The sequence below is a fragment of the Zalophus californianus genome, chromosome 6 (assembly GCF_009762305.2).
Source record: "Zalophus californianus isolate mZalCal1 chromosome 6, mZalCal1.pri.v2, whole genome shotgun sequence".
Classification (NCBI taxonomy): domain Eukaryota; kingdom Metazoa; phylum Chordata; class Mammalia; order Carnivora; family Otariidae; genus Zalophus; species Zalophus californianus.
In genome coordinates, this window is record NC_045600.1 from 117,633,181 (window position 1) to 117,777,359 (window position 144,179).

Genomic DNA, 144,179 nt, shown 5'->3' on the forward strand with positions numbered 1-144,179 from the left:
GTATCTCCCTGAAGTTTCAGCATCCTGGTGAAGAGCAGTTATGATGGGAGCATTGAATTCAGGAAGAATGTGCCATGAATATTCTTAATCACCCTCAACCAGAGGTGATAGAAACAGGAGAGCACCACTGGAATGAAGAAGCAATGTCCCCCTGACCCCCACAGCCCCCTGAGCATGAGAAGTGAGCACACAGGCAGCCTCCCTGAGGTGTTCCCAGGCTTTGAAAATATCAAGGCTGTATGTCTTCACCTCACAACCCCTCAGCAAAAAAGAATAGTTACCTCTTTCCTTCCTGGGCCTCAGGTGATCTTGGGGGAAAATCTTGGGAAATCTCAGTTCAAATTTCATGAGCTCTCCAAATCTCAGGAGATCTCGGGGCCAGACATTGAGGTCTAGGGCCAAAACCTGTTGGATCTGTGGCCAATCTACTGGGCCTTTGGGAGTATCTGGAACTCTTTAGCAGAGCCTAAATTGCGACCCTTATGTCGGTAAGGATGGCTCATGCCATGCTGTGGCAGAACTTGAATAGTTCTGGTACCCTAATAGTTCCGGTACCCTAAGACATGAGCTGCAGGGAAAACACGAGGTGTCTCACCCCAAATCCATGGCGTTTCAGTGTCCTGGGTGAAGAGTATGCACCAAGGGAGCATTGAAGTCAGATGAATGGGCTTGGTGGATTCTTATTCATGATCACCCAGAGGTGATAGAAACAGGGGAGCAGGAGTGGAAGGAAGAAGAAAGCGGACCCCAAGCAGGACAAGTGATTGCAAAGGCATGCTCTCTGGGGCTTTCCCAGGCTCTCAAATTGTTAAGGCTGTCTGTATTAGCATCACAACACCCCAGAAATGAAAGAAAATATACCTCTTTCTAGAGCCAGACCTCATGCCATCTTGGGGAAAATCTCGTGAGGTCTGGGTCCAAATCTCAGGAGATCTCATCCAAATCCCCCAAGATCTAGGTCCAAATCTCATGAGATCTCATCCAAATCTAATGAGATCTCATGCCCAGCCATTTAAATCTAGAGATAAACTGGCCAAACTTCAAGGCCCTTGGGAGGATCTGGCACTCCCTAGCAGAGCCTGATTGGAGCTCTTTTTGTCAGTAGGGGATGCACGTGCCAGGATTGGGCAGAACTTCCAATTTGACCGGTTTCCCAATGGGTCTCCAACAGGACCTGCAAGAAGACCAGGGGTATCTCACACCTAAATCCCTGGTGTTTCAGCATCGTAGGTGAAGAGCAGTTAAGAAGGCAGCATTGAATTCAGCATGAATTGTCTTTGTGAACACTTGTTCACACTCAACCGGAGGAGATAGAAACGGGGATAAGAGGAGAAGGCAGAAGAAATGTGCCCTGGAGAAGGACGTGTGAACACACAGGCGGGTTCCCTGGGGGCATTCCAAGTCTTTGAACATGTTAAACTCTCTGCTTACCTCACAACACCCCAGGATAAAAAGAAAAGATAACTCTTTCTTTAGCGGGATCTCAGGTCATCTGGGGCCAATCTCAGAATTCTCTGGCTGTCTCTCAGGAATCTTCATCCTAAAACTCAGGAGTACTCTGAAAAATCTGGTGAGATCAATGTCCATTCCATGAAAAGGGGCCAAAATCCCCTGAGACGTTAGGGCATGTCTCTCGAGATCTACAACTAAATCCCATGAAGTCTGGGGAGAAGTCTCTCAGGAACTCAGCAGGGGTGGGAAATGCCTAACCTTGATGCTTGTGCAGCATAAAAGCCAGCCTTTGGACATTACTGTCTGGGGGACCATGGGAACACCTGGCATTCCAAAAAGCCCACAGATGCCATTCAGATGTTGGGGTCCAAACCCAGCACTGAAATAGGGATGAATGGGCTTGAGGTCCATGGGCTTGAGGTCCCTTACTGACATTACTTGAGAAGGGAGAGACATGGGAAGACATTAGTTATAGGAAGAGGCCAGGAGCCTGGGAGCTGGCTCATCTGGACACACAGGAAGGCTCCCTGGGTGCTCTCCCAGGCTATTGACTTTTAAGTACTGTGTGCAGGAACAAGCCAACTCCTGATTTTGCCAGATCTCATGTGCTCTTGGGGCCAATCTTGGGTGATCTCAGTACAAATCTCATGAGATCTCACCCAAATATCATGAGATGTCAGGCCCAGCCAGTGGGATCTAGGGTCAAAATTCATAGGATCTCTGGGCAAAGCTTCCAGGCCCTTGGGAGGAACTGGGAGTCCCCAGCAGAGCTTGCTTTGTGCTCCTTATGTCGTTAGGGGTGGCACATGCCAGGATTGGACACATCTTCCAATATTCCCAGTTTCAGAAGTGCTCCCAGACACCCCTAAATTCCTGGTGTTTCTGTACATTGGGTGAAGTGGGAATATTAAGGGAGTACTGAATTCAGGTTGAATGGGCCCTGCGGACTCTTCACACACAATCAGAAGTGATAGAAACAGGATGGCAGGAGGAGAAGGAAGAAGCACTGTGCCCCAGAGCAGGAAGTGTGAGCACACAGGAAGTCTCCCTGGGGGCTTTCCCAAGCTTTCTACAGGTTAAGGTTGTCTGTGTTTGCCTCACAGCCTCCCAGGAAAAAAAAGAAAGAAAGAAAGAAAGATACATTTTTCCTGAGTTGGATCTCATGTATTCTTGGTGTGAATCTGGCAAATTCTCTGGCTTCTTCTCAGGAGTGCTCAGACTAAACCTTAGGATAACTGTGACAAATCTCATGAGCTCAAAGTCCACTCCATATTGGTCCAAAATCCCCTGAGAGGTTAGGCCAACTCTCTTGAAATCTGTAACCAAATCTCGTGAGACCTGGGGAGAAATCTCAGGGGAACTCGGGAGGTGTGGGAACTCCCTAGTCTTGATGCCTGTGCAGCATAATAGTTAGCACTTGAAACTTCCTTTTTGGGGAAACCTGGGAACACCTGGCATTCTACAAAGCCCACAGATGCAATTGTGATGTTGGGGACACAACGGAGCATGGAAGTAGTGATAATTGGCCTCTGAGCTCCTTACTGATATTACATGAGAGGCGATAGACACAGGAAGGCATTAGGTATGGGAATAGGCAACGAGCCTGGGAATTGGCTCATTTGTACACCCAAGAAGGCTCCCTGGGTGCTTTCCCAGGCTTTCAACTTTTCAGGACAGTTTGTGTGAGAGTCGCCACCTGCAGACAGAAGCCACCTCTTTCTTTTGGTTGAGCTCAGGAAATCATGGGGAAATCCGTGCTGGATCTCAGGCCACAGCTCATGACACCTCGACCCAAATCTTATGAGTTCTCAGGGCTAATCTCACATGATATATGGACAAAAATCACAAAGTTTCAGGAAAACCAGCCCAAAAGCTGGACGTATGAAAACACAGGCAAGCTTCCAGGGGCACTTTTTGAGGCATTCAACAAGTTAAGGCTGTGTGTGTGTGTGTGTGTGTGTGTGTGTGTCAGCAGGATAAGCCACCTCTTGCTTTTGCCAGATCTCATGTAATCTTGGGCTACATCTTATGATTTCATGAAGTTTGATGTGCTTACTGATGTATGTGTGGATGTATAAGGAAAGTGCCATATACTGACTCATTCAAACAGCACTGTGTAGAAAGCATCTTCCAACTAACGTCTCCTTTCATTATGATACAAGTGTTTTCAAATGTATCTGTGGAAGCATAAGGAAGTCTCAGTATACACTGATGAAACAACACTGTATAGAAAGCATCTTTCAGCTAACAGGTTCTATCTGACTATAGAAGCATTGTCAAATGTCTGTGTGGAGCATAAAGAAACTTCCACATGTCTTCTCCCATGTTTAACTCATTGAAACCAAAGAGGGTGTAAGGCACCCTTCATTCACATCGTCTTTCATTAAGATATAAATGTTTTCCAATGTCTGTGTGGATGCATAAGGAAAGTCTCAAATAATTATCTCCTTGAAACAACACTGTGGGGAATGCGTCCTTCAACTAACATCTTCTTTCATGAAATTAGAAGTGTTTTCAAATGTATGAGTGGAAATACAAGGAAACTGCTATATACTTGACTCCTTCAAACAACATTGTGTGGGAAGCATCTTTCAAAGGACATCAGGGTTTGTGCAGATAGAAGTATTTTCACATGTATCTGTGGAAGCCTAAGGAAAGTGCAAAATACTAAACTCAATGAAATGGAACAGTGTCGAAAGTATCTTGCAAATAACATCTTCTTTCGTGAAGATAATAGCGTTTTCAAATATACAGGTTGAGGCATAAGGAAAGTGCCATATACTTGACTCATGGGAACAACACTATATAGAAACCATCTTTCTTTTTTTTTAAGATTTTATTTATTTATTTGACAGAGAGAGACACAGCGAGAGAGGGAACAGAAGCAGGGGGAGCAGGAGAGGGAGAAGCAGGCTTCCCGCGGAGCAGGGAGCCTGACATGGGACTCGATCCTAGCACCGTAGGATCACAACCCGAGCCAAAGGCAAACGCTTAATGACTGAGCCACCCAGGCGCCCCTAGAAAGCATCTTTCAACTAACATCTTCCTTCATGAAGATAAGAGTGTTTTCAAATGTATGTGTGGAAACATAAGGAAAGTGCCATAATACACTTAAGTCAATGAAACAGCACCCTATGTATTATACCTTGGTTAAATGAATAATTAAAAAAAAGAAAAGAAAAAGAAAGAGCACCCTGTAGAAAACATCTTTCAACTAACATCCTCATTCATGAAGATGGAAGCATTTTTCAGTTTATCTGTGGAAACATAATGTGCCATTATTTCCCTCATCCAAACATCACTGTGTAGAAAAGCGTCTTACAACTAACATCTACCATGAAGGTAGTAGCCTTATCAAATGTATGTGTGGTAGCGTAGGGAATGTGCCTTATACCTAACTCATTGAAACAACACTATGTAGAGAGCATCTTTCAAATAACATCTTTGTGCACAAAGGTTTAAGCCTATTGTGGCTCACAGCAAAAAGGGGTGGCAAAGTTATCTGCAATCTTCCCAGTCTCTATGCTCTGCTCAGTTCACCCTAGATAAATGGCCAGTGGGTGAGCACACAGAACTGTGAGCCTACTGTGGCTCACACTGAAACGTTAAGAGGTTTCCTGCCCTCTGAACACCCCCTCTGACCCTGCTGCTGAGCTCTGTTCAATGACTCCCAGGTTGGCATTTTGTCTTGGGTGACACTTCCAAATGCCCTCCAGGAAGGGCAACAATCTCTCCCTGAGTGACCCAAAGGATCTCCTCACCTCAGCTTACTGTGTGGTCACAACCCGCTGCACTCTTTCCAACTTGCTCCCTCTTCCTGACTGTTCTGGGAACCGAGCTTCCTCCCCATCTGGTCTACATGGCTTCCCAATCCCCCAACTCAGGGCTCTGAACATCTCCTCTGCCTCTAACAGGGCAGATTGTTTCCTTCCCTCCCTCCGACTATGCAGATTGTTTCCTTACTCCTCCAATCCTCCAATTCCTAATTGTTCAAAAGAGTTGAATGTCGATATAGTTGTATTCGAGGGACACTGCAAGTTCTGGGTCCCCCTACTACTCTGCCGTCTTGGAAACGTAACACACACAAAAACTTGTGTATTAATGAAAAAAAGATGTTACTTTAGGGACATTTTAAACACAATGTAGTTTCAAGGAGTTTCCCTACAATGTAATACACATAACTTTAAAAAACACTGAAAAAGGAGGAAAGATGGTGGAGGAGTAGGGGACCGTATTCCAACTGGTCCCCAGAATTGAGCTGAATATCTACCAGACCACTCTGAGCACCCATGAAATCAGCCTGAGATATAAGAAAAGAGATCTGGATCTCTACAAACAGAATATCACGGGCAATTGGTTTCGAGGTATGAAGTGGGGAGCGGGCAGATATTGGAGGATAAACAGCGGCAGGAGGGAACCTGGCCATGGGGATCCTACACTGCCAGTGAGCGACAGCCTCACGTGCTGGGAATGGGGCACAGACTCGCAGACCTGTAGCGGGGGGGAATGGACTTTAGGGCAGCCCGCCGGGGTGGAAACCAGGAGTGGTGGGGTCGTGCATGTGAACTGGGAGCGGCTGGAGGTTTTAGAAGCACAAAGGGCAGAGACGTGCCCTGGAGGCAGGACTGGGAGTGCTGGGAGGGGTGCACAACCCGATACGCTGCAGTTTATAGCAGCACAGACAGAAACTGAGATAGTGTGGCCTGGAGAGCTCACTGAAGAACAGACTGCAATCTCTCTGCTCTGAGGCAGAGGGTTGGAAATATCTTTTCTGCTCTGACTCTTGGAAGAGAGGCGGAAAGCCCCCAGGGAAAGCCACCAGAGAAAAAAAAGCCCCCAAAAACAGTTCCCATGGAGCCCATCCCCCACCACAGGGGGGCAGGGCAACTCTGCCCAAACAGGGTTGCCTGAGTAACAGTGCAGCAGGTCCCTCACCCAGAAAACAGGCTGGGGAAACAAGAAGCCAGCAACCCTAAGGTCCCTAGAAAACAGGTGCAGCTTGCTTGGGTTCTGGTCAATAATTTCGACTCTAAACATTACCTCAACCGCCTATCAGTAGAATGACTAGGAGGAGGAATCCCCCAAGTAGAAAAGACTCGGATATTATGACTTATGCCACAGATTTACAAATGGATGCAGATATAACCAAGATGTCGGAGATGGAATTCAGGCTAGCAATTGTGAAGACAATAGCTAGAGTGGAGAAATCAATTACTGGCAACATAGAGTCTCTAAGGACAGAAATGAAAGCTGAATTGGCAGAACTTAAAAATGCTATCAACGAGATCCAATCTAATCTAGATACTCTAACAGCTAGGGTAAGTGAGGCAGAAGAACGAATCAGTGACCTGGAAGACAATTTAATAGATAAAAAGGGAAAAGAGGAGGCCAGGGAAAAATAACTCAGAATCCATGAAAATAGAATCAGAGAAATAAGTGACACCATGAAGCATTCCAATGTCAGAATTATTGGAATCCTAGAGGGAGTGGAGAGATGAGGAGAGAGAGGGGAATGAAACAAACATTCAGGGCGCCTGGGTGGCTCAGTTGGTTAAGCGACTGCCTTTGGCTCAGGTCATGATCCTGGAGTCCAAGGATCAAGTCCCACATCGGGCTCCCTGCTTGGCAGGGAGTCTGCTTCTCCCTCTGACCCTGTACCCTCTGATGTGCTCTCTCTCTCTCGTTCTCTCTCTCAAATAAATAAATAAAATCTTAAAAAAAAAAGAAACAAACAAACATTCATGTGCCAGAGGCAGAGAGGACCCCTCCCAAGATCAAGGAAAACAGGCCAACACCCCGGCATGAAATAGTAAAACTCGCAAATCTTAGAACTAAGGAAACCATCTTAAGGGCAGTTAGGGGGAACAGATTCCTTACGTACAGAGGGAGGAACATCAGAATAACATCAGACCTATCCGCAGAGACCTGGCAAGCCAGAAAGGCCTGGCAAGACATATTCAGGGTACTAAACGAGAAGAACATGCAGCCAGGAATACTTTATCCAGCAAGGCTGTCATTTAGAATGGATGGAGAGGTGCAGAGCTTCCAAGACCGGCAGAACCTGAAAGAATATGTGACCACTAAGCCAGCCCTGCAAGAAATATGGGGGATTCTATAAAAGGAGAAAGACCCCAAGAGTGATATACAACAGAAATCTACAGGGACAATCTATAAAAACAAGGTCTTCACAAGCAACATGATGACAATTAATTCATATCTTTCAATAATCACTCTCAACGTGAACGGCCTAAATGCTCCCAAAAAACAGCCTAGGGTTGCAGATTGGATAAAAAGACAGGACCCATCCATACGCTGTCTACAAGAGACTCATTTTGAACCTAAAGATACATCCAGACTGAAAGCGAAGGGATGGAGATCCGTCTTCCATGCCAGTGGACCTCAAAAGAAAGCTGGGGTAGCAATTCTTATATCAGACAAATTAGATTTTCAACTAAAGTCTGTAGTTAGAGACACAGAAGGACACCATATCATTCTTAAAGGGTCTATCCAACAAGAAGATCTAACAATTGTAAATATCTATGCCCCCAACAGGGAGGCAGCCATCTACATAAGCTAACTGTTAACCAAAATAAAGAGTCATATTGATAACAATACGTTAATTGAAGGAGACCTCAATACTCCCCTCTCAGCCATAGACAGATCATCTAAGCAGAAAATCAACAAGGAAACAAGAACTTTGAATGACACACTGGACCAGAAGGACCTCATAGATAGATACAGAACATTCCACCCTAAAACAACAGAATACTCATTCTTCTCGAGTGCACATGGAACGTTCTCCAGAATAGACCACATACTGGGTCACAAATCAGGTCTCAACCGGTACCAAAAGATTGATATTATTCCCTGCATCTTCTCAGATCACAATGTTTTTAAAATTGGAACTCCATCACAAGAAGAAATTTGGCAGAAATTCAAACACTTGGAGGCTAAAGACCACTCTGCTCAAGAATGTTTGGGTCAGGGGCGCCTGGGTGGCTCAGTCGTTAAGTAACTGCCTTTGGCTCAGGACATGATCCCAGGGTGCTGGGATCGAGACCCACATTGGGCTCTCTGCTCAGCGGGAAGCCTGCTTCTCCCTCTCCCACTCCCCCTGGTTATGTTCCCTCTCTCGCTGTGTCTCTCTCTGTCAAATAAATAAATAAAATCTTTTTTAAAAAATGCTGCAGAAAAGAATGTTTGGGTCAACCAAGAAATCAAAGAAGAACTTAAACAATTCATGGAAAGCAATGAGAATGAAAACACATCGGTCCAAAACCTATGGGATACTGCAAAGGCGGTCCGAAGGGGGAAATACATAGCCATCCAAGCCTCACTCAAAAAAACAGAAAAATCCCGAATTCACCAACTAACTCTACACCTTAAAGAACTAGAGAAAAAGCAACAAACGATGCCCAGTAGAGAATTAATTAATTCTCTTCTTTTTTAAATTAATAAATAATTAATTGTTAATTAATAAATAATTAATTAAAATGCATTAGAAGAGAAATAATTAAGATTAGAGCAGAGATCAATGAATTAGAAACCAGAAATACAGTAGATCAGATCAAGGAAACTAGAAGTTGGTTCTTTGAAAGAATTAATAAGATTGATAAACCACTGGCCAGACTTATCCAAAAGAAAACAGAAAGGACCCAAATTAATAAAATTATGAATGATGGGGGAGAGATCATGACTAACACCAAGGAAATAGAAACAATTTTTAGAAATTATTATCAACAACTATAGGCCAATAAACTGAGCAATCTGGATGAAATGGAGGCCTTCCTGGAAACCTATAAGCTGCCTAGACGAAACAGGAAGAAATTGACAACCTGAATAGGCCAATAACCAGGAACGAGATTGAAGGAGTGATCAAAAAACCTCCCAAAAAACAAGAGTCCAGGGCCTGATGGATTCCCTGGGGAATTCTACCAAACATTCAAAGAAGAAATAATACCTATTCTACTGACGCTGTTTCAAAAAATAGAAACAGAAGGAAAACTTCTAAACTCATTCTATGAGGTCAGCATTACCTTAATCCCCAAACCAGGCAAAGGCCCCATCGAAAAGGAGAATTGCAGACTGATATCCCTGATGAATATGGATTCCAAAATCCTCAACAAAATCCTAGCTAATAGGATCCAACAATACATTAAAAGTATCATCCACCACGACCAAGTGGGATTTATCCCCGGGATGCAAGGGTGGTTCAACATTCGCCAATCAATCAATGTGATAGAACACATTAATAAGAGGAGAGAGAAGAACCATATGGTCCTCTCAATTGATGCAGAAAAAGCATTTGACAAAATACAACATCCTTTCCTGATTAAAACTCTTCAGAGTATAAGGATAGAGGGAACATTCCTCAAGTTCATAAAATCCATCTCTGAAAAACCCACAGCAAATATCCTCCTCAATGGGAAAAAGCTGAGAGCCTTTCCCTTAGGATGAGGAACACGTCAAGGATGCTCACTCTCGCCACTATTGTTCAACATACTACTAGGAGTCCTGGCAACAGCAATCAGACAACAAAAAGAAATAAAAGGTATGCAAATTGGCAAAAAAATAAGTCAAACTCTCTTTTCACAGATGACATGATACTTCATGTGGAAAACCTAAAAGAGTCTGCCCCCAAATCACTAGAACTCATACAGCAATTCAGTGATGTGGCAGGATACAAAATCAATGTGCAGAAATCAGTTGCTTTCTTATACACTAACCAACGCAACTGTAGAAAGAGAAATTAGAGAAACAATTCCATTTACAATAGCACCAAAAACCGTAAGATACCTCGGAATAAACCTAACCAAAGAGGTAAAGGATCTATACTCTAGGAACTACTCATGAAAGAAATTGAAGAAGCCACAAAAAGATGGAAAAATATTCCATGCTCATGGATTGGAAGAATAAACATTGTTAAAATGTCTATGCAACCCAGAGCAATCTATACCTTCAATGCCATCCTGATCAAAATTCCAATGACATTTATCCCTCAAAGTGCTGGAACAAACAATCCTAAAATTTGTATGGAATCAGAAAAGACCCTGAAGAGCCAAGGAAATGTTGAAAAAGAAAAACGAAGCTGGGGGCATCACGTTGTCCGATTTCAAGCTATATTACAAAGCTGTGATCACCAAGACAGCATGGTACTGGCACAAAAACGGACATATAGACAAATGGAACAGAAGAGAGAACCCAGATATGGACCCTCAACTCTATGGTCAAATAATCTTTGACAAAGCAGGAAAAAACATGCAATGGGAAAAAGACAGTCTCTTCAATAAAAAGTGCTGGGAGAACAGCCACATGCAGAAGTATGAAACTCGACCATTCTCTAACACCATTCACAAAGATAAACTCAAGGTGGATGAAAGACCTCAATGTGAGATAGGAATCCATCCAAATCCTAGAGGAGAACATAGGCAGTAACCTCTTTGACATCGCCCATAGCGACTTTGTTCAAGATACATCTCCAAAAGTTAGTGAAACAAAAGCAAAATGATCTTTTGGGACTTCATCAAGATAAAAAGCCCCTGGACAGCAAAGGAAACAGTCAACAAAACAAAGAGGCAACCCACAAATTGGGAGAAGATATTTGCAAATGACACTACAGATAAAGGGCTGGTACCCAAGATCTATAAAGAACTTCTCAAACTCAACACCCAAAAAACAAATAATCAAGTCAAAAAATGGGTAGAAGGCACTTCTCTGAAGAAGACATACAAATAGCTAACAGACACATGAAAAAATGTTCATCATCATTAGCCATCAGGGAAATTCAAATCAAAACCACATTGAGATACCACTGTACATCAGTTAGAATGGCAAAAAATTGACAAGGCAAGAAATGACAAATGTTGGAGAGATTGTGGAGAAAGGGAAACCCTTCTACACTGTTGGTGGGAATGCAAGCTCGTGCAGCCACTCTGGAAAACAGTATGGAGGTTCCTCAAAAAGTTGAAAATAGAGCTACCATATGACCCAGCAATTGCACTACTGGGTATCTACCCCAAAGATACAAATGTAGTGATCCAAAGGGGTACATGCACCCCGATGTTTATAGCAGCAATGTCCACAATAGCCAAACTATGGAATAGCTAAGACGTCCATCGACAGATGAATGGATAAAGAAGATGTGGTATATATATATTATGGAATATTATGCAGCCATCAAAATGAATGAAATCTTGTCATTTGCAACGATGTGGATGGAACTGGGAGGTATTATGCTGACAGAAATAAGTCAGTCTGAGAAAGACATGTATCATATGACCTCACTGATATGAGGAATTCTTACTCTCAGGAAACAAACTGAGGGTTGCTGGAGTAGAGTGGGGTGGGAGGGATGGGGTGGCTGGGTGATAGACATTGGGGAGGGTGTGTGTTATGGTGAGTGCTGGGAACTGTGTAAGACTGGTGAATCACAGACCTGTACCTCTGAAACAAATAATACATTATATGTTAAAAAGAAGAAGAAGAAGAAGATAGTAGGGAGGGAAAAATGAAGGGGGGGAATCGGAGGGGAAGATGAACCATGAGAGACTATGGACTCTGAGAAACAAACTGAGGATTCTAGAGGGATGGGGGGGGTGGGATGGGTTAGCCTGGTGATGGGTATTAAAGAGGGCATGTATTGAATGGAGCACTGGGTGTTATACGCAAACAATGAATCATGGGACACTATCTCAAAAAAATAAATTAATTAATTTAAAAAAACTTTTCCGTAAGTTTCTCTTCCCCAAGTTGGAGATGCCTTGTCTTTGAGTTATTTCAAATCACAAATTCAGAGACTTGTAAACATGGTGCTTCAAGGGAAAGGATATTCTGTTATTTATGGTTCAAAAAAAGTTGTAATATTGTGGCTAGAACACAGAGAACCGATTATTAACTTCTTGCTACTATTATAAGTAATAATAGTTCTATCCAGGTTACTGAGACCTCTGACAGATCAAGGAAGCCAGTTATTTTCTCCTCTTGTGATTATAGCACATTGACAGACAACTTTTCGCCTTTTAATAAATGTCCTGGTACTTTGAGCTCCCTTTCAACTCATTTAATTTCAACAATCTGTCAAAAAAGAGCCAATATACAAATATTGAGTTACATTTTGTTGGGTTTTTTTAAACTCTCAAACTGCAGACTATAAAAACACCTTGTGACAAATGTAATGATCCAACAGGGCACATGCACCCCAATGTTTATAGCAGCAATGTCCACAATAGCCAAACTATGGAAAGAGCTGAGATGTCCATCGACAGATGAATGGATAAAGATGTGGTATATATATATATATACAATGGAATATTACTCAGCCATCAGAAAGGATGAATATTTGCCATTTACATCAACATGGATGGAACTCGATGATATTATGCTGAGTGAAGTAAGTCAATCAGAGAGAGACAATTATATATTTTCACTTATATGTGGAATATAAGAAACAGCACAGAGGATCAGAGGGTAAGGGAGGGAAAACTGAATGGGAAGTCATCAGAGAGGGAGACAAACCATGAGAGACTCTTAACTACAGGAAACAAATTAAGGATTGCTGGAGGGGCGGTGGGAGGGGGCTGAGGTAATTGGATTATGGGCATTAAGGAGGGCATGTGATGTGATGAGCACTGGGTGTTATATGCAACTGATGAATTATTGAACTCTACATCTGAAACTAATGGTGTTAATAATACGTTGGCTGAGTTTAAATTTAAAAAAATAATTAAAAAATAAAAACAGCTTGTGTGTCTCTCACCCTGAGCACCGTGCTACTTTTCCATATACCACAGGCCACAAATAATTACAAATCCAAGGGGGCAAAGCTGACATGGCCCATTTGGAGCCAGTAGACAGGGGGGCAATGAGCCCTGATGAAACAGTTATGGACAAAATATAGTCCACTGTGGGGTTGAAGTTTGTCAATATAAAGAAGGAAGCAACAATGACCAAGACCAGGAATAGGATGTTGTTATAAAGGATGGAAAATGTCGTAGCTTTGTAACTGACAACTTTGTTCTTCTTCCACAAGATTCTTTCATCTTTTTTCTTTTGAGACATCTTTCTTTTACCAGCTTCAGAAAGTTTTTGAGTCACTTCTTTGGAAACAGCATCCTCCCTCTTCTGTGCTACTTTGTGTTTGAGAACAAATTTCACAATTTTGTATGCAAAGGCTACCAAATAAGTGCTTACTAGGATCATCACACTATAGAGAACAGCAGACTGAATAAGATCCATATGCCATATTTGCCAAGATAACTGGCTGGGGATGATGGACATGATGAAGGTATTCCCAAAGAACACGAAGGACTTGGCCAAATCCTGCAGGAGCAGGTCCTCCTTGGACTGCTGCTTGGAATCGCCTTTGGAAACCATGGTGGAGTTGAGCCACAAGTCTGGAAGCTCTTATGATTTTAATAACATTTTCTTTTCTTTACTTATTGTAGAATACAGTATATAATACATATAACATACAAAATATGTTAATCTACTATTTATGTTATTTCATAAGGCTACTGATCAATAGCTATTAGTAGTTGTTAGGGAATCAAAATTTATATTGGGATTTTCAACTGTGTGGGAGCCAGGAACCCTGAGCCAAGTTGTTCAAGGGTCAACTGTATATGCTATTGGCATAATTTTATAGTATAGTTTTGCTGGGCAATACATATATGTTGAATAGCATTAGAGAAAATGGAACCCACTGGATGTGCAAGGAGTCAAGTTTAATAGTACATGTTGGGCATGCAAGGAGTGGCCCCTGAATGATACAGAGTGTTTCTGCATAGAGTGGTTGAATCACAAACAAGTTTGAGGGGCATGGTGTTTAGCTGGGAAATTGCTGATGAACAGGAATTGGAAGTCAATGGCACAGCCTGGCTGAATATAAGTTGAATAGCACAGAGGTGGGCATCAAAGGGAAATTGCAGTGAGTACAATGGGTGCACAAGGAAAAGAAGGTTGAATGGCACCAACATGGGTGTGCATGAAGTGTATGTTGGATGGTGCAGATGAATGAACAAGAAGTGACTATTGAATCACACACAGTGGGAATGCAAGACTATCTGAATGGCAGCAGGTGTGCAAGATGCAGACATTGATTGCACAATTGATATTCAGACAGTGGTTTTGCATCAACATAGCACAGGTGCTGAAAGTGAAAGTTGATGTCCAAGAAGCGGAAGTGGATCTTCAAACAGCTAAAAGACAGCGTACAATGGCTGGAAATGTGATGGTTCACAATGGGTGTGAGGCATATAAACTGGATAACACAACTGGTGTGCAAATTATTAGGTGCATGGAACATCTAGATGTGAAAGGAGTCAAGTTAGGATAATGTAGAATTTGTGAACAAGGAGTTGTTATTTCTCTATAAATTATAATTGAAAGGCACATTGTGTATGCAAAGTATGGAAGTGGAGAAAACAGCCTGGTTGTGCTACAGGTGTAAGGTGAGTTCTACAGAGGGGGCTCCAGCAGGTGGGTTTTGGGGTGGTGGGGTTGGGGAGCCATCCTAGGGACATAGCCTTATGCTGTGAAAAGCCATGCTAGAGTTTGGTCAAGTCTCTTAGTGCAGGGGTTTAGAGGGAATTGTTTTGTACTAAGAGTTCTGCAGTCCTCACCCCAGGGCCTCCCAGGATACTCTGTTTCTACCAACACAGGAGTGGGTGGGCCCCATGCAGGGGTGTGAGTGGGCTTGGACAAATTCCATGGTCACCCCTCTCTAGCCAGATCATTCCAGCCCTCTAGGAAATGTTTTTTGAGATGCTGCCAACCCTGGAAGTGGGAAGCCAGTCCCAGGCACGCCTTCCAGGCCTCCCTGTCTGGTCCAGAAATGGACCTGGAAACATTTTCTAGAGGGGCATGTGATGATAGGAGTCCATGCAGGACTAGGGCCAGACTACTGACTCTCCACAGATGTCTCTGGCTGGCCACTCCAGAGATCTGAAAAATATTTAAAAGGCACATTGGACCACTTAACCACACCAGGACTGTGGCCAAGACCATGGTATGACTGGGCCTCCTTGTCCATCCCAGGCTTATCTCTACTTCCAAATGGGACTAAGAAAAAATTTCAAGAGGCCTATCTGGTAGCCAGACACCTCATAGGACTGTGTTTGAGTCCCGGCACCATCCCATGGCATCCCTTTCCAGTGCCACAGACAGGACTCAGAAACGTTTTCCACAGGCACATCAGATGATGAGTACCCACACTTGACCATGGTCAGGACACTTCCACAAGGATCTCTACCCACCCAAGCCAGGCTCTGTCACCAAAGAGAGCTTAAGAAATTTGTTGGGGGGTACTTCCAATGACTGGCCCTACACAAGATCTCAATGAGCCTGGAGTGCAATTTCAAAGTGTATCTGACCTGCCTGTAGTGCTCCCTTCTCTGGTGAGGGACATGAAAATATGTGGGGGGCTGCATGTGGTAAGCAGCCCTACATGGGAAACTATCAGGCCTAGGCAGCCCCTTTTTGGTTCTTACTGGCTCCCCATTTTGGAGTGGGACTTAGGAATGTTTGGGGAGTGCCTCATATGACTGGGTCCCATGCAGGGCCACAGCTGGGTCATAGGCACCCACTTAAGTCCTCTCTGGCCAGCTTGGATCAATCCCTGTTTGCAAGGGGCACCTGGCAACCATGGCCAGGACCAAGATGCCCTGATGTGGCCCCCATGTCAGTCACAGGCTGAAGTCCACCTCCAGAGAGGGACATAGAAAAAGTTTCTGGGGGCACAACCTAAACCTCATGAGGCACCCTCTCTGGGCAGCCCTTACTGGCCCAGCCAGTGCCCACATCCTCCAGAGAGGGATATCCAGAGGCCATCCAATGACCACATAGGACTAGGGCGTGAACCTTAGTGCCCTCTCAGGCCTCCCTGGCAGGCTGTTTCCATCTCAGCCACTGGAAGTGGGTTGAGAAACATTCTTGGGAGGCACCTCTTTACTTTACAGGTATCGGCTCAAGCAGCTTTACAGGTTAACAGGGAGGCCCAAGAGGTCACTCTAGTTCTAGTGTGATCCCACTTGGGAGACTAGAAGCTGAATGCACATTCTGAAAATATTTATGCCTCCCTCCAAAGGGGGCAATCACCAGGGCAGGCCTGGGGGTCTTAGAAGGGTACCATGGGCCTGGCTGTGGCCCTGCGTGGGAACTGTTCTTTGGAGTTACCCCAAAAACATTTCTAAGTTTCTCTCTGGCATGGAAAAGCCTGGGAAGGCCACCAAGTCCTTGAGGAGGAGCTTTGATGGGTCCTGGTACTAGGAGCTCTACCCAAAAAGTTTCTAATTCCCCCTTCAAAGACCAGGACCAGCCTGCTTAGTACAGGCAGGCCTGGGGAGTACACTCTGCTGGCCACAAGTCCAATATGAGTCCTGACCATTGACTCTGTCTCCCCAAAACATTTCCAATTTCTTTTCCAGAGTTAGGCACTGAGTCAGGCTGGCCATGGATGAAGAGAAGGGCATTGCATCTCCTCCAAATTTTTAAGTCCCCTTCAGAAGCCAGTACAGACTTGGGTAGGCATGCAGGTCTGTGATAAGAATCCCCAGACTGGCATAGTCCTATGTGTGGCACATTTGACAGAAACACACTTTAAATATTTCTAAGACCCTCCAAGCAAGCATGTGGGGGGAGTACTGGGACAGGGTGGACAAGTAGAGTGAGGATGGTGTTTTTGGCCAGACTGCAGTCATGCATGGAGCCCAGCCTTTGCATGCACTTCCAGAAAATTTATCTAAGTGCCATTCTGGAGGACAGCTCTGATCCAGGTCAGCAAGGGACAAGTGGCAGTGTGCCTGGCTTGTTTGCTGTCTTATCTTCATATGTACTTCCCAAAAATGTTTCCATGTCCACTACATTAGGGGTGACCAGCAAGAGCCAGCCTTAGAGGTCTACAGAAGATATCTAGAGCCCTGTGGTATTTTGAATGGGGCTCAGTCATCCAGGGCACCTCTGAAAATTTTTTCCAACTCCCTTTCCAGAAAGGAGACATTGGCCCAGGACAACCAGAAAAGCCTAGGAGAGGGGCTCGGTCTTTAAGAGGTCCAAGTCACTGGGAGCAACCTGTGTAAAGTTTTCTAAGCCTCCCTCCAAGAGCCAAGGCCAACTGTCTGGACAAGGAAATGGAGGTACATGCATGTGTGTGTGCATATTTTGATTTTTAGAGATGTATGGTAAGCAACTGGATTACAGATTTGGGGTGCTAAGAAAAATGCAAAGTTCTTACACAGATGTGAGAGTTATAAATATAGAAATGGAGTAGAAAAGATTCCCCAGGAAGAGTAAAAATCCCCTTCCATTGAACCATTTATAATACTAAGATTCTCTCCTTGTGAGATTTGTGCGGTCATCGCAGTTTATGTTTCAGGTAGTTGCTATGGTGTCTGAATGGTCCCTCCCAAATTTATATGTTGAAATCTTAATGACCAATGTATTAGCAGGTTGGGTCTTTGGGAGGTGATCAGGTCATAAGGATGGAGCCCTCACGAATGGGATTAGTGCCCTTATAAAAGAGGCCCCAGTGAGCTCCCTTGCCCCTTTCACCACGTTGAGGACACAACCATAAGTCAGCTCCAAGAAGAGGGCCCTCACCAACCCCATGCTGGCACACTCATCTTGAATTCCAGCCTTCAGAAGTGTGAGAAATAAATTTCTGTTGTTTATAAGCCACCCTAGTTTGTGGTATTTTGTTTCAATAGCCTAAATGGACTGTCAGTGGTGTATCAGCTATCTACTACTACAGTAATGCAATGTAATAAACGACATGAAAACCCAGCAGATCACTAAAAGAAAAAAATAGAGGTGTATGTAACAGGTTTCTGGAATGGTTATACACAATATTGAACAGAAAGTCAGTTCAAAGGTACAGTTTTAATTAAGAACGACAAAGACAATACTCCATCTTTGATCAACAGGGATTATAAAATCGCCTTTGGCTGCTCCCAATCACAGTGAAGCAGCGCTCAGCCTGCCTCTTGCCAGACAAGCCTCTTTGCTGACACCTGCTGTAATGTGGACCATGTAGTGTGACCTGAGTAGACAAAGTGAAACTGAGAGATCATTAGAGATCACCCTAGAAGAAGAAACTAAAGCTGGGATAAGAATGGACAACTAACTGGTCATGGTACCTGAAAAGGCAGGTGCAAATAGGTACACTGAATGAAAACTAACTGGCTGCTCTCAAAATATCATGTTAAACCACCAACCAAGGTAAGCCAGAGATTATTATTATTAATTATATTATTTTTTTAAAGATTTTTATTTTTTTTAAAGATTCCATTTATTTATTTGAGAGAGAGAGAAAATGAGAGATAGCACGAGAGGGAAGAGGGTCAGAGGGAGAAGCAGACTCCCTGCCGAGCAGGGAGCCCGATGTGGGACTCGATCCCGGGACTCCAAGATCATGACCTGAGCCGAAGGCAGTCGCTTAACCAACTGAGCCACCGGGGCGCCCTATTAATTATATTATTATTGTTGTTGTTGTTGTTAATAATCTAACGCCTAATTCTTTGAAGACGGTCCTAAACTTATGGAGCTGGCAATGGAAAAACGCACCCCGGAACCGCCAGCAAAGACCAGCACGGACACTCAACGCAGCAGGAGCGCGAACTCTCGCGACAGCGTCCTGAGCCTCTCGGAGGCGCAAAGCGTCGGGAGCGTGAACTCTCGCGAGAGTGGGCACAACTTCGCGCAGGCGCGTTGCCTTTGGAGTGTCCACAAAATGTCTCGGCCGGCGCTTCCTTGGGGCCTCTTGGACCCGCAGCAGGAGCGTGACGTTCGCGAGCTCGTTCGCCATGTGGCGGGCCTTCAGGACGAGGCGGACCCCAACTTCCAGCTCGCCCTGCACTTTGCTTGGTCCAACTTCAGGTGTGGGGCGCGGCTCCCTGGCCGAGGCTAGGGACAGGAAGGGGTCAAGCGGTATCCGGGGCGCGCGGCCGGGTTTCCCCACCCCCAGCAAAGATCTCGCGCGCACTGCTGCTCCTGCACCAGCTTGGTGACCTAATGCCCCCTGGATCCCTGTCGCGTGTAACAAACGCATACTGAAATAGTGGGTTGTGGGTTGTTGAGGGTCGGCCTTATTCTTAGAAGCGCGCTTCTAGAGAACGGGTCTGTGTCTGTTCTGTTCCTTGTCCCACCCACTGCGCTTAACACGGTACGCTGCAGATCATTTTTTGAATGGATAGGTAAGTGAAATTTTAGAGCAGAATAATGGTCACACTCAACACTGTATTCTTACTGATTCCCTATCTCTTCTCGGGCCACTCCAGATTTCTCTTAGCTTGGTCTTTTTTTTCTTTTTCCAAAACACACAGCATAATAAATTGGATAACTTACATGTTGTTTACTGTTTGTCTCCTCCACCCCTATCTCCAGCTAGAATCTAAGTTCCACGAGGTTAGGGTTCTTGGTCTCTTTTGTTCGTTTCTTATCCCAACACCTAGAACAGTTCCTGGCACATAGTCCTCAGCCACCCAATAATACAACTTCTAATACAGTTTCTCATGTAATTTTTCAAGATTTATCTGGTTTAGATACTTAGGTGAAGTAAGAGCTTTTATTTTTATTTATGGAAGATGTAAATTAGTACTGTTATGATCATTATCTGTAATGGAATTATCACTAAGAGAATGGTCATCAGTGTTAATATTCTCCCTATTTAATTTCAGTAGAAATCCTTTTTAATAAAGATTTTATTTATTTATTTGTCAGAGAGAGAGAGCACAAGCAGGGAGAGTGGCAGGCAGAGGGAGAAGCAGGCTTCCCCCTGAGCATGGAGCACAATGACGGACTTCATCCCAGAACCCTGGGATCATGACCTGAGCCAAAGGCAGATGCTTAATGACTGAGCCACCCAAGCGTCACTTCAGTAGAAATCTTGAATAGTAAACAGTTTCTCAGTATCTGTAATCTTGAATATCAGCCTTAACAATCATACATATAGCGACTACTTGGTTTATAATGAGAACAGTGAGTCTAAAAGCTCACCAAGTTTCTGAAATAATAAACTCAATTCTTAAGTGTAACTTAAATATAACTGTCTGAATAGGTCATATAAGATGGAAATTTAAGTGCTGTATCCCAAATAATTTCTCAATGGCATTAAGTAGATGGACATCATTTCAGACTTGGGAGAGACATTAGAATTTACTATCTCCTTTTACACATTAAGAAACTAAAGGATAAAGAGAAACTAAATGATAGGTTAAAGTAGTAGTCTCCTCAGCCATTTACTGGATAGAATTAGATATATTATTTAGTAGTGTAAATTCTTTTAAATACAGGTTGTTGTCTCTGACACTAAAAAAAAAATGGAAAACGAGTTGGTTGAGCTATACTACAATTTTATAATTCTTTAATCCATCAGAAAAATGAACTATTCATGTTTGCTTTTTTAAAAATTGTGGCCATGTTTTAGGCCCTAGAAATTCAGATAAGTGAGATATAGCTACTATCCTAAAGGGAGACAGAGACAAAAGTTAATTACATGTGATGTAGAATAGGAGTTTTTAACCTGAGAGCCTGAAGATAGAATTCAGGTGTTATGAATTTGGACAAGAAAAAAATTACACTAACCTCTAACTAAAAAGTAGCATTTTCTTAAATTATGAACAAAAGCAACAAGCAATAGTGGTTTACCCATGACTGTGTCAAAGGTAGAAATCACATAGTTCACATCATAAAGCTGTGGCAGATATTTCTAAATATTTTTTACTGTTACTTTAATGATAGTTATGGATCCACTGCTAGAACTTGTTTTTTAATGCTTTAAAATAAATATGTCTCTTACTATATCAGCAAACTTTAAAAAATATTTCACAACTATATTTCAGTATACTTGGTTTTCTTTGTATCTCATTTTATGATTTAAAAACATTATTTTGAGAAGGGATCCCTGAACTTCACTGGGCTTCACTATGGCATAAAAAGATTAGAAACCCCTGCTATAGAATGTGCTATGCTGGACTTAGTTGCAGGGCATTATGGGAAGATGAAGAAATCAGAGGTCAAAGGCTGAGGATGACCTGTGCTTTAGCAGTCTCCAAAACCGCTGAGTGGCTGTTTGCCTGGATGGTAGAGGTGATATGAGGAGAGAAGTGCACTCCTGGGAATATTATTGCTGAATATAGGGTATCTGTAGGGATATGGAGGGCTCTGTGAATAGTCCATTTAGCTATATGACAAGATTCATAAGAGAATTGCATTTTATCTTTTAGATTTCATCGTTTCTTGGATGTTAACAGCCACAAAGTAGAAAAGACAATAGAAGGGTAAGTTAGTTTTATATATATGTATGTGTGTATATGTTCAGAAATATATGTATTTACTTGTAAATCTTTTTATTAATGTAAGTTTATAACTATCAGTTTGTTTTTAAATATGTTTTAGAATTTATGAAAAATTCATCATTCATTCTGATCTCAGCAAAGCTGCTAGTTGGAAGAGATTAACTGAGGAATTTCTAAATGCATCACTTCTGAGCATAAAGGAAATAAAGGTATGCATTATATTGTGACGACTGTGTATTTTACTGTTTCCAATCTATTATCATCAACCTTTTTGTTACTATTTAAACATTCATTCTATTTTATAATTATCTGCTAATTGGAGCAGAACCTTCTGGAAATTGACTTAAACATTGTCATCAAACCCAGTGTGCCTCAGGCTTGTGATCAATGAAAAAGCATGTTCTTGTTTAATTGTCTTCTTAGCCGAACCTACTGTGGAAATTGAGATCAGAGATTGGCACAAATACTAGCACTGTCTGGCTATCTTAAAACTTTTTAATGGCTTTTCAGCACTTGGTAATAACTACTTAAGTAATGCTAACCAATGCCCTATACTATCCTCAACACATTCATACTCAGTTGTGGGTCTCCAAGATTACCCCTAGACTTGAAGATTCACTAGAAGGATTCACAGAACTTTACAACACTGCTATCCTCACTTTTAGGTTTATTATAGTAAAAGGATACAGATTTAAAATGAACAAAGGGAAAAGATACATAGGATAAAGTTCAGGAGAAACCAGGTATAAGCTTCCAGGTGTGCCTTCCCAGTGGAGTTGTATGAGGATGCACTTAATTCTCCCAGTGATAATGTATGACAACATGTGCAAAGTGTTGCAAACCAAGGAAGTTCACCTGAGGCTTGGTGTCTAGCATTTTGGTTGGGGGTCAGTCACATGGATGTGCAGTGTCATGTGGCTGACCATAGCTCTTCAGTCTCCAACCCCTCAGAAGTCAAACCAAGGACCTCAGGCATAAGCAAATGCATTCATTGTAAGTCATATTGTTAGCATAAGCTAACTAGTCAAACTGATACTGCATGACCCAAAGCCTCTAGCATACAGAAACTCTTCTCAGCAGGATATTTCAAGGGCTCAGAGGTTACCTCAGGAGCTAGTCAAGGGCCAATCCTAAAGACCTTTGAGATGTTCAGAGTTTGGGCAGTTCAGGCTTCCTGAGTAAACCCTTTATTGTGCACATATGTTAACTCATCCTCACAATAAACACTGTGAGGTATTGTGTAATTGTTAGGCTTTCCCTTTGTCTACACTGTGGGAAGTGGTAAGGAAGAGCGCTTACTATCAGTAAATTGTCAATTTAAGGAAAGGCTATAAAAATATTTCTGCAAGAGAGCTGCGTAGAGCTCTGAATCCATGCCCTAATGATTAGTAACACATTTCTGTGTATTATTCCTGTAAGGACCATTTTGAAAGAGAAGGAGGTAAATCTTTTTTAGATCTTTTCTTGATTTATTTTATATAGCTTCTTGGATAGACTTTAGACTTTAGAATTTAATAATTTAGACCCTATGACACCATAATATTAATTTTTAAAAACTGGCAGGGCACCTGGGTGACTCAGTCGATTAAGCATCCAACTCTTGATCTCAGCTCAGGTTTTGATCTCAGGGTCATGGGTTCAAGCCCCAGTTGGGCTCCACACTAGCATGGATTTTTTTAAGATTTTATTTATTTGAGAGAGAGAGACAGAGCACAAGTAGGGTTAGGGGAAGGGGGAGGGGGACAGGCAGACTGGGATCATGACCCGAGCTGAAGTTAAATGCTTAACTGACAGCCACCCAGATACCTCTGGGCTTGGAGCCTTCCTTAAAAAACAAACAAACAAAACTCATGCAGCTACTCTGGAAAACAGTGTGGAGGTTCCTAAAAAAAGTTAAAAATAGAACTACCCTATGACCCAGCAATTGCACAACTATGTGTTTATCCAGAGGATACAAACATAGTGATTTGAAGGGGCACATGCACCCCAATGTTTATAGCAGCGATGTCCACAATACCCAAACTATGGAAAGACCCCAGATGTTCATTGCTAGATGGATAAAGAAAATATGGTATATATACGCAATGGAATATTAGTCATCAAAAAAAATGAAATCTTGCCATTTGTAACAACATGGTTGGAACTAGAGGGTGCTATGCCAAATGAAATGTCAGTAAAAGACAAATACCATATGAGTTCACTCATGTGGAATTTAAGAAACAAAACAGATGAACGTAGGGGAAGAGAAGGAAAAATAAAGTAAGATAAAAACAGAGGGAGACAAATCGTAAGAAACTCTTAATTATAGGGAACAAACTGAGGGTTGCTGGAGGGGAGCTGGGTGGGGGGATGGGGTAATTGGGTGATGGCCATGAAGGAGGGGCACTTGATGTAAGGAGCACTGGGTGTTATATGCAACTGATGATTCACTAAATTCTACCCCTGAAACTAATAGTACACTGTATGTTAACTGAATTTAAATAAAAAACTTAAATACATAAAAATAAATAAATAATAATGGCAAGCATTTATTTTATTTTATTTTACTTTTTTTTTTTATTTTATTATGTTACGTTAGTCACCATACCATACATCATTAGTTTTTGATGTGGTGATCCACGATCCGTTGTTTTCGTATTAACACCCAGCGCTCCATGCAGTACGTGCCCTTCTTAATACCCATCACTGGGGTAACCAACCCCCCTCCCCCCTGCCCTATAAAACCCTGTTTGTTTCTCAGAGTCCATAGTCTCTCATGGTTCATCTCTTCCTCCAGTTTCCCCCCCTTCATTTTTCCCTTTCTTCTCCTAATGTCCTCTATGCTATTCCTTATGTTCCAAAAATAAGTGAAAACATAGGATAATTGACTTTCTCTGCTTGACTTATTTCACTTAGCATAATCTCCAGTCCCATCCATGTTGATGTGAAAGTTGGGTATTCATCCTTTCTGATGGCTGAGTAATACTCCATTGTAGATATAGACCACATCTTCTTTATCCATTCATCTGTTGAAGGGTATCTCGGCTCTTTCCACAGTTTGGCTATTGTGGACATTGCTGCTATGAACATTGGGGTGCATATGGCCCTTCTTTTCACTACATCTGTGTCTTTGGGGTAAATACCCAGGAGTGCAATTGCTGGGTCATACGGTAGCTCTATTTTTAAATTTTTTTTTAAAGATTTTATTTATTTATCTGACAGAGAGATATAGCGAGAGAGGGAACACAAGCAGGGGGAGTGGGAGAGGGAGAAGCAGACTTCCCGCGGAGCAGGGAGCCCGATGTGGGGCTCAATTCCAGGACCCTGCGATCATGACCTGAGCCGAAGGCAGACGCTTAACAGCTGAGCCAGCCAGGCGCCCCATCTATTTTTAAATTTTTGAGGAACCTCCACACTGTTTTCCAAAGTGGCTGTACCAACTTGCATTCCCACCAATAGTGTAAGAGGGTTCCCCTTTCTCCACAATCTCTCCAACATTTGTTGTTTCTTGCCCTGTCCATTTTTGCCATTCTAACTGGTGTAAGGTGGTATCTCAATGTGGTTTTGATTTGAATTTCCCTGTGACTAATGAAGATGAACATTTTTTCATGTGTCTGTTAGCAATTTGTATGTCTTCTTCAGAGAAGTGTCTTTTCATTATATCTTCTGAAATGGCAAGCATTTTTAGAGCACTTGATGCATGTAAGGCTCTTTTAGTCCCATAAAGACTATATTCAGTAGGTATTATTACTATACTTGTTTTGGCAAGGCGTGCCTTAATCTCAGTGTCATTTGTACCAATGAAAATACTTGTATTATACAGAATAATTAAATGAAAGAAACCGTGAGTATCACTTCTGATTCCTACTTTGACCTTTTCATTACCATCCCTGGTCATTTTTCTGTACATTCCCTGAACACAGGGGAACCACATTCCCTTGCTTTGCTGTGGCACATCTTATATCCTATACTTGGACTGCTCTTCCCCTTCTCTCCTGCCTGAGAAATCTCATCTTTTAATATTAAATTTGAGTGTTGTCTATATAGATACTGTGTATTTCAGTTGTTTATTATGTTTGTTATTGTTTATTTCCTGATGATGAACATTTTTTCATGTGTCTGTTAGCCATTTGTATGTCGTCTTCAGAGAAGTGCCTGTTCATGCCTTCTGCCCATTTTTTGACTTACTTGTTTTTTGGGTGTTGAGTTTGAGAAGTTCTCTATAGATTTTGCATACCAGCCCTTTATCTGTAGTGTCATTTGCAAATATCTTCTCCCATTCTGTGGGTTGCCTCTTTGTTTTGTTGACTGTTTCCTTTGCTGTGCAGAAGCTTATCTTGATGACGTCCCAAAAGTTCATTTTTGCTTTTGTTTCACTAGCTTTTGGAGATGTATCTTGAAAGATGTTGCTGTGGGCGATGTCAAAGTGGTTCCTGCCTATGTTCTCCTCTAGGATTTGGATGGATTCCTATCTCACATTGAGGTCTTTCATCCATTTTGAGTTTATCTTTGTATATGCTGTTAGAGAATGGTCAAGTTTCATTCTTTTGCATGTGGCTGTCCAGTTTTCCAAGCACCATTTATTGAAGAGACTGTCTTTTTTCCATTGCATGTTTTTTCCTGCTTTGTCAAAGATTATTTGACCATAGAGTTGAGAGTCTATATCTTGGTTCTCTCTTCTGTTCCTTTGGTCTATATGTCCGTTTTTGAGCCAGTACCATGCTGTCTTGGTGATCACAGCTTTGTAATATAGCTTGAAATCGGGCAACGTGATACCCCCAGCTTCGTTTTTCTTTTTCAACATTTCCTTGGCTCTTCAGGGTCTTTTCTGATTCCATACAAAATTTAGGATTGTTTGTTCCAGCATTTTGAGGGATAAATGTCATTGGAATTTTGATCAGGATGGCATTGAAGGTATAGATTACTCTGGGTCGCATAGACATTTTAACAATGTTTATTCTTCCAATCCATGAGCATGGAATATTTTTCCATCTTTTTGTGTCTTCTTCAATTTCTTTCATGAGTGTTCTGTAGTTCCTAGAGTATAGATCCTTTACCTCTTTGGTTAGGTTTATTCCGAGGTATCTATGGTTTTTGGTGCTATTGTAAATGGAATCGTTTCTCTAATTTCTCTTTCTACAGTTGCGTTGTTAGTGTATAAGAAAGCAACTGATTTCTGCGCATTGATTTTGTATCCTGCCACATTACTGAATTGCTGTATGAGTTCTAGTGATTTGGAGGTGGAGCCTTGGGTTTTCCACATAAAGTATCATGTCATCTGCGAAAAGAGAGTTTGACTCTTCTTTGACAATTTGAATACCTTTTATTTCTTTTTGTTGTCTGATTGCTGTTGCTAGGTCTTCTAGTACTATGTTGAACAATAGTGGTGAGAGTGGGCATCCTTGATGTGTTCCTGATCCTAAGGGAAAGGTTCTCAGCTTTTTCCCATTGAGGAGGATATTCGCTGTGGGCTTTTCAGAGAAGGATTTTATGAACTTGAGGAATGTTCCCTCTATCCTTATACTCTGAAGAGTTTTAATCAGGAAACGATGCTGTATTTTGTCAAATGCTTTTTCTGCATCAACTGAGAGGACCATATGGTTCTTCTCCTTCCTCTTATTAATGTGTTCTATCACATTGATTGATTGGCGAATGTTGAACCACCCTCCTTGCATCCTGGGTATAAATCCTACTTGGTTGTGGTGGATGATCCTTTTAATGTATTGTTGGATCCTATTAGCTAGGATTTTGTTGAGGATTTTGAAATCTGTATTCATCAGGGATATCGGTCTGAAATTCTCCTTTTGATGGGGTCTTTGCCTGGTTTGGGGATTAAGGTAATGCTGGCCTCATAGAATGAGTTTGGAAGTTTTCCTTCTGTTTCTATTTTTTGAAACAGCTTCAAGAGAATAGGTATTATTTCTTTGAATGTTTGGTAGAATTCCCCAGGGAATCCGTCAGGCCCTGGACTCTTGTTTTTTGGGAGGTTTTTGATCACTGCTTCAATCTCGTTCCTGGTTATTGGCCTATTCAGGTTGTCAATTTCTTCCTGTTTCAGTCTTGGCAGCTTACAGGTTTCTAGGAAGGCATCCATTTCATCCAGCTTATTGGCCTGTAGTTGTTGATAATAATTTCTAGTATTTGTTTCTATTTCCTTGGTGTTAGTCATGATCTCTCCCCTTTCGTTCATAATTTTATTAATTTGGGTCCTTTCTCTTTTGGATAACCTGGCCAGTGGTTTATCGATCTTATTAATTCTTTGAAAGAACCAGCTTCTAGTTTTCCTTGATCTGATCTACTGTTGTCTGGTTTCTAATTCATTGATCTCTCCCCTAATCTTAATTATTTATCTTCTAATACGTGGCTTAGGCATCATTTGTTGCTTTTTCTCTAGTTCTTTAAGGTGAAGAGTTGGTGAATTTGGGATTTTTCTGTTTTTTTGAGTGAGGCTTGGATGGCTATGTATTTCCCCCTTCAGCCCGCCTTTGCAGTATCCCATAGGTTTTGGACCGATGTGTTTTCGTTCTCATTGGTTTCCATGAATTGTTTAAGTTCTTCTTTGATTTCCTGTTGACCCAAACATTCTTGAGCAGAGTGGTCTTTAGCTTCCAAGTGTTTGAATTTCTGCCAAATTTCTTCTTGTGATGGAGTTCCAGTTTTAAAGCATTGTGGTCTGAGAAGATGCAGGGAATAATCTCAGTCTTTTGGTACCGGTTGAGACCTGATTTGTGACCCAGTATGTGGTCTATTCTGGAGAACGTTCCATGTGCACTCGAGAAGAATGAGTATTCTGTTGTTTTAGGGTGGAATGTTCTGTATCTATCTATGAGGTCCTTCTGGTCCAGTGTGTCATTCAAAGTTCTTGTTTCCTTGTTGATTTTCTGCTTAGATGATCTGTCTATGGCTGAGAGGGGAGTATTGAGGTCTCCTTCAATTAACATATTGTTATCAATATGACTCTTTATTTTGGTTAACAGTTAGCTTATGTAGATGGCTGCCTCCCTGTTGGGGGCATAGATATTTACAATTGTTAGATCTTCTTGTTGGATAGACCCTTTAAGAATGATATGGTGTCCTTCTGTGTCTCTAACTACAGACTTTAGTTGAAAATCTAATTTGTCTGATATAAGAATTGCTACCCCAGCTTTCTTTTGAGGTCCACTGGCATGGAAGACGGATCTCCATCCCTTCGCTTTCAGTCTGGATGTATCTTTAGGTTCAAAATGAGTCTCTTGTAGACAGCGTATGGATGGGTCCTGTCTTTTTATCCAATCTGCAACCCTAGGCTGTTTTTTGGGAGCATTTAGGCCGTTCACGTTGAGAGTGATTATTGAAAGATATGAATTAATTGTCATCATGTTGCTTGTGAAGACCTTGTTTTTATAGATTGTCCCTGTAGATTTCTGTTGTATATCACTCTTGGGGTCTTTCTCCTTTTATAGAACCCCCCATATTTCTTGCAGGGCTGGCTTAGTGGTCACATATTCTTTCAGGTTCTGCCGGTCTTGGAAGCTCTGCACCTCTCCATCCATTCTAAATGACAGCCTTGCTGGATAAAGTATTCCTGGCTGCATGTTCTTCTCGTTTAGTACCCTGAATATGTCTTGCCAGGCCTTTCTGGCTTGCCAGGTCTCTGCGGATAGGTCTGATGTTATTCTGATGTTCCTCCCTCTGTACGTAAGGAATCTGTTCCCCCTAACTGCCCTTAAGATGGTTTCCTTAGTTCTAAGATTTGCGAGTTTTACTATTTCATGCCGGGGTGTTGGCCTGTTTTCCTTGATCTTGGGAGGGGTCCTCTCTGCCTCTGGCACATGAATGTTTGTTTGTTTCTTTTTTTTTTAAGATTTTATTTATTTATTTGAGAGAGAGAACGAGAGAGAGAGAGCACATCAGAGGGTACAGGGTCAGAGGGAGAAGCAGACTCCCTGCCAAGCAGGGAGCCCGATGTGGGACTTGATCCTCGGACTCCAGGATCATGACCTGAGCCAAAGGCAGTCGCTTAACCAACTGAGCCACCCAGGCGCCCTGAATGTTTGTTTCATTCCCCTCTCTCTCCTCATCTCTCCACTCCCTCTAGGATTCCAATAATTCTGACATTGGAATGCTTCATGGTGTCACTTATTTCTCTGATTCTATTTTCATGGATTCTGAGTTATTTTTCCCTGGCCTCCTCTTTTCCCTTTTTATCTATTAAATTGTCTTCCAGGTCACTGATTCGTTCTTCTGCCTCACTTACCCTAGCTGTTAGAGTATCTAGATTAGATTGGATCTCGTTGATAGCATTTTTAAGTTCTGCCAATTCAGCTTTCATTTCTGTCCTTAGAGACTCTATGTTGCCAGTAATTGATTTCTCCACTCTAGCTATTGTCTTCACAATTGCTAGCCTGAATTCCATCTCCGACATCTTGGTTATATCTGCATCCATTTGTAAATCTGTGGCATAAGTCATAATATCCGAGTCTTTTCTACTTGGGGGATTCCTCCTCCTAGTCATTCTACTGATAGGCGGTTGAGGTAATGTTTAGAGTCGAAATTATTGACCAGAACCCAAGCAAGCTGCACCTGTTTTCTAGGGACCTTAGGGTTGCTGGCTTCTTGTTTCCCCAGCCTGTTTTCTGGGTGAGGGACCTGCTGCACTGTTACTCAGGCAACCCTGTTTGGGCAGAGTTGCCCTGCCCCCCTGTGGTGGGGGATGGACTCCATGGGAACCGGTTTTGGGGGCTTTTTTTCTCTGGCGGCTTTCTCTGGCGGCTTTCCGCCTCTCTTCAAGAGTCAGAGCAGAAGAGACGTTTCCAACCCTCTGCCTCAGAGCAGATTGCAGTCTGTTCTTCAGTGAGCTCTCCAGGCCACACTATCTCAGTTTCTGTCTGTGTTGCTATAAACTGCAGCATCCTGGGTTGTGCGCCCCTTGCAGCACTCCCAGTCCTGCTACCAGGTGGGGGCACGTCTCTGCCCTTTGTGCTTTTTAAACCCCCAGCCGCTCCCAGTTCGCATGCGCGACCCCACCGCTCCGGGTTTCTGTCCCGCAGGCTGCCCTAAAGTCCATTCCCTGCCACTACAGGTCTGTGAGTCTGTGCTCCATTCCCAGCATGCAAGGCTGTCGCTCACCGGCAGTGTAGGATCCCCATGGCCAGGATCCCTCCCCCTGCTGTTTATCCTCCGATATCTGCCTGCCAGCGGAATCACGGCTCCCCACTTTGTACCTCAAAACCAATCGCCCATGATACTCTGTTTGTAGAGAGCCAGATCTGTCTTCTTACATCTTAGGCTGATTTCGTGGGTGCTCAGAATGGTCTGGTATATACCCAGCTCAATTCCGGGGACCAGTTGAAATAGGGTCCCCTACTCCTCCGCCATCTTTTCCGAAATCAACTTGCTATTAACATTCTTGTAGAAACTTTGTGTGAACCTAAGTGTTCACTCTTTTTTGGACAGATTTCTAGGAGTGTAATTGCTGGTTTATATGGTAAGCATAGGTTCAACCTTTTGAAAAACTGCCAAATTATTTCCCAAAGTGACTATATCATTTTATATTCCCCCAAGCAATATATAAGGGTTCCAGTTTCTCTACATCCTGCCAACACTTGTTTTTAATCTATCTTTTATATTATAGACATCTTAGAGAATATGTGGTAATCATTTTGGTTTTGATTTACATTTCCCTAATGACTAAAGATGTTGAGCATTTTTTCATGTGCTTTTTAGCCATTTATATGTCTTCAGTAATGTCTTTTAAAGTCTTTTCCCATTTTGAAATTGGACTGCTTGTCTTCTTACTGAGTCATTAGAGTTGTTTGTTCCTCATACAAGTACTTCATCAGAAGAATGATTTACAAATATTTTCTTCCAGTCTCTAGCTTGTCTTTTCATTTCCTTAGTGGTGTTTTTTTGAAGTTCAAAAGTTTTTCATTTTAATGAAGTTCATTTATCTATTTCTTTCTTTTATGACTTGTGCTTTTGGGGTCATATCTTAAGAACTCTTTGCCTAATCCAAAGCTAAAAGACTTTTCTTCTGTCTTTTCTTCTAGCAGTTTTAGCACTTGCATTTCTATCTATGTTTTATTATGAGTTAATTGTTGTAAATGTTGTGAGGAAAGGATCTAAATTAAATTTTTTTTTTACCTTCAGCTATTCAATTGTCCCATCACCATTTGTTGAAAAAACTATTCTTTACCTATTGAATTGTCTTGGCATCTTTGTCAAAAACAAATTGGACAGAAATATAAGGATTTATTTCTGGACTCTGAATTGTGTCACTAATTTATATGCCTATTCTTTACACAAATACCACACTGCATTTATTAATGTAGCTTTGCAGTGAGTTTTAGAATCAGGTGATATAAGTACTGCAACTTTTTTCAAAACCATTTTGTGTATTCTAGACCCTCTGAATTTCCTTGCACTTTAGGATTAGCTAAATTTCTACAAAAAGCCTTTTGTCAGGGATTGCATTGAATCAGTAGATCATTTGGGAAGTATTGCTCTGATTGGTTGAATTGTATCCCCAGAAAAGTTATGTTCTCAAGTCCTATCCCCTGATATCTGTGACTATGACTTTATTATAGGGTCTTTGTCAATGTAAGGAAGTTGAAATGAAGTCAAACTGGCTAATCCAGTGATTGGTATCCTTATAAGACAGTAGAAATTTGAACACAGATACACAGGGCGAACATGCTATAATGGAGGCAGAGATTGCAGCCATGCAGCTGCAAATCAAGGAACCCTAAGGATTTGTGGCAACCACAGAAGCTGGAAGAGGCAAGGAAGGATTCTTCCCTCAAGCTTTCAGATTGAGCGTGGTCCTGCTGACGGCTTGATCGCAGACTTCTAGCCCCAAGAACTGAAAAAGATTAAATTCCTTTTGTTTTAAGCCACGCAGTTTGTAGAATTTTGTTATGGCAGCCCAAGGAAACTGCTACACAGTCTTAACAATATTAAATCTAAATATTAAATAATTAAATCCGTGAGTGGGAACTCTCCATTTATTTAGATATCTTTATTTTTCTCAGCAATTTCATTTTTCCAGGTACAGATCTTTCATTTCTGTTTACTCCTAAATATTTTATTCTATTTGGTGCTATTATGAACGGAATTGTCTTCTTAATTTCATTTGCAGTTTGCTTTTTGCTAACATTTTCTTCTGGATTCCTTAGTATTTTCTACACTGAGGGTCATGTTATCTCCAAAAATAGTTTGACCTCTTCCTTTCCAGTGTGAAGTGTTTTGGGACTTTTTGCACTGGCCAGAAGCTTCAATACAGTGCTGAACAGGAGAGTGGACATTTTTTCCTTGTTCCTAGTCTTAGAGGAAAAGCTTCAGTTTTACTTTTAATTATGATATTAATTATAGATTTTTCATAGATGCCCTTTATCAGTTTGAAGATGTTCTCTTTTATTCCTAGTCTATTGAGAGTTTTTATCATGATTAAGTGTTGTGTATTGTCAAATCTCTTTCTGTACCTTTGAGATAATCATAGGTTTTTTTGTTTTGTATTCTCTGAGGTCTTAGCTTGAGCTGCCATTACAAAATACCACAGACTGGGTGGCTTAAAAATACAAATTTATTTTCTCATGGTAGTGGAGTCTGGGAGGACTAAGATTAAGGTGCTGGCTGATTCAGTTGCTGGTTATGACTGTCTGGCTCATAGATGGCCACCTTCTCTGTTTTCACATGGCAGAGCTCTCTGGTGTCTCTTCTTATCCCATTGGACCAGGGCTTCACCCTTATGAATTAATAACCTCCTGAAAGCCCCATCTGCAAATACCGTCACACTGGGGGTTAGAGTTTCAACACAGGAATTTGAGAGGAACACAAACACTTAGTTCATAACATATGATGTATTATATTAAGTGAGCTTTGGGTGTTAATCTAATTTGTGTGTGGACTGAGAAGTACATTCATACTTAAGGCCATTTTCAAGACTGTCCTGGCTTATATTTTGTGTTGGTTGCATGAACTCATGTTCCATCAGTCAAGCATGTATGGCTGGTTTGGTCCACTCCAGTTTCTACTGTGTACATCACAGCCTAGTCAACCCAAGACATATGGAGAGCTGAAGCAAGCCCTGTGTGGCTGTTGTGCCTCCAGGAATTCCCTGATAAACCCTCAACTATTCTGCTGTCCTGCTGCTCAACACACACAGGACCGCAACCACTGACTCCCCACTTCACTTGCCACTGCGTTTGCTACTTTAACTGACAGCTCTTTGAGTCGAGTGAGACTCTTCCATCAACAGAAGCAAAGCGGCTAGTTTTCATTCCCTGTCTAGTCTGGTTGAACTACAACTGTGATAAAGCTAGAAGGAGGAGGAAAATAGCTCTGGGCAAATATGCCACAAACTCACACAGTTCCACCCTGAGATCATTTTTGTGAATAAATGCTTCTCTCCATTTGTATGTCCTTGCTCCATTGAGAGCACTGAAATGGTTGTCTGGCAATTTTGTCCAGCTTTTAGTTACTTTTAGGGGAGAGGCTTTGAAGACCACTTCCTTCCATCATGCCAGAAGTGTATCTCTAACCGCACTATCTATTATAAATAGTTAGGGATTTATATTATCCATGGGAGTTACTCAGTAAATGACAGTTCACTATTTCCAGGCTCTGAATGGTATTTGGCAAAAAAGATTTGGGGTGGTTTGTTATTCTTGGAAAAATAAGCAAAGACTGACATATTTATAAAACCCCACTGAAACTATGAATTCTAGTTCTTTGTAGCTTTGAGTTTCAAAGAATTTGAGAGTGGAGTATAAGTTATCCTTAAATATCCTTTGAGTTTCAAGACCACCTCTGATATAATATACAGCACATGGGATTGCTACTTTCATCATATATATATATGTGTGTGTTCATTGACTTTCTACAGAGTAGCAGGGACCATGCAGGGCCTCAGAAGACAGAGACTAGGGGCATGTGGCTGATGTGTAGCCAGAGTTCAACTCTTTACCTTTATCTCTTACGTAAAGAGATGGCATAAAAAACAAGTTAACTTGTATTTTTTTTTTACAAGTTAACTTGTATTTTTAAAGTTAAGTATAATAGTTCATATCTTCTATATGTAAGTGCCAGAGTCCTAACTCTAAGCAGTTTTCTTTTTCTTCACTACAATTAGTAATTTTGGTCAAAGCATGATATATAGCTGGTTGATAGGCTGTGTTTTGACCATTAGTGCTAATTTGTAGTTCAGTGATAACCCAATTAATGAGTTCTCTCAGGGTCAAGCTCCTTTATAGATGTTACTCAAAAATAAACAATGTATAGGAGTACGGAAATGGCATCATTTAGGTCCTCCTCCCATGACCAAGAGTTGCTTTTGTGCATCCCTACACTGCTACAGGGCAATAGTTCTAATACTTGGCAAAGTAGGGAGGTTTGCAAGGGTGCAATATGTGCCCTTTCACTGTACACACTTCCTTCCTCTGTCATTGGTAATTTTCACCTTACTCAGGTGCACAAAATAAAAAAAAAAAATTGATGCTAGCAGTTCTTACTAAATAATAGATTTCTATAGTGGGAGGTGTTTAAGTACTTATATTTTAGACTTTTTATTCCACTTTTCTCTGTGGAATAAAAATTCTTTTCTTTGTTAAAGGAATTTCAGGCGTTTCTAAGCAGGTGAGAAATTACCAGAGAAAGGCCAGCTCCTTGAAGTCTTATTAGTGATATATTTTCTTCTTTTTTAATTTTTTTATTGTTACATTAATCACCATACGTTACATTATTAGTTTTTGATGTAGTGTTCCATGATTCATTGTTTGTGCATAACACCCAGTGCTCCATGCAGAATGTGCCCTCTTTAATACCCATCACCAGGCTAACCCATCCTCCCCCTCCCCTCTAGAACCCTCAGTTTGCTTTTCAGAGTCCATTGTCTCTCATGGTTCATCTCCCCCTCTGATTTCCCCCCCTTTATTCTTCCCCTCCTGCTATCTTTTTTTTTTTTAACATATATTGCATTATTTGTTTCAGAGGTACAGATCTGTGATTCAACAGTCTTGGCACAATTCACAGTGCTCACCATAGCACATACCCTCCCCAATGTCTATCACCCAGCCACCCCATCCCTCCCACCCCACCCCCACTCCAGCAACCCTCAGTTTGTTTCCTGAGATTAAGAATTCCTCATATCAGTGAGGTCATATGGTACATGTCTTTCTCTGATTGACTTATTTAGTGATATATTTTCTAAACATTCCTAGGAAAGTTTAGCAAGTATTTTCTGTGTCCCTGGCATTTTACTAGGTGGTAGGAATACAGAATAAACAATACATGATCATCACTGCCCAGATTTTTAATAGTATTTAATTATGATAAACATTGTGAAGACATATATAAGGTACTACAGATGGTCCCTGACTTACAGTGGTACAAAAGCAATTCATATTCAGTGGAAATTCAGATTTTGAACTTTGATCTTTTCTCAGGTTAGTGATATGCAGTATGATACTCTCTGGATGATGCTGGCAGCAAGCCACAGCTCCCAGTCAGTCAGGTGTTCATGAGGGTGAACAACCAGTACACTTAACAGCCATTTTGTACCCATACAACCATTCTGTTTTTCACCTGCAATACAGTATTCAGTAAATTGCATGAGATATTCAGCACTTTATTATTAAATAGGCTTTGCCTTAGATGATTTTGCCCAACTATAGGCTAATATGGGTGTTCTGAGCATGTTTAACATAGGGTAGGCCAGGGGTGCCTGGCTGGCTCGGTCGATAGAGCATGAGACTCTTGATCTTGGGGTCCTGAGTCCTTATGTTGGGTGTAGAGATTACTTTAAAAAAAAAAAAAGGGTAAGCCAAGCTATGATGTTCAGTAGGTTAGGTGCATTAAATGCATTTTTGAGTTATAATATTTTCAACTTACAATGGCTTTCTTGGCATGTAACCCCATTGTAAGTTGTGGAAGACTTGTATAGAACATACAGTAGGAAGAACTCACCTGGTTTTTAGGCATTAGAGAGTTACCTTCCTTGAATTTAACCCATCTCTTCTTTCCAGTATAGTTTATGACTTTAGCCCATTTGGGGTATTTTTATTTTTTGGTAACTTTTAAACATGGTTTTTTTTTTTTTTAAGATTTTATTTTTATTTATTTATTTTAGAGATAGTGCAAGTAGGGGGAGGAGCAGAGCAAGAGGGACAAGCAGACTCTGCAGCGAGTGCGGAGCCGGACGCCGGTCCCGATCCAACGATACTGAGATCATGACCTGAGCCGAAATCAAGAGTCGAATGCTTAACCAACTGAGCCACCCAGGCACCCCAAATATGGTTTTTTAAATATAATTTTTTTGCATGTTTTTTTTTTAACTTAAAGAAAAGTTGAAGAATAGTAAATGAACTCCAGTGTATCCTTTGCTCAGGTTCACTAATCAGTGTTTTTTAATCTGGAATAGTTCCTCAGGCTTTCTTTTTCTTGACCTTGACATTTTTTTTTTTTAAAGATTTTTATATTTATATGACAGAGACACAGAGAGAGAGGGAACACAAGCAGGGGGAGTGGAAGAGGGAGAAAGCAGGCTTCCCACTGAGCAGAGAGTCCGATGCTGGGCTCGATCCCAGGACCCTGGGATCATTACCTGAGCCAAAGGCAGATGCTTATGATTGAGCCACCCAGACACCCCTTAACCTTGACATTTTTTAAGAGCACAGGCCAGTTATTTGGTAGCTTGTCCTCAGTTTTGGTATTTCTGACGATTCCTCCTTATGATTCAGGTAATGCATTTTTGACATGTTCCTTACATGTACGCATTTGAACTCTAAAAAGTTTAGAGATTAGGATTAACTTAGGTATGATTCATGTTTTCTCAAACTAGAAAAAATATTGGGGACATAACTGACATGGGGTTATCTTTTCTTAAACTAGTTTTGAAAGCTTTCACCAACCTCAGTGATTCATATCTTCATTTTTTGTTTTAAAGACAGATGCACATTATTCCATACTGTCACTTCTTCTGTGTCTATCTGATTCTCCTTCAAACAGCAATTATGTGGAAACACCAAGAGATGAAGTGGGTACGTTGCCAAATGTTTAATATATAACAAAAGTGAAATTGGTTTTATTGCTTAATATCAGACATTTTATAAAAAGTTGTAAAAATCTATGAAACTAAAATATTTCTGTTGCTTTGGATACAATTGCAATTACAAATCATTTAAAATTTAAGTTCTGACTTTAAGTTAAACTACTTTCAATTATATAAAGAGAAAAAATTACTTTTGAAGCTAAGTTAAATTTTAAAATGTATTAGAATATCAGTTTATTGAGTTTCAGTATTTTTGAACTTTGTCATCCCCTGAGTGCGTTTTATTTTGAGTTTTGTTAGACTTTTTTCCTATAGTTTTGGGTTTTTTTTTCCCCCACATATTTTTGATAAAGCTGATGAAATTCTTCTGTTATATTTCAGAAAAGAAAGATGATTTTGACTGGGGAAAATACTTGATGGAAGGTGAAGAAATTGACCTTGGTCCAAATGTAAACACACCAGTAAGTGGCAATAGTTTTGCTATTGAAAATATAAATATATGCCAAGTGATACATTATTTTTGTGGTTCCTTTCACCCTAGAGCAACTTAACTAAAACAAGAATACTTTTCACTAAATTATAGTAGTTTGTCATTAAAGATTTATTAAGATTTTGCACTGAATCAGTAGTACTAGGGAGTTGAATGAATGTAAGTATCCTTTAAGGAGTATCCTTTCATCTTGGGGGTTTTGCCACCAAAAATAATTCCAGGTTATCATAGTAACTTTCAAGACATTTAGAAAAAAGTGTCATTAGGTATAGTTTTTGCTTTTTTTTTTGAAATATTCTTAATCTTTTCATCTAAATAGCTCCAGTCACCATACACTCTTAAGGATAAGATGTATTTCCCTTTTTAATCAGAATTGGTCTGAAGACAGTGAAGATGAAGATGATCAACAGCCCTTAAGTAGAGAAGACTCTGGGATTCAGGTGGACAGGACACCATTAGAAGAACAAGATCCAAACAGAAAACTGGGGCCTCGTGTCAGCTGGAAAGGTACTGTGTATTCTCAGATGCATCATTTTCTTGTAGTAGGACAGGCATGCTTTGGGAATCAGTTCTATATGATTTAAGATACTGGTAAGTTCTGCCATCTTTGTAAATCTTTTTAAACCATTAGTAGATCTATAGTGTCTAAGAAGTGGCACTACAAAATTAATGTTGAAAAGAGATTTATAGTGAAATTCTGTGTTTTGTTTTGTTTTTATAGTTCTGAGAACTTTACTAGTCCTAAATATTTCAATTTGTTTTTTATTGGAGAAGGGTTGACTTTGCCTAAGTTAGTAACGAAATAAAAGGAAAAAAGATCTGTACAATTTAATTTTAAATTGGAATGTTTGAATTTTAGTGAAGAACTGTGAATGGGTAGACTCTAGAAAGAACTGGAAGCAACCTCAGAGATTAGATTATCTAGTCCTACTCCTCATTTTGTAGATAAGGAAACAAAGTCCTGGTTACATTGGCTTTTCTATGGTCATGTAGCTGTGAAACTAACCCCCAGAAGATGGGATATGTAACCAGACCCTATTCACTGTACTTGAACCTTGCTAAATGGACAAAGTATTTAAAGCTGATTTAGCATCCTAATGATTTTCTAGCTTATTTTTTCTTTCCTTTTCTTTTTAATTTTTGTGTCAGACCTTTAGGGCAGAGTGTGGTCATTACTAGTCCATGCAGGAACGTTTAATTTGATTTATATCATCTGTTCTGCTATTTCTGATTCTCACTCCCCATTCTTTTTCTCTGCCAGCCCAGTTCTAGGCACCTGTTGTAATGTATTTGATACCTGTGTTCTCACACAGATCAAGTTCTTATAAAGTACATTCTATTGGTTGGTGTATTCTGTTTTAAAAATTATGTACTGGTATTATTCCATGTGCAGACTTTGTTCTATTCCTCTTTCATCTATCTCTGTTTTAAATCTGTCTCTGTCAACTCTGTGTACATCTCTTCTGTTACCCCTAACTGCTGTATAGGTTTCTGCAGCTTGCAGTACCACATTTAAATTATCACTTTCCTGTGGACAGTCCCTGAGCTGCTTTTGCTCCCTCTACCTAGTGCCATGCCCGTTATGGACCTGGCCCACAGTCTCCTCTCTACTTGATAAAATCCACCCCTCTGATTTGGGCTGCTTTTGTTTTAATTTGCATTTGTCTGGCTGTTCAGGATAAGTGCTTGTGACTCCTCAGGTCCTTTAGCCTTGCCCCTTCTGTGAAGTACCCATTGATAACCTCTGCTTGTTTTCTTTTGGGTTTCATGATTTCCTTCGAGTTCCTTGTATGTCTAGATATTAATTCCTAGGTTTTAGACATGAAGTTATCATGTAGTCACCTTACTATTAACATTTTTCATGAGATAATTTCAAACAGAATCTGTGATTTTTTTTCCACTATTTTGTTGTACTCAGACCTATAAATTTTTTCATGATATGGTTAGCATTTGGGTCTTGATATTTTTCTCTACAAAAACATTCCCTTGTATTTTCCTTCTGTTTGCTTTTTTAAAGCTTACATTTAGGTCTTTAGTGACCACCAGGTCCACTTTTATATATGAACTGAGGTTAAAGGATCTAACTTACCTTTCTCCAATGTCATGAGCCAGTTTTCCCAGAAGCATCTACTAAATAACCCATTCTATCCACATCGTTCTGTGATTCTAGCATTATTATATATCAAGTTTTCATATATACATATATGTATTTCTGAACATTGTGTTCTCTCCCTTCAGTGTGAGTTGCTGAGGAACAGAATTTTTGTTTATATGGCTTTATAATATATCTCAACACACAGAAGGCAAGTTTCCCCATCACCTCCTTTATACCTTTTCAGAATTGGCTTAGCAGCATTATCAACAATAGCCAAACTGTGGAGAGAGCCCAAATGTCCAATAAAGAAGATGTGGTAAGCGAGAGATGTGTAAGATGGCAGAGGAGTAGGAGATCCTAGTTTCCCTCGGGATCTTGGTCCCTTAAAATCAGCTAGATGGTTATCAGATCATTCTGAAAACCTGCAAAATCAGAGATCTGAGAAAAGAATTGCTACAATTCTACAAATAGAAAAGTGACCGCTTTTTGCGAGATAGGAGGTATGGAGATATGAATCTGAGGCAATATATCCCAAGATAAACAATGGGGGCAGAGAGCCTCCATAAGTGGGGAAATGGAAGTCTTATAAGTAGCGGAGCACAAAATTGGAACTTTTAGAGATTTGCCTGAAAGGCGCTCAGAGATGAAGCAGGGTAGAATCCCATGTGAGACAGCATGGTCTCAGGATCCCCAGGGTCACAAAAAGAACAGGGGTGCCTGAGTGCGCCAGAGTTCCCAGGCATTAGAGCAAGGACGCTGGTTACAAACAGTGAGTCCAGGCACTGGCTTTCTCCTCGGTGTTGGCATAAACCACAAATTGCTGTGCAGTTGTGCAACCATTCTCTGAGCAGGGGCCCCAGCAAGAGGCAGAACCCCAGGGAGACCTTCCTCCCTCCCCCTACCAGGAGGAGTGGTATGGGTGCATGCCACAAGAGTCCCTATGTTTGGAAACTCGAATCAGGGTCATGTGCCTGAGATAAAAATGTTGATCACAGGCTGGGTGAACACAGAGTTGAGACGGAAGCCAAGGAGACGAGTGATTGACTGCTTTTCCTTGACATCTGAATGAAGAGTGGGAGGCACGAACTTTCAGCTCTGGGTCTAGAGATTGGGGCACTACCATTTTCATCCCCCACATCAGTGCAGAATGCCTTTAAGGAGCAAAACAGCACTACATAATGCAGTCTGGATCTGTATACAGTGAGCCCAGCCCCCTGGCAAGGGTGGTGCAATTCCACCCAGACAAAGACACCAGGGAATCTACAACAGGCCCCTCTCCCAGAAGACCAGTAGGAATTTCTGGTGAATACCAAGTTTACTGATATTATAGAACTATAAAACTCCAGTTTATATAGCATTCGTGGTTTATTCTTATTATTCCTTAGTCTTTCAGTTTTATATTTTATTTTCCTTTTCAACTATTTTCTTATTTTATCAATTCTTAAGTCGTTTTTATTTTTATTTTTACACTTATGATTTATATATGTATTTTTCATTTTTGGCTTCCTTTCATTGTATTCAACTGAATTTTTGTGTATATATATATATATATATATATATAGTAAGTTTTTCTCACCTATTTTGGGATCTAGTTTCTTCTAACAAACAGACCAGAATACACCCAGGATCTAGTTTAATATTCTCTTCAACCTCTTGTCTGATTTTATTCCCATTTTTTTTCCTTTTCTTTTTGGTTTCTCTTCTGATTAGTGTATATTTTTCTGGCATCATTCCTTAGTCCATTTCTTTTCTTGTGTCTTTTTTAATTTTTATTTTTACACTTATGGTTTATAAATATTTTTTTCATTTTTGTTTTTCATTATATTCAACTACATTTTTGTATATATATGTTTTTCTTTCCCATTTTGGGATCTAGGTTCTTCTAACAGACCAAAATACACCCAGGATCTAGTTTAATATTCTGTTCAACTTCTTGTCTGATTTTATTCCCATTTTTTCCCTTTTCTTTTCTTTTTGGTTTCTGTTCTGTACTGATTTGTATAGTGTGTATTTTTCTGGTATCATTGTTGCTGTTTTTGTATTTTCCCTCTCTTTTTTCTTCTCTGGACATAATGACAAAATGGAAGAAATTCCAAAAAAAGAGGACAAGAGGCAGTTACTCCAGTTATTTAATCAATATGGATATAAGTAAGATGTCAGAACTAGAATTCAAAACAACGAATATAAAAATACCACCTGGGTTTGAAAGCATAGAAGACGGTAGAGAATACCTTACTGGAGAAATGAAAGAACTAAAATCTAATAAGGTTGAAATCAAAAAGGCTATTACTGAGATGCAATAAAAAAATGGAGGCTTTAACTGCTAGGATAAATGAAGCAGAAGAGGGAGTCAGTGATATAGAAGACAAAATGATGGAGAATAAGGAAGCTGAGAAAGAGATAACTACTGGATCACGAGGGGAGGATTCAAGAGATCAGCGATACCATAAAGCAAAACAATATTAGAATAATTAGGATCTCAGAGGAAGAGGAGGTGGGGAGGCAGAAGGTTTATTTGAACAAATAGCTGAGAAATTCCTTAATCTGGTGAAGGAAATAAGCGTTCAAGTCCAGGAAGCACAGAGAACCACCTTCAAAATCAATGACCTCGACATAATAGTGAAGTTTACAAATTTCAGAAATAAAGAGAAAATCCTGAAAGCAACTCAGGACAAGAGGTTCTTAATCTACAAGGGTAGAAACATAGGTTGGCAGCAGACCTGGCCACAGAGACCTGACTGGCCAGAAATATATATATATATATATATTTGCATGATATATTCAGCATGCTCTGCAAAAAATATGCAGCCAAGAATACTTGATCCAGCAAAGCTGTCATTCAGAATAGGAGAGAGTAAACACTTCCAGAACAAACAGAAACAAAAAGAATTTGTGATCACTAAACCAGCCCCGCAAGAAATACTTAAAGGGATCCTATAAGCATAAAGAGAGCCCAAAAGTAACAAAGACCAGAAAAGAAAGACACTGTACAGAAACATTGACATTACACGTAATACAATGGCACTAAATTCATATCTTTCAACAATTACTCTGAATGTAAATGGACTAAATGCTCCAGTCAAAAGACTCAGGGTAATAGAGTGGATTAAAAAAAAAAAAAAGACCCATCAATATGCTATCTACAAGAGACTTATTTTAGACCCAATGACACGTCCAGATTGAAATTGTGGGGGTGGAAAACCATTTACCATGCTAATGGACATCAAAGGAAAGCTGGAGTAGCAATCCTTATATCAGACAAATTAGATTTTAAACCAAAGATTGTATAAGAGATGAAGAGGGACAGTGTATCATAATTAAAGGGTCTATCCAATAAGAAGATCTAACAATTGTAAATGCTTATGCCCCTAATATGGGAGCAGCCAATTAAATAAACCAATTAATAACAAAACTAAAGAAATTAATTGAAAATAGTACAGTAATAGTAGGGGACTTTAACACTCTGCTCACAGCAAAGGACAGATCATCTAAGCAGAGATCAACAAGGAAACAAGGGCTTTGAACGACACACTGGACCAGATGGACTTCACAGATCTATTCAGAGCATTTCATCCTAAAGCAACAGAATACACATTCTTCTTGAGTGCATATAGGACTTTCTCCTGTAACAGGATCACAAATTAGGTCTCAGCTGGTACCAAAATGTTGGAATTATTCCCTGTATATTTTCTTTTTTTTAAAGATTTTATTTATTTATTTGAGAGAGAGTGACAGAGAGCATGAGAGGGAAGAGGGTCAGGGAGAAGCATATCCCCCACTGAGCAGGGAGCCCGATGTGGGCCTTGATCCCGGGACTCCAGGATCATGACCTGAGCTGAAGGCAGTCGCTTAACCAACTGAGCCACCTAGGCGCCCTCCCTCCATATTTTCAAGCCACTATGCTTTAAAGCTTGAATCACAAGGGAAAATTTGGAAGGAACACAAATACATGGAGGTTAAAGAGCATCCTACTAAGGAATGAATGGGTCAACCAGGAAATTAAAGAAGAATTTAAAAATTCATGGACACAAATGAAAATGAAAACACGACAGTTCAGAACCTTTGGGATGCAGCAAAAATGGTCCTAAGAGGGAAGTATATAGCAATGCAAACCTTTCTCAAGAAATAAGAGAAGTCTCAAATACAGAACCTAATGTTTTACCTAGAGTAACTGGAGAAAGAGCAGCAAATAAAGCCTAAATTCAGCAGGAGAAGTAATAAAGATTAGAACAGAAATCAATAATATAGAAACAAAAAAAACCCAATAGAATAGATTGACAAAACTAGGAACTGGTTCTTTGAAGGAATTAATATGATTGATAAGACCCTAGCCAGACTTATCAAAAAGAAAAAGGACCCAAATAAATCGTAAGTGAAAAAGGAGAAATCAAAATCAACACTAAAAATACAAACTGAAAAAAAAAAAAAGAATTATAAGAGAATATTATGAGCAACTATATGGTTACAAATTAGGCAATCTGGAAGAAATGGTTGCATTCCTAGAAACATATAAACTACCAAAACTGAAACAGGAAGAAATAGAAAACCTGGACAGACGCATAACCAGCAAAGAACTTGAAGCAGTAATCAAAAATCTCCCAACAAGCAAGAGTCCAGGTCCAGGGGGCCTCCCAACAATATTGTACCAATCATTTAAAGAAAGATTAATACCTATTCTTCTGGAGCAGCTTGAAAAAATAGAGATGGAAGGAAAACTTCCACACTCACTCTATGAGGCCAGCATTACCTTTTCTTTTTTAAGATTTTATTTATTTGAGAGAGAGAGTGCGTGAGAGAGAGCGTGCATGAGCAGGGTTAGGAGCAGAGGGAGAGGGAGAAGCAGACTCCCCACTGAGCAGGGAGCCCGATGCGGGGCTCCATCTCGGGACTTTGGGATCATGCCCTGAGCCGAAGGCAGATGCTTAACCAACTGAGCCACCCAGGTGCCTCAGCATTACTTTGATCCCAAAACCAAAGACCCCACCAAAAAGAATTACAGACCAAATCTCTGATGAAGATGGATGCAGAAATTCTCACCAAGGTACTAGCTAATAGGATCCAACAATACATTAAAAGAATTATTCACCAGCACCAAGTGGAATTTATTCCTGGGCTGCAAGGGTGGTTCAACATCTGCAAATCAAGCAGTGTGGTACATCACGTTAATAAAAGAAAGGACAAGAACCATATGATCCTCTCAGTTGATGCAGAAAAAGCATTTGACAAAATACAGCATCTGTTCTTGGTAAAAACTCTGTTCAGTGTAGGGATAGAGGGAACACACCTCAATATCATAAAAGCCATCTACAAAAGGCCCCCAGTGGATATCATCCTGAAGGGGGAAAAACAGAACTTTTCCCCTAAGATCAGGAACATGACAGGGATGTCCACTCTCACCACTGTTGTTCAACATAGTACTAGAAGTCCTAGCCTCAGCAGTCAGACAACAAAAAGAAATAAAAGGCTTCCAAATCAGCAAAAAAGATGTCAGTCTCACACTTCACAAATGACATGACACTCTGTGTTCAAAACCCAAGACTCCACCCAAAAATTGCTAGCTCTCATACAGGATTTCAGCCATGTGGCAGGATATAAAATCAATACACAGAAATCAGTTGCATTTCTGTACACCAACAATGAAGCTGCAGAAAAAGAAATCAAGGAATCCATCCCATTTACAGTTGCACCGAAAACCATAAAATATGTAAGAATAAACCTGACAAAAGAGGTAAAGTATCTGTACTCTGAAAACTATAGAACACTTATGTAAGAAATTGAGGAAGGCACAAAGAAATGGAAAAACTTTCCATGCTCATGGACTCGAAGAACAAACGTTGTTGAAATGTCTATGCTACCCAGAGCAATCTACACATTCAGTGCAATCCCTATAGAAATACCATCAAGGGGCACCTGGGTGGCTCAGTTGTTAAGCGTCTGCCTTCGGCTCGGGTCATGGTCATCAACAGTTTTCACAGAACTGGAACAGACAACCCTAAAATTTGTATGGACCCAGAAAAGACCCCGAATAGCCAGGGGAAAGTTGTAAAAGCAAACCAAAGCTGGTGGCATCACAATTCCGGACCTCAGGCTATATTACAAAGATGTAATCATCAAGACGGTGTAGTACTGGCACCAAAACAGACACATAGATCAGTGGAACAGAATAGAGAACCCAGAAATGGACCTTCAACTCTACAGTCAACTAATCTTCCACAAGTCAGGAAAGAATATCCAGTGGAAAACGGACAGTCTCTTCAACAAATGGTACTGGGAAAACTGGAGAGCCACATGTAGAAGAATAAAACTGGACCACTGTGTTACACCATACACAAAAATAAACTCAAAATGGATGAAAGACCTAAATGTGAGTCAGGAATCCACCAGAATCCTAGAGAACACAGGCAGCTCTTGACCTTGGCCACAGGAACGTTTTGCTAGACACGTCTTCAAGGGCAAGAGAAACAACAACAACAAAAAGGAACTATTGGTAGTTCATCAAGAGAAAAAGCTTTGCACAGTAAAAGAAACAGTAGACCAAACCAAAGACAGCCTACAAAATGGAAGAAGATATTTGCAAATGTTTTATCAGATAACAGGCTGGTATCCAATATCTATAAAGAACTTCTCAAACTCATCGCCCAAAAAACAACTAATCCAGTCAAGAAATGGGAAGAAGACATGAACAGACATTCTCCAAGGAGGACATACAAATGGCCAACAGACACATGAAAAAATGCTCCACATCACTTGGCATCAGGGAAATACAAATCAAAACCACAATGAGATACCATCTCACATAGTCAGAACGGCTAAAATGAACAAGTCAGGAAACAGCAAATGTTGATGAGGATGCAGAGAAAGGGGAACCCTCTTCCACTGCCTGTGCGAATGCAAGCTGATATAGCCACTCTGGAAAACATTATGGAGGTTTCTGAAAAAGTTAAAAATAGAGCTACCCTAGGACCCAGCAATTGCATTACTGGGTATTTACCCAAAGGATACAAACGCAGTGATCTGAAGGGGCACCTGCACCCCATTGTTCTGGCAGCAATGTACACAATAGCCAAATGGAAAGAGTCCACATGTCCATCAACAAATGAATGGGTAAAGAAGATGTGCTATATATACACACACACAATGGAATACTATTTGGCTATCAAAAAAAATGAAATCTTACCATTTGCAATGATGTGGATGGAACTAGAGGGTGTTATGCTAAGGGAAATAAGACCATCAGAGAAAGACAATTACATGATTTCACTCATATGTAGAATTTAAGATACAAAACAGGATTATAGGGAAAGGGAGGAAAAAATAAAATAAGATGAAATCATAGAGGGAAACAAACCATAAGAGACTTTTAACTAGAAGAAGCAAATTCGGGGTTGCTGGAGGCAAAGTGGGTAGAAGGATGTGGTAACTGGGTGATGAACATTAAGGAGAGCATGTGATGTAATGAACCTGGGTGTTACATGCAATTGATGAATCACTAAATTCTACCTCTGAAACTAATAATGTACTCTATGTTAATTAATTGAATTTTAAAAAGATGTGGCATGTATACACATACACACACACACACACACACATACACAATGGAATATTATTTAACCATCAAAAATGAAATCTTAACCATTTGCAATAACATGGTTGGAGCTAGAGTGTATTATGCTAAGTGAAATAAATCAGAGAAAGGCAAATACCATATGCTCTCATTCATATGTGGAACTTAAAGAAAAGTTGGACATATGGGAAGGGGGAAAAGAAAAAGGAGAGAGGGAAGCAAGCCATTAGAGACTTTTTTTTTATGTTCAGTCAGCCAACATATCATTACTTTTTGATGTAATGTCCAACAATTCATTAGTTGTATATAACAGCCATAAGAGATTCTTAACGACAGAGAACAATGTGAAGTTTGATGGAGGGAGGTGGGTAGGGGATGAGCTAGATGGGTGATGGGTTTAAGGAGGGCACTTCTTATGATGAGCACTGGGTGTTTCTTTTAGGTGATGATTCGCTGAATTCTAATCTAGAAACTAATATTGCACTGTATGTTAACTATCAAAGTTTAAAAGAAAGGAAAAAATTTGTATACCATTAAATATGCTAATCTACACCTATATTTAAATAATTTCAACATATTGAAACCAAAAAATTAGCTATTTGTGAACTCTTATTCTTCCATAGACCTTATAGAAGCAGTATAAGTTCTTTTTAAAAATCCAGCTGGAATTTATTGGGATTGCATTGAATTTATATATTTAGCTTGGGGAGATTTGACATTTTTACTATGAAAATATCTACATTCTAATTTTTCATTTTAATAGATTTTGAAATTCTTTTTATAAAGATCATAAGTATTTGTTAATTTTGATATATGTTTATAATTTTTACTGTGAATGATACCTTTTTTGTTTTATTGCTGGTGTACAGGAACACTGTTGGTTTTTTTTTTATTTTTTATTGTTATGTTAATCACCATACATTACATCATTAGTTTTTGATGTAGTGTTCCATGATTCATTATTTGTACATAACACCCAGTGCTCCATGCAGAATGTGCCCTCTTTAATACCCATCACCAGGCTAAGCCATCCCCCCACCCCGCTCCCCTCTAAAACCCTGAGTTTGTTTTTCAGAGTCCATCGTCTCTCATGGTTCATCTCCCCCTCCGACTTACTCCCCTTCATTCTTCCCCTCCTGCTATCTTCTTCTTTTTTTTCTTAACATATTTTGCATTATTTGTTTCAGAAGTACAGATCTGTGATTCAACAGTCTTGTACAATTCACAGCACTCACCATAGCACATAACCCTGCCCAATGTCTATCACCCAGCCACCCAATCCCTCCCACCCCCCACCACTCCAGCAACCCTCAGTTTGTTTCCTGAGATTAAGAATTCCTCATATCAGTGAGGTCATATGATACATGTCTTTCTCTGATTGACTTATTTCACTCAGCATAACACCCTCCAGTTCCATCCACGTCGTTGCAAATGGCAAGTTCTCATTCCTTTTGATGGCTGCATAATATTCCATTGTGAATATATACCACTTCTTCTTTATCCATTCATCTGTCGATGGACATCTTGGCTCTTTCCACAGTTTGGCTATTGTGGACATTGCTGCTGTAAACATTGGGGTGCACGTACCCCTTCGGATCCCTACATTTGTATCTTTGTGGTAAATACCCAGTGGAACACTTGGTTTTTGTAAATTGCTCTTATATCCAGCATTCTTGCTAAATTTACATATTAATTATAATAGTTTGTTGATTCCGTGGGGGCTTTTCTTTTTTTTCTCTTTTTTGAGACTGAAGAATTTAGGAAAGCTGAAGTTTTAAAGGTGTATTTAGAATTTTAAAAAATTCTATTTTCTTCACTCCCCCCCCCCCAGATTTTAACTGATTATTGGACAGATTAACATGATGCTAATTTTATACTATTTGGGATTGGAAATAAATAAGTTTTTTTCATCCTGGGGACAAGTGAAAGTCACATGCTGTTTTTTGAACTGTGATGTTTCATGTATTCATCTATTCATTTAACCAAATTCATTGAGCTCTTGCTGTTCATTAGATGTTGTTGGGCTAAAGATATAAAAACAACATTATTACTTTCTATGAAGAACTCACAGTCTAGTGTGGGAAACTATATTGTTAACAGATAAATTGTGATTCAGTGTGGTAAAGTGTAATGCTTTAGAGAACCTAAAGGATCGAACAACTTTATCTGAGAGAGGCAGGAAAGGTTGACTAGAATCAGAACAACTTAGAAGAATTTATATTTGTGGTCTTGAAAGTAATTATTTCTAAAATTTTATTATGCATGAGAAGCCATCTGGAGAAACTGTTTAAAAATACTGATTATAGGGCACCTAACTCAGGGAGTCTGACTTTTAGTAGGTTCAGTTATAAGGCATCTGTATGTTAAATTAGCCTTCCAGGTGATTCTGAAATGAGTCATAGATCACACTTTGGAAAATATTGAGATAGATGTTTATGAACACGAATCCTACTTGAGATCTCAGAACTATGAGATCATTTAACTAAATGATTTTAGATATATTTGAAAGAGGTGTGGTTCTCAAAAGAGTATTTTGATATGTTAATAGCTTTTTACTATTTTTGGCTGAACTCTGTTCTTAAAACTGATTCACAATTACTGCCTGTATATTAAATTTTGTACTCATTTAAACTTTATTTGTAGAAGTATCTTAAAAGTTACTGGTTTTTCAGATGACTATAGGGGAAGGGAATGAAAAATAAAATAAGACAAAATCATAGAGGGAGACAAACCATAATTATGAGACTCTTTAACTATAGGAAACAAACAGGATTGCTGGAGGGGAGGTTGGTGAGGGGATGGTGTAACTGGATGATGGGCATTAAGAAAGGCACTTGATGTAATCGTGAGCATTGGGTGTTGTATGCAACTGATGAATCATAAATTCTACCTCTGAAACTAAGAGTACACTATATGTTATTTAATTCATTTTAAATTAGAAAAAGTCACTGTTTTTTGGTAATATTTAAATATATTTTGTACCAAAATTCAGTTTCACAGAAAGCCAACAAAATGCAAAGTGATATTTTAAAGAATGAGTTTGGATAGATAATTATTTGCCTCATAGGAGCTGATGAAAATCATTAAGGGTTTTTAAACATGTTTACCAACATGCGAAAATGTCAGTAAGCAAATAAATGTAAACAAAAATGTAGTTTTGAATTGCCAAGATTTTTGAAGCAGGCAAACCACAAATTAGATGTTGCCTTGTTCTTCATTTAGTCTCTTTTATTTTCTTTTGATTTTTTTTTTTTTTTTAGTTGAAGTATAGTTGACACAATATATTGGTTTCAGGTGTACAGCTAGTGACTTGACATTGTATACATTACAAAATGCTCACCACCAATAAGTATAGTTACCATCTGTCACCATACAAAGTTATTACAATATTATTGACTATATTCTCTATGCTGTAGTCTTCATCCCTGTAACTTATATTATCACTGGAAGTTTGTACCTCTAAATCCCTTCCACCTGTTTTACTTATCACCCATCCTTCTCCCCTCGGTAACCACCAGTTCTCTGTATTTATGAGTCTGTTTCTGTTTTTTGTTTGTTTTGTTTTTTAGATTTCACATATAAAATCATATGATATGTCTTTCTCTATTGACTTATTTCATTTAGCATAAGACTCTTTAGGTCCATCATTGTTGTCATGAATAGTAAGACTTCATTATCTTTTATTGCAGAATAATAGTTCATTATATATACCGTGTCTTTTTTATCCATTTATCTGTTGACGATCACTTAGGTTGCTTCCATATCTTGGCTGTTGTAAATAACGCTGCAATAAAAATAGAGGTGTGTATATTTTCTCAATCAGTGTTTTCATTTGGAGGGGGGGCGGTAAATACCCAGAACTGTAATTACTGTGTCGTCTTTAATTTTCTGAGGAAATTCCATACTGTTTTCTACCCTACAATTTACGTTCCTACCAGCTGTGCAAAGGGGTTCCCTTTTCCATATCCTCATCAAAACCTCTTATTACTTGTTGTTAACTTGTTACTTCTTGTTTTTTTTTGATACTAGGGATTCTGCACAGTTACTTCTTGTCTTTTTGATACTAGCCATTCTGCATAGTAAGATTATATCTCATTGTGGTATTGATTTACATTTGTGTGATTTGATTTACATTTCCTTGATAGTAATGCTCGGCATCTTTTCATGCGTCTCCCATCTGTACTTCTTCTTTGGAGAAATGTCTATTCAGGACCTCTGCCCATTTTTTAATTTGTTAACCCCCATTATTTGGGCATTTTTTGCTGTTGGGTTGTATAAGCTCTTTATATATTTTGGATATTAACCCCTTGTTGATTGAATATATCATTTGCACGGATCTTCTATTCTGTAGGTTCCCCTTTTATTTTGTTGATGGTTTCCCTCTCTGCAAAAGCTTTTATTTTGATTTAGTCCCAATAGTTTATTTTTGATTTTGTTTCCTTTGACTTAGGAGACATATCTAAAAAATATTACTAAGGCTGATGTCTAAGAGATCACTGCCTATGTTTTGTTTTTGTTTTGTTTTTAGGAGTTTTGTAGTTTCAAGTCTTCCATTAGATCTTTAGTCCATTTTTGGTTTATCTTTATGATAGTGTTCCAGTTTCATTATTTTGCATGTAGCTGCCCAGGCTTTCCAACTTCATGTCTTTTCCCCATTGTATATTCTTCCCTCCTTTGTCATGGATTAATTGAGCACATAAGCCTGGATTTATTCCTGGTCTCTCAATTCTATTCCATTGATCTATGTGTCTGTTTTTGTGTCGGTACCATACTATTTTTGAATATTGTTAACTTTGTAGTATAGTTTGAAATCTGAGATTGTGATACCTCCAGTTGTGTTCTTCTTTCTCAAGGTTACTTTGGCTATTGGGGAATTCTGTGGTTCTATACAAACTTTAGGATTGTTCTAGTTCTATGAAAAATACTCTTGGTGTTTTGATGGGGATTGCATTGACTCAGTAGACTGCTTTGGGTGGTATGGACATTTTAACAATATTTTTCCAGGGATGCCTGCTGGCTCAGTCAGTTAAGCCTCTGCCTTCGGCTCAGGTCATGATCTCAGTGTCCTGGGATCAAGTCCCACAACGGGCTCCTTGCTCAGCAGTGAGTCCGCTTCTCCCTCTGCCTGCCACTCCCCCTGCTTGTGTGCTCTCTCTCTGACAAATAAATAAAATTAAAAAAAACCAAAAAACCACAATATTCTTCCAATCCATGAGCAGGGTATATGTTTCTGTTTGTTTCATCTTCAGTTTCTTTCATCATTATTTTACAGTTTTCAGACTGCAGGTCTTTCACCTCATTGGTTAGTTTTATTTCCTAAGTATTTTATTATTTTGGGTGCAGTTATAAATAGGATTGTTTTCTTAATTTTTTTCTCTATAAAACACAACAGTTTTCCTTATATTATTTCTGTAATCTGTAATGTTACTGAATTTATTAGCTCTTTTTTTAATCTTTTTTTAATTTAAATTCAAATAGTCAAGGTATAGGCATCATTGGCTTTTCATATACTGTTCAGTGACTCATCAGTTCAGTATAACACCTAGTGCTCCTCACATCACCTGCCCTCCATAGTGCCCATCACCAAGTTTACCAGAACCCACAACCAACCTTCCTTTCTGCAACCCTCAGTTTGTTTCCTGAAGTCAAAAGTCTCAAATGGTTTGTCTCCCTCTCTGATTTCTTCCCAGTTTCCTCCCCACTCCAGTTGTCCTCTGCATTAGTCCTTCTGTTCCCCATACGAGTGAAATTATATGATAATTTTGTTTCTCTGATTGACTTATTTCATTTAGCATACTATCCTCCGGTTCCATACATTTCAGTGTAAATGGTAGGTGTTCATCCTTTTTGATGGCTGAGTAATATTCCATTGGATATATGAACCACATCTTCTTTATTGATTCATCCTTTGAAGAACATCTTGGCTCCTTCCACACTTTTGCTGTTGTGGACATTGCTGCTATGAACATTGGGGTGCATGTGCTCCTTCTTTTCACTACATCTGTGTCTTTGGGGGTAAATACCTAGTAGTGCAATTGCTGGGTTGTAGGGTAGCTCTGTTTTTAACATCCTGAGGAACTTCCATACTGTTTTCTAGAGTGGCTGTACCAGCTTGCATTCCCACCAACAGTGTAAGAGGGTTCCCCTTTCTCCACACCTCTCCAACATTTGTTGTTTCTTGTTAATTTTTGCCATTCTGACTGGTGTAAGGTGGTATCTCATTGTGGTTTTGGTTTGTATTTCCCCGATGCCAAATGATGTGGAACATTTTTTCATGTGTCTGTTGGCTCTTTGGAGAAGTGTCTGTTCATATCTTCTGCCCATTTCTTGACTGGATTATTTGTTTTGGGAGTGCTGAGTTTGAGAAGTTCTTTATAGTTCTTGGATACAAGCCCTTTATCTGTAATGTCATTTGTAAATATCTTCTCCCATTCCGTGGGTTGCCTTTTAGTTTTGTTGATTTTTTCCTTTGCTGTACAGAAGCTTTTTATCTTGATGAAGTCCCAATAGTTCATTTTTGCCCTTGCTTCCCTTGCCTTTAGAGACGTGTCTTGCAAAAAGTTGCTTTGTCCAGCGTCAAAAAGGTTGCTCCCTGTGTTCTCCTCTAGGATTTTGATGAATTCCTGTCTCACATTTAGATCTTTCATCCATTTTGTTTGTCTCTGTGTATGTTGTAAGAGAATGGTCCAGTTTCATTCTTCTACATGTGGCTGTCCAATTTTCCCAGCACCATTTATTGAGGAGACTGTCTTTTTTCCCATTGGCTATTCTTTCCTGATTTGTCGAAGGTTAGTTGACCATAGAGTTGAGGGTCTATTTCTGGGCTCTTTATTCTGTTCCATTGATCTGTGCTTCTGTTTTGTACCAGTACCATGCTGCCTTGAGGATCACAGTTTTGTAATCTAGCTTGAGGTCAGGCATTGTGATTCCCCCAGGTTTGGTTTCTTTTTCAACATTCCCCTGGCAATTAGGGGTCTTTTCTGGTTCCATACAAATTTTAGGATTATTTGTTCCAGCTCTGTGAAAAATGTCAGTGGTATTTTGATGGGATTTGCATTGAAAGTGTAAATTTCTCTAGGCAGCATAGACATTTTCACAATGTTTATTGTTCCAATCCATGAGCATGGAATGTTTTTCCATCTCTGTGTCTTCTTGATTTCTCTCATAAGTGTTCTGTAGTTTCTAGAGTACAGATCCTTTACCTCTTTGGTTAGGTTTATTCCCATGTATCTTAATGGGTTTTGGTGCAATTGTAAATGGGATAGATTCCTTAATTTCTCTTTCTTCAGTCACATTGTTAGTGTATAAAAATGCAACTGATTTCTGTGCATTGATTTTGTATCCTGCCATGTTGCTGAATTGCTGTATGAGTTCTAGCAGTTTTGGGGTGGAGTCTTTAGGGGTTTCCCCATGTCATCTGCAAAGAGAGAGAGTTTGATTTCTTCTTTGCTTATTTGAATGCCTTTGATTTATTTTTGTTGTCTGATTGCTGTTGCTAGGACTTCTAGTACTATGTTGAACAACACTGGTGAGACTGGGCATCCCTGTCATGTTCCTGACCTTAAAGGAAAAAGTCTCAGTTTTTCCCCATTGAGAATGATATTCACCGTGGGCTTTTTGTAGATGGCTTTTATGATATTGAGATATTTTGCTTCTATCCCTACACTGTGGAGAGTTTTATTCAAGAAAGTATGCTGTATTTTGTTGAATGCTTTCTCTGATCAATTGAGAGGATCATATGGTTCTTGTCCTTTCTTTTATTAATGTGATGTTTCGTGCTGATTGATTTCCAAATGTTGAACCACCCTTACAGCCCAGGAATAAATTCCACTTGGTCGTGGTGGATGATCCTTTTAATGTACTGTTGGATCCTGTTGGCTAGTATCTTGGTGAGAATTTTGGCATCCATATTCATCAGGGATATTGGTCTGTAATTCTCCTTTTTGATGGGGTCTTTGTCTGGTTTTGGGATCAAAGTAATGCTGGCCTCATAGAGCAAGTTTGGAAGTTTTCCTTCCATTTCTGTTTTTTGAAACAGCTTCAGAAGAATAGGTATTATTTCTTCTTTAAAAGTTCGGTAGAATTCCCCTGGGAAGCCATCTGGCCCTGGACTCTTGTTTTTTGAGGTTTTTGATTACTGCTTCAATTTCCTTGCTGGTTATTAGTCTGTTCAGATTGTCTGTTTCTTCCTGTTTCAGTCTTGGGGGTTTATAAGTTTCCAGGAATGCATCCATTTCTTCCAGATTGCTTAATTTGTTGGCATATACTTACTGATAAAAAGTTTCTAACAATTGTTTCTATTTCCTTGGTGTTAGTCGTGATCTCTCCCCTTTCATTCATGATTTTATTAATTTGGGTCCTTTCTCTTTTCTTTTGTATAAGTCTGACTAGAGGTTTATCAATCTTATTAATTCTTTCAAAGACCCAGCTTCTAGTTTCTTTGATTTGGTCTGTTTCATTGATTTCTGCTCTAATCATTATTTCTCTTCTCTTACTTGGTTTAGGCTTTATTTATTGTTCTTTCTCCAGGTCCTTTAGGTGTAAGGTGAACTTGTGCATTTGGGATTTTTCTAATTTTATGAGAGAGGCTTGGATGGCTATGTACTTCGCTCTTAGGACTGCTTTTGCAGTATCCCATAGGTTTTGAACTGATGAGTTTTCATTCTCATTGATTTCAGTGAATTGTTTAAGTTCTTCTTTAATTTCTGGTTGACACATTGATTCTTTAGCAGGATGCTCTTTAGCCTCCAGGTGTTTGAATTCCTTCTAAATTTCTTCATGTGATTGAATTCCAGTTTCAAAGCATTGTGGTTTGAAAATATGCATGGGATAATCTTAGTCTTTTCGTATTGGTTGAGACCTGATTTTTTACTCAGTATGTGGTCTTTTCTGTAGAAAATTCCATGTGCACTTTAGGAAAATGTGTATTCTGTTGTTTTAGGATGGAATGTTCTGTATACATGCGTGAAGTCCTATCTGGTCAAATATGTCATTCAGAGCTCTTGTTTCTTTGTTGATTTTCTGCTTAGATGATCTGTCCATTGCTGTGAGTGGGGTGTTGAAGTCCCCTAGTATTAACGTATTATTATTGATATGTTTCTTTACTTTGGTTATTAATTGGTTTATATAATTGGCTGCTCCCATGTTGGGGACATAGATATTTACAATTGTTAGGTCTTCTTGTTGGATAGACCCTTTAAGTACAATATGGTGTCCCTCTACATCTCTTACTAAAGTCTTTGGTTTGAAAATTTGTCTGATATGAGGATTACTACCCTAAGGTCCATTGGTGAGGTAAATGGTTCTCCAACCCCTCACTTTCCATCTGAAGGTGTCTTTGGGTTCAAAATGTGTCTTTTGTAGATATATATGGATGGGTCCTGCTTTGTATCCAATCTGATACTCTCTGTCTTTTTCTTGGAGCATTCAGTCCATTTAAATTTAGACTAACTATTGAATGATATGTATTTAGTGCCATTGTATTGCCTGTAAGGTCCCTGTTTCTGTAGATTGTCTTTGATACTTTCTGGTCTGTTACTCTTGGGGTCTCTCTTTGCTTAAGGTATCCCCCTTAATATTTCTTGCAGGGCCGGCCTGGTGGTCACATATTCTTTCAGTTTCTGTCTGTCCTGGGAACTTTTTATCTCTCCTTCTATTATGAATGGTAGTCTTGTTGGATAAAGTATTCTTGGCTGCTATTTCTTCTCATTTAGTACCCTGAATATATCTTGCCAGCCCTTCCTGCCTTGCCAGGTCTCTGTGGACAGGTCTGATGTTATTCTGATGTTCCTCCCTCCATATGTAAGAAATCTCTTCCCCCTAGCTGCTCTCAGGATAGTTTTCCTGGCTCTTAAGATTTGCAAGCTTCACTAATACATGTCAATGTTGATCTATTTTTATTGATTTTGGGAGGAGTCCTTTCTGCCTCTTAGACGTGAATGCTTGTTTCCTTCCCCATATTAGGGAAGTTCTCAGCCATGATTTGCTCAAATATACCTTCTAGGCCTCTCTCTCCACCCCCTCTTGGATCCCGATGATCTTGATATTGGTTATTTTCAGTGTATCATTAAATTCTCTAAGTCTCTCTTCATGTGCTATGAGTTTTCACTCTTTTCTTCAGTTTCCTTCCTTTCCATCAGCCTGTCTTCTAGATCACTTATTCTCTCTCCTGCCTCACTTACCCTATCTGTTAGAGCATCCAATTTAGACTGCATCTCATTGATAGCATTTTAAAATTTGGCCTGATTAGGTCTCATTTCTGCCCTTAGAGAGTATGTATTGTCATGTGTGCTTTTTTTCAAGTCTAGCTATTAGCTTTATAATTGCTATCCTGAATTCTGTCTCTGACATCTTGCTTATATCCATATTCATTAGTTCTGTGGCAGAGGATATTGTCTCTGGTTCTTTTCTTTGTTGAGAGTTCCTCCTCCTAATCATTCTGTCGAGGGATGGTTAAGTGAATGAACAGAGTCCAAAATATCAACCACAACCCAAAATGCACCCTAGAAAAAAATTCGAAGTGGTCAGAAGCTACCACAGATACGCAAAGCCAAGATGATCCAAAACAATAAAAAAAGGTTGGGGAGAGACTATAATCTCTCAGGGTGGACAAAGCAGGGTGATCTACTTGTTCTTGATTGATTTTTGGTCTGTGTGTTAAAAGACACTACATTCCAAGATTGCAGAGAAATCAGAATTTATATATATATCAAGATAAAATTGAATAGAGTGAAAAATGGACCAGCGTGGGGCATAAATCTATAAAACATAGATGTGGGGGAAAAAGTTAAAAAGCATCTTAAAAAACATAGGTTGGGAAGTAAGAATCTCTTTGAAACGGGAGGAGGGTAAAAAAAGGAAAAAGAAAGAAGGAAAAGAAAAACTAAAAAGAAATGTAAAATTTTAGCCTCAAGTATAAATGAGTTGTGAGGGAACACTTGGAGCTCAATATATTATTTTCTCCTGGTGCTGGAGTTTTACAGTCCTTTGGGAAATAAGCTTGCCATTCACCTGTTCCTTCAGTCTGTCTTCTGGGGGAGGGGCCTGTTGCTTGGCTTCTCCGAGTCTTTGCCTGGGTGGAGTTGCCCCACCCCTTGTCAAAGGGATGGGCTTAATGTGAGCTGCTTGTCTGTGTGGTTTTTGTTCCCTGGTGGCTTTCTGCACCTCTTTCTAGAGTCAGAGCACATATGGCCGTGCAGGAATCTCTGGCCCAGAGCTGCAAGGTCGCGGTCCCCTTTCTTCAGTAAACCCTCCAGGTCAAACCGTGTCCACTTCTGTGTGTACCAAACTCCACAGACTAGAGCTATTCGCACCCAGTACAACTCTCCCAGGGGAGTTCTAGGGAACCATGAGTGTCTGTGTGCTTTGTGCCTTTGCAATTGCGAGCAGCCTTGGGTTTGTGCATGCACTCTCTTTAGCAGCTCCCAGGTCACAGCTGAATGCCACCCCAGTGTCCTTTCAGGGGCCACACCACCCTTAGAGCTGTTGCCCTATTGTGGGCGCAAGCCATTTCATATCTCTCTTGGGCTGTTAAACAGCCCACACCTTCTAGTCCTTTTCAGGGTCCTCAGGCAGAAAGCAGTCTCCCTACTGGCCCAGCTCGCAGTTTATGGTGACAGATGCTGGGAGTCCCTTCTGGGCTCACTGACCATAACCAGTCTCCCTGCTCCACTGCTTGGGCACTGTATTGGTTCAGGCTCCCCCATTCTCAGTCTCCTGGGATCCTGAGACCATAAAGATCCACCTAGAATTCTGCCCTATTCATCCCCTGTGCCCTTTTCAGTAAGGGATGTCACTGGAGCAGATTTCCAAGGGTCCCCATTTTGTGCTCTGGTGTTAAATCACTTTCTGGTGGCCAGCTTATGGAGGCTCCCTCCCCTCTCCGTTTATCTTCTGATATTTTCCCCATAAGATTCAAGGTTCCGCACCTCCTACCTTGCAAAAAGTGGTTTTTCTGCTTGTAGAGATCCAGGTAAGTTTTCTTACATTGCAGGTTGAATTCATATGTGTTCAGAATGGTTTGATAGATATTCAGCTAAATTTGAGGGACCAGATGAAACAAGGTCGGTCCCTTACTCTGCCGCCATCTTGCCCGTCCACTTATGAGTTCTAATAGTTTTTTTTTGAGTGGAGCCTTTAGGGTTTTCCATATATAGTATCATATCATCTGCAAATAGTGACAGTTTTACTTCTTCCTCACCAATATGGATGCCTTTTAGTTCTTTCTCTTCTGGTTGCTATGGCTAGGACCTCCAGTATTATGTTGAATAAAAGTGGTAAGACTTGTTCGTATCTTAGAGGAAAAGCTTTCAGTTTTTCACCTTTGAGTGGGATGTTATTTGTGTGTTTTTTATATCCAGGCTTTATTATGTTGAGGTATGTTCCCTCTACATCCACTTTATTGAGAATTTTTATCATGAATGGATGTTGAATTTTGTAAAGTGCTTTTTCTGCTTCTACTGAGATGATCATATGATTTTTATCCTTCATTTTGTTAATGTGGTGTATCATGTTGATTGATTTGCAAATATGTGTCCGTCCTTGCATTTATGGGAAAAAATCTACTTGATCATGGTGGATGATCCTCGTAATGTGTGTTGAATTTAGCTTGCTGATATTTTGTTGAGGATTTTTGCATCTGTGTTCATCAGAGGATGTTGGCCTGTAATTTTTCTTTGTATTATCTTTATCTGGTTTTGGTATCAGGGTAATACTGGCCTCATGGAATGAATTTGGAATCATTTTTTTTTTTTCCTATTTTGAAATAGTTTGAGAAGAATATTCACTCTTCTTCACATGTTTGGTAAAATTTACCTGGGAAGTTGTCTGGTACTAGACCTCTGTTTATTGGGAGTTTCTGTATTACTGATTCAATTTTGTTTCTACTAATTAGTCCATTCATATTTTCTATTTCTTCCTTATTCACTGTTGGAGAACTGTATGTTTCTAGGAATTTATCCATTTCTTCTAGGTTGTCCACTTGGTTGGCATGTAGTTTTTCATAATAGTCTCATAATCCTTTGTATTTCTGTGATTTTGGTTGTAACTTCTCTTTCATTTCTGATTTTATTAATTTGAATCCTCCCCCGCCCCACCTTTTTTTTTTTTTTGATGGTGATTCTGGCTGAGGGTTTATCAGTTTTTTTATCTTTGCAAAAACCAGCTCCTAATTTCATTGATCTTTTCTGTTGTTTTTTTAGTCTCTATTTCACTTATTTCTGTTATAATTATTATTCTACTAACTTTGGGTTTTATTTGTTTTTGTTTTTGTTTTTTTAGTTTTTTTAAGTATAAGGTTAGATTGCTTATTTGAGATTTCTCTTTTTTTCTTTAGGAAAGCCTGTACCATTATAAACTTCCCTCATAGAACTACTTTTATGACATCCCAAAGATTTTGAACTCTTATGTTTCCATTTTTTTTGCATGTATTTTTTAATTTTCTCCTTGATCTCTTCATTGACACATTGGTTGTTTAATTGTATGTTGTTTAGCCTGCACGTGTTTGCAGGTTTTTTCCAGTTGTTTTATTATCATTAATTTCTGGTTTCATACCATTGTGCTCAGAAAAGATACTTGATGTGATTTCCATCTTAAATTTATTGAGACTTGTTTTGTGTCCTAACACGTGATCTATCCTGGAGAATGTTCCATGTACCCTCAAGAAGAAAGTATATTCTACTGATTTGGGATGAAATGTTCTGTATGCATCTATTAAGTTCATCTGATCTGTTGTGTGGTTCAAAGCCACTGTTTCCATATTGATTTTCTGTCTGATCTATCCATTGATGTAAATGTGGTGTTAAAGTCCCCTACTATTATTGTATTATTCTCAGTTTCTCCCTTTATGTCTGTTAATATTTGCTTTATATATTTAGGTGCATAAATATGTGTAATTATTAAGTCCTCTTGTTGGATTGATCCCTTTATCATTACGTCATGCTCTTTGTCTCTTATTACAGAATTTGTTTAAAAAGTCTGTTTTCTCTCATGTATGTATTGCTGCCCCAGATTTTTTTTTTTTTGTCTTACATTTGCGTGGAGTATCTTTTTCATCCTCTCATTTTCAGTAGTCTGTATGTGTCTTAGGATCTGAAGTGAATCTCTTGTAGGCAGCATGTAGATGGGTCTTGTTTTTTTATCCACTCAGTCAGTCATCCTGTGTTCTTTGATTGGAGTATTGACTCCATTTACATTTGAAGTAATTTTTGACATGTATATACAAAATAATATTGCCATTTTGTTAATTGTTTTGTTTGTTCTTGTGGTTCTTTCCTATTCCTTTCCTCTCTTGCTGTCTTCCCGCATGATTGATGACTTTCTTTAGTTTTATGAAACTTGGATTCTTTTCTCTTTTTTGTGTGTGTATATCTTTTGAATTTTTTCGTTTTTAGTTACCATGAGGTTCATATATAACATCCTAGGTATTTAAGTTGGTGGTCGCTTAAGTTTGAACATATTTGAAAGGCATATTTTTACTCCCCAGTGTTTTATGTATATTATGTCATATTTTACATCTTTTTATTTTATGAGCCCTTAACTAATTTTTTAGATATAGTTTACTACTTTTGTCTTTTCAACTTTCAAACTAGCTTTATAAGTGATTGATCTACCAGCTTTTTTTTGATCTACCAGCTTTATTATGTGTTTACCAGTGAAATTGTTTACCTTTCATAATTTTCTTTCTTCTACTCATAGCCTTTTCTGCTTAAAGAAGTCCATTTAACATTTCATAATATACGGGTGCCTGGGTGGCTCAGTCATTAAGCGTCTGCCTTTGGCTCAGGTCATGATCCCAGGGTCCTGGGATCGAGCCCCGCATCGGGCTCCTTGCTCCGCAGGAAGCCTGCTTCTCCCTCTCCCACTACCCCTGCTTGTGTTCCCTTTCTTGCAGTGTCTCTCTCTGTCAAATAAGTAAATAAAATCTTAAAAAAAAAAACTTCATAACATAGGCCAGTTCAGTGATGATGAACTACTTTAACTTTTGTTTTGGAAAATACCTCTCCCATCAATTCAGAATGATAATCTTACTGGGTATAGTAGTTTTGGTTGTAGGTTTTTTTCTTTAAGCACTTGGAACATATATATCATGCCACTCTTTTCTTACCTGCAAAGTTTCTGCTGAAGAGCCAGCCGATAGTCTTGTGGGGTTTCCTTGTACAAAACTAGTTGTTTTTCTCTTGTTGCTTTTAAGAGCCTCTCTTTATCTTTAATTTTTGACGTTTTACTTGTTATATGGGTGGGCGTGGACCTCCTTGGGTTCTTGTTTTTGGGTTCTCTGTGCTTCCTGGACGTGGATGTCCATTTCCTTCGCCAGGTTAGGAAAGTTTTCAACTATTATTTTTTCAAGTTTTTTTGCCCCTTTCCCTCTCTCTTCTTCTGGGATTACTATAGTGTAAATGTTAGTATGCTTATTGTCTCAGAGGTACTTTAACCTTATCTTGGTGGGCTTTTTCTTAATTCTTTTTTTTTTTCTCTTTTTGCTGTTCAGCTTGGATACTTTGCAGTATTCTGTATTCTAGATAGCCACTCCATTCTTACACATCCTCTAATCTGCTGCTGAGTCCTTCTAGTATGTATTTCATTTCAGTTATTGTATTTTTCAACTCTGATTGGCTCTTTTTTATATTTTCTGTCTCTTTGTTGAAGTTCTCAGTTCCTCCACTCTTCTCTCAAGTCCGGTGAAGATCTTTATGATTATTACTTTCAACTCTTTATCAGCTAGATTGTATATCTCTGTTTCACTTAGTTCTTTAGTCTTGTTCTCTCATTTATTTTTTTAAAGATTTATTTATTTTAGAGAGTGTGAGAGAATGGGGAAGGGGCAGAGGGAGAGGGAGAGAAGTAGACTCCCCACTGAGCACAGAGCCTGATGCAGGACTTGAATCTCATGACCTGAGCCAAAATCAAGAGTTGGACGCTTAACTGACTGGGCCACCCATGGGGCCCTTGTTCTTTCATTTAGAGCATATTTCTCTGTCTCCTCATTCTGTTTTACTTTCTGTGTTTCTATGAATTAGATGGAATAGCTGAATCTCCCAGTCTTGAAGGTATGACCATGTGTAGGAATGTCCCCTGCGTAGACTGTGTATGCCTGGCAACTTAGGCTGGCTGACTGGAGCTGTAGCAGGTACAGGCTGGGGGCGTGGGGGCACTCTGCATCAGGGGCACCCTGATGTACAGGCCAAACAGCCACAAACCGGACTGCTCCATGTAGTGGGTGCCCTGTCAGAAAAGGTGGTGCTGGAGCAGGCAGAGGCCAGGGTGTCCCCGGGGTGCTCCACATCAGGGCCATTTTGGCAAGAGGGCTAGAGCTGTAGTCAATGCAGGCTAGACTTGTTCCATTACTTACCACACTGGGATAGCATTATTAGGAGACTTAGAGCTGGGATGTGTACGGGCAGAGGTACCACCTTGGGTATGCAGCTGGAGTTGGTGTGGGCTAGATGCCCAGGATTCACCAAGGCAACAGGCCACCTGCTCCCCTCTGTATATCAAGATGGAGAAGGAACATAAACAATGATGTTCACCAGCACCTCTGATCTGGAGAGAGTTCTAGCTATTATGTTTGGTGGATACTCTAGGGTAGTAAAAGGGTTTCCACCACTTCTAGTCTAGTAGCCCTTTAATCTGCAGCTTTTGTCTGTGACCTAGGGTGGGCATATCTTCTACTGCTCCCTCAGTACTATCTCTCCCCACTGCATTTCATAGCATCAGGGGTCAGATTCCTCTCATTACTATGTTTCTGTCCCTCCTACCCCCCCTCTCTATGGTGCTGCTATCTTTTATTGTGCAGAAGCTGTTCAATCAGCCCTGTTCTTTAGAAGGAATTACTCCATATATAGGTATACATTTGGTGTGTTTGTGGGAGGAGAGGAGTTCAGAGTCTTCTTACACCGCCATCTTGGACTCCTCTCCCTTTGGTTTTTTTATATAGATGATCATTATCGTCTACAAACAGTTTTGTCTCCTGTCAATTCTTTTATCTTGTATTTTCTTTGTGACACTTTATGGTGTCTGTTCTAGCCAGGCCTCTAGTCTGTAGAGGAAGCATCAGTGTGAAAGCAGTTTTCCTAGAGTGGGTCTCAGTCTAAGAGGGTTGCACCTGAAATTCCTCCATTGAGTGTGATGGGTTTGGTATAGGTTCTGGGTATGTGGCCTTTATCAAATTAGGACAGTTTCCTTCTATTCCTGTTTTTCTAAGAGTCTTTAATCATAAATATTGAACTGTATCAAATGTTCTTATCTGTGAGATAATCCTATATATAATTTTTCACTTTTGTTCTATTCCTACATAGATAGATTTTGTGACAGTGAATCATCCTTGAATTCCTGAGCTAAATTCCCATAATGATTCTTTTATTTTTTACATTTTTTAAAATAAGCTCTATGTCCAGTGTGGGGCTCAGTCGAACTCAAGACCCTGAGATCAAGAGTCACATGATCCACCAGCTGAGCCCCAGGTGCCCCTGGGTTAGCTATTTTTTAATTTAGGAATTTTCATTTTTATTCTTTGATGAACTTTTTATATGTCTTCATCTGGTTTTAGAAGCAAGATTATATTAGCCTTATTATCTGAATAATAGATTCTAATTCTTTAAAGCTTAGTACCAGTCCTGAGGGTTTGGGGTTTCTTGAGAACATGTTTGGTTACCATTTCAATTTCTTTCATGATTATTGAACTATTTGAATATACTGTTTGTGTCTTCTTAATCATGGGGTCATTTAAAATGGAGTAATTTTTTTCTTTATACCCAATGATACTTAATTAAATTTTGTATGTACATTTCTATATATGTATTCTAAAGAGCCTTTTTCTTTTTTTTTTTTATTTAAATTTCGTTAGTTAACATACAGTGCAATATTGTTTTCTGGAGTAGAATTCAGTGATACATCAGCCAGTGTTCATTGCAAGTGCCCTCTTTAATACCCATCCCCCACCTAGCCCATCCCCCACCCACCTCACTCCATCAACCTTATTTGTCTCTGTCATTAAGAGTCTCTTATGACTTGAATAAATAAATAAAATCTTAAAAAAAAGGAGGGGGGCACCTGGGTGGCTCAGTCGTTAAGCATCTGCCTTCAGCTCAGGTCATGATCCCAGAGTCCTGGGACCGAGCCCCGCATCAGGCTCCCTGCTCCACGGGAAGCCTGCTTCTCCCTCTCCCACTCCCCCTGCTTGTGTTTCCTCTCTCGCTGTGTCTCTCTCTGTCAAATAAATAAATAAAATCTTAAAAAAAAAAAAAAGTCTCTTATGACTTGTTTCCCTCTCTCCTTTTTTTTCTCCCTTCCCATATGTTCATCTGTGCTCTTTCTTAAATTCCACATATGAGTAAGATCATATGGTATTTGTCTTTCTCTGACTTATTTAACTAACCATAATACACACAAGCTCCATCCACCTGTTCCTAATGGAAAGATTTCGTTCTTTTTTATTTTATTATGTTATGTTAATCACCATACATTACATCATTAGTTTTTGACGTAGTATTACATGATTCAGTGTTTGCATATAACACCCAGTGCTCTATTCAGTACGTGCCCTCTTTAATAGCCATCACCAGGCTAACAAGATTTCATTCTTTTTGATGGCTGAATAATATTCCGTTGTGTGTATATATACCATATCTTCTTTATCCGTCAGTTAATCAACATTTGGGTTCTAACCATAGTTTGCCTATTGTTGATAATGCGTTGTATGCCCCTTTGAATCTGTATTTTTCTGTGCTTTGGGTAAATACCTAGTAGTGCAATTGCTAGATCATGGGGTAGTTCTATTTTTACCTTTTTTTCCTTTTTCTTCTTTTTTTTCCTATTCATTGCACTTTATTTTTTTTATTAGATTACGTTAATCACCATACATTACATCATTAGTTTTTGATGTAGTGTTCCGTGAATCATTGTTTCCGTATAACACCCAGTGCTCCATGCAGTACGTGCCCTCTTTAATACCCATCACCAGGCTAACCCTGGCTAACCCATCCCCTCACCCCCGTCCCCTCTAGAACCCTCAGTTTGTTTCTCAGAGTCCATAGTCTCTCATGGTTCGTCTCCCCCTCCAATTTCCCCTCCTGCTATCTTCTTTTTCTTTTTTTTTTTTTTTAACATATAATGTATTATTTGTTTCAGAGGTGCAGGTCTGTGATTCAACAGTCTTACACAATTCACAGTGCTCACCAAACCACGTACCCTCCCCAGTGTTTATCACCCAGCCACCCCATCCCTCCCACCCCTATCACTCCAGCAACCCTCAGTTTGTTTCCTGAGATTAAGAATTCCTCATATCAGTGAGGTATATGATACATGTCTTCCTCTGATTGACTTATTTTGCTCAGCGTAATACCCTTCAATTCCATCCATGTCGTTGCAAATGGCAAGATTTCATTCCTTTTGATGGCTGCATAATATTCTGTTATACACACACACACACCACATTTTCTCTATCCATTCATCTGTCGATGGACATCTTGGCTCTTTCCACAGTTTGGCTGTTATGGACATTGCTGCTATAAACATCGGGATGTACATACCCCTTTGGATCCCTACATTTGTATCTTTGAGGTAAATGCCCAGTAGTGCAATTGCTGGGTCATAGGGCAGCTCTATTTTCAAGGTTTTGAGGAACCTCCATACTGTTTTCCAGAACGGCTGCACCAGCTTGCATTCCCACCAACAGTGTAAGAGGGTTCCCCTTTCTCCGCATCCCCGCCAACATCTGTCGTTTCCTGCCTTGTTAATTTTAGCCATTCTGACGGGTGTGAGGTGGTATCTCATTGAGGTTTTGATTTGGATCTCCCTGATGCCGAGCGATGTTGAGCACTTTTTGATGTGTCTGTTGGCCATTTGGATGTCTTCTTTGGAAAAATGTCTGTTGATGTATTCTGCCCATTTCTGGATTACATCATTTGTTCTTTGGGTGTTGAGTTTAAGAAGTTCTTTATACATTTTGGATACTAGCCCTTTATCTGATATGTCATTTGCAAATACCTTCTCCCATTCTGTCGGTTGTCTTTTGGTTTTGTTGACTGTTTCCTTTGCTGTGCAAAAGCTTTTTATCTTAATGAAGTCCCAATAGTTCCCATTTTTGCCCTTGCTTCCCTTGCCTTTGGCAATGTGTCTAGGAAGAAGTTGCTGCAGCTTAGGACGAAGAGGTTGCTGTCTGTGTTCTCCTTTAGGATTTTGATGGACTCTTGTCTCACATTTAGGACTTTCAACTATTTTGAGTCTATTTTTGTGTGTGGTGTAAGGAAATGGTCCAGTTTCATTCTTCTGCATGTGGCTGTCCAATTTTCCCAACACCGTTTGTTGAAGAGACCGTCTTTTTTCCATTGGACGTTCTTTCCTGCTTTGTCAAATATGAGTTGACCATGGAGTTGAAGTTCCATTTCTTGGCTCTCTATTCTGTTCCATTGATCTATGTGTCTGTTTTTGTGCCAGTACCATACAGTCTTGATGATTACAGCTTTGTAATAGAGCTTAAAGTCCAGAATTGTGATACGGCCAGCTTTGCCTTTTCTTTTTCAACATTCCTCTGGCTATTCGGGGACTTTTCTAGTTCCATACAAATTTTAGGATTATTTGCTCCATTTCTTTGAAAAAAGTTGTTGGTATTTTGATAGGGATTGCATTAAATGTGTAGATTGCTCTAGGTAGCATTGCCATCTTCACAATATTTGTTCCTCCAATCCATGAGCATGGACCGTTTTTCCACTTCTTTGTGTCTTCCTCAGTTTCTTTCATGAGTATTTTATAGTTTTCTGAGTACAGATTCTTTGCCTCTTTGATTAGATTTATTCCTGGGTATCTTATGGTTTTCAGTGCGATTGTAAATGGTATCAACTCCTTAATTTCTCTTTCTTCTGTCTTGTTGTTTGTGTATATAAGTGCCACTGATTTCTGTGCATTGATCCTGCCACTTTATTGAATTCCTGTATGAGTTCTAGCAGAGCTGGGGTGGAGTCTTCTGGGTTTTCTACATGCAGTATCATATCATCTGCGAAGAGTGAGAGTTTAACTTCTTTGCCGAATTGGATGCCTTTTATTTCTTTTTGTTGTCTGATTGCTGTGGCTAGGATTTCTAATACTATGTTGAAGAGCAGTGGTGATAGTGGACATCCCTGCTGTGTTCCTAACCTGAGGGGAAAAGCTCTCAGTTTTTCCCCATTGAGATGATATTCGCTGTGGGTTTTTCATAGATGGCTTTTATGATATTGAGGTATGTACCCTCTATCCCTATACTCTGAAGAGTTTTGATCAAGAAAGGATGCTGTACTTTGTCAAATGCTTTTTCTGCATCTGCTGAGAGGATCATATGGTTCTTGTTCTTTCTTTTATTAATGTATTGTATCACATTGATTGATTGGCGGATGTTGAACCAACTTTGCAGCCCAGGGATAAATCCCACTTGGTCGTGGTGAATAATCCTTTTAATGTACTGTTGGATCCTATTGGCTAGTATTTTGGTGACAATTTTTGCATCCATGTTCATCAAGGATATTGGTCTGTAATTTTCCTTTTTGATGGGGTCTTTCTCTAGTTTGGGGAACAAGGTAATGGTGGCCTCATAAAACGAGTTTGGAAGTTTTCCTTCCATTTCTATTTTTTGGAACAGTTTCAGAAAAATATGTATTAATTCTCCTTTAAATGTTTGGTAGTGTTCTCCTGGGAAGCCGTCTAGCCCTGGGCTTTTGTTTGTTGGGAGATTTTTGATAACTGCTTCAATTTCCTTGCTGGTTATAGGTTTGTTCAGGTTTTCTATTTTCTCCTGATTCAGTTTTGGTAGTTGATACATTTCTAGGAATGCATCCATTTCTTCCAGATTATCTAATTTGCTGGCATATGGTTGCTCATAATATGTTTTTATAATTGTATTTTTTTGGTGTTGGTTATGATCTCTCCTCTTTCTTTCATGATTTTATTTATTTGGGTCCTTTCTCTTTTCTTTTTGATAAGTCTGACCACGGGTTTATCAATCTTGTTAATTCTTTCAAACAACCAGCTCCTAGCTTCGTTGATCTATTCTACTGTTCTTTTGGTTTCCATTTCATTGATTTCTGCTCTGATCTTTATTATTTCTCTTCTCCTGCTGGGTTTAAGCTTTATTTGCTGTTCTTTCTCCAGCTCCTTTGGGTGTAGGGTTAGGCTGTGTATTTGAGTCCTTTCTTGTTTCTTGAGAAAGGCTTGTGTTGCTATATACTTTCCTCTTAGGACCACCTTTGCTGCAGCCCAAGGATTTTGAACAGTTGTATTTTCATTGTCATTGCTTTCCATGAATTTTTTAAAATTCTTTAATTTCATGGTTGACCCGTTCATTCCTTAGTAGGATGCTCTTTGCTTCCATGTATTTGAGTTCTTTCCGACTTTCCTCTTGTGATTGAGTTTTAGTTTCAAAGCATTGCGGTCTGAGAATACGCAGGAAATAATCCCAGACTTTTGGTACTGGTTGAGACCTGTTTTGTGACCTAGGATGTGATCTATTCTGGAGAATGTTCCATGGGCACTAGAGAAGAGTCTGTATTCTGTTGCTTTGGGATGGAATGTTCTGAATATATCTGTGAAGTCCATTTGGTCCAGTGTGTCATTTAACGTCCTTATTTCCTTGTTGATCTTTTTCTTAGATGACCTGTCCATTTCAGTTAGGGGGGGTGTTAAAGTCCCCCACTATTACTGTATTGTTGTCGATGTGTTTCTTCTCTTTTGTTATTAATTGCCTTATCTAATTGGCTGCTCCCATGTTAGGGGCATAGATATTTACAATTGTTAGATCTTCTGGGGGGATAGACCCTTTAAGTAGGATGGAGTGTCCTTCCTCATCTCTCATTACAGTCTTTGGTTTAAAATCTAATTTGTCTGATATAAGGATTGCCACCCCAGGTTTCTTTTGGTGACCATTAGCATGGTAAATGGTTTTCCACCCCCTCACTTTCAATCTGGAGGTGTCTTTGGGTCTAAAATGAATCTCTTGCAGACAGCATATTGATGGTTCTTGTTTTTTAATCCAATTTGATAGCCTGTGTCTTTTGATTGGGGCATTTAGCCCATTTACATTCAGGGTAACTCAAAAGATACGAATTTAGTGCCATTGTATTGCCTGTAAGGTGACTATTACTGGATATTGTCTGTGTTCCTTTCTGGTCTGTGTTACTTTTAGGCTCTGTCTTTGCTTAGAGGACCCCTTTCAATATTTCTTGTAGGGCTGGTTTCGTGTTTGCAAATTCCTTTAGTTTTTATTTGTCCTGGAAGCTTTTTATCTCTCCTTCTGTTGTCAGTGACAGCCTAGCTGTATATAGTATTTTTGACTGCATATTTTTCTCATTAATGCTCTGAATATATCATGCCAGTACTTTCTGGCCTGTCATGTCTCTGTGGATAGGTCTGTTGCCAGTCTAGTGTTTCTACCACTGAAGGTTACAGATCTCTTCTCCCGAGTTGCTTTCAGGATTTCCTCTTTGTCTCTGAGACTCGTAAGTTTTACTATTGGATGTCAGGGTGTTGACCTAGTTTTATTGATTTTGAGAGGGGTTCTCTGTGCCTCCTGGATTTTAATGCCTGTTTCCTTCCCCAAATTCGGGAAGTTCTCTGCTCTAATTTGCTCCAATATACCTTCTGCCCCTCTCTCTTTCTTCTTCTGGGATCCCAATTATTCTAATGTTGTTTCGTCCTGTGGTATCGCTTATCTCTCGAATTCCACCCTCGTGATCCAGTAGCTGTTTATCTCTGTTTTTCTCAGCTTCCTTATTTTCCATCATTTGGTCTTCTATATCACTAATTCTCTCTTCTGCCTCATTTATCCTAGCTGTTACAGCCTCCATTTTTGCACCTCATTAATAGGCTTTTGATTTCGACTTGGTTAGATTTTAGTTCTTTTATTTCTCCAGAAATGGTTTCTCTAATAACTTTCATGCTTTTTTCAAGCCCAGCTAGTATCTTTAAAATCATCATTCTGAACTCTAGTTCTGACATCGTACTAATGTCCGTATTGAGTAGGTCCCTGGCAGTTGGTAGTGCCCTTTGTTCTTTTTGTTGAGGTGATTTTTTCCGTCTTGTTATTTTGTCTAGAGGAGAATAGATGAATGAGAGAACAAAATGCTAACAGGGCAACAACGTCCTCAGAAAATATACTCTAAACAAATCAGAAAAGACCTGAAACCAGGGGAAAAGAAAGGTCTTTCTGTGACCCAGAGGGTCCTCAGTCCACACTGTCCCAGTGGGGGTTCCACCCCCCTCAGCCACTGGAGCGACGTCCCTCAGCAGAGTCGACTTCTAAAAGTTCCGATTTTGTGCTCTGCCGCTCTATCACTTGCCAGAAGTGGCTGACGGAGGCCCCCTCCCCCACTATCTATCCTCCTAAATATCACCTCGGATTCACTTCTCCGCACATCCTACCTTCCAGAAAGTGGTCACTTTTCTGTTCAGAGAGTTATTGCTATTCTTTTCTTCAATCTCCTATTGAGTTTGTACGTAAGGTCAGAATGGTTTGATCCCTATCCAGCTGAATTCTTGGGACCAGACGAAATCCAGGTCTCCTACTTCTCCACCATCTTGCTCCGGTACCCCCTATTTTTAACTTTTTGAGGAACCTCCAAACTGTTCAGAGTGGCTGCACCAGTTTGCATTTCCACCCACAGTGCAAGAGGGTTCCCCTTTCTCTGTATGCTTTCCAATACCTGTTTCTTCTTGTGTTGTTAATTTTACCCCTGTCTGACAGGTGTAAGGTGGTATCTCATTGTGGTTTTGGTTTGTACTTCCCTGATGATGATGATGTTTGGTATCTTTTCCTGTGTCTGTTAGCCATCTGGGTGTCTTGTTAGAAACATGTCTATTCATGTCTTCTGCCCATTTCTTAACTGTATTACTGGTTTTATGGGTGTTGAGTTTGGTATGTTAAAGAGCCTTTTTCAATTGACTATTTGAATGGAGTCATAAATCCAGAATTGTGGCATAGTTGCTCAAGTGTTTTTTTTTGTTAACTCTCATAATTTAAACTTTTTAAATATCATTCCAGTAGATGAGACAGATGGCCGAAGCTGGCTGGAACAGCATGTGGTTCATCAGTACTGGACAACCAGATCCTCAAGGTTTCCTCATAGTTTACATTTGCACTCCAATTTAGCTGCTTTCTGGTAAGAAGCTAAGTTTTTCTTTTAATGTGTTAATAGAAGAAACTTTGATATCTTAATATTTGCTTTTGATTTATGACTTAAGTCAAATACTTTCCTGAAATTTAAGATTTTTTTTAACAATTCTAATACATTTTTCAGTTACTTAATTATTTTAAAAATGAGATTATTATTTAATTATAGTGTGTTTTTTGATTTGTTACTTTCAAAGCTGATGGATTGGTATGAATCAGGCCATGTATTTGATTTCTGTTTTAATGCACCTACTATAAAAATACAATTATTATTTTTCTAAAATAATACATAGTTTTAAACACTTGGCTAAATCAGCAATGAATATAGTAATTGGAATTGTTCTGGGGTGCCTGGGTGACTTAACCAGTTGGTTAAGTGTCTGCTTTCAGCTCAGGTCATGGCTCCAGGGTCCTGGGATTCAGCCCCGCATAGGGCTCCCTGCTCAGTGGGAAGCCTCCTTCTCCCTCTCCCCTCACCTCACCAACCCCCTGCTCGTGTTTTCTCTCCCTGTCTCTCTCTCTCAAATAAGTAAAGTCTTTTTTAAAATATTGGAATTGTTCTGAAAGTACTTCTCTGAGAGTATTACAGTTGACGTGTGGAAATGAGTATGGGAGGGCATTTAAAACATTTTACTATATTTGCTTATTGATTACTTGTTAATTACCACTAAATACATTTTTTAATGCATGTAATTTTACTTCATGAGAAACCTTTTGACATTTGATTTTTGCTGTCTAATAGGGACCAACACTTGTATAGCAGTGACCCATTATATGTTCCAGATGACAGAGTTTTTGTTACTGAGACACAGGTTATTCGGGAAACCTTATGGTAAGTCCTATTAAGCTAATTAATAGTGTAGAAGACTTTGTTACTGAGAAGCAGAATTTTGGTTTTTAATGGAAAAATATTCATGATTTCTTCACATGCATACTAGAAAATAGGCCATTAGGTTTAACCCAAAACCGTTTCTAATGGGCACCTAAACATAAATTGGGGGACTCAGAAAACCCAAACTTCAAAGTCGATTGTGAAGGTTGTGAGAATTTGGTATGTTTACTTCTTTTCCATTTTAAGTCATGTAGTATGCTATTTAATTAGATTACATCATTATTTTTTAATTACTGCATTCAGAGAAAGGCTTCTAGTATGCTAGGCAGAGTATGTCCTATACCAGAGTATGTCCAGGTCCTATATCTGGAAACCAGGAATCTACAAATTTAGGTTGTTAAAAAAAAAGAGAGAATTTAGATTGTGTTCATATAAAAATGGAAATGAGAAATGCAACATGTAGTGCTGGTACTACTAAAATTTCCAGGTTCTGGGCCTCTCTGCCACAAAGGATAATATTGACATTCTTTTTTTTTTCTTTGAAACTTCCACAACTTTTTTTTTTAATTCAATTAGCCAACATATAGTACATACTTAGTTTCAGATGTAGTGTTCAACAATTCACCAGCTGCTATTCTTTCTCCACCTTCTTTAGATTTAAGGTTAGCTTGTATATTTGAGATTTTTCTAATTTTTTGAGAAAGGTTTTTGTATTACAGTGTCCTCTTAGAACCACCTTTCCTATATCCCAAAAGTTTTGAACTTTTGTTTTCATTTTCATTTGTTTTTATGAATTTTTTACATTGTTCTTTAATTTCCTGGTTGACCCATTCATTACTTAGTAGGATGCTCTTTAACCTTCACGTGTTTGTGTTCCTTCCAGATTTCTGCGTGTAATTGAGTTCAGGGTTAAGGCATTTTGGTCTGAAAATACTCAGGGAATAATCCCAAACTTTTGGAATTGGTTGAGACCTGATTTGTGATCCTGTATGTGATCTATTCTGGAGAATATTTCATGTGCACTTGAGAAGAATGCATTTTCTGTTGCTTTAGGATGGAATGAAGTCCATCATTCAAAGCCCTTGTTTCCTTGTTGATCTCTGCTTAGATGATCTGTCCAGTGCTGTGAGTGGGCTGTTAAAGTCCCCTGCTATTATTGTATTATTATCAATGTGTTTCTTTAATTTGGTTATTAATTGGTTTATATTATTGGCTGCTCCCAAGTTAGCATAAATATTTATAATTGTTAGATCTTCTTGTTGAAAAGACCCTTTAAGTATGATATAGTATCCCTCTTTATCCCATACTACACTTTGGTTTAAAGTCTAATTCATCTGCTACAAGGATTGCTACCCCAGCTTTCTTTTGATGCCCATTAACATGGTAAATGGTTCCCTACCCCCTCACTCTCAATCTGAAGGTCTCTTTAGATCCAAAATGAGTCTGTTGTTGACAGCATATGGATGGGCCTTGTTTTTTTTTTTATCCAATCTGATACCCTGGGTCTTTTGATTGGAACATTTAGCCCATTTACATTCAGAGTAATTGTTGAAAGATGGGAATTTAGTGCCATTGTATTACCTGTAAATTCCCTGTTTCTTTAGATTGTCTGTTTCTTTCTGGTCTTTGTTACTTTTGGGCTCTCTCTTTGCTTACAGGATCACCCTTAATATTTCTTGCACAGCTGGTTTAGTGGTTTCATAATCTTTCAGTTTCTGTCTGTCCTGGAAGCTCTTTATTATCTCCTTCCATTCTGAATGACAGCCTTCCTGGATAAAGTATTCTTGGCTATATATTTTTCTCATTTAGCACACTGAATATATCATGCCATTCCTTTTGACCTTTCTCTGTGGATAGGTCTTTTGCCAGCCTAATGTTTATACCATTGTACATTACGAACCTCTTGTCTTGAGCTGCTTTCAGGATTTGCTCTTTATCTCTGAAATTTGCAAGCTTCCCTATTACATGTTGGGGTGTTAATCTGTTTTTATTGATTTTTGGGAGGGGTCCTCTCTCTCTCTCGGATTTGAAATGCCTGTTTCCGTCCCAGAGTAGGAAAGTTCTCACCTATGATTTCTTCAAATATACCTTCTGTCCCTCTCTTTCTTTCTTTTCCCGCAGGGACTCCATTAATTCTTTTTTGTTGTTTTTTGGTTTTTTTCCCCTAAAATATCATTTATTGAGTACAAACTGCTGACATACTATTAACTAAGGGTTTTACATGCTTTATAAATGTCTTGAAAACAAACAAGGTAATGTAAAACATTTATTTTTTTTATGTTATGTTAGTCACCATACAGTACTTCATTAGTTTCTGATGAGTGTTCCATGATTCATGGAACATGTAACACCCAGTGCTCATTGCAACACGTGCCCTCCTTAATACCCATCACCAGGCTCACCCATCCCCCCATCCCCTCCCCTCTAAAACCCTCAGATTGTTTCCCTGAGTCCATAGTCTCTCATGGTTTGTTTTCCCCTCTGATCTCCCCCACTTCAGTTTTCCCTTCCTTCCTCTAATGTCCTCCATGCTATTTCATATGTTCCACATTTGGGGGCTCCAATAATTCTAATATCGTTTCATTTTATAGCGTTGCTGGTTTCTCGATGCCTCCCATCATGGTCCACTATTTGTTTTTCCTCTTTTCCTTGGCTTCCTTCCTTTCTGTCAGCTTGTCTTTTATGTCACTTACCCCTTCTTCTGCCTCATTTACCCTAGCTGTTAGAGCATCCAATTTAGATTGCATTGCAGTTAGAGCATTTTTCAGTTCGGACTGATTAGATTTCATTTCTGCACTAAGAGATTCGCTAGTGTCTTTTATGCTATTTTCAAACCTCGTTAGTAACTTTATAATTGTTATCCTGAATTCCAGCTCTGATATCTTACATCCATATCGATTAGATCTGTAGCAGAGTATTACTTCTGGATCTTTCTTTTGTTGTGAATTCCTCCTTCTAGTCATTTTGCCCAGAGAAGAATGGATGAATGAATGAGCAAAATAAAAAATACCAACCTTGACCCAATCTAAATACACACTAGACAAATCCCAGGAGGTAAGAAACCAAAACAGAGTAGAAAAAGAAGGAAAGAGAAAAAAAGGGGCAGGGGAAGAAAGAATATAATCTCCCAGGGTGGACAAGACAGGGTGATCCACTTGGTCCTGAATGTATTTTGGTCTGTGTGTTAGAAGACACTAGATTCCCAAAATTGTAAAGAGAATTATAAAGTTCTGTCTTACAGAGAAAACTTATATACATACAAAAATAGAAATGAATACAGTGAGTAGAAGCCAAAATTGAAGAATATATCTAAAAAATGTAAAAAATGAAAGTTTAAAAAAGGCTTAAAAACAAGTTGAATTAAAATAAGAAACTAGTTGAAGAGGGGAAAAAAGAAAAAAAATGAAATGGAAAATTTTAAACTGAAAGATAAACAAATCATGAGAAAATACCTCAAATTCTATATACTATTTTCCCCTACCACTGGAGTTTTACAGTCCTGTTTCATCCATAAACTTGCTTTTCACCTGTTCTTCCAGCTAGTCCTCTGGAGGAGGGGCCTGCTGTGCTGATTGTCAGGTATCTTTGCCTGGGCAGAGTTGCATTGTTCCCTTGCCAGGGTGCAGGGCTCAGTGTAAGCTGTTTCTTTGTGTGGCTTTTGTTCCCAGCAGGCTTTCCATTCCTCTTTAGAGGGTGCAAATAAAAATGGCCACACCCCCATCTCCAGCCCCAGAGTTGAAAGATCTCACTGTTTGCCAAACTCTGCAGACTCCTGCTGTGCGTACCCACACTGATCCTCCCGGGGAAAGGCAGAGGGTTGCCAGGTCACTGTCCTTTGCAAGGCCCCCACATGGAGAGCAGTCATGAGATCAGGCAGTGGTTCACGGTTTATGGCAAACTGAGCTGAGAACTCCCTCCTGGGCTTGCTGACTGTAACCGGTTTCCCAGCTCCAATGCTTGGGAACTCTGCCAGCTCAGGTACCCCCATTCTTTCTGGCACCCTGGGGATATTAAGCCCATAGTGTCCCACCTACGATTCTGCCCTGCTTCACCACAGCACCTTTCAGGCAGGGACATCTCTCACTGTAGCAGATTTCTAAAAGTTCTGCTTTTTTGCCCTCGGGGGCTATATCACTTTCCAGTAGCCAGCTTTCGGAGGCTCCCTTCCCTGCCATTTATCTCCCGATAAATCCCCTCAGTTTCACTTCTCCATAATCCTACCTTGCAAAAAGTGGTCGCTTTTTTATTTGTAGAATTCCAGCAATTCTTTTCTTACATCTCAGGTTGAATTCATAGGTGTTTAGAATGATTCAGTAGTTATCTAGCTTAATTCAGGGGACCAGATGAAATGAGGTCCCCTACTCTTCCATCATCTTGCCTCTCCTAGTATTGACATTTTTAAAAATGGAAAGATCTGTTTGGGCCATCACACAGGTGAAGAAATGCTTTGACAACACTATTTTGACTTCTCTCTAAGATGATATTGACAACACTATTTTGACTTCTCTCTAAGATGATTCAAATATCTTGAATCTTAAGGTAATCGGATAAAAAGATTGATGCCTTCTATTTTCTAATTATCTGACATCTTTGCCCCAACCCCCAATTCTGAATCTTTCATTAAAATCTCTTAAGCATTGTTTGCAATTTTTAAAAGGATGGAGCTAAGAGTGTATTATGCTAAGTAAGTCAGTCAGAGAAAGACAAATACCATATAATTTCATTCATATGTGGAATTTGGGAAACAACAGATGAATGTGTGGGAAGGGAGAAAAAAAGAGAAGGGGGAAGGCAAACCATAAGTGACTCATAACAATAGAGAAAAAAACAGGGTTGATGGAGGGAGATGGGTGGGGTATAGGCTAATAAGAAAGGCAGTTCTTATGATGAGCGCTGGGTTTTATATGTAAGTAATGAATCACTAAATTCTCCTGAAACCAGTATTACACTATATGTTAACTATCTAGATTTTAAATAAAAATGTATAAGAAAAGAAATTCTTAGACATTACTGTAATGAATATTTTTGTAGACTTAAAGTACATTCATCTTTTTTATTTCATTTCAGGTTACTTTCGGGGGTAAAAAAACTCTTTATATTTCAGTTGATAGATGGGAAGGTAACTGTGAGAAACAGTATTATGGTAACTCATTTGACACATGTAAGTTATTTGTATTTATTATAGTTAATATTAAATAATAGGACTTATGTAAACTGTGGTTCTGTAACTTTAAAACATTTTGCAATATTAAAATTAATTATTAAATATACTTAAGATCCAAAAGGCAAAATTAAATTTTGTATCTTTGCAGTGCTAGAGAATTCTTTAATATTTTTGTTATATTTACATTTAGTTTCAGTTTGTATTTTCTGCTTTTCAATTCTGTCAATTCTGTATTAGGAAGCTGTGTACTATAAATTTTTTGCTTGTAGTACATTTATTTACCTTATATGTGGTTTTAAAAAGTATAAGCCATGATTCTATATTCATTCTGTAGAAATTAATGCTTACATTATTTACTTTGAGTATAAAACTTTGCTTTATTTTTCTTATATTAAGCATACTATTTAAAACAGTCATAAAATAAATATTTTAGTGAAGGAATATGTATTTGAATGTTCCTAGAACACTTCAAATTTTGCGGTTTGCTTCTTTTATAGAGCTGTTTACGATCAGTGCTAGAACAAATAGCAGCATATGGCCAGGTTGTGTTTCGACTCCAGGAGTTCATCGATGAAGTAATGGGGCACAGCTCCGAAGGCGTGTTACCTGGAAATGGTTCTCTTCCTAAGAAGTTGACTGAAGCTCCCTTTAGGACATACCAGGCTTTCATGTGGGCCCTATACAAATACTTCATTAGTTTCAAAAAGGAACTTACTGACATTGAGAAGTACATCATCAATAATGGTATTTAAATCTCCTTCCCTTTTACTCATAACACACATAAGTCATATTTTGAATGTCATCTATGTTATTAATTGATACACTGTTTATAAATAACATGAAAAATAAGTAATATGATCATTTTAAATCATTTTAAATTTGTATTTTAAACCATTCATTCTCTAAAAATCCAAATTATACGGAAAGTTTACAGTGAAAATTTTTCTTCCTGTGCTAGTTCTCCAGCCAAGTACTCAGTTCCTCTCCCCAGAAGCAACCAAGTCATAAGTTTCTTTTGCATCCTTCCAGAAATAACTTAAACATATGCAAGTAATGCATATTCATATATACATACCTAGAAGTCTGTTTACTTCTCCAAATTATTTTATAATTTAAATTTTGAGGATTATACCATACAAAAATGTAAAGAGCCTCCTCCTTTTTTACAAGTATTTAATTCTGTGAATATATCATAGACCAATCCTCTTTGGATGAACATTTAAGTTGTTTCTGATCTTCAATTGCCAACAGTGATATAGTGTACACAGCAAGTTATAGCATAAATTCTTTTTCTGTCAATATATTTTATTTTTTTATTTTTTTTATTTTTTTATTATGTTATGTTAGTCACCATACAGCACTTCATTAATTTTTGGTGTAGTGTTCCATGATTCATTATTTATGTATAACACCCATTGCTCCATGCAGTACATGCCCTCCTTAATACCCATCACTGGGCTAACCCCTCCCCCTGCCCCCCCCAACTCTAAAACCCTCAGATTGTTTCCCGGAGTCCATAGTCTCTCATGGATCGTCTCCCCTGCCAATTCCCCTGCTTCAATTTTCCCTTCCTTCTTCTAATGTCCTCCATGCTATTCCTTATATTGCACATACAGGTGAAACCATACGATAATTGACTTTCTCTGCTTGATTTATTTTGCTTAGCATAATCCCCTCCGATTCCATCCATGTCGATGCACATGATGGGTATTTATCCGTTCTGATGACTGAGTAATATTCCATTCTATATATGTACCACATCTTCTTTATCCATTCATCTGTGGAAGGGCATCTCGGCTCTTTCCACAGTTCGGCTATTGCGGACATTGCTGCTGTGAACATTGGGGTGCATGTGCACCTTCTTTTCACAATATCTGTATCTTTGGGGTAAATACCCAGTAGTGCAATTGTTGAGCCATAGGGTAGCCCTCTTTTTAAATTTTTGAGGAACTTCCATACTGTTTTCCAAAGTGCTTATACAAGCTGGGATTCCCACCAACAGTGTAAGAGAGTTCCCCTTTCTCCACACCCTCTCCAACATTTCTTGTTTCCTGCCTTGTTAATTTTGTCATTCTAACTGGTGTAAGGTGGTATCTCAATGTGGTTTTGATTTCAATTTCCCTGATGCCTAATGATGTTGAACATTTTTCATGTGTCTGTTAGACATTTGTATGTCTTTGGAGAAGTTCATGCCTTCTGCCCATTTTTTGATATGATTATTTTTTTGGGTGTTGAGTTTGAGAAGTTCTTTATAGATCTTGGATACCAGCTTTTTATCTATAGTGTCATTTGCAAATATCTTCTCCCATTACATGGGTTACCTCTTAGTGTTCTTGACTGTTTCCTTTGCTGTGTAGAAGTTTTTTATCTTGATGAAGTCCCAAAAGTTCATTTTCAATTTTGTTTCCCTTGCCTTTGGAGACGTATCTTGAAAGAAGTTGCTGTGCCCAGTGTCAAAAAGAATACTGCTATGTTCTCCTCTAGGATTTTGATGGATTCGTGTCTCACACTGAGGTCTTTCATCCATTTAGAGTTTATCTTTGTGTATGCTCTAAGAGAATGGTCGAGTTTCATTCTTTTGTATGTAATGGTCCCATTTGCCCAGCACCATTTACTGAAGAGACTGTCTTTTTTCCATTGGGTATTTTCTCCTGCTTTATTGAAGATTAGTTAACCATGACTATAGAGTTGAGGGTCCATATCTGGAGTCTCTATTCCGTTCCGTTGATCTATGTGTCTTTTTTTTGCCAGTACCATGCTGACTTGGTGATCACAGCTTTGTAATATACCTTGAAATCAAGCAACTTGATGCCCCCAGCTTTGGTTTTCTTTTTCAACATTTCCTTGGCAACTCGGGGTCTTTTCTGGTTCCATGCAAATGTTAGAATTGTTTGTTCCAGCCACTGGTATTTTCATTACAGTGCCATTGAAGGTATACATTGCTCTAGACAGAATACACATTTTTTTTTAAATTTATTCATTCGAGACACAGAGATACAGAGAGAGAAAGAGCCCCAACAGGGGGAGAAGCAGAGGAAGGGGGAGAAGCAGACTCCCCGCTGAGCTGGGAGCCCAATGCAGGGCTGGATCCCAGGACCCTAGGATCATGACCTGACTCTGTCAGACGCTTAACCATCTGAGCCACCCAGGCACCCCCAGAATACACATTTTAACAATGTTTATTCTTCTGATCCATGAACATGGAGTGTTTTTCCATCTTTTTGTGTTTTCTTCAGTTTCTTTCATAAGTGTTCTGTAGTTTCTAGAGTATAGATCCTTTACCTCTTTGGTTAGGTTTATTCCAAGGAATCTTACGGTTTTTGGTGCTATTGTAAATGGAATCGATTCCCTAATATCTCTTTCTACAGTTACATTGTTCGTGTAGAGGAAAGCAACTGATTTCTGTGCATTGATTTTGTATCCTGCCACATTACTGAATTCCTGTATGAATTCTAGTATTTGCAGGTGGAGTCTTTTGGATTTTCCACATTAAGTATCATGTCATCTGTGAAGAGAGAGAGTTTGACTTCTACTTTGCCAATTTGAATACCTTTTATTTCTTTCTATGGTCTGATTGCTGTTGCTAGGACTTCTAGTACTATGTTGAACAATAGTGGCCATAGGGATCCTTGTCATGTTCCTGATCTTAAGGGAAAGGCTCTCAGTTTTTCCCCATTGAGGATGATATTTGCTGTGGGCTTTTCATAGATGGATTTTATGAACTTGAGGAATGTTCCCTCTATCCCTATACTCTGAAGAGTTTTAATCAGGAAAGGATGCTGTATTTTGTCAAATGCTTTTTCTGCATCAATTGAGAGGACCATGTGGTTCTTGTCTCTTTTATTAATGTGTTCTATCACGTTGATTGATTTGTGAGTGTTGAACCACCCTTGCATCCCAGGGATAAATCCCACCTGGTCATGATGGATAATCCTTTTAATGTACTGTTGGATCCTATTAGCAGGATCATCTTGAGAATTTTGGCATCCATATTCATCAGGGATATTGGCCTGTAATTCTCCTTTTAGATGAGGTCTTTGCCTGGTTTGGGGATCAAGGTAATGCTGGCCTCATAGAATGAGTTTGGAAGTTTTCCTTCTGTTTCTGTTTTTTGAAACAGCATCAGTAGAATAGGTATTATTTCTTCTTTGAATGTTTGGTAGAATTCCCCAGGGAATCCATCAGGCCCTGGACTCTTGTTTTTTGGGAGGTTTTTGAACACTGCTTCAATTTTGTCACTGGTTATTGCTCGTCTATTCAGGTTGTCTATTTCTTCCCCTTTCAGTCTTGGCAGTTTATAGGTTTCCAGGAAGGCATCCATTTCTTCCAGGTTGCTTAATTTATTGGCATACAGTTGTTGATAATAATTTCTAATAATTGTTTCTATTTCCTTGGTGTTAGTCATGATCTCTCCCCCTTCATTCATAATTTTATTAATTTGGGTCCTTTCCCTTTCCCTTTGGATAAGTCTGGCCAGTGATTTATCGACTCATTAATTCTTTCATAGAACCAGCTTCTAGTTTCATTGATCTGATCTACTGTATTTCTAGTTTCTAATTCATTGATTTCTGCTCTAATCTTAATTATTTCTCTTCTCCTGCTTGGCTTAGGCTTTATTTATTGTTCTTTCTCCAGTTCTTTAAGGTGTAAAGTTAATTTGTGTATTTGGGATTTTTCTGTTTTTTTGAGTGAGGCTTGGATGGCTATGTATTTCCCCCTTAGGACCGCCTCTGCAGTATGCCATAGCGTTTGGACTGATGTGTTTTCGTTCTCATTGGTTTCCATGAATTCTTTGAGTTCTTCAGTTTCCTGGTTGATCCAATCATTCTTAAGCTGCATGGTCTTTAGCTTCATGTTTGAATTTCTTCCAAATTTTTTCTTGTGATTGACTTCCAGTTTCAAAGCATTTGTGGTCTGAGAATATGCAGGGGGTAATCTCAGTCTTTTGGTATCAGTTGAGACCTGATTTATGACCCAGTATGTGGTCTATTCTGGAGAAAGTTCCATGTGCACTCGTGAAGAATGAGTATTCTGTTGTTTTAGGGTGGAATGTTCTATATATATCTATGAGGTCCATCTAGCCCAGTGTGTCATTCAAAGGTCTTTCTTCTTTGTTGATCTTCTGCTTAGATGATCTGTCTATAGCTGAGAGTGGAGTGTTGAGGTCTCCTACTATTAAAGTACTATCAATAGGATTCTTTATTTTGGTTAACAATTGGCTTATATAGTTGGCTGCTACCATGTTGGGGGGGTAGATATTTACAATTAGTAGATCTTCTTGTTGGATAGACCCTTTAAGAATGATATAGTGTCCTGTATCTCTTACTGCAGTTTTTAGCTTAAAATCTAATTTGTTTGATACGAGAATTATTACCCCAGCTTTCTTTTGAGGTCTGTTGGCATGAAAAATGGTTCTCCATCCCCTCACTTTCAGTCCAGATGTATCTTTAGGTTCAAAGTGGGTCTCTTGTAGACAGCATATGGATGGGCATATCTTTTTATCCAATCTGCAACCCTGTGCCATTTCACAGGAGCATTTAGGGCATTCATGTTGAGAGTGATTATTGAAAGATACGATTTTGTCATCATGTCGCCTGTGAAGACCTTGTTTCTATAGATTGTCTCTGTAAATTTCTGGTCTATATTAGTCTTGGTGTCTTTCTTCTTTTATAGAACCCTCCTTAATATTTCTTGCAGGGCCCACTTGGTGGTCACATATTCTTTCAGTTTCTGCCGGTCTTGGAAGCTCCTTGTCTCTCCAGCCATTCTGAATGACAGCCTTGCTGGATAAAGTATCCTTGGCTGCATGTTCTCATTTAGTACCCTGAATATGCCTTGCCAGCCCTTTCTGGCTTGCCAGGTCTCTGTGGACAGGTCTGACCTTACTCTGACGTTACACTGATGTTCCTCCCTCTGTACATAAGAAATCTCTTTCCCCTAGCCGCTTTCAAGATTGTTTCCTTGGATCTAAGATTTGCAAATTGTACAATTATATGTTGGGCAGTCGGTCTGTTCTCATTCATCTTGGGAGAGGTCCTCTCTGCCTCTTGGACACGAATGCTTGTTTCCTTCCCCAGATTAGGGAAATTCTCATCTATGATTTGCTCAAATATTTTTTCTAGACCTCTGTCTCTGCACCCCCTCAGGGATCCCAATAATTCTGACATGGAGCGTTTCATAGTGTCATTAATCTCTCTCAGTCTGATCTCTTGGGCTTAAACTGTTTTTCCCATGCCTCCTCGGTTTCCTTCTTTTTTATCATCTTATCCTGTAGCCCACTAATTTGTTCTTCTGCCTTGGGTTACCCTGGCAGTCAGAGTATCCAGTTTAGACTGCATTTCATTTGTAGCATTTTTAAGTTCGGCCTGATTAGATCTCATTTCTGCACTTAGAGATTCTATATTGTTGCTAATATTTTTCTCAAGCCTAGATATTGACTTCGTAATTGTTACTCTGAAGTCAATTTCTGACATCTTGTTTATATCCATATCCATTAGTTCTGTGGCAGAGGCCTGTAGTCTCTGATCCTTTTCTTCATTGGGGGTTCCTCCTCTTAGTCATTCTGGTGGGGACTGGTTGAGGGAATGTATAGAGTCCAAAGTATTAACCACGACCCAAGCAAGATGCACCTGTTTTATAGGGACCTTAGGATTGTCGTCCTCTTGTTCTTCCAGGATGTCTTCTGGGGGAGGGGTTTGCCGCACTGTTACTCAGACTCTGCTTAGGCAGAGTTGCCCTGCCCTCTGTTGGGGGATAGAAGGGGCCTCAGTGAAAACTGGTTTTGGGGGGATGTTGTTCTCTGGTGGCCTTCCCTGGAGGCTTTCCACGTCTCTTCCGAGAGTCAGAGCAGAAGTGACCGCATCCAAACCTCTCTGTCTCAGAACAGAGAAAAATCGCAGTCTGACCTTCACTGAGCTCTGCAGTCCACACTGTCTCCGTTTCTGTCTGCACTGCTAAAAACCACAGCCTCTCCAGTTGTGCACCCCACAGCAACACTCCCAGCAGTGGAACCCAGGTCCGGCCTGTTTCTGCCCTTTTTGCTTATAAAGCTTTGGGCCACCGGGGTGCCTGGGTGGCTCAGTTGTTAAGCGTCTGCCTTCAGCTCAGGTCATGATCTCAGGGTCCTGGGATCGAGCCCCATATTGGGCAACCTGCTCAGCGGGAAGCCTGCTTCTCCTTCTCCCACTTCCCCTGCTTGTGTTCCTGCTCTCACTGTGTCTCTCTCTGGCAAATAAATAAATAAAATCTTTAAATAAATAAATAAATAAAACTTCGGGCCACCCCCAGTCCATGTCCGCACACCTGCAGCTCCTAGATCCTGTCTGGGGGCTGCACTAAGGTCCTTTCCCTGCCTCTATCAGTCTCCAAGTCTGTGCCTTGTCCCCAGTGCAGGACGCTTTTGTGCTCCAGTGTTATATCATGTTCCCGGCGCCAGCTTATGGCGGCTCCCTCCCCCTTCTGTTTATCTTCCGATATCTGCACACAGAATCACAGCTCCCGGTTTCTTACCTCTAGACTGTGGGAGATATTTCTGTTTGTAGAGATCTAGATTTATATTCTTACATCTCAGGCTGATTTCGTGGGTGTTCAGAATGGTTTGGTAGATATCCAGCTAAATTCAGGGGATCGGTTGAAATAGGGTCCCCTACCTCTCGCCATCTTTTCCCATCCCTATAGCGTAAATTCTTAATGGAATTCCTAGGTTAAAGAGTATGTAATGGCATGTGTGACTTTGATACATATTACTACATGGTTCTCCATAGAGAATAGTTGCCAGCAATGTATATGAATACCTGTTTCCTCACACTCTTGCCAACAGTGTGTTATCAACAGTGTGTTATCAAACAGGTATAAAATGGTAACCAGTGTCAGCTTCTGCCTGCCCTCTACTTTCATTTTCAACTACTACAAAAAACAGTACCCAGAAGTCCCGGGTTCCCATCACCCAACTTCCCCCAATAATTCCCACCTTAACATAATTATATTATGTTATCCAAACTAGGAAATTGACATTGGCACAATACATTAATTGATCTGCAGACCTGACATGAGTTTCACCAGTTTTGCAGGTACTTGCTATTTTGTGGGGAGGGGAGTAATATCTTCATGTATAGTTATACTTTATCACAGGTATATATTTGTATATTCGTGTATTCACTTCCATCTTCAGGATACAGAGTTCTGCCATCCCCATGAAAAAACTTGTTCTTTGTAGTAACCACCCCCTCACTAATAGAGTAGCCCCCTGAAGTCTGTTTTTTATTTGCCGGGTATAGTTTTAATTTTTCTTTTATAATTGAGGTCAAGTATCTCTATATGTTTAAGAATCACTTTTATTTTCTTTCCCCTTAACTGTCAGTTCTTTTATACATTATTTGTCTTCTGAGCTGTTTTTTTCTTTCTTTAGGGAAATTAGCTCCTTATGATGTGAGATTAAAACCCACCACCCTCCAGTTTGCCATGCCTTTCCATAAGTGACTTAGCATTTATATCACATTCTCAGTACAGATAATCTTCCTTGCTAATGACTTTGATTTCTTAATATTTTGCAGACACTACGATAACTCTTGCCATAGTCGTGGACAAGTTGTCACCTCGACTGGCTCAGCTCAAAGTTCTGCATAAAGTATTTAGTACTGGAGTAGCAGAAGTTCCACCTGACACTCGAAATGTTGTTCGGGCATCTCACCTACTCAACACACTGTACAAGGCCATTCTTGAATATGACAATGTTGGAGAAGCCTCTGAGCAAACGGTATGTAAGACCTTTGTCCTAAGTTGTATGATTCCATTCTGTTCAGCCAAAGGAGTGGTAGATAGCCTGTTATAGCTCTTTGTAAAAATAGTGCTTAAATCACACTGTGTCAGACAGCTGTTCAGAGTTTTTAAATTAGCTTCTAAATTCAAGGCTACAGGAAACTGGCTTGGCTTTAATCACAGAGATCATGGGGAGGATGCAGCAAGGACAAAACAAAACATAAAAGCAAGATGTGAAAAATACCTAGCTGGCTTCTATAGATATTTGCAATAACTCTTTTCAATAAAAATACAAATCTATTATATAAGGTATCTAGAGTAGTCAAATTCATAGAAACAGAAAGTAGAATGATGCTGCCACAGACTGGGAAGAGGAGAAAGGGGAAGATGTTTAATAGGTACAGTTTCAGTTTTGCAGCATAATGCCAGAGATCTGTTTTCACAATAATATAAATATACTTAACACTACTGAATTGTACACTTAAAAATGCTTAATATAGTATATTTTTGTGTTACTTTTTTTTTGCCACAATTTAAAAAAATAACAAGAGACTGGAATCTAGAAACTAGAATCTAGAAAGCTGCATATTTGTTTGGATACACATTATGGGTGTGTTTCCTAGTTTGTTCATGCAATTTTGTTTTCCCACCATTTTGGTACTGCATTTCAGTATAAAACAGGTTGATTTCTTTCAGCTATGCAGTTTTTTTCCTACCGGGACCTATAGAATGAAATCATTTCCTCATTCTTAATGGACATTTTGTTAATAGCATGCTTTAGATAGGATAGCTGTATGTCAGTTTCTACTATCCAGCTTAGAACTGTTGTCCCTCTTTAACTTTCACTCTCAAGAGAGTCCTTGTATGGACTACAGACAATGTGGTCATTTCATATTTAGGTGAGTTTTCATAAGGATTTTATAGAGTATGTTTTGGATTTTTAATTTCTTTGTGTCAAAAAACAGAAATCCGATCACCTTTTAAAAGGTGTTTTAGAGGGGCGCCTGGGTGGCTCAGTTGGTTAAACATCTCACTTGATTTTGGCTCATGTCATAACCTCAGGGTTGTGAGATCAAGCCCCCTGCTTAATATTCTCTCTCCCTCTCTGCACCCCCTGCCTCGTGCACATGCTCTCTTTCTCTCCCTCTCTTAAAAAAAAACAACAAAGAACGTGTATCAGAAATGTTTAAACCTCATTTATCCATAAACAAGGGAGTTCCAAGAATTGACTATGCACACTCTGTCCTCAGGTCTCACTGCTGTTCTCTCTCTGGGTGGAAACAGTGCGACCCTACCTGCAGATTGTGGATGAGTGGATCGTGCATGGGCACCTCTGTGACTGCGCTAGGGAGTTCATCATTCAGAGGTCGGGTCCCACACACAGATTGGGAAATATGGGGCGCTGCTTGTACCTCTCTTCTCTCACAGGAAAATCACGTACTTTTGTTAATTCAGGTCTGAGGGAGACCAGTGTGAGTGACAAAGCTGTGTTTTTACCATAAACAAGTTATTTTGCATTTTTATAGGAAATGTCAGGTACCAAAAAAATATGTTTCCAAGTTTTATTATGTTAGTTTACAGCTTTTCCTAGCAAATTCTGTTTTTTAAATGGTAGTGTGTTTATGGTTGGCTGGTAGTATAAAAGGCATATTGCTTCCCATAAAATGAATTTAGGTGATATCAAATGGCTTCAACTAATTCCTATTATAAGTTATCAATAGGATAAAAATATGAAAATATTATAAAATATTCCTCTAATATATTTATTCAAATTAGCTAGGTTTTTTTATTAACCTTTTTAGTATAGTATTTAATAAAACAATTAGGGAAAATCATAATTCACTTACTATGATTTCCCCTTCAGTTAACTGATTTTTCTGAACAGAATCATACAAACTGCAACACAGAACTCTCTTAACTCGGTTTTCAGTTATGCACTCTGTTTAGATGTATGGTTTTTATGGATAGTTATCCATTTAACTCATCAGGAAGGAGAACATTAAGTCCTTACAGTTCTGAAAGGATAACCTTGTTTACACAGTGCTCATATAAATTAGCAGGCCTTCTCTAACTTAATCATGTCTGTCGTTACATTGTTTTTCATTGATCTTGCATGATAATTTTTGTGAAAATGGGATTCTGGTTGTTCTTAAAGGGTGATGAGTGAGGGGCGCCTGGGTGGCTCAGTCATTAAGCGTCTGCCTTCGGCTCAGGTCATTATCCCAGGGTCGTGGGATCGAGCCCTGCATCAGGCTCCCTGCTCAGCGGGAAGCCTGCTTCTCCCTCTCCCACTCCCCCTGCTTGTGTTCCCTCTCTCGCTATGTCTCTCTCTGTCAAATAAATCAATAAAATCTTTAAAAAAAAAAAAGTGATGAGTGACCATTGTTTCACTGTTAAAAGCAGTCCAGTTAAGAATCTATGTGGAGGGACGCCTGGGTGGCTCAGTTGGTTAAGCATCTGCCTTTGGCTCAGGTCATGATCCCAGGGTCCTGGGATCGAGTCCCGAGTCTGGCTCTCTGCTCAGCGGGAGTCTACTTCTCCCTCTGCCTGCTGCTCCCCCTGCTTGTGCTCGCTTGCTCTCTGACAAATAAATAAAATCTTAAAAAAAAAAAATCTATGTTGAGGGCCACCTGGGTGTCTCAGTCTGTCAAGTGTCCAACCAACTCTTGATTTCAGCTCAGGTCTTGATCTCAGGATCTTGAGTTCAAGCCCCATGTTGGGCTGGACATACTGGGTGTGGAGCCTACATTAAAAAAAAAAATTATATAGAAAAGAAGATGCAGAAGTCTGGAGATTACTTTTATAGGAAATGGCAAATAGGTAAATTTTTATTCTACCTCTAAAGAGAACCAAAGTGATCATATTTTGTTTAATTCCAATTCAAAAACGTCCTACTTAAATTTTACCTGTGCCATTCAGAGTATTTAACTACTTTTCTGTGTTAAACTGAAGTCAAATAAAAAGTCTGCCCCATTTTGCCTGAAGATTGCTTCATTTTACTAGTAATTGATATTACTGTGTTTTGGAATGTCTGTACAATATACCTAAGCTAGAACAGATATATTGTTTTTACTGCAGAATTGAATTTTAAAATTCTTTTGAATCTCTATAGAAACAAAAATGTTCCAGTAAATCACAGAGACTTTTGGTATGCAACTTATACACTATACAGTGTATCGGAAAAGACAGAAAATGAAGAAAAAATGAGTGATAATGCTAGTGCAAGTTCTGGCAGTGACCAGGGGCCCTCCAGCAGGCAGCATACCATGGTGTCCTTCCTCAAACCTGTCCTTAAGCAGATAATTATGGCTGGCAAGTCAATGCAGCTGCTGAAGAACCTGCAGTGTGTGGAGAGCACCACATCCCAGGACACAGCCAGAGGTAGCAGGTTCCTTCTTCATGTATCCTTCAGCATTCAGGCAACTGTTCTCTTTACTCTTGTCATCCTGAGATAGATAGTAATTATTTTGTAGTTTGAAAATTATCAAAGCCTTTTATTTTTGTGGAAATTATCACCTTGATCAAATTACTGCTCCTGATTGAAAAGATTGTCCTCCCTGGAAACTTTTAGCACTGTGTTTCAAAGGCAGTGATAGCAGTGATAATAAGTTCCACATGCTTTTTCCTTTGTCTTGATTCCTTAAAACTAGTCCTTTAAAAAATAATTTTCTGGCATTTCTTAATGTAGTGTGGCATTTAGCTGTTGAGGACCATAAATATAAACCCTGGTAGATAGGAATTTGTTGGTTTAGCAATTCAGACTTGATCATAGATTTTGAGAAAATCTTGATATGATTTATGGCCTTTTTTGATATAATTTAAGTAATATACTTCAAGTTTTATCAACTGACTAAAAAGACTTGAAAGGTATATATGTGACCTTAATTATTTGTTTGTAAATCACCTTAATGTTACATTACTTTGTGTTATTGTATTTAAATAATACTTTCACTTTGCAGAATATTTACTTTTTGACTGAATAATAAAATGTAACAAGCTTCCAGGGCCACTGTCAGAAGTGTTTTCCCCAGTGAAATGTGCTATCCACTATGGTGATAACTTTTAAGCATCCTGCTTACGGTATTACTCTGTTCAGAAAAAATTAGCTTATACTTTGAATGTTTATGAACTTGACAGTTGTCTAACAAGATATAAAATTATTTAGTTGTAGTGTACTATAGAAGTAAAGAAACAGGGATAGACTCTCATAGGCCAAAGGAAAAATACCAGGCTATATTAAGATAAAACTACTTAATATTTCTTGATGTTACTATTATTTACCAGAACATAATTCACTGTACATATTTCTTTATGTTTCAGATGCAGAAAGAAAAAGCTTGTATACCCTGTTTCTGGAATCTGTGCAGTCGCGTCTTCGACATGGAGATTCCACTGCACAGGTCTTCACTGAGCAGCAGGTGACCAAAGAGAACCTAATTAAGATGCAGTCCATTGCTGAAAGGCATCTTGAACTGGATGATGTTCATGATCCACTCCTGGCAATTAACTTTGCAAGGTGATACATACCTGCAAGATTTTGGATGATTGAAATAGCAGAATCTGTGCAGTTACTATTTAGTAACCGTTTATTTTTGCCAGGTAGGGCTTTCCACCCTTAAAAATAAAAACCTTTGTAGTTTATCCTTTCTAATGAATTGCAAGAAGACATTGCATTCGATTTGGCCTCCTTGTTTGTTAAAGCCCACAGGCTTTCATGTGCTCTATATCCATTCGGAGTTGCCGTTACTCATACAGAAGATATTTCTGAAAGTCTGGGTCATGTGCAGGCATAGATACACATAAACATGCGCATGCGTGCACGCACACACACTCACCCTGCTTAAAATGCATCTTGGCTCTTAGGCACTATGAAGTAAGTCATTAATACCCACACAGCCACCCTATTGTCTAATGGCCACTATTCACTGCCTGAGGCCCACTGGCTAAAAAGACCTACTCAGTACTTGACCCCTAAGGCAGAAGTGGCTGAAAAACTTTCACTGAAGGATATTTTGGGGGGAAGAGTTTCTTTCTGTAATAGGTGGTAATTTTAAGACTAAATGTAAAAATAGGACTCTGAAGTTTTGATTAAGGGAATTCTGTTGACAGCAGCTCATAAAAAAGATACATTTTTATCTTAAAGGTTGTATTTGGAACAGAGTGACTTTCATGAGAAGTTTGCTGGTGGAGATATATGTGTGGATAGATCATCAGAATCTGTGACCTGCCAGACTTTTGAGTTAACACTGAGATCTTGCCTCTATCTTCATATTGATAAGCAATATCTAGAGTGCTGTGGAAACCTCATGCGAACTCTAAAAAAAGATTACAGGTATAAGGGAGTAGTTTAGTTTTGGAAGTAGTCAGTAGTTTATTGTACTTTAAGAACAGTTGAAATTATCTTAAACCTGTATTTCAAGTTAATTATTAATTTTAACAGAGTAGGAAATGGGTATTTTGGTAAACAGTTTTCTTTTGAGAGAATGAACTATCAGTGTTTCACATTATTATATTGCAAAATTTAATCCTTTGTATCTAAGACTCTGTCCTGAAAGAAATACATAAAAAGCGTGTTGCACAAAAATACCCATCAGAAAGTTTGCTGTCAGAGGGAAGAACATGAAATTACTTAGTAATGAATGATTGGTTCTTTAAGTAACGGCATATCCATGTCATGTATGAATTTTATAAAGTTCATACAAATTATGTTTATCCAGAATTTTAAATAATGTGAAATGTTCTTAAAGCTTAAAAAGCAGGATATATAATATGCAAACTATATTTTTTTGATGCATAGAATAAAAGATGGGAAAGAAATACCCCAAATATTAACAGTAGAAATTCACTATGAATAGCAGGATTTGGACTAACTAGTTTGTTACGCTTTGACTTTTCCCATCTTTCTACAATGTTATATAAAGGCAACCATATACTATTTTTGTTATTTTAAAAGTCTTTAAAATGTGTTAATGTTCCTGTTTTTTAGTAAATGTAGAATGTAAACCTGTTTCAAAATTAGTAGTGTACAAAAACTGGTACTGATCCAGAATTCTGTCTCATGAGTTTAAGATATTTCTGTCTCTTATTTTCTCTCCATTTAGGTTGGTTGAGTATTTGCAGGCCATGAGAAATTTTTTCTTAATGGAAGGTGGAGATACCATGTACGACTTCTATACATCAATTTTTGATAAAATAAGAGAAAAGGAAACCTGGCAGAATGTGTCTTTTCTTAATGTCCAGCTTCAAGAAGCAGTAGGACAACGTTATCCTGAAGATAGTTCACGGTAAAATATAGGAGGCACCTTTTTATTTTAAAATAATATAAAATAATCCATGTGTAACAACTCTTCTATGAATTTTTACATATATTTAATCCTCACACTAACCCTATGAGTTATAATAATATCATTTTTCATATTAGAAAACTGAGGCAGAAGATAACTGACTTGCCCACTAAGCAAGAGGAGATGTTGAGATGGGGCCATATAGGCTGTCGGGGTTCATGGCTTCCTTCACAGGACGGGAGTCAGTGCTAGCCACTGGGTGTGGCACCCTCTGCTCCACTGGCCTTGCCCTCCAGCTGGCCTCCTTACGTAGGAGTCTTAGGCGATGTTCTGAGACAGAGCAGAACCCTCAGGGCCTGCTGAGGCCTGAGCTCCAGGCTTCACAGACCTTCACTTCCACCACATGCTGTCACAGGTCAGCCCAGGTTCAGGGGTGGGAAATAGATTCCAGCACTTAATGGACAGAGTTGCATCTTTTCAAACTGTTATGTCATCCCTGGTGGTCTACTGGTTAGGATTTGGCTCTCTCAAGCTGTTATGTCAGCTTATCCCCAACTGTGGAGCTAATCAACCATGTCTCCCTGTCAGTCTGCCTGCTGAACATTCAACTCACCCAGGTCTGTGGGTTGGTACTACAACTTTGTGAAGCAGAGACTCATCTTCTACACGGCTTGGCAATCCTTTTATCCTGTTCTGTGTCCCTGCTTGGCTCTCTTACTTGGCTCCCTTTCTCGGCTCCCATTCTCTGCTCCCTCAGTGGTCCTTCAAAAATGGTAGTCATAATGAGGGATAAAAGATGGCAGAGGAGTAGGGGACCCAATTTTAACCAGTCCCCTGAATTGAGCTGGATATCTACCAGAGCATTCTGAACACCCATGAAATCAGCCTGAGATTTAAGAAGATATATCTGGATCTCTACAAACAGAATTATCTCTGGCAGTTGGTCTTGAGGTATGAAGTGGGGAGCCATGATTCTGCAGGCAGATATCAGAAGATAAATGGAAGGGGGAGGGAGCTGCCATAGCACTGGAGCAGGGAATGTTTAATAACACAGCGCAAAAGCCTCCTGTGCTGGGGAGACTGGTAGCAGTGGGGAAGGGACTTTAGGGCAGACCCACAGACTGAAACCTGGAGCTTCCAGGGCATGTGTGCGAACCGGGAGAGGCTGGTGATTTTAGAAGCGCGAAGGGCAGAGATGTGCCTAGACCTGGAAGCAAGGACCGGGAGTGCCTGCAGTGGGGCTCACAACCCAGAATGATGCGGTTTTTTAGCAGCACAGACAGAAGCAGAGACAATATGGCCTGGAGAGATCAGTGAAGGTCAGACTGTGATCTCCCTGTTCCAAGACAGAGGTCTATATGCGGTCACTTCTGCTCTGACTCTCGGGGGGAGACGTAGAAAGCTGCCAGAGAACAAAAGCCCAAAAATCCTGGTTTTCACTGACCACATTCCCCTGCCCCCAGAGGGGGCAGGGCAACTCTGCCCAAACAGGGTTGCCTGAAGAACAGTGCAGCAAGCCCCTCTCCCAGAAGACAGGCTGGAAAAACAAGAGGACAACAACCCTAAGGTCCCTATAAAACAGGTGCATCTTCCTTGGGGTGTGGTAAATAATGTGGATTCTGTAAATTCCCTCAACTACGCCCCAACAAAATGACTAAGAGGAGGAACCCCCAATGAAGAAAAGGATCAGAGACTAGACCTCTGCCACAGAACTAGATGTCAGAAATTGACTTCAGAGCAACAATTATCAAAGCAATATCTAGGCTTGAGAAAAAAATTAACAACAATATAAAATCTCTAAGTGCAAAAATGAGATCTAATCAGACTGAACTTGAAAATGCTACGAATGAAATGCAGTCTAAACTGGATACTCTTGACAGCCGGGGTAAATGAGGCAGAAGAACAAATTAGTGGGCTAGAGGATAAGATGATAAAAAAGAAGGAAACCAAGGAGGCATGGGAAAAACAGTTTAAGCCCAAGAGATCAGACTGAGAGAGATTAATGACACTATGAAACGCTCCATGTCAGAATTATTGGGATCCCTGAGGGGGTGCAGAGAGACAGAGGTCTAGAAAAAATATTTGAGCAAATCATAGATGAGAATTTCCCTAATCGGGAAGGAAACAAGCATTCGTGTCCAAGAGGCAGAGAGGACCCCTCCCAAGATGAATGAGAACAGACCGACTGCCCAACATATAATTGTACAATTTGCAAATCTTAGATCCAAGGAAACAATCTTGAAAGCGGCTAGGGGAAAGAGATTTCTTATGTACAGAGGGAGGAACATCAGTGTAACGTCAGAGTAAGGTCAGACCTGTCCACAGAGACCTGGCAAGCCAGAAAGGGCTGGCAAGGCATATTCAGGGTACTAAATGAGAAGAACATGCAGCCAAGGATACTTTATCCAGCAAGGCTGTCATTCAGAATGGCTGGAGAGACAAGGAGCTTCCAAGACCGGCAGAAACTGAAAGAATATGTGACCACCAAGCGGGCCCTGCAAGAAATATTAAGGAGGGTTCTATAAAAGAAGAAAGACACCAAGACTAATATAGACCAGAAATTTACAGAGACAATCTATAGAAACAAGGTCTTCACAGGCGACATGATGACAAAATCGTATCTTTCAATAATCACTCTCAACATGAATGCCCTAAATGCTCCCGTGAAATGGCACAGGGTTGCAGATTGGATAAAAAGATATGCCCATCCATATGCTGTCTACAAGAGACCCACTTTGAACCTAAAGATACATCTGGACTGAAAGTGAGGGGACGGAGAACCATTTTTCATGCCAACAGACCTCAAAAGAAAGCTGGGGTAATAATTCTCGTATCAAACAAATTAGATTTTAAGCTAAAAACTGCAGTAAGAGATACAGAAGGACACTATATCATTCTTAAAGGGTCTATCCAACAAGAAGATCTACTAATTGTAAATATCTACCCCCCCAACATGGTAGCAGCCAACTATATAAGCCAATTGTTAACCAAAATAAAGAATCCTATTGATAGTACTTTAATAGTAGGAGACCTCAACACTCCACTCTCAGCTATAGACAGATCATCTAAGCAGAAGATCAACAAAGAAGAAAGACCTTTGAATGACACACTGAGCCAGATGGACCTCATAAATATATATAGAACATTCCACCCTAAAACAACAGAATACTCATTCTTCTCGAGTGCACATGGAACTTTCTCCAGAATAGACCACATACTGGGTCACAAATCAGGTCTCAACTGATACCAAAAGACTGAGATTACCCCCTGCATATTCTCAGACCACAATGCTTTGAAACTGGAACTCAATCACAAGAAAAAATTTGGAAGAAATTCAAACACTTGGAAGCTAAAGACCATGCAGCTTAAGAATGATTGGATCAACCAGGAAATTGAAGAAGAACTCAATTCATGGAAACCAATGAGAACGAAAACACATCGGTCCAAATGCTATGGCATACTGCAGAGGCGATCCTAAGGGGGAAATACATAGCCATCCAAGCCTTCCTCAAAAAAATAGAAAAATCCCAAATACACAACTTTACACCTTGAAGAACTGGAGAAAGAACAATAAGTAAAGCCTAAGCCAAGCAGGAGAAGAGAAATAATTAAGATTAGAGCAGAAATCAATGAATTAGAAACCAGAAAAACAGTAGAAGAGATCAACAAAACTAGAAGTTTGTTCTTTAAAAGAATTAATGAGTCGATTAACCTCTGGCCAGATTTATCCAAAGGAAAAGAGAAAGGACACAAATTAATAAAATCATGAGTGAAAGGGGAGAGATCATGACTAACACCAAGGAAATAGAAATAATTATTAGAAATTATTAGCAACAGCTGCATGCCAATAAATTAAGCAACCTGAAAGAAATGGATGCCTTCCTGGAAACCTATAAACTGCCAAGACTGAAACAGGAAGAAATTGACAACCTGAATAGACCAATAACCAGTAACAAAATTGAAGCAGTGATCAAAAACCTCCCAAAAAACAAGAGTCCAGGGCCTGATGGATTCCCTGGGGAGTTCTACCAAACATTCAGAGAAGAAAAAATACCTCTTCTCAGAACTGAAGCTGTTTCAAAAAATAGAAGGAAAACTTCCAAACTCATTCTATGAGGCCAGCATTACCGTGATCCCAAAACCAGGCAAAGACCCCACCAAAAAGGAGAATTACAGGCCAGTATCCCTGATGAATATGGATGCCAAAATTCTCAAGATGATCCTAGCTAATAGGATCCAACAGTACATTAAAAGGATTATATCCATCACAACCAGGTGGGATTTATCCCTGGGATGCAAGGATGGTTCAACACAAATCAATCAAGGTGATAGAACACATTATTAGAAGAGACAAGACAGCATGGTCCTCTCAATTGATGCAGAGAAAGCATTTGACAAAATACAGCATCCTTTCCTGATTAAAACTCTTCAGAGTATAGGGATAGAGGGAACATTCCTCAAGTTCATCAAATCCATCTGCAAAAAGCCCACAGTGAATATCATCCTCAATGGGGAAAAGCTGAGAGCCTTTCCCTGAAGATCAGGAACACGAGAAGGATGCCTATGGCCACTGTTGTTCAACATAGTACTAGAAGTCCTAGCAACAGCAATCAGACCACAAAAAGAAAAGGTATTCAAATTGACAAAGAAGAAGTCAAACTCTCTCTCTTCACAGATGACATGAAACTTTACGTGGAAAACCAAAAGACTCCACCCCCAAATTACTAGAACTCACAGAACAATTCAGTACAGGATACGAAATCAATGCACAGAAATCAGTTGCTTTCTGATTTCTTAATGTAACTGTAGAAAGAGAAATTAGGGAATTGATTCCATTTACAGTAACACCAAAAACGATAAGATATCTTAGAGTAAACCTAACCAAATAGGTAAAAGATCTATACTCTAGAAACTACAGAACACTCATGAAAGAAATTAAAGGAGACAAAAAAAGATGGAAAAGCATTCCATGCTCATGGATCAGAAAAATAAACATTGTTAAAATGTGTATTCTGTTGAGAGCAATCTATACTTTCAACACCATTGCGATCAAAATACCAATGGCATTTTTCAAAGTGCTAGAACAAACAATCCTAAAATTTGTATGGAACCAGAGAAGACCCCAAATCGCCAAGGAAATGTTGAAAAAGAAAAAGCTGGGGGCATCACGTTGCCTGACTTCAAGCTATATTACAAAGCTGTGATCACCACGACAGCGTGGTACTGATGCAAAAACAGACACATAGACCAACGGAACAGAATAGAGACTCCAGATATGGATCATCAACTCTATGGTCAACTAATCTTCAACAAAGCAGGAAAAAATATGCAATGGAAAAAAGACAGTCTCTTCAATAAATGGTGCTGGGAAAATTAGCTATATACAGAAGAATGAAACTAGACCATTCTCTTACACCATACACAAAGATAAACTCAAAATGGATGAAAGACCTCAATGTGAGACAGGAATCCATCAAAATCCTAGAGGAGAACATAGGTAGTAACCTTTTCGACATCAGCCACAGCAACTTCTTTCAAGACACATCTCCAAAGGCAAGGGAAACAAAAGCAAACATAAACTTTTGGGACTTCAAGGTAAAAAGCTTCTGCACTGTAGGGGAAACAGCCAACAAAAGTAAGAGGCAACCCACGGAATCAAAGAAGATATTTGCAAATGACACTACAGATAAAGGGCTGGTATCCAAGATTTATAAAGACCTTCTTGAACTCAACACCCAAAAAACAAGTCAGTAAATGGACAGAAAACATGAACAGACACTTCTCCAAAGAAGACATACAAATGGCTAAAAGACACATGAAAAAAAATGTTCAACATTATTAGCCATCAGGGAAATTCATATCAAAACCACATTGAGATACCACCTTACACCAGTTAGAATGGCAAAAATTGACAAGGCAAGAAACAACAAATGTTGGAGAGGTTGTAAAGAAAAGGGAACCCTCTTACACTGTTAGTGGGAATGCAAGTTGGTACACCCACTTTGGAAAACAGTGTGGAGGTTCCTCAAAAAGTTAAAGATAGAGCTACTCTATGACCCAGCAATTGCACTACTTGGTATTTACCTCAAGGACACAGATGTAGTCAAAAGAAGGGCCATATGCACCCCAGTGTCCATAGCAGCAATGTCCACAATATCCAAACTGGAAGGAGCCAAGATGCCCTTCTACAGATGAATGGATAAAGAAGAGGTGGTCCATATATACAATGGAATATTACTCAGCCATCAGAAAGGATGAATACCCAACATTTGCATCAACATAGATGGGACCAGAGGAGATTATGCTAAGTGAAATAAGTCAAACAGAGAAAGTCAATTATCATATGGTTTCACTTATTTGTGGATCATAAGGAATAGCATGGAGGACATTAGGAGAAGGAAGGGGAAAATGAAGGGGGGGAAATCGGAGTGGGAGACAAACCATGAGAGACTATGGACTCCGAGAAACAAACTGAGGGTTTTAGGAGGGGAAGGGGGTGGGGGGATGGGTTAGCCCAGTGATGGGTATTAAGGAGGGCACATACTGCAATGAGCACTGGGTGTTATTTGAAAACAGTGAATCATGGAACACTACATCAACAACTAATGATGTACTGTATGGTGACTGACATAACATAACTAACAAATAAATAAATCTTTAAAAAAAATAGTAGTCATAATAATGAACATGATATGCCAGACAAAGCATTCCTTTCCTCACAGCCATGCCAGGTTACCTAATCTACTTAGTAGATTATTTTAATTTCTTTGATTTTTATGTCATTCTTTTTTATTACCTTTAATTCCTCCATAAAAACAGAATTTTTATCAATTATGTGGTTAGTAAAAGCAGAGTAACAGCTGGGTTCTTTCCATAAGAAGAAATTGGTGCCTAGCAACCCCAGGAGGGAGCCAGGGAAAGTTGTTTTTCACCACCAGCAGAAATTCATGAATTTGGTATATTTAATGTCACGGTCTATTACGATTTTTCTTTTTTTTATTGCTCAGACTCGCATTTTTACCCAGAGGGTACCCCTTCATATGACCCTAGTAATCTCAGAGTGTGTCCTTACTTTCAGGACTAGTCAGATGTACAGGCTTGTCCTGTGCACCTCCTGCTTTAGGCTTGTGCACCTTTCCCAGGAGCACTGGTCCCATCTATTTGGTGACTTAAAAAGCCCTTTATCTGCATGCCAGAGTATTCATCAGTATTGGATTGTCAGTACTTCTGGGCTTTCTCAGTGGACAGAGAATTGAAATGTGTAGGAAGAATAATCATAATTTCATATTGATATTTCCAATTTATATTAAAGATTAGTTTTCACTTCTTTGATTTTCCTTTGTATTTCTTCTCTTGAGTGCTTATTAACACACTGACATGACTAATGATTTTTTTATTCTATAATAAATAGTAGTTCCAAAGTGACAGTAATAGCAACAAGTCCACTGAGAGTTTAAATTACTGTTTGTGATTGTTTTCTCTTCCTATACTATCAAATCATCAGAATAGTCTAGTTCAAAGTCACTTGGAATAATTCTCCATGTGATTATGCCACCAACTTAATATAGGGTCAAGTTCATTTGTTTTAGTTTTCTACTTTTAGGAACTGCTTTTTTTTCCTTGATTCAATTTTGTTTCTTAATTATATAAACAGCTGTATATTTCTTAAGTTAAAATCATTGGTACAGTGGTACTTCTAGGGAGATCTGTCTTCTATTCCTGTTCCTGCTCCCTTTCCTTTAGGCAACCATTGCATGTTGTACAAAAGGTAGCATGCATTGCCTACTCTGACATTTGGTTTATTTTTCTTATGTTACTAATGTATCTCACACCCACTCCATTTATAAGCTAGAGAGCTTATCCTTACTCCTTTACAGTTGACTGGCTTTCCACTGTATTCTTTTCAGTCAGTTGTCCTGTTGGTGGGCATTTGGGTTTCTGTTCTTCTCCTGTGCATATCTGCAATGACTAACTAGTTTCGTACCTCTCACTTCATATTTTTGCCAGTGTAATTTTGGAATATATTCCTATAATGGGATTGCTGGGTAAAAAGGTAAATTTATGTGTAATTCTGCTAGCTGTTCCCAAATTTCTTTTCATATGGCCTGTATTCTTTCTGATTCCCACCAGCAATGTGTAGAGTGGCTTTCTCCACAGCCTCACCAACAGAATATGTTGTCAGACTTTTGGAATTTTGCCAGTCTGATGAGAAACAGTATCTCAGTATAGTTTTCATTTACATTTTTCTGATTATGAGTGAGCTTTATCATCTTTCCATGTTTATTTTTGAAATTTTTTATTGTGAACTATCCATATATTTTGCCACCATTTCTGTTAGTATCAGGTTATTGGTCTCTTATTCTCCATTTTTAGAAGCTATTTATATTATATACATTTCCCAATTCGACATTTGTCTTTTCATTCTGCTTATGGTATAGTAATTTTTTGTTGTTTGGTCATGTAGATTTTTTTAGTTTTATAATTTATCAATCTTTTGTCTTACTACTTCTAGATTTTGAGTTAAGAAAGTTTTACTTCTTTGCAGGTTACAAAGAAATTCACCCATCTTTTATCCTAATACTTGAATAGGTATTTTTACATTTAGATATTGATCTATTTGGAACTTATCCAGCTAAAAAAGAAATAGATCTAGTTTTATCTTTTTCCAAATGACTAATTGGTTTCCATCACTTCTTTAAAAAGACAATCCATCTTTCCTGCATTTATTTGACATGCCCCTTTATCATTAAGTTTTCATATGTACTTGAGTATCTTTCTAGATTTTCCATTCTGTTTCCCTGTTCTGTTTATTCATGTGCTAATAACATCCTGTTTTAATAATAGGGCTTTCCTGGCTATTCTTGTTTATTTGTCCAAATGTACTTTATTGTCAACTTGTCTAGCCTCACCAAAACAAAAACTTAGATGGTATTTTTATTGAGATTGCATTCTATTCATAGATTTCAGGAGAAATGAGCCACCCCCGGGGACCCCTTCTGCTGTGGCTTCCATATGTTCTAAGCAGCTGTCTGCCTCCTCAGGCTTTCTGAGTCTGGCCCTCGAGTCTCCCTCTCAATTCCAGCATCAGTGCCAGTGCTGCTCCCCTGCCCTGACCAGTATCCGTGCCTTAACAACCCTCCCATATCCCTGCTACTCTTTCTGTAATCTCTTTGTGGGCCTCTTGCTTCCCACCTGCCTTTGGCACAGCTTCTCGCTCTACTGCCTCAGTCAGCACTCCTGCCTCCGACAGTTCCAGTCCCAGTTAATGGCTTCAGTGACCTGCAGATCAGTACCTTTAGCCTAGGTGCCTACACAGCCAGCAGCTTGTGACTACACTCAAATGTCATGTATCCAAAACTGAGGTCATTGTCTCATCCCAAACAATCTTTTGTCTCTTCTAGTAGAGCACCATTGTTCATCCCAGTGTCCAAAGGCAGTGTGGCTCATCCTGGATTCCTTCCTCTGTCCTAGCTCCTACACCTCCCTGGTTGTTCAGTTCTGCCTCCTAGATAACGTTTCCCCTTACCTCTCAGTGCTCACTCAAGAGCTCCTCTCTGACACCTCCTGACTGTCTCTGTGTCTCAACTTCACTCCCTTCCATTGGACCCCGACAGGGCCACCAGAGTGACTACAGTGGTACCAGCAACTCCCTCCACCAGTTGTGTTCAGGTTCCTCATTGGCTCCTCATAACAGATGGGCTGAGCTCCATCTCATGAGAGGGCAAGTTTTACTATCTGGTTCATTTCCCAGCCTCAATTCTAGTACGTGTACACATACAGACACATCATGTTCTCTCTTCTACCACACTTTCCATTTCAGGAATTTGGAATATTTCTTGTTTGCTGAAGAGCTGTACTCTCCCTGCTTCATAGCTTCCTCCAGTTAGGTGCTCTTCCATTTGCATGGCCTGGCAGTGGTCTGCTCTCCTACAAAGTCCTGCTTGGCCTGAATTGGTGCAGCACCTTGTGTCTGCTCTGGGGTATTCTCTGGGCTATGAGCCCCTAGACGGGGAGAAGGGATTGACTTTCTTTCACCCGCTTGGCATGATGACTGACAAATAAGGTATTCAGTAAGTGCCTACTAAGTACTCAGTGGATGCACATAATTTACAAGCTAAAAAAAATTCTGACTAATGCCTGTGACATGGAATGAATTGGCTAATTTATAAGTCACACACTGCTTTCCATCTCTGGTTGTAAGGCTGCCTCCCCACCTCTGTGTTACACTTAAACCTTACATGGTCTGCATCCTGGTTTCATCATATGATGCTGTGGGAGAGTTACATCATTTCCCAGTCCACTGACAGGACTACTCTGAGGATTAAATGAGTAAGGGCAGTTAAGTGTCCATGTGGTGCCTGGTGCAAGAACATTTCCATGCACATTTGTTGCTTCTTTCTATTGAGAGTCACATTCAAACCAGTGTTAGGAAAGAGTGGGTGAAGCAGTGTATATACACCTTTGCTTTAGAAGCAGACCCCATTGCTATTGATGGACTTGCACACACACTCTCCAGGGCAAAGAGAGCAGTCTCCCTCCACTGCCCTCAGCAGAGGGTCTATCTTCTGAGCCTGTTGCCTGAATTTTATCAGAATTAAGCACCCAGCCTATTACCATTATATCTTCTTCCCTGACTTCTACTTTTTTCCTAACTTACTACATATAAGTGTCTCTTTTCTTTCATAGCTAAACCCATTATTTAAAAACTTTACCCTCTTCTAAAACCAAATTCCTATTCTGGAATATATGCTAGAAAACCTTTATCGAAATATAAAGAGTATTTTTATTTGAGCATAGTACTTTCACAAACTAAAACTGAAATTTCTTTATCTAGTCTGTCTATATCTTATGAAAATGTTGACACAACCAAGAAGAAACTCCCTGTTCATATCTTAGATGGTCTGACCCTGAGCTATAAGGTATGTGCTGATATGTTTTTTAAGAACATTGTTTTCTATTAAAATTACAACATGCAAGTAATAGGTTACTTTCTACTCTAATTTTCTATTTTTGTTTTCATAGATCCCATGGCCTGTGGATATTGTTATAAGTTTGGAATGTCAAAAAATTTATAATCAGGTGTTCCTTCTCTTATTGCAAATAAAGTGGGCAAAATATAGTCTGGATGTTCTACTATTTGGTGGTAAGATTTGTTTTCAACAGATAAATTATAATTGAATTTTAGCCCTGAAATAAAGAAGTGGGTGATCTTTGGTCATTATTTATGTATACACAAGTGCCCAAATAACAAGTATTTATAGCAAAGGTTTTACAGTTGTCAAAATTAACTTCCCTGAATGAAATACCAGGGAATTGTACTGCAGTCAGTCTGAAATATAACAGCTTGATGAGGAATTTAGCCAGAATAAATATTCTTAAATTATGCAAAAAAAATTTTCATGACAAAGTATTTGGACTTGGCATTTATGTTTTAATGATGGTGATAAGGGGAACTTCACTGCTTTACCTTCCAGAGACACTGAAGGCAGGGTCCCTAATGTGCCTCCTGTAGAGTGCCCTTTGCAGGTTGATGACCACATCAGAAGTCCCACCCCTGTACAGTGGCATGGGTGGAATTTGAGTAGATGTTCTTCCCACTGACTCTGCTCTTTCAATCTTGTACAGAACTAGCTAATACTGCTGGAAAACCACAACTCAGAGAAGGACTTTTATGTGAACAAGACACAACTGCTCAGTTTGGACCACAAAAGGAACCAATAAGACAGCAGATTCATCGTATGTTCCTCTTGAGAGTAAAGCTCATGCACTTTGTGAACAGCTTACACAACTACATCATGACCAGGGTCTGTGTCTGGATTACTTCTGATATATTTATAAGAGCCCACAAAATACTTGTAGACTATAAGTATGAAAATAACACACATAAAATATTTGATCATAAATATTGGCAGTGGGGGGAAGTGTTTTTTTAAACATGCCAGAGCACGTGTATCCAGAGAGTCCCTCCTGTCCAGCAGCCTCTTGGGATGGGCGTACCCAGAGCTCCTCTTCTGGAATTGCCTTCAGAACTTGCAGTATAGACTTTTAAACTATCAGTGGTGACAGATCTGTCCCTGGAAAATGGCTTCAAATTTTAGTAACAGCCAAAAATCTGTCAGGCTAGTGTGTGTAAGGAGGAAGATGCAGCCGGATTATATATTTTTTCTTAGAAACAAGAAGCAACCCATTATGAAGTAAATGAAACTGCTTTTCTTATACATCTTAAAACCAGATCTAGAGGAAGTCTGGAAGAGGAGTTCAGATATTTGAACAATAGCAGTATTCTTGGAAGACAGTACTCATTTGGGATTTAAAATGGTTGCTTTAAAAAAAACTCATTTGTATACAAGTTCTAAAACTCATTTTATTTGGAAGAAGTGAGCCTTTAAAGCCTGTGTTTTAGACATGATGCATGTGGCAGAGGTGCTTTCTGCTTACCATGCATTGGCTTTCAGAGGCAGTCTTAAACTCTTAATTATTGAGAGCAAATGGTAGGAAGTTAAGTTTTTGCTTGTTTCTTGTTTTCTAGTTAAAGTATGTCTATGCTCCTTTTAAAGAAAGATCATTATAAAAACATTGGAACTTATAAAAACATGTAAGTTCAATTTACCTGATAATTAAACAAACAAAACAAAACCAATGCATTTTGTATGTGATTTGATGTATTTGCCCCTCCCCACCAGGAATAGTCTGTTGGTCCAAAGTAAGGCATTCATTTACTGTGCAAATGGATTTCCTAAAGAACTGGCCCCACCATTATTCTAGGATAAGAATGTCAGCCTTTAAAGCATGTACTTTGTAAATTTTACAGTTGTAATTACTGAAGAAAGAATTTGAGAGGAGTAGAAGAGGTTGGTAAAAAGTTTTGTGTCTAGCATTCAAGTCCTCAAAGAAGTCTGCTAATTAAACTTTTCATCTTTCTCTTCAAGATTCTTCACAGTACAGGGCTGGAGTTTCAACATCAAGTTGAAGAAGCCAAGGATTTAGATCAGTTGATTAAGATTCATTATAGATACTTGTCAACCATCCATGATCGATGTTTGCTGAGAGAAAAGGTATGTGAGATGTCATCTGCAGATTTGGCCACCTAGATTTTATACTTACTAAGCAAAATATTCTATAAGGAATGACCAAATCAAATAAAGTTACAAATTTGTGCCATATTACTAGAAATTATATCTAAGAGAAATAGATGAGAACTGTATTATGATCATCTGCACCCTTTACTGCACTTGGATTCAATTGGAAAATTGTGTCTGCAGTTGTGGAATAATAGTGCTTTAGTCAGGAAGTGCATCCAGCTTAGTGAGAGTGTATGGGATTAAGTCAATTTACAGCCATTGGACTACTTCCTCCCTTTTGTTGGTGAATTCAAATAACCATCCTAGGAAATGGTGACTTGCTCTGTTGGTCAGACTTTGCTGCTAATACTTCCTATGTCACAGTGCATTAGATGGGTGGCCTAATTCCAAGTGCACTTATTCACAGCCTAGCACCTTTCCATATTATATTGAAGGCTGTCATTGCATTGATGAACTTTTTTTGTGACTCATGTAGATTAAATAAAAGTGTTGGTGTCAGTGTCCAAACATAGTTACAGAGCCTGTATTCTGTCTGTGGCTTTAATCTCCAGGTCAGTTTTGTGAAAGAAGCCATCATGAAGGTATTGAATTTGGCTCTCATGTTTGCAGATGGTTGGCAAGCAGGTCTGGGGGCATGGCAGTAAGTATGTAGCTTGTGGAACCTCTGCATTGTGACCATTTCAGCTTTCCTTTTAAAACTGGCTTTTAATGTAAAAGAATGACTGCTTTTCTGTGAGGGCTCACTGAAGAGTGGGGGGCACAAACTTTCAGCTCTGGGCTAGAGAGTGGGGCGCCACCATTTTCATCCTCCCCCCCCATTGGTACTGAAAGCCATCAGGGAGCAAAACAGCACCACGAAGTGGAATCCGGAGCCACTAACACTGAGCTTGGCCCCCCGACAAGGAAGGTGCAATTTCCCACCACAAGGGCACCGGAGAATCAGCACAACAGGCCCCTCCCCCAGAAGACCAGCAGGAACAACCAACGAGCACCAAATTTACCTATCATACAGAACTGCAAAACTTCAGCTCTTGGGGAAAACAATATATAGCATTTGCAGTTGTTTTATTATTCTTTAGTCTTTCAGTTTTATTTTTTCTCTGTTTTCTTATTTTTTCAATTCTTTATTTTTATATATACATTATATATATATTTGCTTTCTATTCATTGTATATTTTATATACTTTATTATATATATATATGTTTTCCTTTCTTTCCTATTTTGAAATCTAGTTTCTTTTAACAAGCAGAGCAAAATAAATCCAGAATCTAGTATTTTGTTTCGTTCAGTTCATTGTGGTTTGATTTTTTATTTTGTCTTGATTTTGTTTTCTTCTGGTTTGTTTTGTTATTTTTTTCTGTTGTTCTTGTTGGTATTGTTGTCTTTTCTCTTTCTTCTATTCTTTTCTGGACATAATGACCAGATGGAGAAATTCACCATGAAAGAAAGAACAGGGGGTAGCACTCAATGCCAGGGATTTAAATATGGATACAACTAAGATGTCTGAACTAGAATTTAAAGTGATTATAAAGATACTGTCTGGGCTTGAAAAAACCATAGGAGACACTACAAAATCCCTTACTGGAGAAATAAAAACTAAAATCTAATCAGGACAAAATAAAAAATGATATTACTGAGATGCAGTAAAAAATGGAGGCTCTAATGAGGATGAATGAGGCAGGGGAGAGAGTCAGTGTTATAGGAGACAAAATGATGGAAAATAAAGAAGCGAAAAGAAAGACAACTACTGGATCACAAAGGGAGACTGTAAGAAGTTAGCGATTCCATAAAGCAAAATAATATCCGGATAATAGGGGTCACAGAAAATGGAGAGAGGGGCAGAAGGTTTATTTGAACAAACTATAGCTGAGAACTTCCCTAATCTGGGGAAGGAAACAAACGTTCAAATCCAGAAAGAACAGAGAGCCCCACCCTCAAAATCAATAAAAATAGGTCAACCCCTCAACATATAATAGTGAAGCCTGCAAATTTCAGAAATAGAGAATCCTGAAAGCCACTTGGGACAAGAGGTCTTGAACCTGCACGGGTAGAAACATAAGGCTGGCAGCAAACCTGGCCACAGAGACCTGGCAGTCCAGAAAGGACTGGCATGATATATTCAAGGTGCTAAATGGGAAAAATATGCTGCCAATAATACTTTATCCAGCAAGGCTGTCATTCAGAATAGAGGAGAAATAAAGAGTTTCCAGGAAAACAAAAACCAAAGGAATTTGTGAACACTAAACCAGCCCTGCAAGAAATATTAAAGGGAATCCTTTGAGCAAAGAGAGAGCCCAAAAGTAACGAAGACCGAAAAGTAACAGAGGCAATCTACAGGAACAGTGACTTTACAAGTAATACAATGACACTAAATTCGTATCTTTCAATAATTAACTCTGAATGTAAATGGGCTAAATGCTCCAATCAAAAGACATAGGGTAGCACTGGGTGTTATGCACAAACAATGAATCATGGAACACTACATCAAGAACTAATGATGTAATGTATGGTGATTAACATAATAAAAAATTTAAAAAAAAGACATAGGGTATCAGAATGTATTAAGAAAAAAAAAAGACCTATCAATATGCTGCTTAAAAGACACTCATTTTAGATCCAGCAACACCTACAGATTGAAAGTGAGGGGGTGGAGAACCATTTATCATGCTAATGGGCATAAAAAAAAAAGCCAGAGTAGTCATCCCTAGCCAAACTAGATTTTAAATCCAAGACTGTAATAAGAGATAAAGAAGGACACTATATCATAATTAAATGGTCTATCCAACAGGAAGATGGAACAGTTGTAAATATTTATGCTCCTAACATGGGAGCAGCCAAACATATAAACCAACTAATAACAAAATTAAAGAAACACATTGATAATAATATAATAGTAGGGGACTTTAACACCCCACTTACAGCAATGGGCAGATCATCTAAGCAGAAGATCAACAAGGAAACAAGGGCTTTGAAAGACATAATGGACCAATGGACTTCACAGATATATTCAGAGCATTTCATCCTAAAGCAACAGAATACACATTCATCTCAAGTACACATGGAACATTCTCCAGAATAGATCACATACTGGGTCACAAATCAGGTGTCAGCTGGTACCAAAAAATAGATTATGCCCTGCCTATTTCAGATCATAATGCTTTAAAACTTCAATCACAAAAGAAAATTTGGAAGGAACACAAACACTTGGAGGTTAAAAGCATCCTACTAAGGAATGAATGGGTCAACCAAGAAATTAAAGAATTTAAAAACACGTGGAAGGAAATGAAAATGAAAATATGACAGTTCAAAACCCTTGGGATACAGTAAAGCTGATCGTAAAAGGGAAGTATATAGCAATACAAGCCTTCCTCGGGAAGCAAGGAAAGTCTCAAATACAGAACCTAACCTTAAACCTAAAGGAGCTGGGAAAAGAACAGCAAATAAAGCCTAAATCCAGCAATAAAGATTAGAGCAGAAATCATAGAAATAAAAACAAACAATAGAACAGATAATGAAACTAGTAGCTGGTTCTTTGGAAGAATTAATAAGATCAATAAACCCCTAGCCAGATTATCAAAAAGAAAAGAGAAAGGACCCAAATCAATAAAATCATGAATGAAAGAGGAGAAATCAGAACCAACACCAAAAAATACAAACAATTAGAATATTATGAGCAACTATATGGCAACAAATTGGGCCATCTGGAAGAAATTAGTTCATTCCCAGAAACTTAAAACTACCAAAACTAAAACAGGAAAAATAGAAAACCTGAACAGACCCATAACCAGCAAAGAAATTGAAGCAGTAATCAAAAATCTCCCAACAGATAAGAGTCCAGGGCCAGATGGCCTCCCAGCAGAATTCTACCAAACATTTAAAGAATTAATACCTATTCTTCTGAAGCTGTTTGAAAAAAATAGAAATAGAAGGAAAACTTCCAGACTTACTCTATGAAGCCAGCATTACCTTGATCCCAAAACCAAAGACCCCACTAAAAAGGAAATTACAGACCAAATCTCTGATGAGGATGGATGCAAAAATTCTCACCAAGATCCTAGCTAATAGGATCCAACAATACATTAAAAAGATTATTCACTGGGACCAAGTGGGATTTATTCCTGGGCTGCAGGGGTTGTTCAACATCCGCAAATCAATCAAGGTGATAGACCACATTAATAAAAGAAAGGACAAGAACCATATGATCCTCTCAATTGATACAGAAAAAGCATTGACAAAGTACAACATTCTTTCTTGATAAAAACCCTCAAAAAGTAGGGATAGAGGAGATAGAGGGAACATTTCTCAACATACAAAGAACCCACATCAAATATCATCCTCAAGGGGGAAAAACTGAGAGCTTTTCCTGTAGGGTCAGGAACATGACAGGGATGTCCATTCTCACCACTGTCCAACATAATACTAGAAATCCTAGCAACAGCAATCAGACAACAAAAAGAAATAAAAAGCATCCAATCAGCAAAGAAGTCAAACTTTCATTCATTACAGATGACATGATAATCTATGTTGAAAACCTGAAAGACTCCACCCAAAAACTGCTAGGACTCATACAGGAATTCAGCAAAGTGGCAGTATATAAAATCAATGTACCGAAGTCAGTTGCATTTCTGTACACCAACAATGAGACAGAAGAAATAGAAATCAAGGACTCCATCCCATTTACAATAGCACCAAAACCATCAGATACCTAGGCATAAACCTAACCAAAGACGTAAAGGATCTGTACTCTGAAAACTATAGAACACTTATGAAAGAAATGGAAAAAGATTCCATGCTCATGGGTCGGAAGGACAAATTTTGTTAAAATTTCTGTGCTACCCAGAGCAATCTACACATTCAGTGCAATCCCTACCAAAATACCACCAGCATTTTTCACAGAGCTGGAACAAACAATCCTAAAATTCGTATGGAACATAGGAAAGACCCTGAGTAGCTAAAGGAATGTTGAAAAAGAAAGCCAAAGCTGGAGGCATCACAATTCCGGACTCCACACTGTATTACAGACTATAATCATCAAGACAGTATGGTACTGGCATAAAAACAGACACAGATCAATGGAACAGAACAGAGAACCCAGAAATGTACCCTCAACTGTATGGTCAACTAATCAACAAAGCAGGAAAGACTATCCAATGGGAAAAAGACAGTCTCTTCAACAAATGGTGTTGGGACTGTTGGACAGCTACATGCAGAAGAATGAAACTGGACCACTTGCTTACACCATACACAAAAATAAACTCAAAATGGATGAAAGACCTAAATGTGAGACAGGAATCCATTAAAATCCTAGAGGAGAACACAGGCAGCAACCTCTTTGCCCTCAGCCACAGCAACTTCTTGCTAGACATATCTCCAAAGGCAAGGAAAACAAAAGTAAAAATGAACTATTGGGACTTCATCAAAATACAAAGCTTCTGCACAGCAAAGGAAACAGTCGACAAAACTAAAGGCAGCCTATGGAATGGGAGAAGATATTCACAAATGACATCTGATAAAGAGCTAGTATCCAAATATAAAGAACTTATCAGGATGCCTGGGTGGCTTAGTCAATTAAGCATCTGCCTTCAGCTCAGGTCATGATCCCAGGGTCCTGGGATGGAGTCCCACATCAGGCTCCTTGCTCAGCGGGGAGCCTGCTTCTCCCTCTGCCTGCTCCCACTGCTTGTGCTCTCTCTCTCTCTCTCTCCTGACAAATAAATAAAATCTTATAAAAAAAAAAACTTACCAACTCAACACCCAAAAAACAATCCAGTCAAGAAATGGGCAGAAGACATGAACAGCCTTTCTCCAAAGAAGACATACAAATCACCAACAGACACAGGAAAAAATGCTCAACATCACTCAGCATCAGGGAACTACAAATCAAAACCACAATGAGATACCACCTCACACCAGGCAGAATGGCTAAAATTAACAACTCAGGAAAGAACAGGTACTGGCAAGAATGTGGAGAAAGGGGAACCCTCTTACATTGGTGGGAGTGCAAACCAGTGCAGACACTCTGGAAAACAGTATGGAGGTTCCTCAGAAAGTTAAAATAGAGCTACCCTATGACCCAGCAATTGCACCACTATGTATTTATCCATAGGGTACAAACATAGTGATTCGAAGGGGCACATGCACCCCAATGTTTATGGCCCCAATGTCCACAATAGCCAAAATATGGAAAGAGCCCAGATGACCAGTGACATGAATGAGTAAAGAAGATGTGTATGTATGTATGGGTACACACACACACACACACACAGACACAGTGGTATATTACTCAGCCATCAAAAAGAATGAAATCTTGCCATTTGCAATGACGTGGATGGAACTAGAGGGGATTATGCTAAGTGAAATAAGTCAGTCAGAGAAAGACAAATACCATATGATTTCACTCACATGTGGAATTTAAGAAACAAAACATGAACATTGCATTAAGGAAAGCACTTGAAGGAGAGCAGTGAGTGATATATATGCAATTGAAGAATCACCAGTTCTACCACAGAAACTAATAATACAGGATATGTTAATTAAATTCAATTTAAATTTTAAAAAAATTTTAAACTGACTTTATTCTCGAAACCCTTTTTTATAAAGTATATTCTGGGAGCCTTTTTACATCTTGGCAATATATTACATATCACTTACATTAAGGGAAGAGTTGAAGTTTTTCACTTTAATAGGCAGCATTAAAAGTGTGCCGTTCTTTTATGAGTTGTAAAACAGGAAGAAATACCTGAAAATTTTAATTGGAACAAGTAAATATTCTTAGATTGCATTCATGTTTACTTGTATAGGTTTTGTTAATTATGAACACTTTCAAACATACAAGTAGAGAGAACTGCATAACAAACTCTTGGTGCCCACCCCTATTCATAACTTGCTAAATTATTTTAAGGCAAATTCTGGATGTCTCGGTAGACTATTGTCCAGAATCATGTAGAAAGACAGATGCTGTGAAGTCAGAGGACAGTTTTTGAGCCAGGAGCTTGCTCTTCATATCTAGAATACCATCCTGTACTGTAAACCTGAATGTACAGTTCAGTAGTTTGATCCTGTCTTCTTCATAAAATTAATGTAATGATAATGCCTCTGTTACTTCCCTAAAATAAAAATGCAAGTCTCATTGACCAGACTTTTGGAATAATAGCTTGTACTTGTCAGTAAGGTGGTGAGAATTCATGATAGTGCTAATCAAAATTAAAATCTTAATCTATGGCTGCATCAGAACACTCTGAATGAAGATACTAAGTGTAGTTTAGAATTCTTAATGGCAGTATGAAAATAAAAGTCTTACTTGCTTTGTTAGGGCTGTCGCAAAGTATGTAAAGCACATTTTTCTTTCCATACCACTGTGAGGTGGAGGAGAAAATAACACTGCTGCATATGCTTGGCTAAAATTGAATTGTTTCAGTTTCTTCAACAAGTAAATTGTGAGAAAAATAACAGGGAGTGAGGAGGACTTCAGAAGAATTATCAGCCATTATAATTTATGGAAATTAATTGACCCTGATTCACTTACAGCAGAAGAGTGAAAATTTTCAAAAGCAACATGAATTTTGAACACTGCTTATTTGATGATATTAAAAAATCATTGTTAAATATTTTCAAGTAAATAGTGTTGTGGCTCTGTTTTAAAAGGAGTCTTTATCTTTAATGTATACACACTGAAATATTTATGACAGAAGGGCTATGATGTCTCAAATTTGCCTAAATGTGGGGCTGGGCTGTGCACAGGGCCTCTTGGCAGTAGATGACTGCTGAAGCTGGATGTGGGTGTGTGAGTGTCCTCTGTGCTCTCTCCTATGTATGTTCCATATTGCCCATAATAAAGTTTTTGTTTTTTTAAGATTTTATTTTTATATAACATTTTATTAATTCAATTAGGTAACATATGGTGTATCATTAGTTCTAGATGTAGAGTTCTATAATTGATCAGTTGCATACAACACCCAGTGCTCATTACATAAGTGCCGTCTTAATGCCCATCCCCCAGTTACCGCATCCCCCCACCCACCTCCCCTCCAGCAACCCTCAGTTTGTTCCCTATAGTTAAGAGTCTCTTACGATTTGTCTCCCTCTGATTTCTTATTTGATTTTTCCCTCTCATTTTTTAATAATTTTAAAATGTAGGCTTTTATATCTTTAATGTATTTGTTTCAAAAAGAAGATATACAAATGAAAAATACAGAAATGTGTAATGGAAAAGGGAACATCCCCAGCCATCCCAGCTTCGGAACCCAGTATCATCCAAAAAGAGCACAGTTTTATGTCCTAATGACTTTTTCCTTCAAATATTTGGAAAGCTTGTATTTTAAAGTAGGGCAGGAAATTTTATATTTCATTATCTTAAGACTTAGGACATTAAACTGAAGTATATTTGAAATTACTCCAAATATATTTTGTAGCCTACCCATTAACCCTTTATATACTTATTAATTGAAATTTACTTTCTTTCCTAGAATGGAATCTATAGAGAAAATGGAGTCGGATTTTAAAAACTGCCATATGTTTCTTGTAACCATTTTAAACAAAGCTGTCTGCAGAGGATCCTTTCCCCATTGTGAGTATACCATGTTAAATTATTACTGCTTTTATGTTTTCTTGTAGCTAAGTCCACTGTTACTGTTTTGGTACTAATCTCATAAAGAATTAGAATTTTTCACCTTTTTAAACCTGGAAAATCCTTCAGCAGTTGTGCCATACTTTGACTTGCTTTTTCAGAATTACAATGTGGTGAATTAATATCAGATGTAAAACACTGAGACTAAAGATACTGCTTTTTAGTATATGATTTGTTACACCAGTGGATTTCTAGAACTATTATTAAATAAAGCTGATGGCAGAGTAGATCTCAGTCATACTTTACTATTATGTGTAGCTTTTGTAATTATTCCTTTTCAAAAGGTAAGCATTGTTTTGGGGTGGGTTTTTGGGGTTTTTTTTTTTTGGCAGTTTCAAAAACTCCTGTACCCCCTGTAACATGTGTAACAGTTCAAAATACCATGTGAGGCAGACAAGTCTGTGGATTGAGTCACAGGGAGAAGATTTTTTAAGTGTGCAGGGTTAATCTCTTCCCTTTTTCTGCGTATTCTAATTGTGATGTACTAATTAAGAATAGCTGAACATTTTAAAAAACACTATGTTAGAAATGTGTTAGAGGAAACATTGACTTATTTGTCCATTTTTGCTTTGGGTGATTGTTATGCAAATAGGATCCATTCATAGGTTAGAACATAGCATTTTGTTATGAATTGACTCCAGATTCTAAGACATAGGGGACAACTGTGATTTGTTCAGTGAAATGCCAGATGTTTTGTTTTCAACATTAATCTGAAATACAAAATAAATCCTGCTTTTCCAATTTGTATTTAATAAACCAATTATCATCTTTATTTACATTTAAAATAATCAATTAAAAATTGGAAAGTCATTAAATACTTTCGGTTCTGAAATTATTGAAGCCTTATTTTCAAATATTTAAACCTATTTTTTAACCTTATTTTTATTCTTCCAACAGTGGAATCTCTCGCACTGTCACTCATGGCTGGCATGGAACAAAGTTAAATATCTTTAATGTGGTAAATACACAAGAGTTGATCTTTATACATAAATAATTCCACCACATGCAGCTGAGAAACCAGAATCTCTATTTTGGTTCATTTTAAAAACTGTTGTCTACTGTCTAGACAAGTACATTTGTAGGTGTTTTCTTTGGATATTATTGGATAGTATATAAGGTTATGTGTGTAAAATTATATCAATAAAGCAAAATTATATAATCTGTTTATACTTATATTTCCTACTGTAAGATACATTTATAGTATTGATACCTTTAAATGTGAATTATGTCATTTTTGGAAACGCAGTTAGTAGTATTAAAAAGAAAGCATTTTAAATTCTAGTCTCCTTTTGCTTGGTCATAGAAACTTTTATATAGTTTTTCTTTGTTTCTGTTTTTATTTTTTTAGGTCTTATTTAAATTCAAGTAGGTTAACATACACTGTATTATTAATATCAGGAGTAGAACTTAGTGATTCATCACTTGCACATAACACCCACTGCTCTACTTCAAGTGCTTTCCTTAATGCCCATCACCCAGTTACCCCATCCCTAAACCCACCTCCCCTCCAGCAACCCTCAGTTTGTTCCCTGTAGTTAAGAGTCTCTTATGGTTTGCCTCCCTCTCTGTTTTCCTCTTATTTTGTTTTTCCTTCCCTTCCCCTGTGTTCATCTGTTTTGATTCTTAAATTCCACATATGAGTGAAATCATATGGTATTTGTCTTTCTCTGACTGACTTATTTCACTTAGAATAATCCCCCCCTAGTTCCATCTACATGTCATTGCAAATGGCAAGATTTCATTCTTTTTTTTTAATTTTTTATTGTTATGTTAATCACCATACATTACATCATTAGTTTTTGATGTAGCGTTCCATGATTCATTGTTTGTGCATAACACCCAGTACTCCATGCAGAATGTGCCCTCTTTAATACCCATCACCAGGCTAACCCATCCCCCACCCCCCACCCCTCTAGCACCCTCAGTTTGTTTTTCAGAGTCCGTAGTCTCTCATGGTTCGTCTCCCCCTCCGGCTTATTCCCGACTTACTGCCCTTCATTCTTCCCCTCCTGCTATCTTCTTCTTCATTTTTTTTTCTTAACATATATTGCATTATTTGTTTCAGAAGTACAGATCTGTGATTCAAGATTTCATTCTTTTTGATGGCTGAGTAATATACCACTGTGTGTGTGTGTGTGTGTGTGTGTGTGTGTGTGTACACACATCTTCTTTACTCAGTCATCTGTTGAGGGACATCTGGGCTTTTTCCATATTTTGGCTATTGTGGACATTACTGCTATAAACATTGGGGTGCATGTGCCCCTTTGAATCACTATGTTTGTACCCTTTGGATAAATACACAGTGGTGCAATTGCTGGGTCATAAGGTAGCTCTATTTTAACTTTCTGAGGAACCTCCATACTGTTTTCCAGAGTGTCTACACCGATTTGCACTTCCCCTTTCTCCACATCCTTGCCAACATCTCTTCTTTCCTCAGTTGTGATTTTAGCCATTCTAACCAGCTCTTAGTTTCATTGATCTGTTCTACTGTTTTTTGTTGTATATATATATTTTAAAGACTTTATTGGGCGTCTGGGTGGCTCAGTCGTTAAGCATCTGCCTTCAGCTCAGGTCATGATCCCAGGGTCCTGGGATCGAGTCCCACATCGGGCTTCCCGCTCAGCGGGAAGCCTGCTTCTCCCTCTCCCACTCCCCCTGCTTGTGTTCCCTCTCTCTCTCTCTCTCTCTCTCTCTCTGTTGAAAAATAAATAAAATCTTTAAAAAAAAAAAAGACTTATTTGACAGACCAAGGGAACACAAACGGGGGAGTAGGAGAGGGAGAAGCAGGCTTCCTGTGGAGCAGGGAGCCCAATGCAGGGCTCGATCCCAGGACCCTGAGATCATGACCTGAGCCAAAGGCAGATGCTTAACGACTGAGCCACCCAGGCGCCCCCCTTTTTTTTTAAGATTTTATTTTTTTTTTAACATTCATTTATATATTTATTTGAAAGAGAAAGCACAGTGGGGAGGGGCAGAGAGAGAGTCTTAAGCAGACTCCTCACTGAGCACAAAGCCCAATGCAGGGCTCAACCTCAAGATCCTGAGATCACGACCTTAACCTAAACCAAGAGTCAGACGCTTAACTGTGCCACCCAGGTGCACTTACATATAATTTATTTCTGCTCTATATTATTTTCCTTCTGGCTTTAGGCTTTATTTGCTGTTCCTTTTCTAGCTCCTGAAGGTGTAAGGTTAGGTAGTGTTTGAGACTGTTCTTGTTTCTTGAGGTGGGCATGTATTACAATATACTTACCTCTTAGGGCCACCTTTGCTGCATCCCAGAAGTTTTGGACTGTCGTGTTTTCATTCTCATTTGCTTCCATGTATTTTTTTATTTCTTCTTTAATTTCCTGGTTTACCCATTCGTTCATTATTATATGTTCTTTAATCTTCATACATTTGTGGTCTTTCCAAATTTTTTCTTGTGGTTGACTTGAAGTTTCATAATGTTGTGAACTGAAAATATGCATGATATAATCTTGATCTTTTTATACTCATGGAGTCCTGATTTGTGACCCAGTGTGTGATCTATTCTGGAGAATGTTCCATGTGCACTTGAAAAGAATGTGTTTTCCTCTGCTTTAGGATGAAATGTTCTGAATATATCTATTAAGTCCATCTGGTCCAGTGTGTCACTCAAAGCCATTGTTTCCTTGTTGATTTTCTAGATGATCTGTCTATTGCTATGAGTGGTGTTAAAATCCTCTACTATTTCTGTATTATTATTATCAATGAGTTTATGTTTGTTATTAATTGATTTATATATTTGGGAGCACCGAAGTTGGAGCATAAATATTTATAATTAGATCTTCTTGATGGATAAACCCCTTAATTTTAGTGCCCTTCTTCATCTCTTTTTACAGTCTTTGGTTTAAAATGTAGTCTGTCTGTTATAAGTATGGCTACTCTGGCTTTCTTTTGATGGCCATTAGCATGATAAATAGTTCTCCAGCCCCTCAGTTTCAATCTGCAGGTGTCTTTAGGTCTAAAATGAATCTCTTATAGGCAGCATATAGATAGGTCTTGTTGTTTATTCATTCTGATACCCTATATCTTTTGTTTGGAGCATTTAGTCCATTTCACACTCAGAGTGATTATTGAAAGATACGAATTCAGTGCTGATGGGCAGGGGTGGGAGGGGTGCAGTGGGGGGAATGGTGTTGCCCCACTCTCTTGACCCCTGAGCAGTGAGTTCGCACCTGCCACTCTTCAGGAAGCTCTCACAAAAGATCAAACAATCACCTCTCTTGTGTCCCCAGCTTCTGTCAGGTCCCTGCCTGCATCCAAGCTGTCTGCCTGCTAGGTGGTACAGTACTCCTGTGTTTTATCTCAGGCGTGGGGCTGGGTTTCAAAACTCCAAATTTTAGACATCCCTGAGGGGCAGACCCATGCTGATCCTCTGGGGGAGGGTCTCCCCACACTTTTGCCATTTGCTTGTTTTTTCCCAGAAATCAGTTGTATGATAGCACAGCAGTTTGGAGTTTATGGTAGAGATCAGCAAAAAGAGCACCATGGCTTGCTGTCCTTCGCTGGTGTCTTTGTTCCTCTGCAAGGGAACAGGGCAGCTCAGTGGTGTCCATGAGGTCTTTTGTCCCTGGAGCGGTTGTGCCCCCTCTCCCAAATGTGCTCCAAGCAGGGGAATGGTTTCTTCCCATGTAACCAAGGGGATCCTGAGACCACACTGCCTGCTCCTATGCTTCCACCCTCCTTTCCCACCAGAGCACCGCCAAGCCCACCAGGCACAACCCTGGTGATGGCACGGACCTCCAAAACTTCAGACTTTGTCCTCCACTGCTTATCAATGCTTGCGGTAAGCAGCCCCCTTCCTTTTCCCAGGCAGTGGTTTTGGGGAAGAGTTTTTCTTGTGCAATATCTGCAGGCTGATTCACTGTGTGTGTGTGTGTGTGTCTGTCTGTCTTTCTCCACTCTCCATGATCAGGGCTCCCTCCCCATTACAGCAGCCTCAGTTCTTTTCTCCCCCAAATCAACTCTCCATAACTCCTACCTTCCATGATGGGGTCAATTTTGCTTCTTCCTGTGCAGTTTTGCTCTCTCAATCCTCAGATCAATTTCTTAGGTGTTCAAAATGATTTGATACTTATCTAGTTGTGTTCAAGGGATGAGGCAAGCTTAGGGGCCACCCCACTCCTCTACCATCTTAACTCATCCCTGCAAAGGGGTTTTTAAATTGACTTTTCTTTTAATTTGACATCTGGCTAAAATAAACAAAGGAAATATATAAAGGATAGGGCTTCAGATAATCAAATTGCCATTTAGGATGTATTATAATGAGCATGGACATTCCTATCTCTGATCGTGAAAATGACAAGGTATAATTAATTTATTCAAGATAAATATGCCCGTCTTGTTTATGATGTATTTGTTTCTTTTTTTTTTTTTAATTTATTTATTAGACAGAGAGGGAGAGACTACAAGCATGGGGAACATCAGAGGGAGAGAGAGAGAGGCAGGCTCACCCGCTGAGCAGGGAGCACCATGCGGGGCTCGATCCTGGCACCCTGGGATCAAGACCTGAGCCGAAGGCAGATGCTTAACGACTGAGCCACCCAGGCGCCCCTGATGTATTTGTTTCTTATTTGTCCTCTTCACTGCACTATGAGATCCTTGGGAACAGGCCTGTATCTGACCATGTTATGGTCAGCATCTGTCATGGATCAAGGTGTACAGGAAGTGCGCAGTGTGTTGAATGAGTGAATACCTAGCACAATGAAAAATGGGTTATCTGTGTCATGAACCTGTACATCCTCATATAAACCAGAATCAGAACTACATGTTGTATTCTAGCATATGAGAAGAAATGCAATTATGCTCTTATTTTTGTTTGTTTGCTTTTACAAATCAGGTCAGATTCTTTGCATTCAATTAGGACACTGTATTGAACTTCAGTTTGAATTAAGTTTTCCATTTACTAGATTGTAAATTGACTTTCTCTTTTTATTTTTTAATTTTTTAAACTTTTATTTTTAAGTAATCTTTACACCCAACATGGGACTCAAACTTAACAACCCCAAGATCAAGAGTCCCATGCTCTACCAAGTGAGCCAGACAGGTATCTCTACTTTATATTTTTAAAGTCAAGTTTATTGAGGTAACGCTTGGAGTAAAAGTTAATCTTTTTAGATATGCAGTTCTATGAATCCTGATGCACCCACTACTCCAGTCAAAATAGAGAACAGTTTTATCATCTCCAGAAGTGTCACATGACCCTTTGTGTCAGTCTCCTCCCTTGAACCCCAGCCGCTGGCAACAACTTAATCTGTTCTATGTCCTATGATGTTGTCTTTTCCAGAATATCATATAAAAGAAGTCATATATTATGTAACCATTTGAGGATGTATTAACCTAACACTGTTTTTGAGATTCACCCACGTTGTTAACAAGTTTATGTCTTCTCATTACTGAATTGTAGTTTGTTGTATGAACTGACACCATTTATTCATAGACCAAGTGATGGACATGTGGATGGTCTCTTGCTTTTGATCCTTATGAATAGAGCTGCTATAAACATTTATGTACAGGTTTTTGTGTGAACATAATTTTATTCCTCTTGGGTAAATGCCTGGGGCTGGGATTGATAGGACATGATAAGTATATGTTTAATATTATAGAAAAACTTTTGCCAAAGTGGTTATACCATTCTGTATGCCCACCAGCAACGTATGAAAATTCCAGTTGTTCTACATCCATGTCAGTTCTTGATATAATCAGTTTCTTGTTTTGCCACTTTAATAGGTGTGTAAATGGTATGCAATTGGGCCGAATCTTTTAAATCTATTTTTTAGTAATCTTTACACCCAGTGTGGAGCTTGAATTCACAACCCTGAGATTAAGAGTTGCGGGGAGGGTGGCATGGCAGAGGAGTAGGGGAACTCTATTCCAACCGGTCCCCGGAATTGAGCTGGATATCTACCAGACCACTCTGAACCTGACAAAATCAGCTTGAGATGTAAGAAGATAGATCTGGATCTCTACAAACAGACTATCGCAGGGGGTTGGTTTCAAGGTAGGAAGCAGGGAGCCATGATTCCATGGGCAGATATCAGACGATAAATGGAAGGGGGAGGGAGCCTGGACATTGGGATCTGACACCGCCGGACAGAAACCCTGAGCAGCGGACCTCGGGTGTGAACTTGGAGCAGCTGACGGTTTTAGAAGCACAAAGTGCAGAGATGTGCCCCGACCTAGAGGCGAGGACTGGGAGCGCTGCTGAGGGGCACACAACCCACGACACTGCAGTTTATAACAGCACAGACAGAAACGGAGATAGTGTGTCCTGGAGAGCTCGCTGAAGAACAGACTGCAATCTCTCTGCTCTAAGAGGGTTAGAAACGGTCTCTTCTCTGACTCTCAGATGAGACCAAGCTCAAGTTCAAACAAGCTTTGAACAGAAAGCCACCAGGGAAAGATGCCAGAAAACAAAAGCCCCCCAAAACCGGTTTCCACTGAGCCCACCCCCCCCCCCACGGGGGACAGGACAACTCTACCGAAACAGGATTGCCTGAGTAACAGTGTAGCACGCTCCTCCCCCAGAAGACAGGCTGGGAAAACAAGAGGCCAGCAACTCTAAGGTCTCTATAAAACAGGTGCATCTTCCTTGGGTTGTGGTCAATAATTTGGACTCTATACATTCCCTTAACCACCCCTCAATAGAATGACTATGAGGAGGAACCTCCAAAATAGGAAAGACTAAGAGACTATGACTTATGCTACAGATTTACAAATAGATTCAGATATAACCAAGATGTCGGAGATGGAAATCAGGCTAGCAATTGTGAAGAAAATAGCTAGAATGGAGAGATCAATTAATGGCAACATAGAGTCTCTAAGGGCAGAAATGAAAGCTGAATTGGCAGAATTTAAAAATACTATCAGTGAGATGCAATCTAATCTAGATAATCTAACAGCTAGGGTAAGTGAGGCAGAAAAATGAATTAGTGACCTTGAAGACCAATTAATAGACAAAAAGGGAAAAGAGACCAGGGGAAAACAACTCAGAATCCATGAAAACAGTATCAGAGAAATAACTGACGCCATGAAACGGTCCAATGTCAGAATTATTGGAATCCCTTGGGGTGGAGACAAAGAAGTAGAAGATATATTTGAGCAAATTGTAGCTGAGAACTTCCCTAATCTAGGGAATGAAACAAACATTCGTCTCCTAGAGACAGAGAGGACCGCTCCCAAGATAAGGAAAACAGGCCAACACCCTGGTATGTAATAGTAAAACTCACAAATCTTAGAACCATGGAAACCATCTTAAGGGCAGTTAGGGGGAAGAGATTCCTTACATACAGAGGGAGGAACATCAGAATAACATCAGACCTGTCCACAGAGACCTGGCAAGCCAGAAAGAGCTGCCAAGACATATTCAGGGTACTAAACGAGAAGAACATGCAGCCAGGAATACCTTATCCAACAAGGCTATCATTTAGAATGGCTGGAGAGATGCAGAGCTTCCAAGACTGGCCGAAACTGAAAGAATATGTGACCACCAAGCTGACTCTACAAGAAATATTAACGGGGGGTGTTCTATAAAAGGAGAAAGACCCAAGAGTGATATAGAAACGGACAATCTATAAAAACAAGGTCTTCACAGGCAACATGATGACAATAAATTCATTTCTTTCAATAATCACTCTAATGTGAACGGCCTAAATTCTCCCATAAAATGGCACAGGGTTGCAGATTGGATAAAAACACAAGACCCATCCATATGCTGTCAACAAGAGACTCATTTTGAACCTAGAGATACATCCAGACTAAAAGTGAAGTGATGGAGATCCATCTTCCATGCCAACAGACCTCAAAAGAAAGCTGGGGTAGCAATTCTTGTATCAGAAAACTAGATTTTAAACAAAAGACTGTAGTTAGAGACACAGAAGGACACTATATCATTCTTAAAGGGACTACCCAACAGAAGATTTAACAATTGTAAATATCTACGTCCCCAACATGGGAGCGGCCATCTACATAAGCCAACTGTTAACCAAAATAAAAAGTCATATTGGTAACAATACGTTAATTGTAGGAGACCTCAATACTCCACGCTCAGCAGTAGACAGATCATCTAAGCAGAAAATCAACAAAGAAACAAGTTTTGAATGACACACTGGACCAGATGGACCTCATAGATACATACAGAACATTCCACCCTAAACAACAGAATACTCATTCTTCTTGAGCACGCACGGAACCTTCCCCAGAATAGACCACATACTGGGTCACAAATCAGGTCTCAACCGATACCAAAAGATTGAAATTATTGCCTGCATATTCTCAGACCATAATGCTTTGAAACTGGAACTCAATCACAAGAAAAAATTTGGAATAAATTCAAACACCTGGAAACTAAAGACCACTCTGCTCAAGAATGTTTGGGTCAACCAGGAAATCAAAGAAGAACGTAAACAATTCATGGAAAGCAATGAGAATGAAAACATATCAGTCTAAAAGCTACGGCATACTGCAAAGGCCGTCCGAAGGGGGAAATACATAGCCATCCAGGCCTCACTCAAAAAAAAAAATAGAAAAATCCCGATTTCACCTAACTTTACACCTTAATGAACTGCAGGAAAAAAACAAACAATGCCTAACCCATGCGTTAGAAGAGAAATAATTAAGATTACAGCAGAGATCAATGAATTAGAAACCAGAAACACAGTAGATCAGATCAAAAAAACTAGAAGCTGATTATTTGAAAGAATTAATAAGATCAATAAACCACTGGCCAAACTTATCCAAAAGAAAAGAGAAAGTACACAAATTAATTTTAAAAAAATGAATGAAAGGGGACAGATCACAACACCAAGGAAATAGAAACAATTATTAGAAATTATTATCAAAAACTATATGCCAATAAACTGAGCAACCTGGATGAAATGGAGGCCTTCCTGGAAACCTATAAACTCCCAAGACTGAAACAGGAAGAAACTGACGACCTGAATAAGCCAATAACCAGTAACAAGATTGAAGCAGTGATCAAACACCTCCCAAAAAACAAGAGTCCAGGGCCTCATGGATTCCCTAGGGAATTCTACAAACATTCAAAGAAGAAATAATACCTATTCCCCTGAAGCTGTTTCAAAAAATAGAAACAGAAGAAAAGCTTCCAGACTGATTCTATGAGGCCAGCATTACCTTAATCCCCAAACCTGGCAAAGACCCCATCAAAAAGGAGAATTTCAGGCCAGTATCCCTGATGAGTATGGATTCCAAAATCCTCAACAAAATCCTAGCTAATAGGATCCAACAATACTTTAAAAGGATCATCCACCATGACCAAGTGGGATTTATCCCTGGGATGCAAGTTTGGTTCACCACTTGCCAATCAATCAATGTGATAGAACACATTAATAAGAGGAGGGAGAAGAACCATATGGTCCTCTCAATTGATGCAGAAAAAGCATTTGAAAAAATACAGCATCCTTTCTTGATTAAAACTCTTCAGAGTAGGGATAAAGGGAACATTCCTCACGTTCATAAAATCCATCTATGAAAAACTCACAGCAAATATCATACTCAATGGAGAAAAGCAGAGAGCCTTTCCCTTAAGATCAGAAACACGTCAAGGATGCCACTCTTGCCACTATTGTTCAGATAATACTAGGAGTCCTAGCAACAGCAGTCAGACAACAAAAAGAAATAAAAGGTATTCAAATTGGCAAAGAGGAAGTCAAACTCTCTCTCATCGCAGATAACATGATATTTTATGTGGAAAACCCAGAAGACTCCATCCCAAAATTACTAGAACTCGTACAGCAATTCAGTAATATGGCAGGATACAAAATCAATGTGCAGAAATCAGTTGCTTTCTTATACACTAACAACGCAACTGTAGAAAGAGAAATTAGAGAAACAATTACATTTACAATAGCAACAAAAACTGTAAGATACCTCGGAATAAACCTAAGCAAAGACATAAAGGATCTATACTCTAGAAACTACAGAACACTCATGAAAGACATTGAAGAAGAAACAAATAGATGGGAAAATATTCCATGCTCATGGATCGGAAGAATAAACATTGTTAAAATGTCTATGCGACCCAGAGCAATCTATACCTTCAATGCCATCCCGATCAGAGTTCCAATGACATTTTTCAAAGTGCTAGAACAAACAATCCTAAAATTTGTATGGAATCAGAAAAGACCCCGAATCGCCAAGGAAATGTTGAAGAAGGAAAATAAAGCTGGGGGCATCACGTTGCCCGATTTCAAGCTGTATTACAAAACAGTGATCACTAAGACAGCATGGTACTGGCACAAAGACATATAGACCAACGGAACAGAATAGAGAGCCCAGATATGGACTCAACACTATGATCAAATAATCTTTGACAAAGCAGGAAAAAATATGCAATGGAAAAAAGAATCTCTCTTCAATAATTGGTGCTGGGAAAATTAGACAGCTATATACAGAAGAATGAGAATCGACCATTCTCTAACACCATACACAAACATAAACTCAAAATGGATGAAAGACCTCAATGTGAGACAGGAATCCATCAAAATCCCAGTGGAGAACATAGGCAGTCACCTCTTCAAGTCAAAAAAGGGTAGAAGACATGAACACACACTTCTCCAAAGAAGACATACAAATGGCTAACAGACACATGAAAAAATGTTCATCATCATTAGTCACAGGGAAATTCAAATCAAAACCACATTGAGATACCACCTTACACCAGTTAGAATGGCAAAAAATTGACAAGGCAAGAAACGACAAATGTTGGAGAGGTTGTGGAGAAAGGGGAACCCTCTTACACTGTTGGTGGGAATGCAAATTGGTACAGCCACATTGGAAAACAGTGTGGAGCTTCCTCAAAAAATTAAAAATAGAGCTACCTTATGACCCAGCAATTGCACTCCTGGGTATTTACCCCAAAGACACAGATGTAGTGAAAAGAAGGGCGATATGCACCCCCATGATCATAGAAGCAATGTCCGCAATAGCCAAACTGTGGAAAGAGTCGAGATGCCCTTCAAAATCTGAATGGATAAAGAAGTGGTCCATATATACAATGGAATATTATTCAGCCATCAGAAAGGATGAATACCTAACTTTTACATCAACATGGATGGGACCAGAGGAGATTATGCTACTTGAAATAAGTCGAGCAGAGAAAGTCAATTATCGTATGGTTTCACTTATTTGTGGAACATAAGGAATAGCATGGAGGTCATTGAGAGAGGGAATGGAAAAATGAAGGAGGGGGAATCGGAGGGGGAGACGAACCATGAGAGACTATCGACTCCAAGAAACAGACTAAGGGTTTTGGAGGAAGGGGGGTTGGGGGATGAGTTGGCCTAGTGGTGGGTATTAAGAAGGGCACATACTGCATGGAGCACTGATGTTATACAAAAACAATGAATTGTGGATCACTACATCAAAAACTAGTTATGTATTGTATGGTGACTACCATAACATAATAAAAATTTTAAAAAAAGTATATAAAGAACATGTACAACTCAACACCAAATATACCAAACACACGGTTGAAAAATGGATAGAGGACCTAAATAGACCTTTTTCAAAAGAAGACATAGTGGTGGCCAGCAGACACATGGAAAGATGCTCAACATAACTCATCATCAAGGACATACAAATCAAAACCACAATAAGATATCACCTCACACCTGATAGAATGGCTAAAATCTAGAATTAGGTACCTAAATCTCAAGTGAAGAAACATGAATGGTGTGAGGTGGTATCTCATTGAGGTTTTGATTTGTATTTCCCTGATGCCTAGTGATATTGACCACTTTTTCATGTGTCTGTTGGCCATTTAGATCTCTTCTTTGCAGAAATGTCTGTTCATGTCTTCTGCCCATTTATTGATTGGATTATTTGTTCTTTGGGTGTTGAGTTTGATAAGTTCTTTATAGATTTTGGATCCTAGCCCTTTATCTGATGTTTCCTTTACAAATATCTTCTCCCATTCTCTCGGTTGTCTTCTGGTTTTGTTGACTGTTTCCTTTGCTGTGCAAAAGCTTTTTATCTTGATGAAGTCCCAATACTTCATTTTTACTCTTGCTTCCCTTGCCTTTGGCAATGTGTCTAGGAAAAAGTTCCTCTGGCTGAGGTCAAAGAGGTTGTGCCTGTGTTCTCAAGGATTTTGATGGACTCCTGTCTCACATTTAGGACTTTCAACTATTTTGAGTCTATTTTTGTGTGTGGTGTAAGGAAAATTTTTCCATTGGACATTCTTTCCTGCCTTGTCGAAGATTAGTTGACCATAGAGTTCAGGGTCCATTTCTGGGCTCTCTATTTGGTTCCATTGATCTATGTCTGTTTTTGTGCCAGTACCATACATTCTTGATGCTTTGTAATAAAGCTTGATGTCTGGAATTGTGATGCCACTGGCTTTGATTTTCTTTTCCAACATTCCGCTGGTAATTTGGGGTCTTTTCTGGTCCCATACAAATTTTAGGGTTATTTGTTCCATTTCTGTGAACAAAGTTGATGGTATTTTGTTAGGGATTGCATTAAATGTGTAGAGAGCTCTAGGTAGCACAGACATTTTTAGTAATACTTGTTCTTCCAATCCATAAGCATGGAACCTTTTTCCATTTCTTTGTATCTTCCTCAATTTCTTTCATGAGTATTCTATAGTTTTCTGAGTACAGATCCTTTGCTCGTTGGTTAGATTTATTCCTAGGTATCTTATGGTTTTGGGTGCAATTGTAAATGGAATCAATTCCTTAATTTCTCTTTCTTCTGTCTTTTTGATGCTGTATATAAATGCCACTGATTTCTGTGCATTGATTTTATATCCTGCCACTTGACTGAATTCCGTTATGAGTTCTAGCAGTTTTGGGGTGGAATCTTTTGGGTTTTCCACATAAAATATCATATCATTGGCAAAGAGTGAGAGTTTAACTTCTTTGCCGATTCGGATGCCTTTTATTTCTTTTTGTTGTCTGATTGCTGTGGCTAGGACTTCTAATACTATGTTGAATAGCAGTGGTGATAGTGGACATCCCTGCCATGTTCCTGACCTTAGGGGGAAAGCTCTCAGTTTTTCCCCATTGAGAATGATAGTTGCTGTGGGTTTTTCATAGATGGCTTTTATGACATTGAGGTATGTACCCTCTATCCTACACTCTGAAGAGTTTTGATCAAGAAAGGATGCTGTACTTTGTCAAATGCTTTTTCTACATCTATTGAGAGGATCATATAGTTCTTGTCCTTTCTTTTATTAATGTATTTTATCACATTGGTTGATTCGCGGATATTGAACCAACCTTGCAGCCCAGGGATGAATCCCACTTTGTTGTGGTGAATAATCCTTTTAATGTACTGTTGGATCCTATTGGCTGGTATTTTGGTGAGAATTTTGCATCCATGTTCATCAGGGATATTGGTCTGTATTCTCCTTTTTGGTGGGATCTTTGTCTGGTTTTGGGGTCAAGGTAATGCTGGCCTCATAAAATGAGTTTGGAAGTTTTCCTTCCATTTCTATTTTTTGGAACAATTTCAGAAGAATAGGTATTAACTCTTCTTTAAATGTTTGGTAGAATTCTCCTAGGAAGCCATTTGGCCCTGGGCTCTTGTTTATTGGGAGATTTTTGATGACTACTTCAATTTCCTTACTGGTTATGGGTCTGTTTAGGCTTTCTATTTCTTCCTGGTTCAGTTTTGGTAGTTTATACATCTCTAGGAATACAACCATTTCTACCAGATTGTCAAATTTGCTAGCATATCGTTGCTTATAATATGTTCTTATAATTGTTTGTACTTCTTTGGTGTTAGTTGTGATCTCTCCTCTTTCATTAATGATTTTATTTATTTGGGTCCTTTCTCTTTTCTTTTTGACAAGTCTGGCCACGGGTTTATCAATCTTATTAATTCTTTCAAGGAAACAGCTCCTAGTTTCGTTGATCTGGAATGAATCAGATCTTTTGGCTTCTATTTCATTGATTTCTCCTCTGATCTTTATTATTTCTCCTCTCCTGCTGGGTTTAGGCTGTATTTGCTGTTCTTTCTCCAGCTCCTTTAGGTGTAGGGTTAGGTTGTGTATTTGAGACCTTTCTTGTTTCTCAAGAAAGACTTGTAATGCTATATACTTTCCTCTTAGTACTGTCTTGGCTGCATCCCAAAGATTTTGAACCGTTGTGTTTTCATTTTCATTGGTTTCCATGAATTTTTTAAATCCTTTTATTTCCAGGTTGACCCATTCATTCTTTAGTAGGATGTTCTTTAGCCTCCATGTATTTGAGTCCTTTCCAACTTTCCTCTTGTGATTCAGTTCTAGTTTCAAAGCATTGTAGTTTGAAAATATGCAGGGAATGATCCCAATCTTTGGGTACCCATTGAGACCTGATTTATGACCCAGGATGTGATCTATTCTGGAGAATGTTCCATGGGCACTAGAGAAGAATGTTATTCTGTTGCTTTCGGATGGAATGTTCTGAATATTTCTGTGAAGTCCATCTGGTCCACTATGTCGTTTAAAGCCTTTATTTCTTTGGATTCAGGCTTATAGTTTTTGTTTGTCAGTGTGTTTCCTATTCCTTTTCCCTTCCCCCCCCCCTTTTTTTAATTAAACCAAGCGTTTTTTCTTCTTTTATTTTTCTTCCTTTTTCATTTCTTTTAACAGGCTTATTTCAACAAAAAAGCACACCTCGTCAAAGGTCCCAAAACTCCACAGTGCAGCAAGGAGGAACTCTGCAGAGGACTGACCAGTGGGAAGGAACAGCCAAAATACAACAGCAGAGTGCACAGAGCATACACCAGAAACTCTGAAGGGCCAGGCCCTGGACAGTGTATGACACCCTACTTTTTAAAAGTTTTATTTATTTATTTTACAGAGAGAGAGATTGGAGGGAGGAACAGAGGGAACGGGAGAGAGAAGCTTGAGCAAACTCCCCACTGAGCATGGAGCCCGATGTGGGGCTCAATGCCATGATCCTGAGATCATGACCTGAGCCAAAATCAAGTCAGACACCTAACAGACTGAGTCAGCCCGGCGCCCCAGCACTTCTTAATATAGTATTAATTCTCAGATGTAGGAAACATAACAAACGTTCGAAACACAAAATAGACAGAAACTTAGCCAAAATGACAAGATGTAGAAACTCTCCCCAAAAGAAAGATCAAGAAGAAATCACTGCCAGGGACTTGCTGAAAACAGATATAAGCAATATATCTGAACAAGAATTTAGAACCACAGTCATAAGACCAGTAGCTGGGATTGAAAAAACCATAGTAGACACCAGAGAAACCCTTAATGCAGAGATAAAGGACCACAAAATTAGTTGGGCTGAAATAAAAAATGCTATAACTGAGATAAAACACTGACTGGATATAATGGGGAAAAAAAAGGACAGGAGAAGCAGATGAGAGAATAGTGATATAGAAGATAAAAATATAGAAAATGATGAGGCTGCTCTAACTGCTAGGATAAATGAGGCCAAAGAGAGAATTAGTGATATAGAAGACAAAATGATGGAAAATAAAGAAGCTGACAAAAACGGACATAAACAACTACTGGATCATGAGGCAGAGTTTGGGAGCTAAGTGATACCATAAGATGAAACAATATTAGAATAATTGGGATCCCAGAAGAAGAAAAAAGAAAAAGAGTGTCAGAAGGTATATTGGAGCAAATTAGAGAACTTCCCTAATTTGGGGAAGGAAATGGGCATCAATATCCAGGAAGGGGGGGGCACCTGGATGGATTAATCATTAAGCGTCTGCCTTTGGCTCAGGTCTTGATCCCAGGATCCTGGGACCAAACCCTGCATTGCTTCTCCTTCTCCCACTCCCCCTGCTTGTGTTCCCTCTCTCCCTCTCTCTCTCTCTGTCATGTAAATAAATAAATCTTTAAAAAAATTTCAGGAGGCACAGAAACCCCCCCTCAAAATTAATAAAAATAGGTCAACACCCCGACATCTAATAGTTAAACTTACGAGTCTCAGATACAAAGAGAAAATCCTGGAAGCAGCTCAGGACAAGAGATCTGTAAACTACAATGGTAGAAACATTAGACAGGCAACAGACCAATCCACAGAGCCCTGGCAGGCCAAAAATGACTGGCATGATATCTTCAGAGCACTAAAAAAGAAAAATACCCAGCCAAAAATACTATATCCAGCTAGGCTGTCATTGAAAATAGAAGGAGAGATAAAAAGCTTCCAGGACAAACAAAAACTAAAGGAATTTGCAAACACGAAACCAGCCCTACGAGAAATACTGAAAGGTCCTCTAAGGAAAGAGAGAGCCCAAAAGTAAGATAAACCAGAAAGGAACACAGACAATATCCAGTAATAGTCACCTTACAGGCAATACAATGGCACTAAATTTCTATCTTTCAATAGTTAACCTGAATGTAAATAGGCTAAATGCCCCAATCAAAAGACACAAGCTATCAAATTGGATAAAAAAAGACCCATTGATGTGCTGTCTACAAGAGACTCATTTTAGACTCAAAGACACCCCCAGATTGAAAGTGAGGGGTGCAAAACCATTTTCCATGCTAATGGACACCAAAAGAAAGCTGGGGTGGCAATCCTTATATCAGAAATATTAGATTTTAAACCAAAGACTATAATTAGAGATGAGGAAGGACACTATATCTTACTTAAAGGGTCTATCCAACAAGAAGATCTAACAGTTGTAAATATCTATGCCCCTAACATGGGAGCAGCCAATTATATAAGCCAGTTAATAAAAAAAAGCAAAGGAACACATTGACAACAATACTATAATAGTGAGGGACTTTAACACCCCCCTCACTGAAATGGACAGATCATCTAAGAAAAAGATCAACAAGGAAGTAAATAGTTTAAACGACACACTGGACCAAATGCACTTCACAGATCTATTCAGAACATTCCATCCCAAAGCAACAGGATACAGATTCTTCTCTAGTGCCCATGGAACATTCTCCAGAATAGATCACATCCTAGTCACAAATCAGATCTCAACTGGTACCAAAAGATTGGGATCATTCCCTGCATATATTCAGACCACAGTGCTTTGAAACTAAAACTCAATCACAAGAGGAACGTTGGAAAGAACTCAAATACATGGAGGCTAAAGAGCATCCTACTAAAGAATGAATGGGTTAACCAGGAAGTAAAAGAAGAATTTTAAAAATTCATGGAAACCAATGAAAATCAAACCACAACTGTTCAAAATCTTTGGGATGCAGCCAAAGCGGTCCTAGGAGGAAAGTATATAGCAATACAAGTCTTTCTCAAGAAATAAGAAAGGTCTCAAAGGAGCTGGAGAAAGAACAGCATTTAAAGCCTAAACCCAGCAGGAGAAGAGAAGTAATAAAGAACAGAGCAGACATCAATGAAGTAGAAACCAAAAGAACAATAGAACAGATCAACGAAACTAAGAGCTGGTTCTTTGAAAGAATTAATAAGATTGATAAACTCCTGGCCAGACTTATCAAAAAGAAAAGAGGGGGGAGGAGCAAGATGATGGAGGAGTAGGAGACCTAAATTTCGTCTGGTCCCAGCAATTCCGCTAGATAGGGATCAAATCATTCTGAACACCTATGAACTCAACAGGAGTTCAAAGAAAACAATAGCAGTAACTCTCTGAAAAGAAAAGCGAGCACCTTCTGGAAACAGGGACTCAACAAGGGCAGATCTGGGGAGACTCCCCTTCCTCCCCTGGGAGGAGTGGTGCGGGAGTGCACTGCAGGCATATGCTGGGTTTGGAACTCTACACGGGTTCATGTGCCAGAGATAGAAACGCTCGGTCACAGGCCAGGTGAGCACGGAATGCAGCCAGAGACTGGGGAGACAGGAGTGACTGCTTTTCTCTGGGGGCGCACTGAGGAGTGGGGCCCTGAGTTCTCAGGTCCTCCGGACGGAGATAGGGAGGCCGCCATTTTCACTCTCATCCTCCAAAGCTGTAGGGAAAGCTTGCAGGGAACAAAAGCTACCGAAAGCAAACCCAATCAGATTACTTAGCCCGCCCCCAGCAAGGGCGGGGCAATTCAGCCTCCAGCAAATATATTTCAGAACCACGGGAACAGGCCCCACCCCCAGAAGATCAGCAAAAGCAGCCAGCCAAGACCAAGTTTACCCATCAATGAGAATGGCAGAGCTCCAGAACTAGGGGGAATACTGCACAGAGAATTCATGGCTTTTTCTCCCATGATTCTTTAGACTTTCAAAGTTAATTTTTTTAGTTTTCTTTATTTTTTTTTGAATTTTTCTTTTTCCCTTTTTCAACCAAAATCTTATCAATCCCTTTTTTAAAAAATCTTTTTCATTTCTCATGTTTAGAGTCATATTCTATCCCTTCATAGTAGTTAACCTTATTTTGGGTATATATATATAAGTTGTTCTCGCTTTAAAATTTTGGTATACAGTTTCTTCTAACAGACCAAAACATACCCTAAAAAATCTAGTGTATGGCTTTGTTCTAGTCTCCTGCCTAATCACATTCTCCCTCTTTTTTTTCTTTTTAAATCTTCTTTCTTTTTTCATCCAACTTCTATCTTATCAATTCCTTTTATAAAATCTTTTATACTTTTCATCTTTACAATCATATTCCATCCCTTCATCGTATTTCCCTTATTGTTGTACATATATAAGCTTTTCTTTCTTTAAAATTTTGGGAGGCACTTTCTTGTAACAGACCAAAATACGCCCAAAATCTAGTGTGTAGCACTAATCAATGCACCGGCCTGAACATATTTGATCATATTCTGTTTTTTTATTTGATTGTTTTTTATCATTTTCTGGTTTTTTTTTTTCTTTTTATTTTTTCTTTCTATCCCTTTCTTTTCCCCTGGTTTCAAGTGTCTTCTGATTTATTTAGAGTATATTTTTCTGGTGTTGTTACCCTGTTAACATTTTATTCTCATTCATCTATTCTCCTCTGGACAAAATGACAAGACGGAAAAAATCACCTCTAATTAAAGAACAAGAGGCAATATCGACTGCCAGGGACCTAATCAATACGGACATTAGTATGATGTCAGAACTAGAGTTCAGAATGACGATTTTAAAGATACTAGCTGGGCTTGAATAAAGCATGGAAGATATTAGAGAAACTCTTTCTGGAGAAATAAAAACTAAAATCTAACCAAGTCGAAATCAAAAAGTCTATTAATGAGGTGCAATAAAAAATGCAGGCTCTAGCTGCTAGGATAAATGACACAGAAGAGAGAATTAGTGATATAGAAGACCAAATGATGGAAAATAAAGAAGTGGAGAAAAACAGAGATAAACAGCTACTGGATCACGAGGGCAGAATTCGAGAGATAAGTGATACCATAAGATGAAACAATATTAGAATAATTGGGATCCCAGAAGAAGAAGAAAGAGAGAGAGGGGCACAAGGTATATTGGAGCAAATTAGAGCAGAGAACTTCCCTAATGTGGAGAAGAAAACAGGCATCAAAATCCAGGAGACACAGAGAACCCTCCTCAAAATCGATAAAAACAGGTCAACACCCCGACATCTAATAGTAAAACTTACGAGTCTCAGAGACAAAGAGAAAATCCTCAAAGAAACTCAGGACAAGAAATCTGTAAACTACAATGGTAGAAACATTAGATTGGCAGCAGACCTATCCACAGAGACCTCACAGGCCAAAAAGGACTGGCACGATATATACAGAGCACTAAATGAGAAAAATATGCAGCCAAGAATAGTATATCCAACTAGGATGTAATTGAAAATAGGAGAGATAAAAAGCTTCCAGGACAAACAAAAACTAAAGGAATTTGCAAACATGAAACCAACCCTACAAGAAATATTGAAAGGGCTCCTCTAAGCAAAGAGAGAGCCTAAAAGTAACATAGACCAGAAAGGAACACAGACAATATACAGTAACAGTCACCTTACAGGCAATACTATGGCACTAAATTCATATCTTTCAATAATTACCCTGAATGTAAATGGGCTCAATGCCCCAATCAAAAGACACAGGTTATCAGATTGGATAAAAAAAGAAGACCCATTGATATGCTGTCTGCAAGAGACTCATTTTAGACTCAAAGACACCCCCAGATTGAAAGTGAGGGGTGCAAAACCATTTTCCATGCTAATGGACACCAAAAGAAAGCTGGGGTGGCAATCCTTATATCAGAAAAATTAGATTTTAAACCAAAGAGTATAAGAGATGAGGAAGGACACTATATCCTACTTAACAGGTCTATCCAACCAGAAGTTCTAACAATTGTAAATATCTATGCCCCTAACATGGGAGCAGCCATGTATATAAGCCAATTAATTACAAAAGCAAAGAAGCACATTGACAACAATACAGTAATAGTGGGGGACTTTAACACCCCCCTCGCTGAAATGGACAGATCATCTAAGAAAAAGATCAACAAGGAAGTAAATAGTTTAAATGACACACTGGACCAAATGCACTTCACAGATCTATTCAGAACATTCCATCCCAAAGCAACAGAATACAGATTCTTCTCTAGTGCCCATGGAACATTCTCCAGAATTGATCACATCCTAGGTCACAAATCAAGTCTCAACCGGTACCAAAAGTTTGGGATCATTCCCTGCATATTTTCAGACCACAATGCTTTGAAACTAAAACTCAATCACTTAGAGGAAAGTCAGAAAGTACTCAAATATATGGAGGCTAAAGAACATCCTACTAAGGAATGAATGGGTCAACCAGGAAACACAAGAAGAATTTTAAAAAATTCATGGAACCATATGAAAATGAAAACACAACTGTTCAAAATCTTTGGTATGCAGCAAAGGCGGTCCTAAGAGGTCACTATATAGCAATACAAGGCTTTCTCAAGAAATAAGAAAGGACTCAAATATACAACCTAAACCTACACCTAGAGGAGCTGGAGAAAGAAAAGCAAATAAAGCCTAAACCCAGCAGGAAAAGAGATATAATAAAGATCAAATCAGAAATCAATGAAATAGAAACCAAAAGAACAGTAGAACAGATCAACGAAACTAGGAGCTGGTTCTTTGAAAGAATTAATAAGATTGATAAACCTCTGGCCAGACTTATACAAAAGGAAAGAGAAAGGACCCAAATAAATAAAATCATGAATGAAAGAGGAGAGATCACAACCAACACCAAAGGCATGCAAACAATTTTAAGAATATATTATGAGCAACTGTATGCCAGCAAATTAGATAACCTGAAGAAATGGATACATTTCTAGAGATGTATAAATGACCAAAACTGAACCAGGAAGAAATAGAAAACCTGAACAGACATATAACCACTAAGGAAATTGAAGCAATAATAAAATATCTCCCAACAAACAAAAGCCCAGGGCCAGATGACTTTCCAGGGGAATTCTACCAAACATTTCAAGAAGAATTAATACCTATTCTTCTGAAACTGTTTCAAAAAATAGAAATGGGAGGAAAACTTCCAAACTCATTTTATGAGGCCAACATTACCTCGATCCCAAAACCAGACAAAGACCCCATCAAAAAGGAGAATTACAGTCCAATATCCTTGATGAATAAGGATGCAAAAATTCTCACCAAAACACTAGCCAATAGGATCCAACAGTACATTAAAAGGATTATTCACCACGACCAAGTGGGATTTATCCCTGGGCTGCAAGTTTGGTTCAACATCTGCAAATCACTTAATGTGATACAATACATTAATAAAAGAAAGTACACGATCCATATGATCCTCTCAACAGATGCAGAAAAATCATTTGACAAAATACAGCATCCTTTCTTGATCAAAACTCTTCAGAGTATAGGGATAGAGGGTACATACCTCAATATCATAAAAGCCATCTATGAAAAACCTACAGCGAATATCATTCTCAATGGGGAAAACTGAGAACTTTTCCCCTAAGGTCAGGAACGTGGCAGGGATGTCCACTATCACCACTGCTATTCAACATAGTATTAGAAGTCCTAGCCACAGCAATCAGACAACAAAAAGAAATCAAAGGCATCCAAATCGGCAAAGAAGAAGTCAAACTCTCACTCTTTGCAGATGATATGATACTGTATGTGGAAAACCCAGAAGACTCCACCCCAAAACTGCTAGAACTCATACAGGAATTCAGTCAAGTAGCAGGATATAAAATCAATGCACAGAAATCAGTGGCATTCCTAGACACCAACAACAAGACAGAAGAGAGACAAATCAAGGAGTCGATCCCATTTACAATTGCACCCAAATCCATAAGATATCTAGGAATAAATTTAACGAAAGAGGCAAAGGATCTGTACTCGGAAAACTCTAAAATACTCATGAAAGAAATTGAGGAAGACATAAAGAAATGGAAAAACGTTCCATGCTCATGGATTGGAAGAACAAACATTGTGAAGATGTCAATGCTACCTAGAGTAATCTACACGTTCAATGCAATCCCCATCAAAATACCATCCACTTTTTTCAAAGAAATGGAACAAATAATCCTAAAATTTGTATGGAACCAGAAGAGACTCCGAATAGCCAGAGGAATATTGAAAAGAAAAGCAAAGCTGGCGGCATCACAATTCCAGACTTCCAGCTCTATTACAATGCTGTCATCATCAAGACAGTATGGTACTGGCACAAAAACAGACACATAGATCAATGGAACAGAATAGAGAGCCCAGAAATGAACTCTCAACTCTATGCTCAACTAATCTTCGACAAAGCAGGATAAAATGTCCAATGGAAAGAAGAGGGTCTCTTCAACAAATGGTGTTGGGAAAATTGGACCGCCACATGCAGAAGAATGAAACTGGACCATTTCCTTACACCACACACAAAAATAGACTCCAAATGGTTGAAAGACCTCAATGTGAGACAGGAGTCCATCAAAATCCTAATAGAGAACACAGGCAGCAACCTCTTCGATCTCAGCCGCAACAACTTTTTCCTAGATACATTGCCAAAGGCAAGGGAAGCAAAGGCAGAAATGAACTATTGGGACTTCATCAAGATAAAAAGCTTTTGCACAACAAAAGTAACAGTCAACAAAACCAAAAGACAACTGACAGAATGGGAGAAGATATTTGCAAATGACATATCAGATAAAGGTCTAGTATCCAAAATTTATAAAGAACTTATTAAACTCAACACCCAAAGAACAAATGATCCAATCAAGAAATGGGCAGAAGACATGAAGAGACATTTCTGTAAAGAAGACATCCAAATGGCGAAAAGACACATGAAAAAATGCTCAACATCGCTCGGCATCAGGGAAATCCAAATTAAAACCTCAGTGAGATTACCACCTCACACCAGTGGTTAAAATTAACAAGTCAGGAAATGACAGATATTAGCAGGGATGTGGAGAAAGGGGAACCCTCCTACACTGTTGGTGGGAATGCAAGCTGGTGCAGCCACTCTGGAAAACAGTATGGAGGTTCCTCAAAAACTTGAAAATAGTGCTACCATACAACCCAGCAATTGCGCTACTGGGTATTTACCCCAAAGATACAAATGTAGGGATCGAAGGGGTATGTGCACCCTGATGTTAATAGCAACAATGTCCACAATAGCCAAACTATGGAAAGAGCCATGATGTCCATCAACAGATTAATGGATAAAGAAGATGTGGTGTATATATATACAATGGAATATTATGCAGCCATCAAAGGGAATGAAATCTTGCCATTTACAATGAAGTGGATGGAACTGGAGGGTATTATGCTGAGCAAAATAAGTCAATCAGAGAAAGACATGTATCGTATGATCTCACTGATATGAGGAATTCTTAATCTCAGGAAACAAACTGAGTGTTGCTGGAGTGGTGGGGCGTGGGAGGAATCGGGTGGCTGCATGGTAGACATTGGGGAGGATATGTGCTATGGTGAGCACTGTGAATTGTATAAGACTGTTGAATCTGAGACCTGTACCTCTAAAACAAATAATACATTATATATATTGAAGAAGAAGAAGAAGATAGCAGGAAGGGAAAAATGAAGGGGGGGAATCAGAGGGAGAGAGGAACCATGAGAGACTATGGACTCTGAAAATCAAACTGAAGGTTTTAGAGGGGAAGGGGTGGGAGTATGGGTTAGCCCAGTGATGGGTATTAAGAAGGTCACATAATGCATGAAGCACTGGGTGTTATACAAGAACAATGAATCGTGGATCACTACATGAAGAACTAATGATGTATGGTGACGACCATAACATAACATAACATAACATAAAACATACATAACATAACATAAATAAAATAAAATAAAGTAAAATAATAAAAAAGAAGAAAAAGAAGAATGAGTCCTCATTTTATGGCTTCAACAACTCGATGAAGAGTGGCACCCTTCCATGAGATTGTGATAAAGGTGGCTGAGCAGATATGGATCTTGGGAGGCAGAGGTGAAAACAGTTTTAAAGAATGTTTGAGTTGAGTGCCTGCAAGACAGAAATATACAAGAGTCAGTTTGTCAGGGGTCTGGCCAAGAGAAATAGAAGGAAAGGATGCAGAAATTTGTCATAGAAACATTGCAACAAGGAAAAAGTTTTCTGGATAGAGATTGTCTTTTTCCAAAGTTTTCCACAACAAACACACCTTATCTGCCATTGTCGTCTTACACACAGCATTTTTTTCTGATCAAGGAACTCACTTAAGAACAAATAAAATATACCAATGAGCCCATGTTCATGGGTTTAACTCGTTCTATCATCATCCTGGAGCAGTTGCCTTGTAGAATTTGCTTAGATTATTTTTAATTCCTTTCATCAACATTTTATAGTTTTCAGTATACAAGTCTTTAACCTCCCTGGTTACATTTACTCCTATGAATTTTATTTTTCTTGATGCTCTTGTGAATGGAATCGTTTTCTTCATTTCCTTCCCAGATTGTTCATTGCAAGTATATACAATTGCAATTAATTTTTAGATACTGATCTTGTATCTTGCAACCTTGCTAAACTCATTTACTAGTTCTCTTAGTTTTTTTAGTGGACTCTTTAAGATTTTCTACACACAAAATTATAGAGATAGTTTTTACTTTTTCCTTTCTGATATGGGTACTTTTCATTTTTTTCTAATTGCCCTAGGTAGAATTTAAGTACAATGTTGAGTAGAAGTGATCTTACAGGGAAAGTATCCAATCGGTGTTTGGGATGTCCATAGATGCCTTTCATCATGTTGAGGAAGTTCACTTCTATTCATAGTTTGTTAAATGTTTTTATCATGAAACGTTATTGGGTTTGATCAAATGCTTTTTCTGTATCATTGAGTTGATTGTGTGATTTTTGTTATTAATCTATTGATAATGATGTTAATTGATTTTTGTGTGTTTAAATAACTGTGTTCCTAGGATAAATTCCATTGTACATATGGTACACATATGTACACATTATGGTGTACAATTTTTTTTGTATTTTGTTGGATTCCATTTGCTAGTATTTTGTTGAGAATGTTTATGTGATTTTTAAAAGTTATGACCAAGGGGATGCCTGGGTGGCTCAGCTCGTTGTGCATCTGCCTTCAGCTCGGGTCATGATCCCGGGGTCCTGTGATTGAGTCCCTCATTGGGCTCCTTACTCAGCAGGGAGCCTGCTTCTCCCTCTGCCTGCCACTTCCCCTGCTTGTGCTCTCTCTCTCTCTCTCTCTCTGATGAATAAATAAATAAAACCTTTTTAAAAAATTATGATCAGGGTTCATCCACATAGCATGTGTCAGAATTTCATTTCTTTTTAAGACTGAATATTATTTCATGGTATGTGTATACCACATTTTGTTTATCCATTCATCTGTCAATGGATAGTTGGGTTACTTCCACCTTTTGACTGTAGTGAAAAAAGCTGATACAAACATGGTTGTACAAATATCCCTTTAAGACCCTGTTTTCAGTTGATTTGCATATATATATGATTCTATGTTTCATTTTTTGAGGAGCCAGCATACTGTTTTTATAACATCTGCACCATTTTACATTCTCACCTGTGATGCACAAGGATTCCAATTTTTCCCCATCCCCATCAACACTGGTTATTTTGTTTTTTGTTTTTTGTTTTTTTTTCTTGGGGGGAGGTAGGGTGGTTATTTTGTTCCTAGTAAACATCCTAATGGGACTGAGGTATAATTTCATTGTTTTGATTTGCATTTCCCTAATGATTAGTGATGTTGAGCATCTTTTCCTGTGCTTATTAGGTATTTGCATTTCTTCTTTGGAGAATATTTATTCAAGTCCTTTGCCCATTCTTCAATTCAGCTTGTTTTTAATTTTTTTATTTAAATTCATTTAATTTAATTAACATACAGTGTATTATTAGTTTCAGAGGCATAATTTAGTGATTCATCAGGTGCATATAACACCCAGTGCTCATTACTTCAAGTGCCCACCTTAATGCCCATCACCCAGGTACTTCATCCCCACACCCATCTCCCCTCCAGCAACCCTCAGTGTGTTCCCTATAGTTAAGAGTCTATTATGGATTGTTACCCTCTCTGTTTCATCTTATTTTATTTTTCCTTCCCTTTCCCTGTGCTTATCTATTTTGTTTCCTAAATTCCACATATCATCACTGAAAAAGAAAGAATAGGAGGTAGTACTCTCTGCTAGGGATTTAATCAAATGGATATAAGTAAGATGTCTGAACTGGAATTTAAAACAATGATTATAAAGATACTAACTGGGCTTGAAAAAAGCATAGAAGACACTAGAGAATCCCTTACTATAGAAATAAAAGAACTAAAATCTAATCAGGCTGAAATTGAAACTGGTATTACTGAGATGCAGTCAATAATAGAGGCTTTTAACAGCAAGGATAAATGAGGCAGAAGAGAGAGTCAGTGATATAGAAGATAAAATGATGGAAAATAAAAAAACTGAAAAGAAGAGAGAAAAACAACTACTGGATCACAAAGGGAGACTTCAAGAAATCAGTGATTCCATAAAGCAAAATAATATCCAGATAATAGGAGTCCCAGAAAATGAAGAGAGATGGGGGCAGAAGGTTTATTTGAACAAATTATGGATGAGAACTTCCCTAATCTGGGGAAGGAAACAAGCATTCAAATCCAGGAAGCACAGAGAACCCACCCCTCAAAATCAATAAAAATAAATCAACCCCTTGACATATAATAGTGAAGCTTGCAAGTTTCAGAGATAAAGAGAAAATCCTGAAAGAAGCTGGGGTCAAGAGGTCCTTAACCTACAAGGATAGACACATAGGGCTGGTGGCAGACCTGTCCACAGAGACCTGGCAGGCCAGAAAGGACTGGAATGATATATTCAATGTGCTAAATGAGAAAAATATGCTGCCAAGAATACTTTACCCAGCAAGGCTGCCATTCGGAATAGAAGAAGAGATAAAGAGTTTCCAGGAGAAACAAAAACCAATGGAATTTGTGAACACTAAACCAGCTCTGCAAGAAATAGTAAAGGGAATCCTTTGAGTGAAGAGAGAGCCCAAAAGAAACATAGACCAGAAAGGAACAGAGACAATCTACAGGAACAGTGACTTGACAGGTAATACAACTAAATTCATATCTTTCAATAATTAC

At 39.1% G+C, this 144,179-nt stretch overlaps 2 protein-coding genes across 5 annotated transcripts; one reads left to right on the top strand and one right to left on the bottom strand.

Moving 5' to 3' along the window:
* Nucleotides 1-1,098: 1,098 nt before the first annotated feature.
* LOC113909177 (translocon-associated protein subunit gamma-like) lies at nt 1,099-13,824 on the bottom strand. Its single transcript, XM_035728071.1, has 2 exons — nt 13,280-13,824; nt 1,099-1,174 (listed from the first exon to the last, which is right to left on the bottom strand). Exons 1-2 carry the CDS (start codon nt 13,822-13,824, stop codon nt 1,099-1,101), a joined length of 621 nt encoding a protein of 206 aa, XP_035583964.1.
* Nucleotides 13,825-19,092: 5,268 nt separating this feature from the next.
* On the top strand, nt 19,093-121,238 carry TUBGCP5 (tubulin gamma complex associated protein 5). Of its 4 annotated transcripts, XM_027571918.1 has the most exons (24): nt 19,144-19,320; nt 21,669-21,722; nt 21,841-21,949; nt 37,639-37,732; nt 38,125-38,204; nt 38,605-38,740; nt 72,893-73,010; nt 73,764-73,853; nt 78,921-79,014; nt 79,515-79,761; nt 87,570-87,772; nt 89,025-89,140; nt 90,887-91,155; nt 92,095-92,290; nt 92,918-93,106; nt 93,876-94,058; nt 104,893-104,977; nt 105,081-105,201; nt 105,684-105,862; nt 106,988-107,113; nt 107,692-107,780; nt 115,607-115,707; nt 116,665-116,725; nt 121,182-121,238. In XM_027571918.1, the coding sequence occupies exons 1-23, from the start codon at nt 19,175-19,177 to the stop codon at nt 116,709-116,711; spliced, it is 3,072 nt and encodes a 1,023-aa protein (XP_027427719.1). In that variant the 5' UTR covers nt 19,144-19,174; the 3' UTR covers nt 116,712-116,725; nt 121,182-121,238. The 4 variants fall into 4 exon arrangements, with proteins under 4 accessions (XP_027427720.1, XP_027427719.1, XP_027427718.1 ...); XM_027571919.1 differs by lacking the exon at nt 121,182-121,238 and having other exon boundaries at nt 19,093-19,320; nt 72,896-73,010; nt 116,665-117,052; XM_027571917.1 differs by lacking the exon at nt 121,182-121,238 and having other exon boundaries at nt 116,665-117,052.
* Nucleotides 121,239-144,179: the final 22,941 nt, after the last annotated feature.

What these genes read in the sequence shown, in the direction of transcription:
- LOC113909177 (XM_035728071.1), bottom strand. Translation starts at nt 13,824, where the DNA reads ATGGTTTCCAAAGGCGATTCCAAGCAGCAGTCCAAGGAGGACCTGCTC. An exon ending in ACTGGCTCCAAATGGGCCAT is followed by an intron (nt 1,175 to 13,279) that starts GTCAGCTTTGCC and finishes GTCTTCTTGCAG; the next exon opens with GTCCTGTTGGAGACCCATTG.
- TUBGCP5 (XM_027571918.1), top strand. Translation starts at nt 19,175, where the DNA reads ATGTCTCGGCCGGCGCTTCCTTGGGGCCTCTTGGACCCGCAGCAGGAG. An exon ending in TGAGCATAAAGGAAATAAAG is followed by an intron (nt 21,950 to 37,638) that starts GTATGCATTATA and finishes TTTGTTTTAAAG; the next exon opens with ACAGATGCACATTATTCCAT. An exon ending in GTTATTCGGGAAACCTTATG is followed by an intron (nt 73,854 to 78,920) that starts GTAAGTCCTATT and finishes ATTTCATTTCAG; the next exon opens with GTTACTTTCGGGGGTAAAAA.